This window comes from Perognathus longimembris, chromosome 28, assembly GCF_023159225.1.
Source record: "Perognathus longimembris pacificus isolate PPM17 chromosome 28, ASM2315922v1, whole genome shotgun sequence".
Classification (NCBI taxonomy): domain Eukaryota; kingdom Metazoa; phylum Chordata; class Mammalia; order Rodentia; family Heteromyidae; genus Perognathus; species Perognathus longimembris.
Genome location: NC_063188.1, coordinates 9932066 through 10076244, shown reverse-complemented (window position 1 = coordinate 10076244; position 144179 = coordinate 9932066). Strand labels below are relative to the sequence as shown.

The following is a 144179-nucleotide window of genomic DNA, read 5'->3' as shown; positions in this document are numbered from 1 at the left end:
GAGTGCTAGCCTTGAGCAAAAAGAAGCCAGGGACGGTGCTCAGGCCCTGAGTCCAAGGTCCAGGACTGGCAAAAAAAAAAAAAAAAGAAAAGGAAGGAAGGAAAAAAGAAAGAAAGAAAGAAAGAAAGAAAGAAAGAAAGAAAGAAAGAAAGAAAGAAAGAAAGAAAGAAAGAAAGAAAGAAAGAAAAGAAAAGAAAAATAGAGGCTCCACGAAATACAAAAAAAAATTGACCTACCTATGATTTCACCATGCCACTATGGGGGCATACACCCAATGAACTAACTATAAATAAATCAATATGCTCATGTTGATTGCAGCTCTGCTTACAATGGCCAACTGTTAAGTTAGCCTAAGCACCCAACAACTGAAAAATGGATAAAAATTTAGTACACACACACACACACACACACACACACACACACCATGGAGTATTTCTCAATCAAAAAAATGAAATTATGTCACTTTCAGGAAAATGGAAAGAGCTGAGGAGTATCATGCTGGGTGAGAAAAGTCAAGCTCAAAAAGCCAAGCAAATATTGCATGTTTTCATTCATATCTGCTCTATAGTCCTAGGATGATGATGATGGTGATGATAATAATGACACATGAATATAAAAGAAGGTATAGTTTAGGAAGGTGATAAGGTAAAGATTAAAAGCCAGGATAAGGAAGATCATACACTCTTATGTACAGCATATGGAAACTTATCAAATGCTATTTGCAAAGGGGTGAATGTTTTTTGTTCAAAGTGCATTGTGTTCATGTATTGAAATATGAGATGAAAAAACCTGATACTACAAATGCATAACTCAAAAATATTTTTTTGTTGGTTGTGGGCCTTGAACTTGGGGCCTGGGCACTGACCCTGAGCTTTTTTTGGTCAAGGCTAACACTCTTCCCCTTTGTGCTACTTCCTGTTTTCTGGTGGTTAATGGACTTTAATGCCAGGGCTGGCTTTGAACTGTGATCCTCAGATCTCAGCCTCCAGAGTAGTTAGGATTACAGGCATGAGCCCCCAGTGGCCGGCTTCAAAAATACATTTTGTGCCAATTCTGGGGCTTTAACTCAAGGCTTGAGCACTTTCCCCAAGCTTTTTTGCTCAAGACTAGTGCTTAACCTCTTGAGGCACAGCTCAATTTCCACCTTTTTGGTGGTTAATTGGAAGTAAGAGTCCCATGGACTGTCCTATCCAGGCTGGCTTTGAACCACAATCCTCTGAGTAGTCACAATAAACAGGTGTGAACCACCAGCACCCGGCTTAAAATATTTTTTTTTAATCCGTGGGTCTGGGAATATGGCCTACTGGTAGAGTGCTTGCCTCATATACATGAAGCCCTGGGTTCAATTCCTAAGCACCACATATACAGAAAAAGCCAGAAGTGGTGCTGTGGCTCAAGTGGTAGAGTACTAGTCTTGAGCAAAAAGAAGTCAGGGACAGTGCTCAGGCCCTGATTTCAAGCCCCAGGACTAGCCAAAAAAAAATCTGTGAAGTGGAGATATTTGACAAAGACAAGAGGTGTGATGCTAAGGGGAGAGGGTATGAATTGTGAGAAAGAAGGCAGGTTCCACTTCTTTTGAAACAAACTAAAGATAAGTTTCAACCTACTACAATTTACGGTAATGCTAGAAAGTTTTTCATCATCTCAGCCCAAATCTCATCCTAGATTCTCCAGAGGAGGCCTGACTCCTATTTCTTCAGCAACTCACAGCCAACCTGTATAACTTCCTAACTGTTTTATTACTTTGCTTTATTAGTGGCATTACAGTTCCCAGGCACTGCTCAGCAATTGATAGAAGGTACCATGGGCTATTTTATAGATATTTCTAGAAAAGTGTTTTTGAGTGAGTAAATAATGAATTCACAAGCATAAAGAAAAGGCACTGTCACACAAAATAAGTCTTCTCTTGCTGCCACTTAACCTGCCCATATCATGTTGTGCTTAAGGGGTGCCATTAAGCAGATCTGATACCAAAACCTGCAGGCAAACACAAATTAAAGTATTGAGCAAGGGTGTCAGACATGTGACAGACAGGAATCCTCTACTTGCTGTAGCCATTACATGCCAACAACTGGATACTTTGAAAGAACAACCACAACCTCTCTCAGCCTCATTTCTTGCTAGGGTAACAGCAGCTAAGTGCAGATCTGCAAAACTTTAACATATGAACAGTTAGAAGAACAAAGATACCTTACTGCTTAAAATGTCACTACTTATAACCATTTGCCAAAATCCAAAGCTCTAGACAAGAGACAAGACGTACAGATGAGTGTGAAATGGGTATTGGCTAGAAATAGCCATTTTGGATATGGTGATCTACTATCCAGGAGAGTTCAGTGTTTTCAGTAGTGCTTAGTGGGGTTGCCCCTGATACCACTGAGTGGGACACTCAATAGAGCACAGCTCTTGTCAACAAATCATGTTCATTGTGGCAAGCACAGAGAATTCATTAATGAAAAATATATTGTTTTTTCCACATGCATGTATCAAGTGTGCACAGGGAGCAGATTATTCTCAGAACACCAAGTGCCCAAATTGTCTCCTTAACTATGAACCTCAGTGGGACAGCACACAGGGAACATATGATAGCGTTATCAATATTACTCTCTTCTATCGCCATTTCTTTTGGACTTAAGAGAGAGTATTTATAGAAAGTTTTTATATAGCTTACCTGCCTAAAAGCCTGATTGTTCCAGACAACATATGATCTTGAAATTGAGCATGTATTCTACATAGCTTTTTTTTTTTGGCCAGTCCTCGGGCTTGGACTCAGGGCCTGAGCACTGTCCCTGGCTTCTTTTTGCTCAAGGCTAGCACTCTGCCACTTGAGCCACAGCGCCACTTCTGGCCATTCTCTGTATATGTGGTGCTGGGGAATCGAACCCAGGGCCTCATGTATATGAGGCAGGCACTCTTGCCACTAGGCCATATCCCCAGCCCTACATAGCTTATTTTTTACTAACTTGAAATTTTAAAAAATACTCATCAACCAGAACTCTGAGTTTATGTCCCCATATGACAGTATATATATGTAATAAACAAGAAAATCTTTTGGTATGTAAAACAATAAGGACCTAATTTGATAAGCCTATCCTCAAAAGTAAATGAAGGTTTCAAGAACCCTGACACATTCAACCCATAAGGGCATTGTTCATAGAAACAGCTTTGTGATATTTTATATCAAACTATGAAAAAATGCACAATCCAACAGCTATATTACCTGTTCATAATTCCAATATTTTATTTTCAAAGCTGAAAAACAAATCCCAGAAACAATGCTTGGATTAATTCAGTCAGCCCATTCATGGCTTTGCTTTGTTCTTCCCTGGCCCTAGCATCCATTTGGGAGCTAAGAGGCAATTAGTGCTGTCTCTATGCAATCTAGTTAACCATGGAAGAACTCAATTCACAAAGTCCAACTGTTGCTCACTCATGCCAATTAAAGGACTCTGTGCTTAAATCTGCTCCAGGCCATCTTTTAGAGATGAGCCTTTGTGACCAAAATTCTCAGGGGGGGGAAGGTAGTGAAAATTAATTAGTACTATTCCTAGTTACCAGCAAGGAAGCTGCTATGCCACTGTGCTTTATAAAAACTCACCAGGGAATCAAAATTCTGCTCAAAAATTGGACTACCTCATTTATTTTCTATGTTGCTTCTTCAAAGTGACAGACACTGGAAGGTCAGCTCAGGTAGGCAATGTAAAATTCAAACAGCCAAAAGTTAAACAGGTAAAACCTTCCATTCATGATATTCATAGCCTTAACCTTCTCTCAAACAGATCTGTGGATCAAAAACGAGTCGTCAGACAAGCAAGGGTTTGGAATCTGCTTTTAATTTGTTATTGCTCATGACATTTAATGGTGACAAAGGGAGATAGCACTAAGTCCTCTTTATGTGATTTGTTGAGTGTCAGAATAAGGGATATTATGTGTTTAAATGATATTTTTCCCTCGTGCCAATTTATCTATATCTACTCTGTGCTTCTCCTTTCCCACACAAATTGGTAAAGTACTAAATCGACCTGTCATGATGATGGAGTACAGTAATGTCTTAATTATAACATATTGTATTGGCTAGACCAAAAAGTGGTTCCATTGTAATATTTTCTTTGACATGCCATCACTGCTCAATGGTACACTACAAAATTGTAAGATTATCACTCAGCAAACTTTAAAAATATATGAGGTAGGGTGAGCACAGAAATTGTGGGACAAGGAGTGAACAAATGCAGCAGTGATACTCATTAGACAGTATGTTGGAAATGAAATACACAATTTGTTATTACCTGACTTATGTAACTTAATCCCTCTGTATATCACCTTTACTGGAGAGGGAGACAGAGACAGACTCAAAGACAGACACAGACAATATGTGTTTGTGCCTATGTATGTATGTAGGTAGGTAGGTAGGTGGGTATGTATGGAGAGAGAGAGAGAACGACAGAGACAGAGAGAGAGAGAGAGAGAGAGAGAGAGAGAGAGAGAGAGAGAGAGAGAGTGTCTCTGTTTGGCACCAGTGGCTCACACCTCTAATCTTAGCTACTCAGGAGTCAGAGAAGCCAGCCCTAGCAGGAAAATCTGTAACACTGATACCTCCAATTAACTATGAAAAGGCAAGAAGTGAAGCTGTGGCTCAAGTGGTAGAGCACAAGTCTTTAGCACAAAATCTCAAAGACAATGCCCAGGCCCTGAGTTCAAGCCGCAGGACCAGCACAAAAATATAGATGAGAATGGCTAGGAATGTGGCTTAGTGGTATAGTGCATGCCTAGCATGCATGAAGCCCTGGGTTCAATTCCTCAGCACCACACACACAGAAAAAGCCAGAAATGGTGCTGTGGCTCAACAGGTAGAGTGCTAGAGCAAAAGAAGCTCAGTAACAGTGCCCAGACCCTGAGTCCCAACCCCCAGGACTGGCTATGTGTATATGTATAGTATACAATTGACACTGAAGTCCTTTCAAACCTTGCAGGGGGTCAAGGCCTGATAGAGTGATGGGACTCTATTTTCATTGTACAAATTTCATTCTACATTTATACTTTTTTAAAGAATATTAGCGGGGCTGGGGATATGGCCTAGTGGCAAGAGTGCTTGCCTCGTATACATGAAGCCCTGGGTTCAATTCCCCAGCACCACATATATAGAAAACGGCCAGAAGTGGCGCTATGGCTCAAGTGGCAGAGTGCTAGCCTTAAGCAAAAGGAAGCCAGGGACAGTGCTCAGGCCCTGAGTTCAAGGCCCAGGACTGGCAAAAAAAAAAAAACACACACACACACACAAAAAAAGAATATTAGCATATGTTAATTGTATGATGGAGGGTTAATTGTGGCTCTTCCACAGAATCATACAGTAATCATTCTCACATTTCCATCACTCTCTCTCCTCCCTCTTCTTAGAACAGTCTCAACAGGTTTCAGTGATCTCTTTTCATACGTGCATACAGAGTATATCAATTATATTCACCCTCATTCACCCTCTCCATTAACCCTCCTTCTTCCTGTTAGTACCCACCCCTGAACAAAACCTGCTTTACTTTTTTGTCTTCTGTGTGTGTGTATTAAATTGTGTGTATTAATATACCAAGGTGTTTCACCCTGGTATTACACACACACACACACACACACACACACACACACACACATCAGAGTAACCCTCTCCACTGCTCTCTCTTTGTCCATCTCTCCTACTTTCCTATTTTTTAATCACTTGTAGAAATCCCTTGTGCTATCATCCTACAAAAACCCAATATATGATTATATTATTCATCCATTATCATTCTCCTTCCCTTTTCTTGCCCCCTCTCATCCCTTTAATTCTCATAGTTTTGTATCTTATGTGTTGTGTGTTTCTGTGTGTGTCTATGTATAATATGTGTGTGTTTTAAAAAAAAATATGTGTGTGTTTTAGGTATAGATTCTACAAATGAGATAAAACATGATGTTTGGAATCCTACATTTACTTATTGTCAGGCACACACACTTGGGACCTCTCAGACCACCTCAGCATCTTTTTTAGTAGCTATTGATAAATGTTCCTTATCTCCCTGGCGTTTAAAGTGTTAGATACCCCTAATCTTCAGACAGCTTCCTTTTTTATGCTCATGCTCAGTCATAATGGCTTTCAGTCCTATTAATACAGAGACAGCTCCCAAATGTAGACACGTTTTCAGAAGCCTCGATGTGCATATCCAGCTACCACCACAACAGCTCCTTCTGAATATCAACAGGTATCTCTAGTTCTACATCTGCAAAACTCACACCCTAACTTTTCCCTCAGAACTTGTGAGACTTCAATCTTCCCATATCTGAACTAATGACAAGTATACTTTCTAGTTGTTCAACCACACCCTTTAGAGTCACACCTTACTTACACTTTATCTACAAGGAAGTGTTCAAAATACTTTGAAATACATCATGTTTTTACCTCCTCTTTCATGACCACCCTGATCTTCCTCCTAGATGGTTGCAATAGCCTCATCATTGTTCTACCTCTACTCTTGTCCCGTCAATCCATTTCCTATGCAGTAGCTACAATGACATGTTGACAGTTAACACATGTCAAACCTTATATACGACAAAACAATAAAAAATGAACCCACAGACCTATAGCCACCCAATATCTGATAATGGAGCCCAAAATACAAGAAGGAAAAAGACATCCTCTTCAACAAATGGTGCTATTTGAATTTGCAGAAAACTGAAGCTAGATCCTCACATATCACCCTGCGCCAGAATCAATATCAAATGGATGAAAGACCTCAATGTAAGGCCAGATACCATGAAAGTATTACAGGAAGGATTAGAGGAAACACTAGGGCTCCTGACATGGGCCAAAACTTCCTAAGAAAAGATCCAGAATCACAACAAATCACAGAATGACCAGATAAATGCGATCACAAATCATTTCTACATGGCAAAGGACATAGCTAACAAGATAAATAGAAAGCCCACAGAATGAAAGAAGATTTTTAGTAGCTATGCATCAGACAAGGGTCTCCTAACTACAGTATACTTAAAACTCAAAAATTTAAACCTCCCAAAAATAAATCCTCAAAAAGCAACAAGTCAATTAATAATAAATGTGTTAAAGACTTAGAGACTTCTCAGAAGAAAAAATAAGAATGGCCAATAGACACATGAGGAAATGTTCACCATCTCTGTTCATAAAAGAAATGCAAATCAAAACAACATTGAGATTCCACCTTGCCCAAGGTACAATGACCATTATCAGAAAATGAACACTAACAGATGCTGGAAGGGATAAGGAAAAAAAAAAGTGGGGGGGGGGGGACCCTATTACACTGTTGGTGGGAATGTAAATGTTCAACCACTCTGGAAAGCAGTATGGAGGTTCCTTAAAAGACTAAACATTTAGGTTGCCTATGACCCAGTAATCCCACTCCTGAGCATTAATCCAGTTGATCAAGGCGGCACTAAAGCTAGTAATACAACGATGTTGATTGCAGCATTGTTTACCATAGCCAAGATATGGAATCAACCCAGATGCCCCTCAGTGGATAAATGGATCAAGAAAATGTGGTATTTACATAATGAAATTCTATGCTTCCATCAGAAAGAATGGTATTGCTGCATTCATAGGGAAATGCAATGACTTGGAAAAAATTATATTAAGATAAGCAAGTCAGACATAGGATGGTTTCCCTCATTTGTAATAAGTAGAATTTGTCCAGGATCTTGTTTGCAGAGGATCACAATAGCTCAACAGCTGTGTATATACGACCATATAAAATGTGATTTATAGAAATTAATTCTAAGAAATAGAAATGAGGGTTTTTTTGTAATTTTTTCTTTTTTTCTTTCCTTTTTTCCTTTGATTTATGTTCTGTTGTCACTTTATCTTTTTATTTCTGTACCCTTTGTCTTGTATATAAGTTTATCTGATTTGGAGAAGGAAAGGGGAATCAATGTAATGATGGGCAAACGATAAACCAATTCAACAGTGATTCTCACTAGACACTATGTTTGAAATGAACTTTACAACTTGAGGGGAGAGGGGGAGTCAGAGAAGGAAATGGGAGAAAATGAAGGAGAGGTAACACTGTTCAAAAAGAAATGTACTCAGTACCTTACTTATGTAACTCTAACCCCTCTATCAATAACCTTTCTAATATATTTTAAAAAAACAATAAATACCTTTTAAAAAGAAATAAATGTTAAATAATTAAAATATAAAGACAAATACAAAAAAATCTTGCAAACCTCATGATAAAGTATTATTAACAACTCAATTTTCCATTTCAAAAAAGGCAGATTCACTGACGACCCTGATGAAAGTTTTCATTTTATTGCATAATGTGGCTATAATCAGTTATAGATATAAACAACATTACCAAGTCTGATTATTTCTTTTATCTGATAGTATACCATCAATAGCACAACAGACTAGACTCAATAGGAGAAAAATATAGTTTTACAATGAATTAATAATCATGTTTTTCCTTTCTACTATAAAGCCTTGCTTTCCTCAGCTCTCATTTCTGTCATTTGAGTAGAAAAGTTATCTTGGCAAGAAGTTTTTAAGTCAAGAACTTCATCTCTACTTGCATTTTCTTTACCTTTGATATTTTCCTTCCATGACATATTTTACCCTGACAGTATTTCTTAGATGAAAGCAGAGTTCAAGATAGGTTACTGCACAAATCTAATTAAATATTTGAGAAAATAGGTCTTTTGATCCAGCAAGAACTCAAAAATGTATTTATTCATTTCTTTCCTAGTATACTAAAAGTTTAAAGGTGGAAAAATTATAAACAAGAATAGCAACTCATTTCGGGGAGGATGGCAAAATTTGAGAATGGTTAGATCACCACCTAGAACTTGACTTCCTCACAGGAAGTATTGCTACAAGACTCAACTACAAAAACAAATGGGAGTAGGCTCTGTCCTTTGTAAAATATTGTCCATTTATATGCCAAACTACTGGGAAAATTAGGGAGCACTTTTTTCTGCTTTGTTCTCAAGCAGAGTGGGAAACGGAATTGTTAAACTGTATTTTTTTCTCAAATTTTTATTATCAAACTGATGTACAGAGAGGTGTTAAACTGTATTTTTAAAAAACCATTTAGTCCTTGCTTCTATCAGAAATAATGGCATTGCCCCATTCATAAGGAAATGGAAAGACTTGAAAAAATTCATACTAAGTGAAGTAAGCCAGACCCAAAGAAACATAGATTCTATTGTTCTTTCCTGTGGTTTATCCCTTGTCACTGTATTTAGTTTCACCCTGGATATTGTATATATGTTTCTCTGAATTAAGGATGGAAGGGGGAACATCAAAATAGTGAGACAAAGGACAAAGGGCAAACCAATGTAACAGAGATACTCACAAGGAAATATGTTGGAAATGAACTGTACAACTCAGAGGGAAAGATTACAAGGGAGGGAAAGTGGGAGAAAATAAGGAAGGGGGTAACAAGTTTGACAAGAAATGTACTCATCACTTTACGTGTGTAACTATAATCACTCTGTACATCACCTTGGTAATATTTTTTAAATTTTTTAAAAAGACTAAGGAATCCTTGCAGATTCAAGAAGACTAGAAAAATCTCAACCAATGTCACATGTGATCTGGAACAGAACATTAGTGGGAAAACTGCTTTGCTTATTTTGCCGATCAGTTCTCATACTTTTGACCAGCATTGGCTTCAGACTGTCACCTTTCTACTTCCACCTCCCTTTTGCCTGGGAGGGGAAAACCTGGGAAATAATGAGGAAGGGGATGACACTGTTCAAAAGGAAATGTACTTATTACTCATTACTCATGTAACTGTAACCCCTCTGTACATCACCTTTACAATAAATTGTTTTAACCCTGATAATTTATATACTATTTTGATGTCCCAAACTTTATCATCCAACAGGTATAAAGGTGTCCTCTCTGTTCCCTTTCATCCCTATAGTCAGAGTATACCAGGTAATTGCATCTTGTTTTCCCTGAGCTCCTTTGCTCATGTGAAGATTCTTAGAGAGAGCCCATATAGTGATTGCCATCATATCATCCACTTTAATGCATAAAGTACCAATTAACATTTTTGTGCCATTGACATCTAAGTATGGTTATTTACAAATCATCCACTAGTGCCAACTGAATCACGAAACTGTAATAAAGGAACAAATCTTTAGGTTTGCCTTATGTTGTAAAAGTCTGAGCTCCAGCAAATCTGCAGAAGCAGGAGAAAAAATAGTACTGCAACTTGTTTTCTCTGTTGCTTTTCCTGATGCTTTCTCCTGATTCCCCCATTGAGAGGCAGGCAAAAATGGGTGATATATCCTTAACAGAAAACAAATTTTTTAAATGGACAAGGTGCATGTATGTGTGTGTAGATGATAGCTAGATAGCTAGAGAATTGGATAGAGATCAATAGACAGACAGACAGACAGACAGACAGACAGACAGATAGATAGATAGATAGATAGATAGATAGATAGATAGATAGATAGATATCGATAATTAAAGATGTGAGGCACTGATACTAGTTATAGTTTAAGATTCTGAGCAACTTCCATGCTTATTTCCATAGTTGTTGTACTAGTTTATATTCCCATCAACACCGTATAAGCATTCATTTTTGTTTTTTTCCAAGCACTAGTGGCTCAAGCTATAATCCTAATTGCTTAAGAGGATGAGATCTAAAGATTGCAGTTTGAAGCCAGCATGGACAGACAAATCCGAGACACTTATCTGGAGGTATAACTCAATTGGTATAGCACCAGCTTTGAGCAGAAAAAGCTAAGACAGAGCACAAGACCCTGATTTGAAGCCCCAGTAATGGCACAAGTTCCTTTTGTTCCCTGCCCACCTCCTCACCAGTATTTATTGTTGGCTTTTGATGCACTATATTTCTGACTAATGAAGATGGCATAAAAAATGAATAGGAAGCAATAGTAGGGATGGGGAAATTTCAGTAAATGAAGAGATCAATTTGACTAAAATGCTGTATGAGCTTGTGTGATCTACCCTAGAGAAACCCCTTTGAACAATTAGCACACACTTTAAAAATTAATGACAGGAATGTAAAATAGGTCCTGTTTGGATTATGGCTACTCGTGGGAGGGGAGAATTCTAACAAGGAGGGTGATATAGAGTGAATACAGTTTTAATACTTTATATACATGTGTGAAAAATGGAACAATGAAGCTTAATGAGATTCGTTTAAGAAGAAAAATGGAGGATGAAAGAGTGACAGAGATGAGTGTAATAAAGATATATATATATGGACATATATCGTATATATATAGTTTTAATATATATGGACAAGTCAAAATGAAAACTCTATGTAAAACTAATTGATGGATATAAAAAAATTCGTATGTCCCTTGGCAACATATTATTCATCATAGCCCCAAAATATTAACAATGTAAATATTCATCCATCAATGAGCAAACAATATGGGTTATGTTCATATAGGCAACGTTTTCCAGCATAAAAGATTCACATATGCTTCAAGGTAGATGAACCCTATAAAAGTGAACGATTCCAAACACGAAAACTGTATTTTATGCTCCCATTTACATTAAATTTTCTGACTAAGAATTCCATACATACAGAAAGAAGATTAATGATTGTGAATAGAATACTGGAAGGGACTTGCATTCTATTAAGGGTAATGAAAATGTTCTAAAATTAGATAGTAAAGGTCCAAAACTTTGATTTGCTGAAAATCATTGAACTGTGCACATGAAAATCATGAATGTTAAAATGTTGAAATTATATCTTAATAAACTTGTTAAAACATTAAGGCTAACTGTATATTGCTTACAATAACATATAAAAAATGAAAGGGAGACAGAAAAATCAAATGACTTTTAGTGTCAAATTACAGAAAAGACAAAGCGCTCAAACACTAGCAAAAAGAAAGCTGATTGCTATAATTGCTCTAATAGCAGATAAAGTAAATTTAAGGCTATATGCATAATTAGAGATAAATGGCAACATTTCATATTGAAAATAGGTCAAAATCTTTTAATACCTTTGTAACAGCTGCAGAATAGACCAGGAAAAAATCAGTATACACACAAAGGTTTTTGAAGTGCTCAATTAACAGATCTGATGAAAGATGCATTTATAGAGCACTACAGCCAAAAGGCTAAAATTCACATTTTTTCCAATGGACTATTTACCAAAACCCATTATTGCTGAGCTATAAAGGAAATCTCAATGAATGTTATAATATTGAAACCATCAGAATGTTTCTAAAACAAAACAGACTTAAAATATAAATTGACAATAGCAAGAAAACTAGAAAGAAACCCAACAGGATGGATATGACCAATGATACAGTGCAAACAAAATTATTGCACCCCATGCCACAACTTGGTTTCCAGGTCAACCAGCAACTCATGCTGTTCATTCACAGGATTAGATGATCTTTTCCATTCTCTCTCTCCTTTGCTTTCCAGTCATTATGGCTTAGATTTCTTTCTGTCAGTCTCACAATGAGAAAACCGCTTTTTTTTTTTTTTTTTTTTTGCCAGTCCTGGGGCTTGGACTCAGGGCCTGAGCACTGTCCCTGGCTTCTGTTTTGCTCAATGCTAGCACTCTGCCATTTGAGCCACAGCACCACTTCTGGCCGTTTTCTGTATATGTGGTGCTGGGGAATTGAACCCAGGGCCTCATGTATACGAGGCAAGCACTCTTGCCACTAGGCCATATCTCCAGCCCGAGAAAACCACTTCTAACTTGAATTTTTCTGCCTTTCCTTTCCTACCCCACTGAACAACTGAAGCGTGCTCTTAGGTGAAAGCCATGCAAACAAATACAGCCCAAAAGTCATGTATATGCCCTCTACTTCAAGTTTCCATTCTCTTCCACAATTTGTCTATCTACATTTTTTTCCTCAGAATCTTCAGGTGTTTATCCTTTTATTTCATATAGAATGAATAATTAGCAGTGAGTAAAGTTGATCCATTGAGGGGTTGTAATAATGTAATAAAAGCTAGACATCTTGCATTGTGATTTGAATTTACTATTTTATCTCAGGATAAGGACCCCTACTTTCTCATCAGAAAGTGTTGAGGATATAACATAGTGTAATAGCAAATTTAAGGGTATAAAAACAGTTGCCCAGAATTCAACCAGTATAATCCACACAAAATATTTGAGAATAAAAGTGTAATATATCTTCAAGAAGACAATAACTAAGAAAACACAATGCAGTGTTCCTCAAACCAAAGGAAAGGAAATGATGGAGAAAAACATGCATCGCTGACAACAAATGCAAAGCATTAAAAATTGTTTACTTCCTGAATTCTTTCAAGTACATATTGTATTTGAAGAAAATGCATAACATTTTTTATGTAGTTTGCAATGTAGGTAGGTATAATTGATATGATCATTACACTAAGGATATTTCTAAAGATTAAAGGGATATATATGATTAAACATTTCTATATTTTTATGAAATTATATCACTAATTTTCAGTTACACTGGTAATATTGAGATATATATATTTTTACTTGCTTTCACAACCATCAAAAGTAATGAAATAACGATGCTAAGAGTGATTGATTTGTCCAAGTTCACACAGCCATTAAGAACCTAAGTAAAGTTTTGAGCTCATTAAGTCTAAAGCACATTCTCCCTTCACCACTACAAGCTGCCTCTCTAAACTAGCTGTAATCAGATCCATAATCTTTGAATTTCTATGCACGAAAGCACAGAGCTCCTTCCTAAGGCAAGACAGGAAACACTACTATTTGTCTTATAAGCATCAGTTCACTGCCACTCAGACCTTTTGATCACTAGATGTTCTGATGCCCTAGTATATTGTTGTACATGTGAGGAATGGTTTTTAATATTTCTATGCATAAAATATCATAAGATTTTATCTTTCCTGGGACAAAGAGCAGTTCACAAAATGTTCTCACAAAATGTTCTCTCGGCCAGGTACTCTTCCTACTGCTACCATGTGGTAGAAAACTATGATCTCCTTCCATTTTTACAGATGAGGAAATTATGATTCAGAAAATGATGCACTTAGTCAAGGTCACACATAGTGAATGACAGAGCTGAAAAGTGAACCTATGTCTTTGCTCACAATAGTCTGCCTCTAATTTACTAACATATCCTAAATAACGAGACTTGTTACTACATGGGGTGTAAAAGAAAAACTTGCAATTCCTATATGCGATCCTAAGAGAAAGACAGTTGCTACCTGTAATTTGAAAAAGCAATAGTTTCCTGCTCTGTCATATGACAATGACTCTGGCATGTGAAAAAGATAGACAAGTGTCCACTTATACACAATGACCAATAACCAGTGCAAGTTCCCTGCAAAGTGTACATGTGTAAAGAAGACTGTTCCAGACATTCAGAGTTCTGATCCTTGAACAGAGTAGTTGACAATCCACTACACATAGCCCATAGAGTCATAGCACCAATTTCCATAGGCCAAGACAGCTGGCCACACATATTAGCATGTCTGAATTTAAAACCATGAGCAGCTGGCATTATAAAAGCAGGCTCCCAGCTCCAGGGAAAATGTAAAGGAGACTGAGGATTGGCAGAAAGAAATGGAAAGGAAAGCTGGTGAGCCAGGTACAGGAAAATGAGGCAAAAACCCAGTAAAATGATGTGCTTGAGGGGTTTGCCTCACTGACACAGAGGATATACCAGGCCCCAGTAACAAAAGAAAACCCATGGCTCACCTGATGACAAATGGCACTTGATACTGTTTCTTCATCATGAATGGTTGACGATAAACCCATAGGCCATAGGCTAAAGAGAACAAACACTGATAGTGAAACCTTCCTGGAACAGAACTAATGTCCAGTAATTTATTGAAAAGGAAGGAATATGGTTTTCCTATGGAGTCTGATGTATGGGAATGGAGCAATTCAAAGATGTACCATTTTGCTCCTGTAACATAAACTCATGACTGAAAAAACAGCACACTTAGATTTCTGAGAGTCGCCTCCACCTCTTCTTTGTTGGAGAAATTCAGGAGGGACTCTCAACTAATTGAGCATGTTTGAAGTTGTCTCTCCCTAAGCCACGTAAATTCTAGAAAGAAACAACAATAGGATGAAATCTTGAAAGCAAAACCCTCAGAGATTACTAGCCCAGCACAGACTGGATCTTTTGTCTCTCCTTTTCTGAGAAAATGAGATGGAATCAAATGACTTCTCTTATTAACCAAGAGACTATCTGACAGCCATAATTATTTCCCAGGTATCCTTCAGTGTGAGGTGTCTTCATTTTGTGGTTGGCTGAGTGAATCTAGAAGGATGAGTCTAACACCATTTCTTTGTCACAATGCAGTTGTTCAAATGCAATTTTCAGTAATTGTTTTCTGCACCTCAAAAATAAAGGGTTCTTCATTTTAGGCTTTTGTACATTTAGACATCAAATTTGTTCCATAGGATTTGGTGCATAGTAACTAGCTACCAACTGTTTTTTTTGTCTCATGAGTTATATTGACCACAAAAGTTCATTGTGGAAATTTTTCAGGACCATAGTTTGAGTAGCTCCTTGGATACTGAGCAAGTTCTGACAGCTGTGTCCACATTAATTTTCATACCATGCACAGATCCTATTTTGCAGCCACATGGATAAGACAAGACCCAAATTCCAAAATTTTCTACCCATAGAATATGTCATTTTATAGAATAACTAAGTCAATTAGTTTGAATAAAAGTCAATATAGTCGTTGGAAAACTTGCAGTCACAACCAAAAGTGACTGTAGTGGGAACTCAGTGAAGCATATAAATAAATAGTGGCCTGGTGCATAGGGGATATTTCTGCAGTGTAACATTGGGGTAAAGTATAAAGAAAATATGTTAACACTTTATTGTTGAAATTATAGGGAAGTGAGTAGAGTTCAAAAATCATAGTTTTAGGAGTCACAAAAACTCAAATCTAATTTCTATCATTTCCTAGGTGTGACTTAGCAAATTATCTTCCTCTATCTGAATCTCAGTTGCTTCATCTGTAAAGTAAGAAGGGGAAGAACGCCAACTCTGAAATATTCTAAGTATGAAAAAATAACAAGTATGAAAGGAATTTGAGAAATGTTCTGCTTTTAATGGTTCACATTTGATAAATGAGCATTACTGACATAGCCAGAAATACTTAATCATTCACAGAGTCTGCAGTGGGTTAATCACATTTTCCCTTTCAGTCATCCTCAAATACTACTTGGATTGCTATTTATTCCTATTTAATCCTGACAACCGCTCTATTGTAGAGCAGTTGTACAGTAACTTACAGGAGTTTTACAATCAGAAAGACCAGGGTTTGAATTGGGGCTCTCCACTTAAGAGCCATGTGACCTTGGACAAGCTATAAAACATGACTTTGCTACAGAGCATCAATTTCTCCATCTGTAACAAAAATGTAATTCCTATTTCATGGAGCAGTTATGTGGATTTAAGGGCATGTTATAAAGTTACTGACATATAATGGATATTTTATGTTAGAAGACGTCCTTTGCTTTTTACAATTTAATAAAAGGACGTATGAGTGAGTTTTTACATTAGTGTATCACTCTTCAAATCTAAAAATTAAACCAAGGTTCTTGAGAAATATAGTAGTAGATGAAGTGGAAAGAATGAAATGAGATTTTTATCTTCACTCTTTTGAATATTACTCTTGAAAATTGTACTGTTTTAATTTGCATGTGATGTTATTCCTCATCTTTATTCACTTGCCAACTACTTCAAGTAGTTCTTCAGTGAGGTTATTTTTACTGAAAGAAAGCATATTATGACATTAACAGACCATTTTTAGAGCCTCTATTTTAGCCAAATACAGACAAATATAGATTTCATCCTATAAGCAGTCAGAATTCAACCCATTGGCTAAGTTCATCTGAATGGTAACAATCCTCAACTGTCAATTCCCAGAAATGTTCGAACTGGCCTCTTCCCAGCAAGAGACAGGGTTTATCTCTGTACTGAATATTCACAAGCTGTTCTTGTCATATTGTGCCACATGCCCAGTTCTCATAAACTTGTTCTCTTCCTTTACCATTGTTCTCTTCCTTCACCATTCTCTTTGCTCTCACTCCCTGACCACCCCAACTTCAAATGGAGGAGAGAGGAAAAGAGAAAACATCAAAGGGTACAATATTTCATTTAGTTGAAATATTTTCTGGTGATACATTTCACAGCATTGTGATAATAGTTAATAAATTCCAAAATCCCTAACAAGTTTATTTTAAATGTTCTCACCACAAAGAAATGATAATGATATAAGGTGATGGATACATTTATTACTCTTATTTGATCATTCTATTATACATATTTGTCATAACATCATACTGGATCCCATAAATATATGCTATCATTTTTTTTCAATTAAATAGGTGAAATATTCAAAAATATTTACTACTTCAGATGGACCAATAATGTAGCCCATCTAAACTTCCATTCTTGGCTTTGTATTGGCTGGTGTGTTTATTATGTTCATATTTACACATTGGGATAGATTGAAGGAGCAACTCTTTTGGATTACGCAGCTCTGCAGAATACTTTGCACGAAACTGCCCCAACCAGTTCTGCCATATTCTGGACTGTTGGAGGTGCTTAAGTATAGAATTAACAACCTAAATATCAACCATGCAAAAAGCCTCAATGTGATGACAAATAGAACTCTTCTTTTGTTTGTTTCATTTTGTGTTGTATACCAGTACTAGGACTGAACTCTTGGCCTCTTACTCTCACTTGGGTCTTCTGCTCAAGGCTACCACTTGAGCCACATGTCCCCTTCCCCCTTCTTGGTTGTTAATTTGTCTGCCCAGGATAGCTTTGAACCAGAATCCTCAGATCTTAGCCTCCTAAATAACAAATTAACAGGCCTGAGCCACCAGCACCTAGCATACAAACAGAATTCATACAAAATAAAACTTCCTCTGCAGGCACCTCCATCCCTTATACTCCATTCATCATCTTTACATTGTCTCAGTCTCAATTTTTTCTTACTCTCTTCCTTTTTTCTCCTTTTCTTTATCTTTCTTATATTTCTTTCTTTTTGTTGGCCACGGGGCTTGAACTCAGAGCTGGATCACTGTCCCTGAGCTCTTAATGCTGAAGGCTAGCAATCAACCACTTTGAGCCACAGCACCACTTTTGGTTTTCTGGTGGTTAATTGGAGACAAGAGTCTCATGGATTTTCCTGCCCAGGTTGGGTTTGAACTGCAACCCTCAGTTCTCAGCCTCTTGAGTAGCTAGGATTGCTGATGTGAGCCACCATCGAGTTCTTTGTTGAGAACAATTTTCATAACCACCCAAACTTAGTGTTATATCCCCGATTCTCTTTTTCAGCATCAATTTGGATTGGCATTAGCTGGCACAAATGAATCATCTTTCTAAGTTGCTTCTGGTCACAACAGTACCTTTTAGAAGATCCAGGTAAGAGGAACAGTGCAACAATATTCACATCTCCATGAGTGGACTTTGTATCTCAATAGGTTTCCCTTCTATTTTGGACACTTCATATAAATTCAAATATCAACACACATACGTATCTATCGGCCTTTCGTGAATGGTTTCTATTAATTATAATTTTTCAGGGTTTCTCTATATTTTAGCATCTATAAATACTTCATTCTATTTCATGGGTAGTCTACTTTTTTTGTATTTACCCATCTTGTGATAAACATTAAATTTTTTCTGCTTTGGGGCTATTGTAATAACTATGATAAATATACTTAGAAGTAAATTTTGATTCTTTTATAATTCACAGAAGTGGTAGGAAAAGTTACCATACTATTCATTTTTACAAATTAAAAACGTAATTCAAAAATGGGCAGAACACACCAGCACAACAATGTTCATCACAGCACAATTTATCATAGCTAGAATCTGGAACCAACCCAGATACCCCTCAGTAGACGAATGGATCAGGAAAATGTGGTACATATACACAATGGAATTTTATGCCTCTATCAGAAAGAATGGCATTGCCCCATTTGTAAGGAAATGGAAGGACTTGGAAAAAATTATACTAAGTGAAGTGAGCCAGACCCAAAGAAACATGGACTCTATGGTCTCCCTTATTGGGAATAATTAGTACAGGTTTAGGCAAGTCATAGCAGAGGATCACAAGAGCCCAATAGCTATACCCTTATGAACACATAAGAGATGCTAAATGAAATGAACTCCATGTTATGGAAACGATTGTTATATCACAGTTGTAACTACTTTCAACGTCCCATGTGTATCTGTAGCTTCTATTACTGATGATGTTCTTGTATCACCTTCCTGTGGTTGTACCTACAGTATCTCTGTAATCTTGTCTGAGTATATTGGAAACCGTGTATACTGGTATTAGAAGTAGGAAATTGAAAGGGAATGCCAAAATTGAGAGACACAGGGTAAAAAATGACAAACAACTACAAAAGCGATACTTGCAAAACTGTTTGGTGTAAGTGAACTGAACACCTCACGGGGGGAAAGGGAAAGGGGGAGGAGGAAGGGGGGTATGAGGGACAAGGTAACAAACAGTACAAGAAATGTATCCAATGCCTAACGTATGAAACTGTAGCCTCTCTGTACATCAGTTTGATAATAAAAATTTGAAAAAAAAAAAAAAGACTGAGTGCGAATCCCCTTCAACAAGTAAAAAAAAAAGTCCCTGAGTTAAAGTTCCAACATTGTGACAAAAATTAATAATCATATTAAATGGCTGTAAAAATGTAGGAAAATTGCATCAATCAAATATTGCTGGTAGAAACATAGAGTTTACTGCCCTGTGGACAAAAAGGTTATTAAAAACCTAGATGGCCAGGAAATTGTACTCAACATTTATCCCAGACAAATTAAAAAGTTATATCCACACAGATGCCTGTACATGAATGTTTATAGCATGTGAGCACAACAGCAAAAAACCGGAAACAAACTCTATTTTAGTAAGTGAACAATTCAATGGTGCTACATTATGGAATGCTAAGCAATAAAAAGATATTTACAGTTGAAATCTATTGCAACCTAAATGGATTTCAAGAGCATTGTGCCAAATGACCAAAAAAAGAAGCAATCCCACAAAGGTAATCTCCTGCAACATTGACATTGTAGACACAAATCAGATTAGTGGTGCCAGGATTTAGGAACAATTGGGGGAGGGAGGTATGTAATTATAAAGTAGGAGTACAAATGAGATGTTAATGAGAACAGAATTTCTCTGTATATTATTTGCAGTGATTTTTACACACATCTATCTATATGTAATAAAATGCCTACTATATATATATATAGTTAGGCATATATTATATCAATGCTCATTATCTGGTTTTTAAACTGTGCCATATTTATATAGGAAGGGAATAATGGGAGTCCTGCAAATTACAGAAAATCTCCATGCACTGATATTGCAATTTCCTGTGAGTTCATAATTACTTCAAAAAATTCAAAGTCCAAAACCTTTCTATATTTTATTAAAACTATTAAGCCACAGATTAAAACATCTCAATGAACCCTAAGAATATATTGGTTTAATGGAGTCAAGTTTCTAAATCTCAGTGATAAAACTACTTATAGCCATCTCATCAGAAATGAAGCTAGAATGCAGTGGGATATCATCTTTAAATGTGTTAAAAATTTAAAAATCCCCAACCTAGAATTCTATAACATGCCAAAATACTTTTTTTAAAATGAAAGTAACATGAAGACATGTTCAACTAAACACAAGCTAAACAAATGTATCATGAGGCTTATACAAAATTGTGAATGAAAATTATTCCATCATGAAAATATAACAGATTGGAACTTAGGTCCTGCACAACAAATGGAGAATATCAGAATGGAATATCCATATCTAAATACAATGTTCCCTAATTTTTAAATTTCTATGAAATGGTTCTGATTGCTTAAAGCAAAAGTAACATTTCAATATTGGAATTATAGTATATGCTGAAGAAAACTGTTTCTAAATGTGACAAGGAATGGCAAGCAAATTATAGTATACTCATAAATTTTTAATACTATATCTATTGTGGTATACCACCATATATTAATATATATTCTTATGTAAAGCCATTCACAAAATTGTTTTCCCTATAACATGTATATTGCTTGTATGACTATGTATATGTACAGATATATACATGAGGATCCTGTATACACATGCATCTATCTATATATACATATGTAAATATCCATACAGGCATGTTCTGAGGCAGAGTACACACATATTCCCATATAGATACATGATGCAACAAAGGTTACAACTTCTTGATTGGGAGGAAAAGCATAAAGGATCCATCCATCATATGACTCAGAGTATATACACATGTTAACATATTTTAAGACAAATGATCAAATGACTCATTCTAATCTTTTTACCTTGAAACAGTATGATATATTGTTCCCAAACACAGAAAAATTGGTCCATCCAACGTATTTTGTTACCAGAGCAATGTATCCCCATTCAGAATTCATATCCCTTTCTTTTTTTTATTATTTCTTTCTTGTCAAAGTGATGTACAGAAGGGTTACCATTTCATACATAAGGCAGTGGGTACATTTCTTGTATAACTTGTTACCTCATATCCCTTTCTGATGTAGCCTTGAGTCACAGTGCAAAAGCCTTTGAAATCAGAGGTAGTTTTAATGACTACTGCCCATGCAGAGGCCATTGGAGATAGCCCAGAGGTCCACTGAGGGAGATGGACATTACTTCCCAGAAGTAAATAGAGCTCAGCTTGTACTTTGGAACAACTGATCAGCCCTGCCACTTGCAAAACCTACTAACAAAGGTCATGCAGTGCTTGAATGCAATCATGGCAGAATCACGGAGCCTCATCACCATTTGCTTTCTTGGATATCTACTCAGTGCTGAATGTACAGGTTCGTTTCTACTCTAAAAGTACATTGAGTATGATTGTTGATATATAGAACTGTCTGGAATTGTCTTTTTCCCCAAATAGTGATTACAGGAAATGACAGTAATATGAAGGATTCTAGCAGTCAGCATGTGGCTTGGTAAGTTCTGAACATTTAGTAGCTGAGCTATTTTCTTCTTCACTTTTAATATTAACTAGATTTACAATGGTTGTGATGTATTTTTATTTAATGGACACTGTTAGGCTTATGATTAAACAATGTAATTCCTCTAGGAAACATTTGGCTCTTCAGTTGAAAAAATGTTCAAAGTGGGGGAAAATATCTCTTAACAGAGAAACTACAAAAATGTAGAACAGCTTGTAAATTTTGAGTTTTTAAGTATCACACTTTGAAATCAAAAGGGAAATCATCAAAACTACAAGCAGTGATCTTATTTACATGAAAAGTCTTATTTGAAGACACATGACATGTTTCTGAATTTGAAAGCTATGTGAGACTTGTCTCTAAATTTTAAAAGTATATGCATTCGATTTAAAATTTTAGTTAAAACAGGAAGACCAGTTTTATATTAGTAACTTGCTCTCTGTTGTGAGAGATTTTTATGGATTGGGTAAGTCATTTTGTTTGTGATTCCACATGTCCTGTGTCACAACTGATATTTGGGGAAACGCAATACCAAGCTGAGCTCCCTAGGGGAAAGAAGCAAGTCTACAACTTGATGCAGAGGGTAGAAACTTAGTTAATACAATGTATATCACAACCATAGTGACTTTACTCCCCAGGGGAAAGCACATAGGGAAGAACGTGGCCATTTACACAAGCAAGTCATTCTCACAGAAAGTATTTATCATACTAACTTGTCAATCTACTGGAATGAACAGAGTGACAAGATCAGGGGTGCCAACCCTAAGCATCAACAGAAAGCAGACTGGTCCTCTGCCTCCCACTCCAGACATGATGTCAGCTATGGAATCACACTGAAATGCTAAAATAATGATGTAAGAATGCAAAGGTTAAACTGAACTAGCAAAGTGAGCGGAGTTAAGATATTAAGAAAATACATTGGAAAACTCCCCAAACAGACCATAAAACCAGGTCATTAGACATACATCATCAGTGTGACATATGGCATCCAAACCCTTTCTTTCAAATAAATGGTCAAAGTATGGAGGTTATAGGAGGGTGGTGCCCCACTAATAACCTCATGTGTCAGGAGAAAGGATAAAAAGAAAGAGGAAGCAGGATTTCAATGCTGGGGCCATCATTACTAGAGATAATTCTGGAGGGAGGTTTAAATCTGTGACTCCCAGACAATAGTGAAGAGAAAAGTAGTGGGATTCTGGAGCCATTTTGGTGAGGGATAATAGGCCTAGGAGAAGGGCTCAGAATTTCCCTAAGGATGGATGGTATAGATACAGCATTTGCTTCTGTTGTAGAACATCATTGGCTTCTAAACTAGAAGGGAGTCATAGTGTATGCTCATGGTTGTTACTATCGGGCATTATTGCACCAATTTGAATTTTTTAATTGCTTGGTCAAACCAATTCAGTTTTGTGAAGTGCATGAATGGAAACTGAACTTCATTCATTCAGACATCAATGAATTACTATAATGTTGCCAGTTACTATAGCGACGTTTGAGGGACATGGGAATCAACTTTTATCTAAAGCACCATGAATCAGGTAAGATATTTCAATATACTGATTTTTTTTAAGTGTGATCAGTATATGTAACAAAATATGTGCCACATGTTAAGGGAACACACAAGACAGTATACAATAAATGCAGAAATACATGAAAGAGTGATAATATTTGAATACGAGTCTCAAGAGATTAGTAGGCGTTTACTGTCCTTACGTGTCTAGAGCATTCTGTACAGACAGAAACCCTTATGTCCAAGGATCTACATCTACAAGTCATAAGGCCTTTCAGGAGTTCCATCTGGTTTGAGTATTGACTGTTACAAGTGAGGAAGAAGAACTAAGCAGGACTGGGTCCTAAGCTTACGAGATTGCATAATACAATGCAGTGTGGAGGTATCAGAATTGTAGACATTAAGAAATATACTTGAAGTTAGGTTCTTCAGTGTGGCAACACTCAAACTGATGTGGAGGCCAAGAATGACTAGGACCAAGACCAGTCTCCAACCTTGGAGCTATTGGAATTGTGTAGAGAAAGTAAAACAGCCAGAACCTGGACAGTAGCTACTGAAAACAGGGGGATTAAAACGATATTAAAGTAGAATTGATATGATTTATTGTTCCACATGGGTATAGAATAGAAGGTTTACTGGATGTGTAGAGAGTATGGCTGTGGGTCTTGAGTATAAAGACATAGCACAGTGCTCTGTGGTCCAGTTGTCTAGCCTTGGCTCTGAATCTCTACTACGCAAATGACCTCTCTGAATCTCAGGTTTCTCATTTAGAAAAATGAGGAAACAATACCAACCTCATAGTTTATTGTGAGGAATAAAGTGAAGGATTGGATGCAAAGATGGGAGCTCAGTGTCTAGCACAGCTGAAAAAGCAATTTCAAATACAGAAGATACACCTCTCTGGAGATGTGCATTTGGGACTCAGTGTGGTTTAAGCAGTCGTCATAGCCATGTGGATAAGAGTGTCCAAGGAAAGCTAGGCACCAGTGCCTACCAATAATCCTAACTACTCAGGAGGCTGAGATCTCAGGATCAGGATTTGAAGGCAGCCCAGGCAGGAAAATCTGTGAGACTCTTATCCCAGATTACCCACCAGAAAACCAGAAGTGCTGCTAGGGTTGAAAGTGGTAGAGTGCTAGCCTTCCACAAAAAGAGCTCAAGGACAGCACCAACAGAAAAAGTGTATCCAGAGGGTGACCATGGATTCAGATCACCTAATTCAGTACTGGAAGTAGTAAATGTTCTTGAAAGAGTCAGGATCACACTGGGATGTAGCAAGTGAGACTCGTGGGGCAAAACACACTCGTATACACTGAGAAGGAAAGCTACCTTAATGCTATGACCTGTACATCTTGCAGCCCTCACCCTAGTGCTGGCCCTGGCAAAGATATAAGGAACAAAATGGGAAAATGCTGAGAATGAAACCTAAGAGAAGTTTGAACAGTTAATAGTAAAGCAGGGCCAAAGGAGTTAATTGATCTAGTGAGAGATGAACAAGAATGAGAGCAAAGATGAAGGACTATGTTACAGGGATTTCATGGAAAGATTCCTGAAAAAGGAGAGATGCATAATTAGTAAATGTCCTAAAAGCAATCACGGACTACATGAAGCAAAACTTATACTTTAGAAGGTTATTTCTGATTGAGACAATAGACAGTTATTTTATCAGATAGAAGGGAAGACAAAGAACTATAAAAATGTGTTAAAGAGGGCTGGGAATATGGTCTAATGGCAAGAGTGCTTGCCTCGTATACACGAAGCCCTGGGTTCGATTCCCCAGCACCACATATATAGAAAATGGCCACAAGTGGCGCTGTGGCTCAAGTGGTAGAGTGCTAGCCTTGAGCAAAAAGAAGCCAGGGACAGTGCTCAGGCCCTCAGACCAAGCCCCAGGACAGGCCAAAAAAAAAAGTGTTAAAGAGCTAAAGAATGAGAGAAGGAGGACTAGCATGATAGGAGGAAGGAGAAAGAAACAACGAACCCATATTGTCTTATATAGCATCTTACTGATTCTGTCAAAGAGGCAGGGAGGTAGAATTATAGCACCGAGGTAGAATTATAGCACCGACATACCCACGTTACATTTGAGGAAGTTAAGTTTTTCAGATTATGTGACTTGGGAGTCAGATATGTGATTCAAGCTCAGTTCTGTCTAACTTGAGTGTAAACCAAGTTACCCACACTAAAAATGGATGCTATTTAGGAGTGCTCACAGCTAAGTAAATGAACTGCTGAACAGAAAGGCAGGCCTAGAGAAGCTAAGATATATCAATATCCAGTAGTATTCATAGGCAACTTGGTGATCTAATGCCTCAGGGTTCTCAGCTGAGTCACAAGAGAAGCAAGAGGCAGATGGTTTCACTGTTCTACAGCATGGGATTGCAGGTCAGGAGCAGCATTAATACAGAGTAATGGAATGAGAGAGTTTGCAATAAAGAATGGAATCTAGATTCAATTTAGGAAAACAAGTGGGCCCCAAACAAACATGTCAAGGCATTAAAATGCCCCTGTAAACAGATGGAAGTGAAAACAAGGCAACAAAGTTTGTTTTCTTTTCTTTCTGAAGTAATAACAAATTATTATTGTCTGGGCACTGATGGCTCAAGTCTGTCATCCTAACTATTCAGGAAGCTGAGATCTGAGGACCACAGCTCAAAGCCAGCTCAAGCAGGAAAGTCCATGAGACTATTGTCTCCAATTAACTACCAAAACACTAGAATTGGAAATGTGGATCAAGTAGTAGAGCTCTAGTCTTTAGCAGAAATTTCAGAGACAGCACCTTCCTGAGTTCTAGCCCCAGGAGACACACACGTGCGCGCGCGCACACACACACACACACACACACACACACACACACACAATTCTCAAATGTCCTGGAAAAGTCAACTTGTAAGTACTTGGTCCTGATGAGATGTCAACAGGAACACTGCTGATTTGCTGAAGAAAGGAACTATTGTAGGCATCTTCAAGAGTTCCTGTTATTCATGAATAAACACAAATATACATATATATGTACATATATATGAGTGTATGTGTCTAGGTGTGTACATGTATGGATGTACATATCCAAGAAGAAAAAAAAGCAATATATACAGAACCCAGACACAGACACAAAGACACTAAGACAGACAAGGAAGGGAGGGACAGAATTCAAAAAAAGGTCTCACTCTTTCAGTGTTTAAAAGAATCCCTACAGACTAAGCAGTCCTGGCTACACAACTGAAGGCATTGTGGTTCTGAAGATTTTTGAATGCAGTGATTTTTCTTTACTATGCAGTGAGAGGTGCAACAGTCGTATTTGCAACTGGATTACAATTAGGCTTTCAGTTCTTGAAGAGATGTTTGTTGCAAGTCATTGGATAACTGCATTCTGACACTGCCTGGCCAGGGTAATGAATCACCTTGCAAGGAACTGCAATGAGCTATTTTCAAATGATGACAAAGTGTGAAGTTAACTGCTTATTGGAGAACTTTCATTTCATCCAAAGAAAATTCAACTAGGATTTTTCAAATGTGACCCTTTATGATTGGAGATCTTGTGACTGAAAGTAAAATTTAATTTTAATTCCTAAATCCCCATGGGTATGCAGTACTATGGTAACATTACAAATTTTGCCTCTACATATCAGAGAAAAACTGGCTTTAGGATTACTTGGATTAAAAGCAAAGCCTTTCTTAAGAGATGTACTTAATTTTCATGATGGTTTCTTTTTCCAACCCTAAACAACAGTTCTTTTAATTTTCAGTTTTTCTTGATCAAGAAAATGCCACCAAAATTCTGAGCCGATTGAAGAGGTATAATTCAGGGAAATTGGAAGAATTTGTTCGAGGAAACCTTGAGAGAGAATGTATAGAAGAAAGATGTAATTTTGAAGAAGCACGAGAAGTTTTTGAAAATACTGAAAAAACAGTGAGTATGACCACATAGCAATGGACAAAACACTTTCTAAGAGAGAAAGAGGGAGGGAGGGAGGGAGGGAGGGAGGGAGGGAGGGAGGGAGGGAGGGAGGGAGGGAGGGGGGAAGGGAGGGGGGAGGGAGGGAGGGGGGAAGGAAGGGAGGGAGGGAGGGAGGGGGGAGGAGGAAGGAAGGAAGGAAGGAAGGAAGGAAGGAAGGAAGGAAGGAAGGAAGGAAGGAAGGAAGGAAGGAAGGAAGGAAGGAAGGAAGGAAGGAAGGAAGGAAGGTTGTTTTGGCCAGGCACCAATGACTCACACCTGTAATCCTAGCTATTCAGGAGGCTAAGATCTGAGGGCTCAAATCCAGCCCTGGCAGACAAATCTGACAGACTCTTACCTTTAACTAACCACCGAAAAGGTAAAAGTAGAGCTGTGGCTCAAATGGTAGAATGCCTTGAGTGAAAAAGATAAGGGACCATGTCCAGGGCCTAAGTTCAAGCCCCTGGCACCACAAAAGAAAAGAACATATTTCTCTTTGTAAATTTAAAATATTTATACACACATTTACATCATAAATGCTATAAACGAGGAAGAATCACCTCAAGACACGTAAATGCTATCATTAACTTCTCTTCTTCCTCCCTGTAGACTGAGTTTTGGAAGCAGTATGTTGGTAAGCAATTCATTTTATCCTTTCACTGGTTAGAGACACAGTAGATGGAGAGTTGTGTACTTTAAGTGTGTAAATAGGTACCATATTAAATTCTGTTAAGCATTCTCAGAAAAATCCGTTCAACTCTTTACTTCAATATCAAATGGTACTGCACTATAGGTTTAGGCCAGTGTGGGAGGTATCAGCTAGAGGATAAGTAAACGCTTTCCCTGGGCTCCACAAAGAACATCATTCTACCCTCAGAGAGCTGGAAGGAGGAGGCCAAAATGATAACATTTTACAAGTGAATGACATTTTACCATCCCCAGTCAAAATGAAGAATGCTAGATGACAAATGTTTATCGCTTTAAATCCTCTTTCCTCTGATAGCCTACATGACCCTCCTTGACTGCCCTTCCCCGCCCTTTGCATTGCTTTTCTGACCTTTTCTGCTCTCTGCTTACACAGTAGATTCCTTGCACACTCCAGCAATGCTGTCATGCCAAAGGCTTTAACTGACTATTCCTTTTCGATGGGCTTTTTGAGTTTCCCCTAGGCTCAGTCCCTCACCTCTCCCTCATCTCAACTTTGGTTTATGCCCAAGTGTTACCATGTCAGTGAGGCCCACCAACTTAGACACCTGTATCCTACTCTAGTTTATTGTACTTCAGGTGGAGTAACCCTATGCAATAATAGAATGTTTGGGATCAGAATAGTTTATATGTTTCTATTTTTCTTAGGTATTAGACTAGTTGCATATATAATTAGATATCTTGAGGATAAGATGCAATGTAAACACAAAATTCTTTTATGCTCTATATATATAATATTTCAATCATTTTGTGAGTCTAAGAGACTTTGAGACATGGAGTTTTCCATTTCTGGTGCCACATTGGTAGTCAAGAAGTTTTGCATTTTTGAACCATTTGGACTATAGATGTTCATGTTGATGATATTCAACCATCTTTTGCCATCTAATGTAGCACAGCATTTGCCTTTTATTGCGTAATCTTGTTTTAAAAAATTGCCCATTTGCATAAATTAATTGTACAAGAGGTTTCTCTGTGATATTTACATGTCTGCATATAACGTACTTTGATCAAATTCACTCTTACCCTTTTTTACCATCTCCCTGTTCCCTCTTTTTAATAGTCTTAGTGAGTTTCATTATGCTATTTTCAAACTCCTATATAATATACTTTAATCACATTCACCTCCTAGCATTTTCTTAACTATACTATTTATCATTGATTTTTTCCCCACTTTCCTAGGTAGCTAGCTCCAATTTGGTGCAGAATCAATTGTTTTGTTTTTTGTTGGATTTCTAGCACATAGAAAAATATCTGTAACAGAGGCACACACTAAATATTTGTCTAGTGGATTCACCAGAAATTATACCAAAGGAGAAGTCACCCTTTAATGACACCTAATTTTCATTTTATAATTTTCAACTTTTCTATATTTACATTCTCTATCTTGTCTACCACTAACTTGAAAATTAGCTTAAAATTCAGCAGGGGGATTTTGAGAGAAGGGAAATTGCATAGATTAGACCATCTCCCCTCAGACCATCTGCACAGAGAGAGATAAATTAACCTCGACACTACTTTCACTGAGTTCAATCTCGTTGAGATACAATTCTATTTTCCACAGTTCCTGCTCTAGAAACAACACTGACCATTCCCAAACTCTCACAGACTTGCAGTTCCCCAGTTTTGTTTGAAGTCATGAGAGAAGAGGATCACTCTGCTATATTACTTCATTTACCCTCCTTGTTCTTAGGGATGAGTGTTATCATGCCCATTTCCACTGAGTGCACTCCAGCAAGCCTTTTGATTCTCTCTGCCTACTGAATTAGTCTGTGCTGTGCATGTAATCCCAGCACTCAAAAGCAAGGAAGGAGTATAATGAGTTCAAGGCCAGAAGTGAACTACCAACTTCCAGTGAACTACTGAGTTGCTCTGTAACCCAGGATGTCCTGGGCAAAACTCTGTCTCAACAAACGAACAAACATACCTGTTTATCTTATGGCTTATTTGTGTGTGTGCTGGTCCTGGGGCTTGAACTTGGGGCCTGAGTTGTGTCCCTGAGCCTCTTCGTACTCAAGGCTAGCATAGGTCTACCACTTGAGCCACTGTGCCCTGTGCCGCTCCCTGCTTTTTCTGAGTAGTTTACTGGGGATAATAGTGTCATGGACTTAACTGCCAGGGCTGGCTTTGAACCATGCTCCTCAGAGCTCAGCTTCTGGAGTAGCTAGGATTATAGGCATGAGCCTATAATGAGCATGAGCACCTGGCTTATGGCTTATTTTTTAAAGCAATTATATCTACTTTTTCAAAGCCAATGCTCCTTGGCATATTTAAACTTCCATAATCTTTTCTTCACTACTCCCAAACTCCAGGCTTCTCCCTGTCCCCATAGCATATTTTGAAGTTGAAGGTACCATGTTTTCTATATCTTGGGTATAAACACCTAAGAAATACCAAAAGACTGTTTCTGTCACGATCTACAAGAAAATATGACCAAAAAGAAAACAAAGTCCATGCCTCTTTTCACTTGCACTTGAAATTCCTAATGGCCACAGAAGCGGCCTATGCTGGCTACACCTCCCATACAGGAAGGACACAGGCTACTCACTGCTGTCTTGTTCCCTACCATGAGCGCACTTGCTTGAAGAACCATCACCAGGTCACTGTAATTAGCCTCTGCCCGGTACCTTATGCATACGAATGCAGTCCATACAGACAGTGCATGCTATGCCTAACCTATGTAACTCCCATGTAATCCTTGTGAACAATGTATTATGAATGTCATTTTGAAGCTTTGCAGAGAAGGAAATTGAGGCTTCCTAAGGTCAAGGAACTTAATAAAAGGTCACTCACCCAGGGACTTATAACCAGAAGAGAACTTAACCCATTGCTTTCACTCTGATAGCTGATGGCCTTCGAATCTAAACACGGCTACTCATTAAACAGAAACTAGCGGCTTTACACAGAAATCTCTTGCTTGGCAAGGTCTTGTCTCCTGTTGTATTTGACCCCTACTGGCTAGGGCTTTGTCTTAGCACACAGTACACACAGACACAACCCAAGGATTATAGGATAAAATGACACTCATTTTGAAGATATGTCTCAGCAAATGAGTTCCTGTGCTGCTGGCTGCAAGCCCAGACCCTTTCAGTGAAACATCCTAAATAATTCAGATTTGTTAGTCCATAATATAAAGTGCAAATGTAGCTCGTTTTTTAGACCAGTTCTGAACATCAATAATAATAAACCAGAGATAACGTATTTTGTTTTCATAGAATTGGAACAAATTGAAGTATCTGCACTAAAGCACATTGGATCAAGGGGCAGAGGGAACAAAGGTCTAATTTTTACAGCAAGCTGATTTTCCACAGGCTATTTCTGAGAAGGGGATATTAGCTCTTTAGTCAATGAAACCTGGACAACAGCTTTTGTCTGAGACAAGGAAAAAGAATGAGCAGGCATCTGTGCACTAGGTGTTAGGAAGCATTGCTATAAAGTATAACTGATAATTCAAATTTTTAATTTAATTTTCTTCTTTCTTTCCTCCTTTCTTTCTTTCTTTGATCCTTATGATCATCATTTATTTCTTGCTCTTTTCTTTCTTATATATTGGGTCTTACTAATGTATCTCTATGTGGCAATTTTTCTTGGTTTGAAGTACATAACACACTTCCTTCTGGTTATATGCATCCCTTTCTCCCTATTCCTTTCTCCAGTTTTCTTATTACCATTGTCTCCAAGGGCTGACAATAATTCTGTAGATGTAGAAACTTCAGAAAACAGAGAATGGAAAAAGGCAATCTATAGATCACACTGCAGTATCTTTTTAAATACGTTATATACTTCTTTTTATAGAATTGGAGCAAGTTGAAATATCTGCAGAAAAGCAGGTATTTGGTTCAAGGGGCAGAGAGGACTGTATCTAATCTTTACAAAAAGTTGATTTCTCATTTTTGTCTAAACCATTTGGAACCTAATTTATAAACAGCAAATTACCTTTAAGCCATAAAAGATGCATCTGGCATCTTGCCTATTTGTCTTGAATCTTTACTTCAAATGATACTTAAAACATGAGAACACAGTACAAGAAATACATGCATTTGTTCCATGCTAACCCACCCTTTAGTTGAACAGAAGCACCATTTGTCATCTAGCTCAGCTTGCTTCACAACACTCCCCATAAAGCAGGCCTTGCAGGACACATAGATAGTATTTGTTGAAGTGATTCGATTTTATTTTATTTAAAATTAATTCTGCTATCGTTCTAACCCTATGCAGTATATTTCCATGCACTCATTTGCTCACTCTTTCCTTGATAATGTAAATTATGTGCATACGGTGCTTAGGACAATTCCTGGGACAGTGTTAGTCTCAAAAATTTAGCTGGGGTGGCTGTTAGAAAACTCTGAGACACACAAACATCACTTGTCTATAATAGGTCTTAGGTAGCTGGCTTTCAGTACTACTCTGGCCTTAAAATCAAACTCCTGTCATCTTAAGTATATCCAGGGGCATTCTAAGCAATGTATGTAATAATTCAGTTTCTTAACCTATCTCAAAGATGGAGATCAATGTGAGTCTAATCCATGTTTAAATGGCGGCAGTTGTAAGGATGATATCAATTCCTATGAATGTTGGTGTCGACTTGGATTTGAAGGAAAGAATTGTGAATTAGGTAAGCAAATTTTTTATTCAAAGTTTCCTTTTGAAATCCTTTTGAAAATGCCATATTTATGCATCATGTTTCTCTTAGGAACATATTTTCAAAGCTTATAAACATTCACTTAATCTGTATTTACAGTCTCCGGATATAAATTCAAGAAACTATATTTAGAGCACTAACATTTGGTAGCTAATATAAAGTAGCAATGTCTTTCCATTCATGTTACTTACTAAGCCTTAATATAGCCATATGTGGTCAATACATTCTGTATAGATGAGAAAATTATAGTTCCAATAGGTCAAAATCAGTCATTTGAATGACTGAGCCAGTACTTGAACTTCGGTTTGACCAAAACTCAAGTTTCTAATGACTGCACTCAAAACTCCAAGAAAACTAAACTGATGAAACTGAACTTGTAATTAAATTGCTAACAACCTAGAAAGGAGATGCATAACATAGATAACATAGTGAATTGGGGCAAGATGGTTGGGAATATGGCTTAGTGGTAGCGTGCTTGTGTAGCATGCATGAAGCTGTGGGTTTGATTCCTCAGCACCACATAAACATCAAAGGCTGGACGTGGCACTGTAGCTTAAGTGGTAGAGTGCTAGCCTTGAGCAAAAAGAAGCCAGGGACAGTGCTCAGGCCCTGATTCCAAGGCCCAGGACTGGCACAAAAAAAAAAGGAATTGGGGCAAGATAAGTCAATGATTGCAGTAGAATAAGAACTGGTCCACACAAGCAAACCATTTCACAAGGAAATTTGTTAAGAAAATGCAGGGGTCATTCCTGAGTTTGACTTTATTGTTTACATTTTTCAAAGGCAACATAACAAATTTAAGGTTACTGACCCTCTTCTCTTCTCACAGTCTAGGAATATTTTTAAGTCTTTGGAACAGTAAACTTTAGAGTTCTTTACATACTGATCATTATATGCACATGCAACACTATTGATATTTAAACTGCAAAGCCCCCAGTGTTAAGATGAGACGGTCTACTCAGAAACCATAGGAGGATAGAGAGGAAATTCTAGAAGAAGTATTTCACATCATGGGCTTGGTAAGGAAGGATAAACTGTAGAAATTAGCAGGACCGTTGGTAAGGCACTATAACCTTCCATTTGACAGATAAAAAGGACATGAAAGGAAATGAAATTAAATGAAATGTAGCAGCCACACTTGTCCTGTTGAAAATGGAAAAAAAGTTAACTGTAATGTTCAAAAATCTTTCCAGTACTTAGAAGGAATTCATTGATCATCTTCCTTTGAAATATAAAAGATGTTAGAGGAAAAGAAAAGTTGACAGAACAAAAGCATTTAAAAAAGAAGAAAAGAGGGAATGCAAGTGAATGAATAAGTATTTCTGGGTTGGACTTAAATTTCTTTAGGTTTCTCAGTGTGAGAACAAACTAATACCTTGGGTTAGCTTTCCTGTGGGTGTGTTAATTGGTTTAACATCTCTATAGTGCTAGTTTCCTCTGGAAGGTTCTAACTTCAAATTTAGATTTCCCTACATAAATTTCATCTTGCTGGGCTGGGAATACGGCCTAGTAATAGAGTACTTGCCTCCTATACATGAAGCCCTGGGTTCGATTCCTCAGCACCACATATATAGAAAAGGCCAGAAGTGGTGCTGTGGCTCAAGGGGCAGAGTGCTAGCCTTGAGCAAAAAGAAGCCAGGGACAGTGCTCAGGCCCTGAGTCCAAGCCCCAGGACTGGCAAAAAAATCATCTTGCTATTATAGACATATACAGAAATTCTTGGATTACTTGCTCATTATTGGCTTAAATAATATAACCATTAAGGCTGAGGGAATTAATAATGTAATTAGTTTTACTTACAGCTGCAGGATACTATGTAGTAAACTATCTTTATCTAGTTTCAAAAATCAAATGCTTTAAAAGGAGTAAGAGAATAGCTTCAAGGAATGTGAGTAAACACACAAAAATTCTTCTAACAGGACAGTGAATGTGTGAGGTCATGGCCCACAGAGAAAAAAATGCTGTCTACAACTGACACCTTCTGTAGACTTTTAGGTTTCCACATTTCTGTTTGGTGAGGACTCTGTAGCTGTACTGAAATGACCTCCACAATTGCCCTCTAGAGCACATTGATATTTCCTAACCAATCTGATCAAAGGTTAAGAAAATCTTTTTGGCTCTGTTAGTTCCAAAACAAAATGGAAACTGTCTCAGAATGCTCTTTATCTCAGACACAGATGAAAACAACAACACATATATGAATTCCTATTTAAGCTTATTGCCTCAAGCTCAAGTAAGGATTAATCTCAAAAGCCACTAAGAGTATGTATGCCCCAAGTCTCTTGCCTTCCTGTGTCATGAAAATTCCATTTTTTTTTCTTTTTCCCGTGTTCGTGATACTTGTTTTAGGGGAAAGACATACAAACACCCAAGCATTATTATTTGACTAGTAGGTGGCTTTGGCTAGAATAAATACCTTTGTATGTGCTCAGCTACACATCAAATCCGAATCTCAAATCAGAAAGAATTTGGTCATCCTTACCTCTTGTGAAGGATTACAGGAAGCATGTGCCTAAAATGAGGCAAGATGGAAAGAAAGCAATTGTAAGCATAGAAATGTTCCCTTTCTCTCTCTCTCTCTCTCTCTCTCTCTCTCTCTCTCTCTCTCTCTCTCTCTCTCTCTCTCTTTCTCTCTCTCTATTATTTTTTCATTTTTGGCAGCTCATCTCAGACAGCATTGTCTTATTTACTGTGTAATTTGTGGCAGGAAAAACGTTAGATTTAGCTGAATAAAAACACATATTATAGTGAACTTGTTAAATACAACAACTTTTGTTTAACCTGTGGTTGGCAAATCGGGGAAGATGTACGCAAAATAAAAGAGCAAAATACAATAACTTTTATAAGTCAGCATGAAGGAAATTAGAAATAGTGTTTTTGCTAAAAAAAAAGATGCCTTAAGAAATTCTTCATCAGATGGCCTAGGCATTGAGACCCACCTCAGGACCAGGGAAAGCCATGCTTAGCATTTTGGATGATGTCTAAGTGCTCAGGAATTGATGAATGAGTCCCATTCTGACTGTGCCCTACTCTCCTGACTTCTCTCCTGGAGTTCCTTCTGCTAGTAACCATTTTACCTGGGAGTTTAAAAAACCTGTTTATTAGGCAGCAATATTTCCTACTATATGCACAAACAAAGATGGACACCAAGAGCAGCAACAACTATGCTGAGCCATACAGAACAGTGACAAATGAAGAAAATGATTCACAGGTCTGGTTTCTCATCCAAGGACACCAAGTCAGTATTGGGACAATCACATACTGTTTACTCATTCCCATCTTGCATGCCCTGGGCAAAAGAAGGCTATTCTCAGCACTCACATCTGTTAACATCACAATCTCATATTGACTATACATTTTCTACTGGTGGTATTTGATTTGGCTGAACACTTTAGTCTTGTTTTGTGGCAACATTATGATAGTGAGTGATATGAAAAGAACCAGGGATGTTATCATCATTCATTAGGCGAAAGGCCTAACAATAAGTAAAAAGACCAGTACCACCTTATTTGGTCTTGCAGTTAATTGATTATTAGTGGATTATTAGTAGCAAGAACTAAAGCTAATACTGGTTCTTTTCTTCACTCAATAACAGGTTATTCACCTCCTTCACATTGTGAAGTATCAGTAGAGACTATGAATTAATTATTACTTTACTTGGAAGCATATATAACACAAAGTTTTACAATTTATATTCATCACTTAAAAATGGATGCCAGACCCTGCAAGGAATCAGTGGCTCCTGCCTACAATCTTAGCCAATCATGAAGCTGAGATTTGGGAATTTTTGTTGAAAACCAGCACAGGCAGGAAAGCCTCTGAGACTCTTATCTCCAATTAACCATCAAAAAGCCAAAATTAGATATGTGGCTCAAGGGGTAGAACATTAGCCTTGACCACAAAAGCATGGGGACAGGTGCACAGACCCTGAGTTCAAGCCTTAGGACTGGCAACAAAAATTTACACCAGGTGTGGTGGTATGTCCTTGTAACTTCATTACTTGGAAGGTGAAGGTAAAAGATAGATAGATAGATAGATAGATAGATAGATAGATAGATAGATAGATAGATAGATAGATAGATAGATTATAGGTAGATAGATAGACATAGAAATATAAATATACTCATATAGATATGGTGATATAACATCTATATATTTGTATAAGTATATAATATAATACAGTATATGTGGTATATATGTATATGTACTATTATATGTGTATATTTAAATATATAAATATAGACATAAAATATTCCCCAATTGTGTAGTTATTCTATTAGCATGCATTGTTCCATAGCCAAGAGACCAGTTGTCCCATAACTAAGAACAAACTTATGTATTAGACTCCACAATCTTAGGGCAGGCAGTGAAGGCAGTCAGGCAGAAAGACTGAGGCAGTGAGGAAAGAAAAACAATAAGATAATGAGTTTTCAAAATACTTGTGTATAACTGCCACTGATTGCTTGATCTCCTGGAATGGTCTCCAAAATGCCAGATGAATGGATCTCAGCATACTCCACCTGAGTGGGAAGGAGAGGTGAAATAATTTATCTATCAGCATCTGCCTGTCATTGATCAAAAGTTCAGGGCATTAACTCCCCTAGATGACCCAGTTGGGGTCTATGCTTGGACACTCAGATAGTCACCCAACATCCCATGCTTCAGCATCAACAAGAAAACCCCAAGGCAAGAGGTAAATTGTACATAGAACAGAATACAACCCAAAACCATTCAAGGTAACACTTGTGTGAAGTTCATTGACATTTATGTAGAGCTGATCATCACAGTATTAGAAAAAGCCACAAGAGAGGCTGAGAAAAACAGTGGTGGTACACAGGAGGTGTCAACTCCAATCACTTATTTTCAAAATTCTTATAACTACACAGACATTTTAGCATTTCTATTAAAAGCTGGACTGTAGTTGAACACACAGGGAAGGGGGAGGTGCCTTATATTCATTCTGTCCCTGTCCTTAACCTGTTTCTCTTGACTCAGCAAGACTCAGCTAGCAAGCCCTAAACCATGCTACTTCCTATTATTCAGATTGTATAATAGAAACAAAGGAAAAGCACAGGAAATAGACAATGCAAACCATATGGCAAGAATAAGCCAATTCTGTCAAGAATTGCAAGTAATGTGAACTGGGATTAATACAATCTATTAGTGACAACTTTCAGTTTGGAATTAAAATCTAATTGCATACTGTGGAGAAAAATACTCAAAATATAATTGCACTTGGAGGTTAAAATAAAAAGTTGCAACTGTTAATAGAAACTGGCAAAGCAATCTTAATATCAGACAAAATAGAACCCTAAGGAAACACTTTTACCTGAAACAAAAAACAGTTTGACTATCACAGACTGATTTCATAGGAGAATAAAGGAAGTGTAAGCCACTAGAATGTTTACCTCTGTTAACATACATCTCTAGCATTTAGCTTCTTTAAGAGACACTCTTTCATGTCCATGTTTGATACATATTCACCACAGCCAGCAAGCTGATTTTAGTCTTACATGGTGATTCAAGACTGCAATTTCTAGGGATCTCCACATTCTACTTTTAGAGGTAGTTATTAACCTGTCTAATTCTGGAAGTCAAATATCTTCTAGAATAATAAAGCAACAGAGGATATCCATCAGTAAAGACAGCTAGTGATAACATGAAAATAGAGAATTGCTTTTATCTTTGCTAATTGAAATAAGTACAAAATATAACTTTCAGAGAAATGATTATACATTTAGACAATGCAAAGCACCTAAATAATTTGAATAAAGAAGTGTACCAAGAAAGGCTGCTATAGACTCAAGATACAAATAACAATTTTGGGGCTGGGAAAATGGCCTAGTGGCAAGAGCACTTGCCTCATATACATGAAGCCCTGGGTTCGATTCCTCAGCACCACATATATAGAAAACGGCCAGAAGGGGCACTGTGGCTCAGTGGCAGAGTGCTAGCCTTGAGCAAAAAGAAGCCAGGGACAGTGCTCAGGCCCTGAGTTCAAGCCCCAGGACTGGCCAAAAAAAAAGAAAAAAGAAAAAGAACAAATAACAATTTTGTGCTTATGCTAATGACAATTAGACAATAAAAAATTAGAGGCTTGGGAATAATAGAAGGTAGGATACACAAGAACTGGGCAACAATGGCTCAAGTAGATGAGATCTGGAGTATTGTATTTTGAGGCCAGCTTTGGCAGAAAACTGTATGAAACTCGATCTCCAAAATAACCCACAAAAAGCCAGGTTGGAATCATAGCTCAAATAGTAGAGTGCCAGATTAGCAAATATGAGGCCCTGAGTTTAAGCTTCAGTACTAGAAAAAGGAAAAAGATGAAGAACACAAAGAGAAGTACAATGAGAATAGGGAAGAGGAGAAAAAGAAGGAAGAGAAGAAAGGGACTATAAGAGCTCTACATAAAAATATGAAACCTTATTGAGAAAAAATGGTAAAGATCAATGGATAAGCTAGGTCCATGAATTAATGAACACAATATACAAAATATATCAATTATCTCCTAATTCAGTCAAGGCAGTACTAATCAAAACCATGGAAGGACATATGAAAATGCAAAGGTTCAAATATAGCCAAGACAATTTACAGGATGAAAAAAATGGAGTATGTATATTATAAAATATTATTATTTACAGAGATATATTAATTACAATAGTATGGTATTGATCCAAAAGTAACCATGTAACAGAATTACAAATCCAAAAAACATCTGTGCACATGTGTAGAGACTTGATTTACAGCAGAGGTATCTCTGCAATGAAGTAGGGAATGCCGGTTATTTTCAATAAGCAGTGATGTGCCAACTATAAATTCACATAGGGAAAGTACATATGTATCCTTCTCTCATACCATGTTTCATAATCGAATCCAAAGGGGCTAAGGACCTAAATACATCTAAATATACTGTACAAGTGTCACCTTGGGATAAGCAAAAATCTCTTAAGCAGATACAGAAACCACCCACCTCAAAGAGCAAGATTGTCTGATTGGATCATATTAAAAACTAAGAGTTTCTGTTCATCAAGACATTAGAGAGAGAAAGCAAGTCCAGAGGTATGTATCTTCAATGCAGATATTCAATAACTAAAATGTTCAGATACTGCTGATGGTAACATAAATGTATATCATCACTTCAGAAAGTAGCTATTGAAGCTGAGTATATGAATCAATAATTCAACTCCTTAGTATAAATCTAGTGAAAATGCATGCTTGTGTTACCCAAAGATATGTGTACCATATCCATTACAGTATTGTTCATAAGAGCAAAAGTTGGAAACAATACAGAATCGATGAGTAAAAGTTGTAAGATAAATACAAGGAAGTACTACACAGCAATAAAAATGGACGAGTGTGGGGTTGGGAATATGGCCTAGTGGTAAGAGTGCTTGCCTCCTATACATGAGGCCCTCGGTTCGATTCCTCAGCACCACATATATAGAAAATGGCCAGAAGTGGTGCTGTGGCTCAAGTGGCAGAGTGCTAGCCTTGAGCAAAAAGAAGCCAGGGACAGTGCTCAGGCCCTGAGTCCAAGGCCCAGGACTGGCCAAAAAAAAAAAAAAAAGGGACGAGTGCTCTACTAAATCACATACCAGAAACTCATAAAGAAAATGTCAAAGAAAAGACACAGAAGAGTGTATATTATTAGTTCCTATTTGTATCAAGTTCATAAGCTAGTGCACAACCGTTCATTGTGTTGAAAGTCCACGTCCTGGTAACCTTTGAAAGGAGGTAGGGTAGAGCAATTGCAAGGCAGCCTTCCTTATGAGAACTCTGGCAGTTCACATTGTCCCGGCAGTGTTTAAACGAAGGTTCAATAGTGGTAGATACTTTTCCATATTCATGGCACACTTCAACAAACAGGTGTTTAATTGCAGCCTATGATTTAGTGAAAGTAGAATATTTTATCATTTAGTCTTATATGAAATAAAAAAATATTGCTACCATGAGATCGTTATGTCTTACTGAAATTTTTCTTTTACTTTTCTTTCCATCTTACCTCAAGGCTCCAAAGTTACTTACCATGAATGCTCCCAGCTAATATTTTAGCTATTCACAAGTCAATAGTTTCATGTGCTCTTTAGAAGAATATGTTAAATAATGCTATTTCTATTGATTTTGCTTTATTTCAGATGCAACATGTAACATTAAGAATGGTAGATGCAAGCAGTTTTGTAAAAATGGCAATGGAAACCAGGTGATTTGTTCCTGTACTGAGGGATACAAGCTTGCAGAAAACCAGAAGTCCTGTGAACCAGCAGGTCAAACTCTAACTTTTTAGAAGAAAATTTATATTTAAAACTCTTAATTTTACTGACCTAATTTCAATCCCTAACTTGCACCTACTTCCTTGTCAAGTCAAACAAAAGATTAGTAGCTTCAACTGAACAAATTAATTTTCCAAATCACATAATTTTAGATGTAAATTACATAATTATCTATAGCCTGAATTCTTTTGTGTATTCAGTATTTCCTCTGACTTTTATGTCATGAAGCAATAGATTCATGTGACTTCCATATATGATATTTATAATTCAGCTGGGCACTGGCGGTTCACTCCTATAATCCTAGCTACTTGGGAGGCTGAGATCTGAAGATCATGGTTCAAAGTTAGCCCACACAGGAAAGTCCATGAGACTCTTAGGTCCAATTAACTACCAAAGTAGAGCTGTGACTCTCGTGGTAGAGCACTAGACGAATAAAAAAGCTAAAAGGCAATATTCAGGACCTGAGTTAAAGCTTCAGTAACAACACCAAAAAATTATAATTGATGAAATCTTACAGTAAAGTAGTGTTGGATTATAAGAGATACACAAAAGGTTGACTAAATAATAGGTTTCATGTGAAAGGAATGTCATTTGCAAGCATGAGTCCAGCCAAGCCTGGTTAGTTTGAAGAAACTCTTTCCTCACTTTGGCACATAAGTCCAGTGTCCGTACTTGGTGTTAGAATAGTTCTAACAGCTAACTGGCTATATTCTGCTAGGCTGAACAGCACAATGTGTACAAGAGGAAGAACAGCCATATTTCCCAGCAATATGAACTATGCCACCATGTTGATAGCTGACTGGTGTATTTACAATGTCTCCACACATGTCACCCTCCTCTAAAGAAAAAACAGTAAAAAAATTATTCTAAAAAATTAAGCTCAGCAGGTACTAATGTCTCACACCTTAATCCTAGCTACTCAGGAGGCTGAGATATGAGGATCAGGGTTCAAAGCCAGACTGCACAGGAAGGTCTGTGAGATTCTTAACTCCAGTTAACTGGCAAAAAGGTTAAAGTAGAGATGTGGTTCAAGTTGTAGAGTGCTAGCTTTGAGTGAAAAAAGTTCTGGGACAGTGCCCAGACCCTGAGTTCAAGCCCTAGGACCAGCACAGACACACAAATTAAGCTTAGCAAGATCAGCTGTTTTTGATAACAAGGAAAAATTTGAAAATAAACTGGACTCTACTTACTTTGTATTTTCCAAACCTGGTATTATTAAATGGGTACATTAACACATATATTATTCCTCAGTAACCTCATCAATATACCACAAAAAGGATGTTAAAGAACAGAGCATAATCCAGGAGAATACATGCTACAAGTGAAATGAAGGCACCATAATGCTGAAAGGTCACCCTCCTTGTGCCTGGTTCATTCATGGACTCTGCTTTAACACTTAAATCAACTTATAATAGATGCTTTATAGGGGCTGGGATAATGGCCTAGTGGCAAGAGTGCTTGCTTCGTATACATGAAGCCCTGGGTTCGATTCCTCAGCACCACATATATAGAAAAACAACAACAAAAATGGCCAGATGTGGTGCTGTGGCTCAAGTGGTAGAGTGTTAGCCTTGAGCAGAAAGAAGCCAGGGACAGTGCTCAGGCCTGGAATTCAAGCCCCAGGACTGGCAAAAAAAATGAGAGATGCTTTGTAAGTGTATGTGTGTGCACAGTGTGTACTTAACTTTAATAAAGCTAACTTCCAGTGTGGACAGGTGACATAGTAGCTAAACCCACACATACCTTTCTATGTCAGAGGAGGAAAAAGACTTGTGAACCATCTCCAACTAGTAAGTTATATTTAATATAGTCTTGGCTTTAGTGGAATAAGTAGACCAAGTCTAAAAGCTTTTCTGCCTTTTCAAAGATAATGGTCCCTTTCATCTTGCCATTGTTGATTGCGTATATTCATACAATAATATTTCGAACTAATTTCCTGCTTTCTCAATGGCATGCTGCCTTTATGATACCCAAGTATCACGAAGCAGCTGGTTGCTATAGAAATGTCTTTTCTAAGGAACATGTCTAGTAGTACTGTGAGAATTGAAAATGAAGAATAAAGTGACTGTGTTTGACTATACATTACTATCCTTGATGTATCCATAGATGATTTGGGGGTGGGGGAAATAAATCAACCACGTAAAAAAGGTGGTTAGGTCCTAGGTTATGTGATCATGGTAGTCATTGTAGTAACCTATTGGTTTACTACTATACAACCAGGTAATTGAATCACAATAATCTTTGCTCAACACATCACTAAACTCCAACTTGGAGTCTTAAGGGTATTATTATCTACAAAGAAACCTTGTTAAAGACAAGCAGCAGAAGCATCATTTACCTAATTCTAAATTAAAAGTTACTGGACACTCGTGACTCATGCCTGTAATCCTAACAGCTCTGGAGGATGAGATCTGAGGATCACAGTGTCATGATAGCCTTGAGCAAGGAAGAACCAGGGAAACCCATAAGACTGTTATCTCCAATTAGCCACAAAAAGAAGCCTGGAGTGGAGCTCAACTTGTAGAGCATCAACCTTGAACAAGAAAACAAGAGGCCCCTAGTTTAACACCAAGTGCCAGCACTAAATGAATGAATGAATGAATGAAAGTTACAAATCACCAGATTTTCATTCAGGAAAAAACCACACCAAAGATCTGATTCTAGAACTTCCAACTATTTCTATAAAAAGGATGAGTTACATAGCCAGACTGTTCCCATGATGATGTTGAAAACGATAATGCAATCAACCTTTTCATTGGATAATATATTCATCGATTATTTAGATTTTTTCCCAAAGTGACAGGCTTTAGGCTTCATTTTCAGTTTTTGTGATACATGTTCCATTTGCCAATGAGAAATATGAAAATCCTATTTTTTTTCCTATTTTTGCAGTGCCCTTTCCATGTGGAAGAGTTTCTGTTCCATTCACTTCTGAGAAGCGCACTCGTGCTGAAACGATTAGTTTTAATATGGACTATGAAAATTCTACTGAAGCAGAAAGCTTTTTGGATAACGTCACTGAAAGCACCCAACCATTTAATGACTTCACTCGGGTTGTTGGTGGAGCAAACGCCAAACCAGGTCAATTCCCTTGGCAGGTACTCTATACGAACAGTGTGTCAAAATTGGGGCTCCACTGGCAAAAAAGACAATGCAAGTAGCAAAGAGAGACATATACTAGAAAGACCTATGGGGAGGGTGGTAAGAGAAATATTTGGGGACATTTTAGCACTAGTCAACATGAGAAAGTCCACAGGTGAGTGTCTGTGAAGAAAACCTCCAGGTGAAGAAGAATATAACACCAAAAAAAGAGCACAGTGGGATTCCAAACATCCTGTGAGCTCCAGGGAGGGCTACAAGTGAGGTCTCAGGTACTGGGGTTCAGGGTACCACTTCAGCATCAGCCCCTAGGAATGTGGTTCTCACCCTATAGGTAACTTCTTTCAGTCTATTCAATGTATCTTCTTACCTAATAAGATTTCCTATTGCTTTTTAATTTTTTTGCCTTTATTGTCAAAATGAAGTACAGAGCGGTTACAGTTTCATATGTAAGGCAGTGAGTAATTTTTTGTTCAACTTGTTACCTCCTCCCTCATTTACCGCCCCCCTGCATCCCCCTCCCCCTTTCCCTCCCCCCCCACCCCATGAGTAGTACAGTTGGCTTATACCAAATGCTTTTAAGAAAGTCTCTAGGTCCAGAAAATATGGATTATCTTGAAGGGAGTAAAAGAGAGGATTCATTGTTGAGTGCACTCAACAATCTGAGGATTATGGTGCAAAGCCAACCTATCCAGGAAAGACCATGAGACTATTACCTCCAATTAACTACCAAAATAAGCCCAAGTGCAACTATGCAAGTCTTAGTGTGCCAGCCTTGAGCAAAAATCCTAAAGGATAGCACTCAGGTGCTGAGTTGAGCCCCAGGACTATCTCATATGGAAAATAAAAAGAAAGAAAGAGAGTGAAGGTGGAAGGGAGGGAGGGAGGAAGGAAGGGAGGGAGGAAGGAAGGGAGGGAGGAAGGAAGGGAGGAAGGGAGCGAGGGAGGGAGGAAGGAAGGGAGGGAGGGAGGAAGGAAGGGAGGGAGGGAGGAAGGAAGGGAGCGAGGGAGGAAGGAAGGGAGCGAGGGAGGGAGGAAGGAAGGGAGCGAGGGAGGGAGGGAAGAGAAAAAGGAAAAGGTAAAGGACTATGTGGAAAGAACAAAGGCAAGTATTAGGTTCTCATAATGAGTACATGTGGTAGTAGAAATGCAGTATCATAATCCACCCCAGGCCTACTGCATCAGAGTGACCAGGGGATGGGTCTAACTATGTGTTTCAAGCAAGCTCTCCAGATGAGTCTGATGTGCAGTACATTTTAAAAATTACTGGTCCAAAGGAAATAAAGTAATAAACATATAACCTAACTCAGCATTTAAAACACCAAAAAATGGACTCAACCCACCTAGATGTGCAAAAATACATGTGCTCATTGGGCCAATAAGGTAACCAGTAGCCACGTAGCATTCACCCTAGTTAACTATGATGCCAGCAAAGTCAAAATTTAATTCCTCACTCATGTCTGCCACATATCCAATGTGTAAGAGCCACATATGGTTGGTGGTAATTGTATTACACAGAACATTACACAGAACATTTCCATCAGCACAGACATTTCTATTGAATAGTACATAAAATAGTTTAAGACTCTAGAGTGGCCACTGTGATCATTTGGTAGTAATTTGAAGGTTGCTTCAACTCTGAAATCTCAACTGAGATTTGAACTTTTGCCACCAGAGACTGATAGCTTTAAAGACTTTTCAATCACCAGTGCAGTAACAATTGAGCCAAGATCAATTAAGTATCTCCAAGTTTAACACCACTGGAATTTTCTGAGACAAGCTATGTATCTATCCAGGATTCTTCACAATGCCAGCCGTTCTGCCATTTTCCAATATAATAACTGAGAGACATTGAACAGATGCACAGGAATGGAGGTGAACCACACAAATATTGTCGAGAATAGTACTAAAGGGTAGCAAGAGATCACAAACGGGGTCTAGACATTTTCTTTCTTTGTTTTTTTTTAAGATATTTATTTACTCTGATCACATTCCAGTAAAATACACTATAGGTCCCTTTATGTACCCTTTATCTTACTTAGGCGCATCCTCTGAGAGTTGCTTTCCTTATCCACCATAATCTCTTTCTTCCCTCATCTATCCACATCTTTACTGTTCTTTACCAAATTGGCCTTTCTCCATTGTCCCTTCTTTGAACAATTTATGCTGTCATTCTTTTCAACATCTATGTATGTAATTTCATCTAATTTTACTTGTTTGCTCATGCATTTTCATATGTCCAACTTCCATGAGTAGGGTGGTCATAATAAAATACCTCATTTGATGACAATTATTCTCCACAAGCTAGTGGGATGTACAGCAGAGCTTAGAGTAGAAGAGCCATATTATCAGATAAAATAATGTTTCCCTTTATATCTTAGTATTTTTAATGATAAAATGCTTGCACTGTGGGCTTAGCATTGAACAACTAAGACAATTTAATAAGAATAAAATGGAGAGGTAGCCTCAACTTGGTCACATAATCTCTTTCCCACCAATTCCCTTTGATTTTTGCATTAGCATATATTATTGTATACAGAGGTTTCATTGTGATTATTTCCAGCATATGATATACTTTGGTTATTTTCCCTCTATCACTCTTTATTTCTCATGACTCTTTCCATCTCCCCCCTCTTTTAATTTTGTTTCCAGTCCTGGGGCTTGAACTCTGGGCCTAGGTGCTGTCCTCGGGCCTTATTGTGCTCAAAGCTAGCATTGTACCACTTGAACCACAGCACCACTTCTGGCTTCATCTGAATAGTGTACTAGAGATAAGAGTCTCACAGACTTTTCTGCCTGTGCTGGCTTCAAACTGCCATCCTAAGATCCCAGCCTGCTGAGTAGCTAGGATTAGACATGAGCCATCAGTATCCAGCCATTTTAAATGTTTTAAACTGAGTTTCACTATGCCATCTTCATATGTACAAAATCAGATCATAGTCACTTCCAGCCACTCCTCTTAAAGCACTGCTTGTAAATATTTTAACAATTCAGATATTTCCTAAGAGAAAATTTTAATAATTCTAGTAGACATTGGATTTTCTTTTCAAGCAAAGGACAGTATTAGATGGTGGCTTCAGTTCTGTGAAGAAGATGATGTCATGACATGCATCATTTAAATTCTTTTTTTCTGAATAATTATTTATTGTCAAAGTGATATACAGAGGGGTTACAGTTTCATACATAAGGCAGTGGGTACAATTTCTTACCTCCTCCCTCATTTCCCCCCTCCCCCTTACCCTTACTCTCTTCCCCCATGAGTTGTTCAGCTGGTTTACACGAAATGGTTTTGTAAGTATTGCTTTTGGAGTCATTTGTCTTTTATCCTTTGTCTCTCGATTTTGATATTCCCTTTCCCTTCCCTAGTTCTAATACCAGTATATACAGTATCCAGGGTACTCAGATAAGATACAGTGATTGTGCAGGGACAACCACAGGAAGGGGATACAAGAGGAACAAAAAAAAAGCTATGATTTCACACTGCATGTTGAAAGTAGTTACAACAGTCATTGTAACAGATATAAGTCGTTTCCATAACATGGAGTTCATTTCACTTAGCATCATCTTATGTGTTCATAAGGGCATAGCTATTGGGCTCTTGTGATCTTCTGCTGTGACTAGCCTAAACCTGTAATTATTTCCTATGAGGGAAACCATAGAATCCATGTTTCTTTGGGTCTGGCTCATGTCACTTAGTATAATTTTTTCCAAGTCCTTCCATTTCCTTACTAATGAGGTAATGTCATTCTTTCTGATAGAGGCATAAAATTCCATTGTGTATATGTACCACATTTTCCTGATCCATTCGTCTACTGAGGGGCATCTGGGTTGGTTCCATATTTTAGCTATGACAAATTGTGCTGCAATGAACATTGTTGTGCTGGTGGCTTTAGTGTGTTCTTGTTTGTGGTCTTTTGGGTAGATGCCCAAGAATGGGGTTGCTGGGTCATAGGGGAGCTCTATGTTTAGCCTTCTGAGGAATCTCCATACTGCATTCCAGAGTGGCTGAACAAATTTACATTCTCACCAACAATGTAGTAGGGTTCCCTTTTGGCCACATCACCTCCAGCATGTGCTACTGTTAGTTTTCCTGATACTGGAGATTCTTACTGGGGTGAGGTAGAATCTCAATGTTGTTTTCATTTAAATTATTTTATGTAATTCTTACTGCACCTTTACGGTTATTGGGACTGTTGTCTTTTTCATGTTAAGCCTAGCTAAGATCATTGGGAAGACTGGCATTCACAAACATATTCAAAAACTATTTCATCCAGATGAACTGAGATTACTGGCCACAGAAATACAAAGCATTAGATTCTCCTTGTTTCCAAAGGAAGGTGCTGAGCAATTTTTTAATAAACTTAAGAAAGGCTCTGCCATACTTTCTCATCGTTTCCTTTGTCAATTCAGAAATCTTTCCAATTTCTCTCCATCTGGTTAGGAAGGTTAGTAGTTTCCAAAAAATGGAGATAAATAGAGTATACAAAAGTCATTGTTAGATAAAGATAGTACAGAAAATTATAGTAAACAGAACCTCTTCCCATTGATGGAAAGTCTAGCTTCATTAGACCCTGGTTAATCTCTAGGGTAGGAATACTGGACTTTAAAAAAAAGCTGTCAGTACCAGGGTTTGAACTCAGGGTCCTGCATTTGTTAGGCTAGTGCTCTATCAGTCAAGCCACAACTTACAGCCCAGAATAATAGTTTTGATTGTAGGCAACAACCAATTGCTGTGGCCAATGCCTCAGGAGCAAGCAAGCAAAATCTGGGTTTCATTTGCCATCCTATTGTGTCTCTGGCTCTGAAACATGAAATACTTTAGAAATGTCACCTAGAAAAGAGCATTGAAAATGTTCATGCTTTCTAAAAGCCATTCCTTTTGGAGTGGATTCGTTTATCTTGCCAGTTTGTGGGAGTGAGGAATAAAGGGATCACTCAGGTGAAGAAATCCTACAAAGAAAAACAAGAGTTCACTTCCATCTGGACTAAAGAACAGTTTGAATGAATTGGGCATGTTTATTTCAGTCTGTTAAAGAACAGCTTTATGGGAGCTGTCTTACAAGAGCTGTGGGGGGAGGAGAAGGAAATGACTCTTTTCTTGGTGGGTTTAACAGGTGAAACTTGGAGCCAGACCCTCATTAGGAAACCTCTTTCTAACCACTGAGTCTGTTACTAGGATGGATAGCTTTGGGAAGAATCATTGATGGGACGAATACTTGGGGAATTGTTCAATCAAATTGCTGTTCTGTCACAGGGGACAGCGGCATTAGGCTGGCCCCATCCAGGGACTGGAGAGGGGTCTGGTGACAGATGTGTGCAGGGCTAGAAACAGCAGGAAGCTGATACAGCTTTGAAACCTTGCATGGTCATGCTCATTTCTTACCTTATTTTAAGGCTTTTTGCTCCCACTTGCTGGCAGGAATCAAGGGCCAACTCAGGCTCGCAGTACTGGCAACTTCTGCTGTCCTGGAGCTCCCTCAATTTCTGGAGCAGCTCTCCCCAGCCCAAGGCACAAGACAATCAGGAGCAATATTCCCTTCAGTTTCTCTCCACAAGTCTTTAGGTTGAGCTCAGAGCTCTTTGTGCACCCACAAAAGGAAACAGGGACTTGGAAGGGACTCTTCAGGAGAAGAGAGAGCTAAGTGTACTATACAGGAACAGACAGGAGATTTTCTTAGCTATCTAGAAGAATGAAGAACTGGAGTCTTGAAGTTCCTTTCAACACTAGGGAAATCGTATTGCTTCTACTATGAGATTGCTTTCCTCAACAGCTCAAAAACTGGAGTGGTTTCCTGGATCAACAAAGGGTCTCACCTGTGTAAAGCTTTAATTGATGATTCTGAGCATGCTCAAACTGGCCCCAAGAACTGTTCTCACCTTTTCTGCATTGGGTTATCATCTGGCAAACCCTATCTGTGATGTCCTGGATCTTTTTATTTTCTGTTTTGCCATGATCCTCACTTCTCTATGAGACATTTCTTCCACATTGACTAATCTGAAGATTATTCTAGTAGATTGATAAAAAGAACACAATTGAAAAAATATAATGACTCCACTTTCCTTATCATGGTATCATGTGTAATTTATCAGTGCTTAACCATTTTGGATTTTTTTATTATCAAAGTGAAGTACAGAGGGGTTTCAGTTTCATATGTAAGGCAAGTACATTTCTTATCCAACTTGTTACCTCCTCCCTCATTTTTCCCCCTTTAAAGCACAGAAAATATCTACCAAAAAATCTGCCCATTCCTTATTCTATCCTTGGCCTACATATTCTCCATAGCTTAACATTTCCCTCCATCTCGGCTTGCCTCTACTTTGGCCTGAAGCTATCCCTTGCCCTGTACATCTTGCTATGCCGATCCAATCCTTTCCATTTGATGAAGACACAGCGGTGGCAGACTGCATGCAAACTTACCATATGTATGAATCAGAGCTTTCATTTTGTTAGTGGAAGGAGATGTTACATGAAGGTCTTAATAGTACAACAATTTCATCACTTGGGGAAAAAAGGCAACCCTCTATTATTCATAGCTCTAATGATAAAATTTCAATTAAGAGAAATAAAAACATATGTAATCTCACCCAGCTTCACAGAGCTATCTTGCACAAAACATTTCGATAATTGTCCTCTAAAATTCTTTGATGAATACATTTATTTCAGTGACCACTCTGTTTTAATGGTTATAGTTATCCATTAAAAACCAAGTTGAGCCAGGCACTGGTGGCTCACACCTATAATCCTACCTAATCAGGAGGCTGAGTTCGGAGGTGCGTAGCTCAAAGCCAGCCAGAGCAGCCCAGTCTGTGAAACTCTTACTTCCAATTAACCACCAGAAAACAGAAGAGGTGTTATGGCTAAAAGTTGTAGCACACTAAACCTGAGTAAAACTGCTCAGTGACAGCACCCAATCCTTCTTGAGTTCAAGCCCCAGAACCAACACACACACACACACACACACACACACACACACACACACACACACACACACACACACACACGCCCTCATAGTCTCATCTTCGCAGGATCTTGCTTCTTTTGCTCAAGGCCAGTACTCTAACCACTTGAGCCCGGCTGCACTTCTGGCTTTTGGGTGGTTAATTGGAGGTAAGGGCCTCACGGACCCAGGCGCCAGTGGCTCATGCTTGTAATCCTAGCTACTAAGTAGGCTGAGATCTGAGGATCATAGATCAAAGCCAGCCCAGGCAAGAAAATCTGCAAGACGCTTATCTCCAATTTGTCACCAGAAAACTGGAAGTGGTGCCAAGGCTCAAAGTGGTTGAGTCCTAGCTTTGAGCAAAAGAGCTCAGGGACAGTACCTGGGCCCCAAATTCAAGCCCCACATCTGATCAAACAAAAAACAAAAAAAAATTAAGCATCCCCTGTGTGGCTAACAAAGTAAGCTAAGAGGGAGAGTTAGTCAATGCATATTTTTGGGCATAACAAGGTAGCTGAACTCATGGAAAAACGGTTTGGCTTTGTGTATGAGAGAGAAAATGTAGTAAAGGACGTTAAAGGGAAGCTAGGGTTGGAAGGGAAGGGGAATAAGGTCTTTATTGGAATCACACGGAAAAGTTGGCTGGAATGAAGGTTGGAAAGAGAACAGGACGGTAGCTGTTCTTCTGGGGTGGTATTGTAATGAAGAGCATGAATAGAGACTGTGGATGTGTATTTTACAGAATAATGTAGGTGTATGTGATAGATGTAAATGTGTGTATCTGAAAGAGGGAATACAGCTTCCCATTAGGCTGTGACATCCCTGACAGTATTGGACAGATGAGAACTCAGATGCTCTGAACACATGCTGGCCGCTCTTCCCCATCGTGCTCTGCATTGAGACATTAATGTCTTACAAGACTTGGTCCTTGGCCAAGCACACAACTCACCCTCCAAATAGCTAATACTTACATAGCTGGGGTCCGGAAATGGCCAAGCAAACTTTCCAAAACTCTGCCATTTATAATATCTTTAAATGCAAATATAGTTTAGGCCATTTGCTTGGCAAAAATGTTTGCTAAAATTTATAGCACCAATCAGGGATTCACAAAGAATGTTCTTCAAGATTCAAAGAACAAGAGCCATATTTCTCAGTCATCTACTGGACAGCAGTAGAAACTGTACACAGCAAGCCTTTGGCAGGAGTTAGACGAACTACATCATAGTCTCTGGGCCCGAGGGCTGTATTTGGCCTAACTAGCCAACTAAGCTGAGAGATGACCAGTACCACCCCCTCCCACCAAAAATGATGGCCGTTAAAGAAGCAATAAAATGACATCATTGCCCAAGAATTCCACTTGTTTGAACAGATGCATTAAGTTGGAAACATTAACCGTCTAGAACCATGTTGTTAAAATGTGTTTGAAACAAAAAATATAATAATCATCACTTAAGATCATCAGAATCAGCCATGAGGTCCTGCAACCAACTGCACATACACAGAGCTGTGTCCTTAAGAAGAATCCCACACCAGGGATTCAACATTTCACATTTGTGTTGTATAACCAAAGCCTGAGAAAACCACAGTGTGTGAAAGAGACCTGGAACCTCAGGTTACTGCATTCCTATCTTTCACTGTCTCCAAGGATAGCTTGTTCACCTTCTCCTCCCCCTCCCCGGTGCCTTAGCTTGCTCTACTTGTCTTCCCCAATACCTGTTCAATAACCACCTCAGCCCTCAGGCTATGATGCTCAAGCTAACTGTTCCTTCCTGGTGTCTACCCATTCACCACTGCTGCATTTTACAAGGACCCCAGCTGATTTTATTGCACTTGGTCCACAGACTATGCACGTATGGGATGTTCAACAGCAGCAATACTGTAGTGGGGCACACTTGAGGTTGTACTATAGCTTGACCACGAAGGGGTTGATGTGCATGTCCAAACCATAGCTTACTCATATGTGAATGGATAGAGTAAAATTTATTCCATAAGAATGTTATGATTATTAAATGTATTTAAAATACCCTAATACTTGGCCCCAAATACGCATCTGAATGTTCAAAACATCAGGAAAATTGTTAAATCTGAGTGATAGACACACACGTTTGTTTATATGAGACTCTTGTGTGGCTTTAAAACTTAAAAAAAAAACTGCTAGATAAAGAAGGAAAGGAAGTCAGAGGTCTGTGGTTAGTAGCCCGCAGGCCACGTTTTACTTGAGTGTTTAAGACATTGTAGGTGTACAGTCATTTGAATTCAGGACCAGAAGACATTTCAAAAGAGCATGCCCCAAGAATAATCTGTACACCACCCTTGAAGATATTAGTTCCCTCTTTCCCTTGTTTATAAATACATAGGTCTACTTGTGTCTCAAGATAAAGGCATCAGTTCACAAAGAATCAGTGGGTCCCCGCAAAGGGTTTACTGAATGCTCAGTGCGCCCTCTAGTGTTCACATTTGTCAGCTTTTCCCCCCTGAAACTGTAGCTCACTCAATGAAGCCCTTGCTTGCACTGCAAATAAAATTTTCTAAATCGATTTGACAACAAGGTGATAAAAGTACTTATTGTCCTCTGTGATTGTACTAGTAATATACAAATAAAAGAATGAGTTTGCTTTTAATAATAGTGTCTAGGCTCAATACATCACTAAAACACCTTTGTCACATTGCCAAAAAAAAGCAAGCACAGCTAAGTAGACCTTTTATGACAAAGGCAACTTACATTTCCAGCCAGGGGGAACTGAATATGCTAAGAAGAGAATGGAGGGAGTGTGTAAGTCCTGCTGGTCCTCACTGCCTGGATGGCTAGAAGCACAGGTCTGTGAAAGCTTTAGGCCTTATTTCATGATGGTCTACATTAGAAGAGTTTTACAAGGCCCCTGGGGGGGGGGGGGGGTGAGGAGAAAGTCCTTTTTCCCTTTCAAGTGAACTATGCCAAAGAAATTTCTTCATGCAAAGATAGAAGACCCAATAATAACTCTTCATCTTGAAGAGCGGAGTCAGCACATTTCCTAAAAGAATTACTGTGTCTCCAGGAGGCAAATTTGGGCCACCAGAGTCTCTATTTCACCCCAGAATTCAAGGGCTACAAATCACAGAAAGAATTCACTCCTCAAATTAGTCTCAGCTTCACTTCACAAGCCTCACCCCTGTCTCATGGTGTTCAGTCTCTCCCTGATCATTACAGAAAGGCCGTTTGAGTTTGTGCTCTAGAAACACTCATTGATGTGTACAGCTAACGAGATTGTGAAGCAAAGTCTCCACCTTGGCCACCAGGTGCTATGCTGCTCCACAGGGGTAACACCCCTAATTCTCCCTCTTTCCCAGCAATCCATGTTACAAATCTTTTCAGGAATCTTCCATTCCTTCCAGCACCTATCAATCAACTTTTGACCTTCTCCTATAAATAACCCATGGATTTGTTTTGTTTGGGATCAAGTATATTACACAATATGGTTCTTACTTTTATTTCTGCAGGTCCTTTTGAACGGTAAGATTGCAGCTTTCTGTGGAGGTTCCATCATTAATGAGAAATGGGTCGTGACTGCAGCCCACTGTATTGAACCTGGGGATAAAATTGAGGTGGTCGCAGGTAAATGAACACTTCATTTTTTTTTTACAAAGGTCCAGTAGGTTTGTGGTTGAGTAACTGGGGCTAGTGGTAGAGTGGTCATAATTTTCAAAACCTCTATCATTCCATTCTTGGGTCCCTATAGTCTTTTTCGTGAACCATTTTTATGGATCATAATTATTTATTGATGCATTAATTTTCCCACAAATTATCTAAGATTCAGGTCATTAAGACGTGGCTGTCAGTTTTCATTAATACCAAGTAGACACGTGGAAAATCTGTTCATATGAAAGACTGTGACTGAAGATATTTATTTTCAACAGGTGAATATAACATTGATGAGAAGGAAGATACAGAACAAAGGCGGAATGTGACTCAAATCATTACTCATCAGAGCTACAATGCAACTATTAATAAATACAGCCATGATATTGCCCTACTAGAACTGGACAAACCCTTAACATTAAACAGCTATGTGACACCTATTTGTGTTGCCAACAGAGAATATACAAACACATTCCTCAAACTTGGATCTAGCTACGTGAGTGGCTGGGGAAGAATCTTCAACAGAGGGAGACCAGCTTCGATTCTTCAGTACCTTAGAGTTCCATTTGTTGACCGAGCCACGTGCCTTCGGTCCACAACATTTACTATCGATAAAAATATGTTCTGTGCCGGCTACCATGATGGAGGGAAAGATTCATGTCAAGGAGACAGTGGGGGTCCCCATATTAGTGAAGTGGATGGAACCAGTTTCTTAACTGGAATTATTAGCTGGGGTGAAGAGTGTGCGATGAAAGGCAAATATGGAATCTACACCAAGGTATCCCGGTATGTCAATTGGATTAAGGAAAAAACAAAGCTCACTTAATAAAAAATGTATTTCTAACCTGGACTTATTCAGACTGAAAGGGGACAAGCTCCTTTCCTAATGAATCCTATGCCCAACTCATATTACATTGAAATGCAGACATTCTATAAATATTACTTTTTCTCTCCACATGAGAGAATTCCTAGGATTTATATTGGACTAGAGGAAGTAGATTCGGAAACATAATTATATAGAAATATAATCTCAGTGAATACCTCTTTACTCTTGCAAACAGAAGTATCAATAAATGGATTTTCAAATTTCCCCAAGTATTTCTTGTTAAGTAATTCACAGAGAGGCATCCCAAACACTACACATAACAAAGCACTCAAAAGATATGGGTCTAAAGCCAGGTGCTGGTGGCTCATGTCTGTAATCCTAAGCAACTGAGGAGGCTGAGATCTAAGAATTGCAGTTCAAAGCCAGCCCAGGCAATATAAGTCTGTGAAACTTATCTCTTTAACCTCCGAAAGAGCTGGAAGTGGAGCTGTGGCTCAAGTTAGGAAGAATGCTACCCTTGAGCACAAAAGCTCAAGGACAGTGCTCAGGCCGTGAGTTCAAGTCCCAGGACTAGCACCAGAAAAAAAAAAGTGTAGTGTGATACCACAGGGAGATTTGATGATCTGTTATTGCTGAATTTGGTTTGAGATGACATGTGTTCCAACCCAAGATTACAAGGATCTGGATCCTTCTGGAACACAATTAGGCTTAACTAGCTGTGATAATCGTTAGGAAACTGAGTCATGAAGGTATTAAAATAAAGAAAGAGGGAAAACTGACCTCAATAGAGCAGATCAACTTTAAAGGAAAGTTAAAGAGGGATGCCATGATGACCCAAAGAGACTCAAGAGACACAAGGCATAAATGGGGGCAGAAGTGGAGGGACTTAAATCAGGGAACAAGTTGATGCAGGGAGCCAGGTAGCTGGAGGACTCAAAGGGTGGGAGGCAGGGTCACTAGTAGCTCAAGGATTCAAAGAAGTTTTGGAGTTTATAATGCTGGTCTAGTTCTAAGAACCTATCATTTGAGCAAGTCTCCTGCCCCTCCCTGAGAGGGTTGTGGAGTGAGCTTTCATATTTAGATTGAGATTCTGGGCTGGAGACTGGGCCAGAGAGTTTAGGAAGACCTCCTGAGGGAAGCATAGTCAGTGTGCCAAGCCATGAGAACAATATTGAGTTATGAGAACAAAGCAGATTTCCATCAGTGATAGCTTTAGATAAGTCACTTCCTCTTTGGAGATTGGATTTCTCAGTCTGTGTATTGTGAGAGTTAGACAGGATATTCTCTACAAAGCCTTTGTGATCATGAGATTGTCAGATCTTATTTTTTTTATTCAACAAATAATCAGAGTGATGACTTTGAACCAAACACCAAAAATTTGACCCAACATGTATATATTTAGGAGTTAAATAAAATAGTGTATGTAAATTGTTTGATCATTTCCTACTACTTTATTACACATTACTTGCTCAATAAATGTTAGTTGAGTCAGAATCAAGATTTATCTCACAGTAAGTTAGTCTCATACTGGGTGAGCATCAGGAAATATCATACTTAAAATACTGCCAGAGATTTAGGTTTCACGAAGAAACGAAGTAAATCAGTTCAATTACTAGCTAAAGGAGACAAAGCAAGAGGAGATGCTCTAATTGTCAATATATGTTTAAGGAGAGCACTTGTTCATGCATGAAATGTGTTATTTCAAATTTGAATGACTACAAGTCTATAGCCTCAGCGATTTGCTATTGTGAACACACACACACACACACACACACACACACACACGTTGCCTTGTTGCCATGGAAACCACCCCTTACAAAGGCAGCAGTGGGGAACTGGCTTCACACCTCCAGTGATTAGACTTCCCTGTAGCACAGAAAACTGTTCTTGAGCCCACTAATCTCTAAGCCAAAGTTATTTTTTTCCCTTGAGTTAAAAAATGACTGCATTCATCAGGACCCATCTGCAATATGTTACTTCCATGAAAAATGTGGTGCCTTTAAGCTCACCTAAGGTCCAGCCAGCTCAGAGCCAGGTTCTTGGCTGGATTCTGCCTAAGGCATTTGCAGTCACTATATAAGAATTGTTACTACTTTCAAAATCACTGTAGCTACTTAACCTAAATAGACTGAAACATGCTGCTATAATATTGGAAGTGACAGATTAAAATAGAACTCTTGCTGAATGAAGAAAAGTATGCTAATATAGTCCAGTCATTCTACCTTACTGTTTAAGCATGGTTGTTTTGAGCTTTTTTGAATATTAGTTACATTAAGGTGGCACGATCCCAAAGCAGGATCTGATTGTTTTCTCTGCCAAGAGGAAAAGAAAGGGTATTCTTTCCTATACTTCTGAAGTATAACATACCACTTTACAAAAACTGCTGCATTATAAACTCTACACAAGGGCAGAACACCAGTGGCTCACACCTATAATCCTAGCAACTCAGGAGGCTGAGATCTGAGGATCATGGTTCAAAACCAGCCTGAACAGGAATGTCTGCAAGACATTTATCTCCACAACCACCACAAAGCCAGAAGTGGAGCTGTGATTCAAGAGGCAGAGCACCAAACTTGAACTGAAAAGCTCAGGGACAGTGCCTAGCCCCTGAGTTCAAGCTCCAGTACTGACACCAAAAAAAAAAAAAAAAAAATCCCACACAAGTTCTAAATACTTGCAGTTTAAGTTTAGAATGGGAAAACACATAGTCCATTAAAGATTTGCCAATCAATCCACTTTACTCTTACAGAAGAGGAGATGGAGGCCAAGAGAAAAGTCAGGCTCCAGGTAACAAAATGAAAGAACTAGGAATACAACTCATATTTCCCACTCTGCACTAGGAAAGCATTGTGCTTTCAAGGCAAGTCCATTCATTCTCCTGTCTGAATTTTTAGGGTAGCTGGGACTTTCTGCATTGATGGCAATACATTCAATCAACTTGAGACTAAAAGTTACCTGGCATCCTTATTAGTGATACACTACTGAAAAACAACTGACAAAAGCAAGAAGCCTAGCAGATAGCTTTAAGGCAGAGTGGCAGTCAAATAGGAAGCTACAGGACCTGACACCATAACAGACACTCAGTCATCTAAACTTGTAGAACTGGCGCCTGGAGTTGATTCCAGCTGAGAACATGAGGCCTTCCAGATGTGACATTTGACTTCTACAACATGTTCATTGGTGTCATTTGGCACAGAACCATTCCAGTAGCATTTCAACTTTCTTTTTTGCAACCACACTGGGGATAACAGGTGTGGCACTCTGCATTAGCAACTGTGGTTGGAGGTTTCAAGGGAGGAATTAAAGGCCCTCTGAAACCAGGAATCTAACACTGTGCTACAGGTATGCACAACAGGAAGCAGACTATAGTTACTGCAAAGCCTGTCATGAGTGAAGCAATAAGGAATCAGGACACTTTATAAATTAAGTTTTATCCCATCTAGAAATCTCAGCATTACAATCACAAGCATATGTATGCTCTGCCCATTATACAAGGTGAAGAAGGAGTTCAGTCAGCAAAGGAATATAGCAACTCGTCCATTTTAACCACTCCAGCCCCATACAGCCCATTCTTCCTTTTGCCTATAGGACAGGACAGAAACTACTGCCCTGTTCTGTGAGAGCCTGAAAAGCCAAGCTAACACTATAAAGGATTGGGAGTCCAGAAGGCTGTTCTCCCAGTAAAGACTCTCAGAATGCTGAAAATTCCCTGGTAAGGTCAATCAGTCCTGGCTTAACACACATACACGCACACACACACACACACACACACACACACACACACACACACAGAACATGAAGCTCTGAGTTCAAGCAACCAATCAATAACTGTCACATGGCTTATATGCTGAGCTCGTAAAGGTAAAAGTGTCAAATGATTTACACATAACAAGCCTTAATGCAGATCTGCATATAAGATTATGTTCCTATATAATAAAAATGTTTATTTTTATTTTTTTGCTGGTCCTGGGACTTGAACTCAGGGCCTGAGTGCTATCATATTTTTTTTTGCTCAAGGCTAGTGATCTACCACTTTGAGCCACAGTGCCACTTCTGGTTTTCTGGTTAAGAGTCTCATGGACTTTCTTCCTGGGGCTAGCTTTGAATCATGATCATCAGAACTCAACCTCCTGTGTAGCTAAGATTACATGTGTGAGCAATAACTGGGTTTTTTTAAAGATTAAATCCCAGCTCTAAATCTAAGAAGACAAATAATGAATACAACAAATTTCTGAGAAATCCATGCATGCTTGTTAGATGAATAAACCAATATATGAGTGGAATGGAAAGAGAAAGGAAACACTAACTACAATACAGCACAAAACTTCTTGGCATGTAAAATAGGAATGAGATATTTATCTTGAACACATAAGACCATATGTCAGATAAAGGGACACTAATAGAAAAGACAGGCCTCCTCCACTCCCATTCTTCCTCCTTAATAAAAAGGAGGAAATATAAAACAGATCAGCCTACAAGATGCTGGTTACCACCTAGCGTTTTTGTCTCCTGTTATTGTACCTTAATCATCTGTTTGTGTTCTGTAGATCTGCCTCTGTGCTATCTCTGTACATTAGGTACCCATTTTGTTGTATCTTATTTTTATAGATTCGGCTCTTAGCTTCCTTGCATTCTCCCTAGAATTAATACTCTATCAAATATCTTTGTAATGAAGTTTATTATCTCAATCCAATTGCTGTCCTTGGACATAGGGATTTAATTTCCTACAACATGCCTCCCTCCTATGTTTTCCATTGTTCTACTTGCTTCCATATACTTGGGGTTTAGTCTTAGTTGCTTAGGATTAGGATTAGGGCAGAGTGGCTCTAGACCTAGCACAGTGGCTCATGCCTCTAATCCCAGCTACTCAGAAGGCAGAGTTCCGAAAGATCATGATTTTAGACCAGCCGGGGGGAAAGTTCTAGACCTTGTTTCAACAACAGGCTGAGAGTGGTAGTGCAAGTGTGTGGTCCCTGGTACGTGGGAGGCCATGTAACAGAAGATCATGGCCCAGGTCAGCAGCCATTTCTGATCAGCAGATTCCAGGGTGATAGATAAAGAAATGTCCATGCAGTGATAGATCTTATTTAATATTTTAATATTAACTAATATCCCAGTACCACCATGGGTGAGGAATGGGTTCACTAGAAGACATAGTTCAATGAAGATGTCTCCCCCCAACCTCCACTATCATAGGTTTCATGTTGGCCCAGGTCTTTATTAAGGGAGTTATAGGAAGATAAACAAAAAACAAAAGGGCAATTCCAAGAGGTAGAAAACAAGAAAATCAGGTAGCAGTAAAATAAATAAGCTCAAACACTCATTCCTGTCTATTGTCATAAGATCCAACACTCACCCAACCTAAGCAAGCATATAACCAGAGATATCCACTGGTATCATTCATGCTTCCAGCACACAAAGTACAGCCACACATCAGTTAAAGGTGGGATTGTTATCATTCAGAAGTCTTACTATATGCTAATAACAAATGCTTCTGAACACTTACTATGACATTTCATAAGTTTCCATCAATATTATCTTAGAGCTGACATGTGCAAACTCACAAAAGCCAATGTCAAAAGCAAAACTTTAGACCATGTGGAATTTAGAGCATTTATTTGAATAAAGAATGAGTGCTGAATCACACAATACTCAGACTAAGTAGGATTTGTTTGAGTTTCTCTACCAGCCACAATGTGGACAGTGTGCTCTGAGAAGCTGCCACATGGTAGACAAAACTGGACTTCCCTGACTAAAATGCAAACACCTTAGTTATCTAACAGGTAGTTAACATCTTCAGTTTCCCTTTATTACTTATGTTGGATTTCAGTTTTCCTAGGAAGGGAATGCCCTAATCTAAAAGTCTCCCAAGCATATTTGTTAAGGTCAATCATATACAATGCTTCCCAGCTGTCATGACAGTGACTTCCTGTCAGTGACCCCAAATCCATTATAATTAGGATAGTTAACACCATAGAAATCAGCAAATACTACAAATTAGGTTTAAATAATTTCTTTAAAGAGTCTCATTTAAATATCTGTGAATGTACCATTGGAAACAATATAATTTGACCAAAAAACTCCCACAATTTTTTGCAAATCAGAAGGTCAGTTATTCTTATGAATGAGTACCAAATTCATGTTGAAAATTAATATACAAAAGTTTAAGTTGGGCTGGGAATATGGCCTAGTGGCAAGAGTGCTTGCCTCCTATATATGAAGCCCTGGGTTCAATTCCTCAGCACCACATATATAGAAAAGGCCAGAAGTGGCACTGTGGCTCAAGTGGTAGAGTGCTAGCCTTGAACAAAAAGAAAACAGGGATAGTGATCAGGCCCTGAGTCCAAGCCCTAGGACTGGAAAAAATAAGTTTAAGTTGCAACCAGGTGCCAGTGGCTAACGTAAACCTAGCTACTCAGAAGGCCAAGACCTGAGGATCACCGTTTGAAGCCTAGGCAGAGAAGTCCATAAGACTATCATCTCTACTAAACTACCAAAAAAGCTGAAAGTAGAGCTGTGGTTCAAAGAAGTAGACCACTAGTCTTGAGAACAAAACCTGAGGGACAGTGTCCAGGTCCTGAATTCAAGCCCTAGGACTATTGTGCACACCTGTGTGCATCTGTTTTCTCTCTCTCTCTCTCTCTCTCTCTCTCTCACACACACACACACACACACACACACACACATACACACACACGTGTTTTTTTAACTGTATTTTTTTTGTCTTTTCTTTTTTGGTACTGGGGATAGAACCCAGGACGTTCTACTTGCTAGGCAAGCGCTTTGCCACTGAGTTACATCCCAGCCCCCACACACAGGTTTAAGATGCAGAATGCTCCTGAAGTAGAAATGGTAAATGGTAGTCATTTTTTTGTTATAAAAACACACAGCATTCCTGAAGTGCAAATATTTCTCCCACACAACACATTCACCCATTATAAATCCATGAAGTTATTTTATGTCTAGTTTTCCACCGTACCTCTATTCTTGCTCATAGTAATTTGTAGATGTCTATAAAAAAAAGCTGTGGGAAAGCATTCTTGACTGTTATTTTCAGTCAGCTTGTACTAAAACTTAAAAATAGAAAATCCCACAGGGATATATGGAAGGTAAGTTGATGCAGTTTCACTACATTTCAATCATCGGGTATAAGATATGTTATTCCAAGTTTCTTGCACTGAATTAAAGTGAGCACAAAGTTTGGCAGTGTGACATATTACTGACAGAAAAACATAGAGAAGATAGCATTTTGAATAGCGAAGTGTTGACATTCATCTACTTCTTCCTCCTCCCCCACCGGCCATGCCCATATCTTTCAACTCATTCTCCCTTTTTTTTTTAATCTTAAGAAGTAGCCATCAACTTTTGGGGAATATTAATTTGATGTTCATCAGTATCAGAATGTTGATATACTTCATATGAATATTCATATTCTAAATTGTGATTTAATATGTTTTCCATATTTCATAACTTAATTCAAATGCTATATCACATTTCTGTGAGAAGAGTCTTCTTCCAATTATTTTTCATCTTCCAAACAACAACCCTATAAACCTTCTGGCACTTGCCTGGCGCCGTGGCTCACAGGGACTACTACTCAAGAGGCTGAGATCTGAGGATGGCATCACAATTCAAAGGCATCCCGGGCAGGAAAGTCCATGAAACTTTTATATTATCTAATTAACCACCAGAAAACCAGAAGTACTGCTGTGGCTCAGGTGGTAGAGTGCTAGCCTTGAGCTGAAGAGCTCAGGAACAGCACCCAGGCCCAGCATTCAAGCCCCATGACTGACAAAAAAACATTCTGCCACCTGTGTATTTGAGGAAGGTACTTAGAAGTACAGTTTTAAAGTCAAGTGCCAGTGCCTTGCATCTGTAATTCTGGTTACTCAGCGGGCTGAGATCTGAAGATTCCAATTCAAACCCAGTCCAGGAGGAAAGTCTGTGAAACTCTTATCTCCAATTAGCCAGCAGAAAACCAGAATTGGAGCTGTGGCTCAAGTGGTAAAGCACCAGCCTTGAGCAAATTATATAAGAGAGAGCATCCAGGACCTGAGCACAACCCTCAGTATAGGCACCAAAAATATATAATATATTATATAGATGTATATATGTGTATGAGTATAAATGTACATATGTATGTAGATATATAGATATATATTTTACATATGATACCTTATAACTAATAAACCATAGAAACTCCTCCTCCAAGCTTCTAAAGATGATCAATGGCTTTTGCAAAATACAGTAGTAAGATAAAGTCAACCTACACAATTGAGTAGCTTTTCTGTATATCAACAATGAACAGAAAGAAAAGGAAATCAGGAAAACAATCCCAAATGCAATAGCTTCTCTCTCTCTCTCTCTCTTTCTCTCTCTCTCTCTCTTCTCTATCTCTCATACATATTTTTTTCAGAATAAACCTAACCAAGGAAGTGAAGGACCTCTATTCAAATATTTACAAGTCTGAAGAAAAATCGAAGATGACACTAGGAAATGGAAAGATCTCCCATGTTCTCGGATAGGTAGAAATCATATCATGAAAATAGCCTCACTGCCAAAGGTAATTCAGTGCAATTCTCATCAAAATCCCAATGGTGTTATTCACTGACATACATAAAACAATAAAAAAAATCAAAAATTTCATATGGAGTAACAGAAGACTGTAGCCAAGGCAATACTCGTGGTATCACAATCCCAGGCGTCAAGCTCTACTACAGAGCTATAATAACCAAACCAGCTTGGTACTGGCATAAAATAGGCCCCCAAAACACTGGAAGAGAGTAAACCATCCTGAAATAAAGCCACATGGTTAAGGTCATCTGATATTTGGAAAATATCAAAAATATATGTTGTAAAAAAGATAGCCTCTTCAATAATTGGTGTTGGGAAAATGGACATCCATATGTACAAAACTAAAAGTGGATCCCAGTTTGTCACCTTGCACCAGTATCAACTCAAAGTCGATCAAAGACCTCAACATCAAACCCAAAACTCCTACAGAGTAGGAGAAATACTAGAACTTACAGGCACAGCCAGGAACTTTTTGAAAAGAATACCAGGGTCAAAGTAGACATAGGACAAAGACTTGCCAAATGGTATTACATCAAAATAAAACAGGCAACAGACTGGGAGAAGATCTTTACTAGCAATACATCTGACAAAGGCCTGTTATCCAAAATATACCAGGAGCTCAAGAAACCGCCTCTCCCACCCCCGCCCCCAAATAATAACCCAATCAATAAATGGGCAAAGGAGCTAAAAAGAAAAAGAATAAAAAAACTTCTCCGAAGAAGAGGTAAGAATGGCAAAGAAACACTTGAGCAAATGCTCAACATTCCTGGCCACAAAGGAAATGTAAATCAAAACAACATTGACATTCCATCTCACCCCAGTTAGACTGGCTAACCTCATGATTTTGAACAACAAATGCTGGCAGAGATGCAGGGAGAAAAGAACCCCATGGCACTGTTGGTGGGAATGCAAACTCCTTGCAAGCACACTAGAGGGCAGTTTGGAGGTCTCTCAAAAAACTAAACATTGATCTTCCCTATGATCCAGCCATACCACTGTTGGTCATCTACCCAGAGCATTACAAGTCAGTATTCAGTGGACGCTTGCACACCCATGTTCATTGCTGCACTATTCACTATAACCAAGTTGTGGAAACAGCCCAGATGACCTACAGTAGATGAGTGGATTAAAAAAAAAATCAGAGCATACACACAAGGGTATTTTACTCATCCATTAAAAAGAATATTATGTCATTTTCAGGGAAATAGATGGACCTACAATAAATCATGTTAAGGAGGATGAACCAGACTTAGAAAGACAAATGATGCATGTTTTCTCTCATATGTGGAAGCTAGATCTAAAATACAACTAGGCATGGGAACGTAGAAAGTGCACAATGCATTTACACACCAATGAACTGAGTAAAGGATGTTATACAAAGGAGAGGAATCCAGCAGTTTAAGTCCTTTGGACAACTAAAGTACTGTTCATCAAAATGAATACTAGGGGCTGGGGATATGGCCTAGTGGCAAGAGTGCCTGCCTCATATACATGAGGCCCTGGGTTCGATTCCCCAGTACCACATATACAGAAAATGGCCAGAAGTGGCGCTGTGGCTCAAGCGGCAGAGTGCTAGCCTTGAGCAAAAAGAAGCCAGGGACAGTGCTCAGGCCCTGAGTCCAAGCCCCAGGACTGGCAAAAAAAAAAAAAAAAAAAATGAATACTAGGTAGTAGAAATATGTTCAGGTGAGAGGCAAAAGGGAGGGGTTCACAGGAATGGAGGGAGGAGATGTAATCACTGTATTCAACATACACTAAAAAACCAACTATGTAACTCATGGGTAGTGATGGGAGGGAGAAAATCAGAGAGAATAAAGGAAAGGATGACAGTGACCAAGAATCATTATATTCATAACTTGATGTACTTAACTGTAATTCCTTTGTACTACTAGTTAATAATGCAAAGAAGTTAAGATGTTCAGATTAAAATACATAATAACCCCTATTGTTAGATTCCAAAATCCTGCAGAGAATCTCCCTTTTCAGTCATGTTTATTATGGTTGCAAAATTATAACTCATTTAAAATTTTATTTCATTTGGTTTATCATAACTGCTATTCATGATTAAATTGTGCCACAAACCATTATCCAGGATAACACAATCATAGGATTGTCGCACTAAAAATCTTTTCTTTTCCTCTCCTGCTCCATGATGGCGACTCCATTTGTTCTCCAGATTTGTACTTGGTTATTGATAATAATCAAATTAGTGAGTCTATCTCTTAAATACATCGATGAAATTTATCTTTGAAACAGTTGGGGGTCTTCAAAAATTTTATGTAGCCTCAGAATTTACCTACACAAGCTCCAACTTCATTGGCAGTTCTCAGTTTATATCATCGGTCCTTCTCAGTGAACATATACTGCAAATTTTGCCCCACAATTTGGTGTAGTCACTTACACTGTGAAAAGCAGATTATAAACAAATGGTGCCTGATACAAATGCAAACACAACTTGAATACGCCCTGAACTTTAAAGAAATTGTATCTTTGGTTATGAAGCTATAAAGTAAGGATTTTTCCTTTTCTTTTCTTGCTCCCCCAGATCTGTCTCATTGCTGGGGAAAGGACAAGAAAATCAACCAGCTGTCATTGTTATTAATTGCTCTTCAAGCAATATAGAGTTTAGATTTTGGCTTTAACATTGACTTCTTCCTCAGCATTGCGACTGATAAAACCCTTTGGAAATTGACCATTCCAAATTGATGTGGAGGAGTACTAAAACTTAATCAAAATATCATTCTATGCTATTTAATTACTTGAGACTTGACCCATTAAGCACTTCTCTACTCAGAAGGCCTTTATAGTCTAGTAACCCTGAATTTTTTCACAGAAACTTTGATTGTGACACTGGATTGATTTCTGACATCCCAAACAAAATCACAGAAAAAAGGAGTATTTCTTCGTCCTTACACTTTCCAAAATATACTCTGAATTTTTTTTTTGCTTAAGACAATATTGTTGTTCAGATACTGACTTTATTTAACAACTGGGTATATTGTGAGATTCATACACATTTTGGAAATATCAACAGTAACATTTACTCCTCAGCAAAGTCAGAAATAAAACTTGAATGCACATTATAATTTTCATGGAGGAGTCTGGAGTTGGTTTAACATATTGATTAACAAATTCACTAATGGTGCTTCATCAAAAGAGCTCAAGTGAGGCACTTATGCAATGATAGGATGCTCCTGAAGATACCAAAACAGTATCCGTGTTTTAAAAATGGCAGATTCAATGAAAGCAACACATATGGTTTTGTCCCCCCTCTATATTAAGGTTTAACTTCTAGCTCTCAAAAGGGCTATGAACTAGACTATTAGGGTCTACATTACTAACTAAAGAGACCTTTGCAAAAGCAAGTGAAAATACACAAATTATCATGTACCTAGGTGATTTCCAAGGTCCTGTGAGTTCCATTGTATGGAATCAGACTTTTTCAATGTATGGAAGTCTTCAAACTGTCTTTATCACTGTGGTATAGATTTAGGTGAAGGAACTTTTGAGCAAAAGATTTTTTACCTGGCTTTGTTCAAATCATTCTCTCACAGTTTCTCTGTCTCTGTGTCTGTCTCTGTGTCTGTTTCTGTGCCTGTCTCCCTCTGTCTCTCTCTGTCTTTGTCTCTCAGACTCATGAAGCAAGAGTAAAGAGAAAAATTATCTGAGAATTCCTATGGTCCCTTTAATAGTGTATCCCTAATAAGTGAGACAAGAGATCTTCACTATAAATAATACTATGCTAAACTGTAACAAATGCAATGAAGGAATTTAAGACTGGATATTTTTAATGTAGAATAATGCAACTACATTTACATTGTAAGTACATTTACAGTGTAATTAAATTTTGAAGACTTAAGGGAAATTGCCGCTATGTTTTATAATAACACAGTTTTATAGCCCAATAAAACTAATATAGTGAAGTTGCATTGCAAACATACAGATACAGCGTTCACTGTACATTGATTCCAACATTCAAGATGGTAACTGCACATTTTTTTCTACAGAAGTTACTATTGCATTAAATCATTAAAGACTTTAATAGCATTAAATTAAAATATTTTTTTGGAATGGAGACATAATCAATCAAAAACTTTAACTCCTAATTCAATTTCCACACCACAGAATCAGTACATTTAAAAAGTGCTTTAAGCCAGGCTTATGCCTGTAATCCTAACTACTCAGGAGGCTGAGATCTGAGGATCTCAGTTTAAAGCCAGCCTGGCCAAGAAAGTCTGTGAGACTCATTTCCAATTAATCACAGAAAAATTCAGAAGTGATGCTGTGGCTTATGTGGTAGAGTGCTAACTTTGAGCAAAAGAGCTCAGGGACAGTGCCCAGACCCAGAGTTTAAGCCCCAGGATCAGAAAAAAAGTACTTTGATTTGTAAAATATTAAATGTGTAGAAATTTTTCATGTACAACTGAGAAGTTGATCATCATGACTTCCACCAATTAGACATGAGATTTATAATTTTCAGGTATCTGAGTAAAATGCAATTGATTTGCCATCCAAATTGTTCCATTAAATGATACCCTGTAGTAATGACAGATACACCAATTTATTTGAAAGATAAATTACATAGTTATTGTTGCTTATTGTTTATCATAAAACACATCAGAGAGAAACATTCATTATACCAATTTGAGAGACTTAGGGGAAGAAAGGAGTGATGATATCTTCTTGCTAGACTGGGACAAGTTGTAGATGCCAAAGCCCACCTCTGTACTCAGACAATTCAGTGAATGTCATGAACAATGTAGGAAAAGCCTGCCTATTTTGCTGTTTGTAACACTTTTAGGAAATATAATCAAACTAGGTGCTGATGGCTCACATCTGGAATCCTAGCCACTCAGGAAACTAAGATCTAAGAATCAAAATTTGAACTCAGTCCAGAGAGGAAAATCCATGAGACACTTATCTCCAATTAACTACCTAAAAGCCAGAAGTGAAGCTGTGGCTCAAGTGGTAGAATGCTAGCTTTGAATAACAGAAGTTCGGGGACAGCACCCAGGCCCTATTCAAGCCTCAAGAAGAAATAAAGAAAAGAAATACAATCTAATCTAGTTCATACCTCCAAAAGAGATCTTATTTGTTAAAAATTTTGTTAAAATTTTTGTTAAAAACTCTATTTCTTCATTTCCAGAGGAACTGAGTTTCCTCTTGTTACTCAGTGCTGCATATGCAAAGTAATGAAGAATAATGTTAATACTCCCGTGAGGTTTAAAGAATGATGTTATATTTAAGTGACCTTTAAGGCTATAAATGTTGTTTGTCCTATAACTTCTAAGACTAAGTTCCATTGAGAAGTATTCATTTGTCATTTCAACACATGCATGTTATCTGAAAGTAAGGTAATTCTAAGGTCAGAAGTTTTTTAGAGAAACAGTGAGATCTTGTCATCTTATCCTTTGTATACCATGCTGAGAAGAGAGAAATACATGCTTAGAATGCTAATGATATATTTATACATTACACTTCAAATTTCATTAGCAAGGTAAAAGAAAAAAGGATATTGAAAAATCCCTCTGTACATCACTTTGAAAATAAGTAAGTAATCATTCAGGAAAAAAAGATTTTTCAATAAAATTTCCTCCTTAAAATATAAAAAAATCAGATAGTAGAAAATAAAACCATATAACTTGAAGGGATAGTCTGGAGAAAGGTGGAGAAGATGGAAGGGTGGCATTGATTAACATACATTGTACACATAAGCTGACACGTTTAATGGAAACCCCTTTGTACAACTACTAAAGATAATAATAATTAATAATAAATTAACATATAAATCAAATATGAAAAGTAACTACAAAGGAGCTGGTGGAGTGGCTTAACTAGACAAGTGTCTATTTAGCAAGTGCAATACCCCACTACTGTAAAATTTAACTGCAAAATAATGTGATTTTTCCCAAATATATAGTTAGCCATACACTACCTGGGGGGGAAAACTTGCTTTTCCTGCCATTTAATTTCAAAAGATGCTAAAATGCCCTAATTCTACTGGGAATACAGCAATGAAGTCACTTCAAATTAGAGCTAATCAAATATGTAATTTTACATATCCTGTATTTAGTTAGCTAGAACTTAGTGTAATTAACTTTGTTCTAAATTAACTGTGAGGATATTTGGCCTTCTATTTCAAATCAAGGCTGTAAAAGTTATGGACAAATCTTCATGAGGTCTTTTTGATGTTGAATACAAATATCAATACTATTTGCAAGTGAAATGAATACATACACTTTTGACATGAGCACAACAGAGGTCACTATTTTCTAATATATTTTTCATGATTTCACTGACTTTTAAAATTGTTACCAAACACTGATTTATATGTTTAAAAGAAGCCTGTGCCTACTCATTTCTCCTGTCCCTGTCTCTCTCTTTAACCATTTAAATAAAACAAGCAGATATTAGTCATTCATTTTTTTTCTCTTTTTTTTTTTTGAGACAGAGTAGTCCAAACTGGGACACAAACTCGGGATATTCTTGCCTCGACCTCCCAAGTGCTAGGATTCCTTGAATGTCCAATCGCATCTGTCTTGTTTTTGTTTTTTACAAACTTAACTCTTCTAATTATTATTAGCATGGAATCGGTTGGTTTGGGGACAACATAATTCATGAGTATCAATTAGCTTTTCAAAGTTTTCCAAACAACACTGCCCTACTTGAGATGTTGTCTTAGTTTAATATGTACATTTTCATCTAAGTATTGGAGACTGAACTCAACACCCAGAAAACCCATTCCACCCCTTAAGCTACACTCAGTGTTCCTACAACAGCTTGTATGAGAGATATGTTTTATACTTTTGCCTGGGCCAAACTTGGACTGAGATCTTCCTGCTCTGCCTCTCTGCACATCTATCAATTTTTCAAGGCTGAAAAATCTCTATTCTTTATGTGTAATATTTCTTAGTGTATCTGATATTCCTTTATGGTTCCTGAAGATATTGTCCTGTTTGCTGTTACAACTTTTATCACTGTGGCTTTTGTTTAAAAATATAGCTCAATTCAAGTTAAATTAATATTGTTGTCAGTTGTGGGGCTTGAACTAAGGGCCTGGGCACTGTCCATGATCCTCTTTTTGCTCAAGGCTAGCACTCTACCACTTGAGTCACAACACCACTCTTGGTTTTTGAGTGGTTAGTTGGAGATAAGAGTGTCATGGGAACTTTTCTGCCAGGGTTGGTTTTGAACCATGATCCTCCAATCTCAGCATCCTGAGTATCTAGGATTACAGGCATGAACCACTAGTTTCCGGCTATAAAATATATATTTTTTTTTAAAGACTATATAATGATAGCAAAAAAAAATCCTAGCAGTGCTGCAAGAATATCAATACCAAACTTCAAACTCTATTACAAAGCTATAGTAATTAAAACAGTTTGGTACTGGCACAAGAACAGTCTTGAGGACCAATTGAATAGAACTGAAGACTCAGAAATGAACCGCAGAACTATGGCCACCTAATATTTGATAAGGGACTAAAAATCAGGATGGAAAAAAGACAGCCTCTTCAACAGTTGGTGCTGGAAAAATTTGTTAAACACCTGGAAAAAACTGAAGCTAGATCCTTATATATCATCCTGCACCAGAATCAATTCCAAATGGATCAAAGACCCTGAGGTAAAAGCAGATACATTGCAGCAAGGAATAGGAGAAATTCTAACATTCCTTTGCACAGATCAAAACTTTCTTAATAAAGACCCAGAAACACAACAAATCAACAAAAGGTTGGACAAGTGGGATTGCATCAAACTGCAGAGCTTTTGCATGGCAAAGGACATAGTTTGCAAGATAAATAGGAAACCCTCAAATTGCTTCAAAGGCCTTATATGTGAAATATACTTAGAAATCAAAAAATTAAGTTCCCGGGGCTGGGAATATGGCCTAGTGGCCAGAGTGTTTGCCTCGCATATATGAAGCCCTGAGTTCAATTCCCCAGCACCACATATATAGAAAATGGCCAGAAGTGGCACTGCGGCTCAAGTGGCAGAGTGCTAGCTAGCCTTGAGCAAAGAGGCCACAGACAGTGCTCAGGCCCTGCGTTCAGGCCCCAGGACTGGCAAAAAAAATAATAACGTGCCATATGTAACTGGAGCCTCTATTATTGATGATCTTCTTGTTTCACCTTCCTGTGGTTGTACCTATACTTTCTCTGTATCTTATCTGAGTATATTGGAAACCGGGTATACTGGTATTAGAACTAGGAAATTGGAAGCGAATACCAAAATCAAGAGACACGGGGTAAAAGTAGACAAACAACTACAAAAGCAATACTTGCAAAACTGTTTGATGTAAATGAACTGAACAACTCATGGGGAGGGGGAAGGGTACGGGGGAGGGGGGGAGGAGGGAATGAGGGACGAGGTAACAAACAATACAAGAAATGTATCCAAATGCCTAATGTATGAAACTGTAACCTCTCTGTAATTCAGTTTGATAATAAAAAAATCAAAAACAATAATAATAAGTTCCCCAAAACAAATCCTCAAAGTAACATTGCCCCACTTGTAAGGAAATGGAAGGACTTGGAAAAAATTATACTAAGTGATGTGAGCCAGACCCAAAGAAATATGGACTCTATGGTCTCCCTCATAGGGAATAATTAGCACAGGTTTAGGCTAGTCACAGCAGAGGATCACAAGAGCCCAATAACTATACCCTTATGAACACATAAGATGATGCTAAGTGAAATGAACTCCATGTTATGGAAACAATTGTTATATCACTGTTGTAACTACTTTCAACGTGCGATGTGTAACTGTAGCGTCTATTATTGATGATCTTCTTGTATCCCCTTGTACCTACACTATCTCTGTATCTTATCTGAGTATATTGGAAACCGTGTATACTAGTATTTGAACTAGGATATTGAAAGGGAATACCAAAATCGAGAGACACAGGGTAAAAAAGACAAACGACTACAAAAGCAATACTTGCAAAACTGTTTGGTGTAAATCAATTGAACAATTCATGGGGAGAAAGGGAAAGGAGAGGGGGGAGGGGGGAATGAGGGACGAGGTAACAAACAGAACAAGAAATGTATCCAATGCCTAACGTATGAAACTGTAACCTCTCTGTACATCAGTTTGATAATAAAAAAATTTTTTAAAAAAGAAAAAAAAAGTTCCCAAAACAAATCCTCAAAGAAACAACTGCTCCATTAATAAGTGGGCTAAAGACTTAAAGAGAGACTTCTCTGAAGAAGAAATGAGAATGGCCAAGAGGCACACGAAGAAGTGTCCAACATCCCTGGCCATCAAAGAAATGCAAATCAAAACAACTTTGAGATTCTAACTCACCCCAGTAAGAATGGCCATTATCAATAAAACTAATAACAACAGATGCTGGTGGGGTATGGCCAAAAAGGAACCGTACTATACTGTTGGTGGGAGTGTAAACTTCTTCAACCACTCTGGAAAGCAGTGTGGAGGTTCCTCAAAAGGCTAAAGAAAGAGCTCCCCTAAGACCAAGCAATCCCACTTTGGGGCATTTACTCAAAGAATCACAAACAAGGTCATACTAAAGCTACCAGCACAACCAAGTTCATTGCAGTATTATTTACCACAGCTAAAATATGGAAATAACACAGATGACCCTCAGTAGATGAATGGAACAAGAAATTTTGGCATATATATACAATGGAATTGTATGTTTCTACCAGAAATAATGGCATTGTCCCATTCATATGAAAATGTAAAGACTTGGAAAAAAATCATAGTAAGTGAAGCGAGCCAGACCCAAAGAAACATAGACTCTATGGTTTCCCTCATTGGTAATTATTAGTATACATCTAGGATAATCCTAGCAGATGATCACCATAGCTCAAAAGCTATGTACATATGATCACATAAGATGATGCTAAGTGAAATAAACTCCGAGTTATGGAAATAAGCATTTTATCATTGTTGTTATTTTTTACATACTATGTGAAATTATTTTTTTCTTTTGTTTATCTTCCCTATGGTTTAGTTCCTGTTGTCACTATATTTGATTTGGGTACCCTGGGTATTGTATAGATATTTGCCTGAGCCAGGGAAGGGAAGGGAAACATCAAAATAGTGATATAAAGGGAAAAATGTGAGCTAATGCAACAGCAATACTTGCAAGACAATATGTTGTAAACTAACTGTACAATTTGTGGAGGGCGGCACTGGGGAGGAGGAAGGGTGGAAAGGAAAATGAGGGGGGAGGTAACAAGTTTGACAAGAAATGTTCTCACTACCTTTTGTATGTAACTGTAACCCCTCTGTACATCACCTTGACAATAAATTTTTAAGACTACATAATGGCTCCAGTTACTTGCTTGGTTGTTACTCTACCACTTTTGCCATGTCATACCATAACTTCAATCCAGTTTTTTGCCTGGAATTTATTGAGAGCCAGATTTATTCATTTATTTTGATTTTTTCCCCTAAACTTTTGAGTTAGGCTGATTATTTTAGAGATGAGGTCTCATAACTTTTTGTCCAGGTTGGCCTTGAACTGTGATCCTCCAGATCCCAGAGTCTCTAAATGCCCGGCATTTAGATCATTTATCCTTCAAGTCTATATAGTTGTACAGGGAGGTTCAATTTAATATGTCCACTTAACCATACAGTTTATCTGGATCAGAGTCACCATTTCCATTATTCCATTCCAGTACCTACCTCTTACCCAGCAGTCATATCACATTTACTACTTCCATTTTATGTATGTACATTGAGTAATTAGGACTAGATTCATTCGCCATTCCTTTTTTCCATTTGTCCACTGTTCCCATTAGCCACTTCTCATTCAAGACATGTTTCAACTTCCTGATACTCATTTTGTTAAACTGCCTTTTAATTGTTCAAAGGGATTACAGTATGGAAATGGAATTTCACTCCTGAATAATATACCATATTTGAGTCAGTTTGATTAGATAGACAGACAGATAGATGATAAACGTTATATATATAATACATGTATATATATGACAGGATAATTGTGTGCATATGTGTATGTGCATGTGTGCATGTGTGCATGTGTGTGTGTGTGTGTGTGTGTATCATTATTGGGGCTTAAACTCAGGGTCTGGGTGCTGTAGCTGAGCTTAAACAAAATAAAAAATAAACAGAACGACTATATAACATTATGTGGTGCAGTATTCTTGGCCAGTTTGCCAGGACCAAGAGTGTCAAATTATATTGTATCCAATAAACACATAATTTAAAAAACAACATTTTAAAAATTAATGATATATGTATGTGGATCTCTAGAATCTCTTTTGACTACACAAACACACACATGCACAGACACACACACACACACACACACATGCATGCATGCGCGCATGCACCATAGTGGATTTACTACTATCTTTTACACTGAGTCTTGAAATAAGGTATATAGATGTCCACATTTTCATATCATTCTGCTTTACACCATTTGCTTTCTCCATATACATTTTAGAATCAGCTTGTCTCTTTAAACTTTTTTTCAAAAGTCTGATAAAATTTTGATTTGAATTGCATTGATTTTATAGGAAAATTCATTGAAGATGGAGTTCTTAACATTGAAGTATACAAACTATAAGTGTAGTAATTTTTTAGTTCATCCTATATAGAGTGTAGTAAAGGTAGTTTCCACGTGAGTAGCCTTGTACATCTGTATTATAGGTTGCTAACATAAATGTTGACTTCTGCATATTCTTTATTGTTAAGACATGGAATTTCAATTTATTTGTCATGATTTTATATAGCATGGCATTGTGAAATGCACTTACTTGTCCTAATAGCATCTTATTGTACATAGACCTTTATGCTGTTGTACATAATCTGAGATTAGGGCAGGGTTGCCTTTTCTTTTATCTTTTCCTTCAGTTTTGGCATTGCCTAAAAATTCCAGTATAACACTGAATGAAAATGGTCAGAAAAAAAGTGAATATATAACACTCCTAAAGCAATTTTTGGACCATAAGACTAGTTTTACAATAGATTTTCCTCAGTATCTCATACTGAATGGTCTCTTGCAGAACAACACAGTATCTGAATACCCTTTCACTCCTATCAACCTATTAGAGGAAAGTTTAACAAGTTTTACGAATTTAACATGTTTATTCACAGATATAAGGAAAAAGGAAACCCTTACTAACATAAACACTTACACACTTACATCTTTACTTATAAGTGCAAAGAGGTTCATGTGCTATGCCAGTGTCATATTTGGCAAACAAAGGATAATAAGAATAAAGAAAAGAAAAAATGGTTAACATTGCAATGATTTATCATTACTTTTTACCATCATGCATAGAATCTGGGGTTAGAGTACATGGTTGATGTAGCATTTCAGTTCAAACAATTGACATAGTGAAAACGGAATTATGTCATATAAAATTTCTGAAAGAATTATGGATGCTCTATTCAATCTGTTTCTAAACAGATCTGTTTCTTCCTGCATCAGGTTTTCTCACAAACAGTACATCAGCAGAGCCATGTTTGCAACTGGTATACAAGTATAGAATCATACAGCTAAAGAGTCAATATTTGAACTGATATAGAGAGTTGTGGTTATATCCCAAAGTAGTAAAGCACAATCCTGAGCATTTACTGGACACTCATTAGACATGTGATGAATGAAATGGAATGTGACTGGTAACCATTACAAAGGCCAAGATGTATCCACTAAATGATCTAAGCCAAAGGTGAGTGACAAAACATCATGCAAACTCATAGCCTTTGGTTCTTTCAAAGCATCATTCACTTACCAAAGGTTAGTGTCCCTTCCAGTGAGCTATAGAAGGCCTGGACTGAAGCAATGAAAATGAAAGGTATTGCTGTGGTATCACTGCTGCTCAAGACTATACAACAAATATACAGATTGTTTAGCTTCCCGTGTGTACCCGCCTGAAGTCATCAAGACACTGCATACACACCTACCATCTATCATCAGCATCCTCAGGGAGAAACAGAATGGCATCTCCATTTCTAATCAGGAGGTCTTCTGAAACACTCTTTGTACAGTCTGCTAAGGCTTTATATTTACCTGGAGGGTATAAACTTGTTTTTTGTTTTTGTTTTTTGCCAGACCTGGAGTTTGAACTCAAGGCCTTGGTGCTGTCCCTGAGCTTTTATGATCAAGGCTGTACTACTTGAGCCACACATACACTTCCAGTTTGTTTGTTTGTTTTTTGGTGGTTAATTGGAGATGAGAGTCTCACAGACTTGACTGCATGGGATAGCTTCCAATTTGCAATCCTCAGACCTCAGGCCCCTGAGTAGCTAGCATTATGGGCATGGGCCATTGGCACCCAGCTGTAAAGTTGTTTTAAAAAACAAAAAGACAAATTCAGTTGAAAAACCACTTGCTTAACTGCCTACTATCTGTGACATAAAGTATGCACTCTTGCCTTCCCTGGTAAATATGGTTGGTTGCAACTTTGTAAGAACAACAAACTAGAGTGGTATGTGATTGAAAAATGAAAGCAAAACATATGTTTATATAACCTGAAGATCATATTTTTATTTGGAAAAGGAATTACAGCATGAAATGTACAAAAGAACAATAGAGCACAACGAATTTGTTACATGAATTATAAGCACAAATCCAGAGAGGAAAAAAAGAATGAAAATATTAAATTTTAAATACAATTCTTTGTAAACTAACCTCATGAAAATGTTATCTTGGTACATACAAAATGCAATAGCTCTAACAAAATTTACTAATATCTCCAAAATAATTTTTGGACTGTGTATCATCTTGCACAAGTTAGTACAATGGACACAAGCTCTAGATCCAGTTAAAGCATATTAAATCATAATATTGTGCTTTGCTTGACCTTAATCATTTTGCAGCCATTTTAATTTAATTCAGAAGAAGCTGAATAATCCAAGGCACACTGATTGCATTTGGTTACATAGTAGATAGAGAAGAAACTACTTTCAAGTTCAAATGTATTCTGAGATGAGAAGATTTCCAGCACAGTACCTTACACATTGAAAATACAATTTCAAAAAATAAAGAGCAACATAACTGAAACTTTTTTTAAATATCAAAGAAAAAATTATGTGCTGTGCGGTTGTTTGTTTTTGCATGTCCAAAGGAATTAACCTGAAAGCAACATCCACATCATTTGGGCTGAATGTCTTTTGAGCGGTATTTTTTCCAAGTAATCTGAGAAGCAGGCAGGAAAGAGTTACATGCTACTTGACAGAGTAGCTTCGCCAAAATAAGAGAGCCATGCCGAACACTCGTCTCTACAAGAAAAATGGAATCCATTATTTCTCAGGCTGCTTCTCTTGTCAGTTGATTTTTCAGACATGTTCTTGTGATGATACAAGCTGGCCTAAAACTCTCTACATAGCCTGGGCTGGTTTGAAACTCAAGATCCTCAAGCTTCAGCCACTAGAGTACTGGGATTACCAGCATGTGCCACCATACTTGGTCTAGTCCTGTTTTTTACTCGATACAGTGAAGCCAGAACAGTTCATCCCAACTTTCTTGTTGTTGGGAGGGGGATGGAGAACACACTGTAATACCCTTTTATATGTTTTCTTTAGTGGTACAACTCAGAAAATTATTGGGAAAAACAAAAAAAAGTTTTTTCTTCATCCAATCCCCCTGTGAGTGAAGCATTCATTAATCAATTCTTCAGCTTTGTTTTATTTTATGACTCCATAGCTGGACAAAATGCTTACTTAAGGCTTGGTTCTTGATGACCTCTTCACAGATCATCTACCATAGCAAATGTTTAAATACAAACTGGCTTCCTCTGATTGTTTGCTCACATCGGAACAAATTGCTCTAATCCAATTCATCCTCAAATAATAATTAAGGAATGTAAATTTGTATTTATTATTAGTGTAAACCAACAGTCCTCAAAATGTGGAAGGGTCAATTCCAAAGGCTCAAGAAATCTGAAAGATCAAGTTTACATTAAGACATTACTTGCTCTTTTTACTCCCTCCTTTGTTGGGGATTCATCTTAGCCTTAAGGGGGGAAGGGCGATGAGAGTGCTCCCGAGACACCGGCCTTCCCCCAGCCCTGGGGCAGTGTGGAAGTGAGCCACACCTATCTCCTTCTGGGTCCGGAACCAGAAGGGATAGCTTTGAGACCATCCCCCACCTTGCGCCAGCGAGCACGTGTGCTCCTCTTTTTGCGCGGGCTTTGCCCAGAGGGCGATACTATGGGAAGTGACGTTAGCCCATGAGAGATGTCCTTGGGAGCTGCTCTTGGATGGACAAGCTCGCCAGCCTATTGCCAGCTCCTGCTCAATCCTCGTCATCACTACTATATTACTGTGAGCCCCTCCGATTAAATTGGATTGCTCTCCGAAGCGTCTCCGAGATCCGTCTGCGCCTGGCTTCCTTGGTGGGCAAGGAGGGAGGAAAAGGGGATCTCGTTCGGCCACGTGCACTTTAGGCTAACCCGTGTCCCTTTGCTCCACCTTGGCCAACCGCGGGTTGGGCGCCCAGGGGAGAGGGTGAAAAGGGGAGCACTGATAAGGGAGTAAGCTTAGCATCCCCGCACCAGGGGAGGTAAATCTAGCCCGGCACTCCTTCTTATAAATATATGGTGGAACTTTCTAGAAGTTACCTGATATGGGATAACTGATGTTAAAGAGATTTATTTACAAGAGAATTTAAAGGTCATTCTTCTCAATTTTTTGCTTCAAAATCGTCACTTTTAATTAAAATATTATTTGTATAAGTTCACAATGAGCTTAATTTAAAATAAATATTTTTCTGTTTTAATTTATAATAAAGTAAGTATCAATAGACACAATCTACATAAAGAAAAGTTCTTCGGGGCTATCAAGTTATAAGAACATAAAGTGTTCACTCATTTGAAATGTGCTTAAGACAATGAACTACAGACAAATCTTTTACAAGCTCTAAGCCTGTTTCCTCTTCTGTAAATTAGAAGTAATAAAGCTAGCCATTCTCATACTAATACTGATCATATCACTTAAGAAATCACTTGATAAAATTAAGAGATCACTTGATAAAACAGAAGCTACCATACAGATATGAATATGGTCATCGTATTAGAAGGAAACATGACTCTTTAAAACCCTGTCCACTCTGTGCAGCTTTGTCATTATCCATGTCATTATTTTTACCACCAGCATTGAGTATTCCAAAATAATTTGATTCTTCTGAAGGGCACAAGGAGCAGTCCACGACAAAGCACCACATCTACCCTCTCAGTTAATGTCTTCGTATTCATAGGGATTGGCCCTAAGCAGTCCTAATTCCCCTCTACTTGTTGGGGATTCACACTGCCCTTCCCCCAGCCCTGGGGCAGTGTGGGAGGGAGCCCTTCTCACCTTCCGGCCTCAACTGGAAGAGAAGCAAGCGGTCCCCGCCTCTTGGCTCGGCCATGTGTCTAATGGCGGAGGCCTGGCCCTTGGGGGATTGTGATCTCCGCCCACAGAGGAAGTTTCATGACATCACCTGATGGGTAGCCCAGCTAAGCCAATCAGCTAGTCACCCCAAGTCCCTCTCCTTCCGCCTTTGTCACCGTAATAAATTCTTATGCCCTCCTTCTGGAAGGGTGAGACTCATGAACCATCCAATTGTCTCCCCGATGCCTCTCTCCGCTGCTGTTCCTGACACGTGAGGGGACCGGGGAGGGGGGTCTCGGCAACCTTCTCCTCAGCTCAGCGCAGTCTATAAGAACACGCTTTGTTCCTTCCGCGGGCAAGAGGGATAAAGCTGAGTGTTCTTTCATAGTTTGGGATTCAGGCATCCCCCTGGGAGATAAGGGGAGGGGGGTCCAGAGCCCCCAACATCTACTAACTCAGAAAGATCCTAAAATCTTGCAAACTATTTTCTATGAAACACTTTTCACCTACGTTAACATCCTGCAATTTCACAGGGTGCACTGTTGCTCTAATGTGCTGAGACTTGAGGTTCACTAGCAACTTTTTGAGACCCTGCAAAAGTATATTTCCCAGATGTAGTTAAATAGGTTTCTAACATGTAATCTTTACTTCCTAATTTTTCTGATATGGAGTCCAAACTGTTTCTAAAATATATTTGTAATTCTTTTATTCTCTAAGTCTATCTTATATTAATGAAAAACATCACTGGATAAAATTCCACAAACATACATGCACAAACACAAAAGTGTGTAGAAATGTGGAAAATCTGAGTAAGATCTGTGGATTGTACTACGATCATTTTCCAGGTTGTGATATACTGTACTTCTACAGGTTGTTACCACTGCAGAAAAATGTGTCAAGGTTACAGAAGATCTCTCTGTACTATTTTTGTTATCTTCTTGTAACTTTACAATTATTTCAAACTAAACACGGAAATAACATTGACCAGCATGCATTGTAACCATAAATTAATATGTTAAATTGAGAGTTCTTTGTACAACTACTGAACAATAATAAGAAAAATAATGAAAGAAAAACATAAAAGTGATCACTTTCTAGATATCTGCAAATGTTGATTAATCATATCAACTTCAGAAATGCTCCATAGACACTTGAATTGAATTCTAATTAAATAACTACTTACCAAAAGTTTCTAATAAGATATGCTTCAAAACTTTTGGCTATACCTAATGATCTTAAGGATGTTAACAAAAAATTATTCTTATGTGCTCATCACCCCAATTGCTATAAAAATGTTATTTCATGATGTCATTACTATCCCTTAGGGATCTACATTTCTCATTGTCTCAAATACAGCACAAACAGTTGTTTGCCTATTCCTAGCACTCTTTAGATATTTCTACAGATGGTGATGGTTCAGTCCAAACAAATCTGAAAAACAGTGAGTGCAGCAGTTACTTAAAGGTGCTGATTCACCACCAGGAGAGAAAACTCACAGCCATACTCAAAAGGCCAAAGACCAGTGGGCTGACATTAGTAACAGGCTTTGTATAATAAAGTCATCAACCAGGTTGTGCTATTTTAGAAGTTGACATTTCAGAGAGGTATTGGACTATCATATACTTCCTTTCATTTTTAGAATGGTTGCACATTGCAGTTGGTGGGAGAGTTTTATTATGTTCTTAGATAAAATAAATCAATTCTTCTAAATGTTTCCGGTAATGTTTTTATTGGTTCTAGTTTAGTGTTTTGCATTGAATTGATTATCGTGGTCCTTAAGCAACCTTACGCTAGAAGAGTTTTCCTTTAGTTGACAAGGAGGAAGTAATGCTGACCCTTTTCAGTGTTCAGGTATCCATTTAAAGGTCAATTCCTTCAGATCATTATGTTGCAGACCCTAGAGCACTAAGGAGAGAGCCTGATATGCATACCGTCATTTCACAGGTAAGGAAGTCATACCAGAGAAGACTGGCATGACTTTTCTTTGGTCATGTGAATCATTTTGTATGATTATGATAAAGTTCTGTTGTCAGTTGTCAAGGTGAAATCCTGTTGGTTACTTCTACAGTGCCTCGTGCCATCAGACTGAAACACCTCGTGTAATTTACAGAGGTTTGAATTCGGGGCCTCATACTTGTTAAAAAAAATGTTTGCTACTGCTTGGGCCAGGCTGAATTTAATTGGTTAAGGTGAATTCTCCTTCTGTCTTCCAAGCTTCATGAGGGTCATGGCTGAGTCTACCTTAGATTTGATGTCCAATACTGCACAATTCTGGCATGTATTATTAAGTTGATATTTTCTAGACTAAATGCATTAGTTAAAATGACTTCAAATATAATTCCCATGAATAAATTTTCTAGCTCAAGTCATGAAACCAAAACTAGGTGATAAGTGCATTCCTTAAAGCCAGTGTATGTGTGCTATTCATTAGTACATCCTCTATGCAAGGGCTGTCAAAGTTGCAGATGGATCAGAATCATCTAGAAAGCTAGGTAAAACTCAAGGTGACTGGACTGCACACCCAGAGTTTCTGATTCAGAAGATCTACAGTAGAGAAAAACCAAAGAATCTGCCTTCCATAAACACTCTCAGGTGCTGCTAATGCTACTGGTCCAGGAATCATACTTAAATTACAACTGCTCTGTAGTGCCCATCAGAATTGTTTTGTTTGTGCAAGACAAGAAAACCTTATAAAATAAGTTTGCTTTAATTTCTTTATATGAAAACAACACCTTGATTGATTTTCCAAATTAGCAATGAATGGTAGATCAAAATTTGCACAGCCTTGAATCTCATCATGGAATGACCATAATACATACCTGCATTTGCTTCCACCTAAACTGACACACTGCCTCACTGACCTTCTCCAAAGCATTGCTATGTTCCAATTCACTTTTCTGGACTCTTTTAGAATATAATTATTGCTTTCTGAAATAGTAATGTATAAAAATAAGTGATATTTTACAGTTGGTCACCACTGGCTCATGCCTATAATCCTCCCTACTCAGAGGCTGAGATCTGAGGATCACACGGTTCAAAGGCAGCCTGGGCAGAAAAGTCAATGAGACTTTGATCTCCAACTAACCACCAAAAAGCCAGAAGTAAAGTTATGGCTCAAGTGGTAGAGCACTAGTCTTGAGCACAAAAGCTCAGAGACAGCAACCAGGTTCTCTAAGTTCAAGCCCCAAAACTGCTCTGAAGAGAAAGTGGTAAGTGTAGTCCAGGGACAGTACCCAGGCCCTGAAATAAAGCCACAGGACCTACACTCAAAAAAAAAAAAAACTATCTTGAACCCAAGAAGATAAAAGACTTGTTTTCCCTCCCTTCTCCAAATCAGAAAAACGTAGATATAATACCCAGGGTACCAAAATCAAGAAACTGGTTAGACAAAGGGCAAAAGGTGAACAAGTGCAACAGCTATACTCACAAGACAATATATTGCAAATGAACTGAACAACTTAGAGGGCAGGGGGATGGAAAGTGGAAGAAAAATGAGGGAAGGTGAAACAAGTTTGATAAGAAATGTACTTACTACCTTGCATATGTAACTGTAACCCCTCTGTACATTATCTCGACAATAAAATTAAATTTAATACATTAATTAATTAAGGGGAAAAAACTTTCTGAAGGTGGCCACTCGTGGCTCACATCTGTAATCCTAACTATGGAGGAGGCTGAGATCTGAAGATTGCAGTTTGAAGCCAGCCCAGGCGGGAAAGTCTGCAAAACTCTTCTCTACAATGAATCACCAAAAAGTCCCAAGTGGAGCTGTGGTTCAAGTGGTAGAGCACTAGCCTTGAACAGAAAAGTTCAGGGACAGCACCCAGGCTCTGAGTCCAAGACTGGCATACACAGACAAAAAAATGTGAGGAGAAAGCCCTAAGTGTAGCCATATTTATGGATTCTAGTGATAATTCCAATTCTATAAAATTCTAGAACTGACAAAGGGATGTGTTTTGGTGACTTGATGGCCTATTGTTAAAATGGCAGATTGGCTTTTGTCTGGGACATTTGAATTACACTGTTTCGTGTTACCTATGGAAACAAGAAAACTTCAAGTCTGATAGTTCTTGAAGAATTACCACTTACTCATCATTCTGTTGAGGAGTAATATTACACAGCTCCATGACGTGCTGCTTCCGTTTCTCAACTGTGAAAGAAAACAAAGCTTATATATGTGTCATTTAGAAGCCACACTTCCTACTTCCTTGAAGGCAATGTCTTTGTGTCTTGTCTCTGGTTACTCTGTCCCTTTCTCTCCCACCCTCCTCCCACTCTGTCTCTCTCTCTTTCTCATATACACATATACAGAGAGAGACAGACAGACAAACTTTCAGGGTCTTGAAGCAACAAGGAAAGTTACAAACCACGGAATATGAAATTAAACATTTAGAGCTCCTAGTAACTCCCTGTCCCAATCTTGGTGGGCACTGATTATCTGAGTACCTAAACAGAGTCTCCTGGTGGGAAGAACTGGGAACTGAGAGTATATTGCTTCTCAACTGGTTCTCAATAACTAGGGTTCATTTTGTGAATCTCAATCTTCCACTTTTAGTTTCACAAACCCTTGCAATATTATAAATAGAGGGAAGTTAATACCCTATTCACAACAAAAAGTTTCACAGAATATGATTTAAGGAACTGTTACTGTGCTTTCTGTTATAATACTTATTTGAATTTACCTGTTATAAGTTCCTGTTGTTTCAACAAAAGACTTCTTATTTCTTTTAGCCATAACATCTTCACATCTACACTTTTTGCCTAAAGATTAAGAAAGAAGGGAAGGTATATTTTCTGTTATAAAAGAATGATTTTACCATAAATGTAATTACAACAAGCACAATCTACTCTGTACAACACCATATTCACATTCCAGCCATGTAATTCTTAAACTTTTTAAGAAACTAATCATTAGCAAGCAGATTAGATATAGTAGAAATAATACTGTGAAAACTATTCTGAAATGATCCTTAGATAATGTACTAACAATGATTCAAAGAAATGCAAGTGATTTCCTTGGTTTTTCTCTTTGTTCTTTAGGTTTTATGTTTACACTTTCGTATTATATGTTATGTACATACTTTATGTTTATAATTTTGTTTCCCTTTGATAAAGTCAGCTCTATTCTTTTCCAAAGTTAAAATAACTTGCAAAATAAACTTTGTAACTAATAGCATGAAAGCTTCTCTAAATATCCTCCCATTACTTACAAGCTAAGTGTGCTAAATAAGAAGTAGTTTGTTGTAATGCAAGCTTAGAAAAGGTATTTTATAGGTTCTAGTCTGTACAGAATTAAAACAATCAAAAAGCAATGAGAGGGGCTGGGGATATAGCCTAGTGGCAAGAGTGCCTGCCTCGGATACACGAGGCCCTAGGTTCGATTCCCCAGCACCACATATACAGAAAACGGCCAGAAGCAGCGCTGTGGCTCAAGTGGCAGAGTGCTAGCCTTGAGCGGGAAGAAGCCAGGGACAGTGCTCAGGCCCTGAGTCCAAGGCCCAGGACTGGCCAAAAAAAAAAAAAAAAAAAAAAAGCAATGAGAATTGGCAACAGACATCAGCACAAGGATCAGACACAATTCACAAAATTGAGATTTGTTGACAATATCATGGCACATTTTGATTCCTTCCAACACAGTGGACCTTTAGCATATTTGATCAGGGTTTTAAAAGCCATATTCTAGAGCAAATGTAAAGCATCAAATCCTGCCTTGAGTAACCTGACAGGACAGGTAAATATCTGACAAGTTGCCAGCTACAGTTCATTAGTCTCCTAGTGTAGTTGTGAAAACTTCAAAGTCCTAGACATCATGGTCATTCCTCAATTTAAAAAAAAAATGCTATTAGAAAAATATTCACATACATCACAAAGACTGTAGAAATAATATTAACGTGATCCAAGTGATTTAAGTAAGACCTTATGAAATGTGAAATGATTTATCAACTCAGGCTTTTCATCCTAATGTAGACTAAGGTTTCTAGAATAATAATTTTAGAGGAATGAACTATAATAACCAACCTGTACGATATATACTTCATCCCTCCCATCATGCCAGATTTCAAACTTGCGGTTATCACTTTTCACATATTCTGTGATTCCAACTTCATCCATCTAAAAGAAAGAAGTCACAATTGTCATAAATACTTTATTTTGAATAGGAAGTTACATTAACTCTCCTTCATTTACATTATAAATGAAACTGAATTTCTCACTTGGGCAAAATATACATTTTTAGATTCAGTGACTATGAAAGGACAAGTATTATCATAGGCCACAGTAATTAAGGGTAAGTGTTTTCATAGTTCAGAATGCATGCTGAATTCCAGTAATTGACAAAACTGTGGTAAATCTGAACATCAAAAGAGGCAATCAAAGATTGAAGTATGTTACAAACAAACTACATACTATTAAACCAAACTTGCTAGAGAAGTAAAAGTAAAAAAGTGAGAAAAGCCATTTGAAATTAATTTAAATGAATAATTATTTAACTCTAGATTGTTAAAAGTTATAACAATCCAATATACAGGGCTGGGAAAAAGCAAGCAGGTACAGCAGAATCTCATAACCTTCCACCAATCCTTAGCCTCTATGGAAACCAAAAAAATTCTCAGTAAAACTTCTGTACAAACAGTACAAGAAATGTATCCAATGCCTAACGTATGAAACTGTAACCTCTCTGTACATCAGTTTGATAATAAAAATTTGAAAAAAAAAACAAACTTCTGTACACACCTTTTGTTACCAAAACTTCCCTTCTTATGCATTCATCTGTGCTTTGCAGTTTTCTTTCATCTTTTGTTAATATGTTGGCTAATTCCATTCTGAGCAATTTCACTACTTTCTATATAAACATGTTCTCCCCTATTTCTTTTGGGCTCTCCTCTTTTCTTTCAATTCTAACCTAATTATCTCAAAATATCCTATTTTGTTTCACTAATGAGCCCCTCAACTGACCCTCATTGAAACTGATAAGAAATAAGAGTAGTGCTAGTGAAATTCCTATAGCAAGGAAAAAGAATGCAATTATACTTAGAAGTAGAATGAAAATACCTCTAAACCAATGCAAAAGTGATACAAAACAATATGTTGGAAATTTACTGTACAGCTGAGGGGGGTATGTGGGAGGGAGGGAAGGTGAGAGAAAAATGAGGGAAGGGTAATAACAAGAACTATACTCACGACCTTACTATGTAACTGTAACTGTATATCAGCTTGACAATGAAATTAAATTTTAAAAAAAGAAAATGCCTCTGAAATCTACCTTGAATATAGTTGGAAGTTACTTTTAAAATGACTCAAAATATATTTATGTTCCCACGATAACTCCCTTATCTATTTATGTTCAAATATGAAGATGCAAGATGAATAGTATTCATTCCATCTTTTATATATATATTTTTTATTATCAAACTGAATTACAGAGAGGTTACAGTTTCATACATTAGGCATTGGATACATTTCTTGTACTATTTGTTACCTCGTCCCTCATTCCCCCCTCCCCCTCCCCCTTCCCCTTCAAATAATTTTGTTTCATTGCATGGCTTTGACTTACTAGCAGGATAAGTTAGAGAGTAGACAAGCTTTGGAGTCAGAGAGTTGGGCTAGAAACCTTTACCATTTACTAGCTATCTATTTTGCTGTAATTTGCTCTACTTTTCTGAAGCTGTACTTCCTTCTCTATGAAGTATAAAGAACATCTTTTTCGGGGTTGACATAGGGATTAAATACCATGCATTAAACATTCAGATCATATGAGCTTCTCAAAGTACGAATTTTCTTTCTATTCCTGCCTTTGTTTGAATTGCAAATGTTTCATTATCTTTTACTGCTAACATACAACACATCATTATTGGTGAAGTTCATTTTTGAGGTGTCCAAGAAATCTTTTATCATCTGACACTCAGTAAGCACCATGTGAATATTTGCTAAATAAAAAGAACAAATAATAAATGCAGTCAAACAAAAAGGATAACAGACCATTATCAGGAAAGTAGAGAAGAAGCAAAACAACTTTCTTCCTTCAAATATAAAGTATTATTTATTTCCTGTATCTAGTAAGTCACCAGGTTCTTATATCTACCTTCCATTGAAATAGGTCATATATCTGTCTTACACAGTTTCCATGGTAACTATTGTAGTGTTGATTCTTCTAACTGCATCTCCACAAAAGTCCATGCTTCCTTAGATTACTGAACTAGAGCAAAATTTCACTGGCATGCTTATCATTGTGTCAAATTGAAGGCAAAATAGAAAAATCAATATAAGCGAGAAATTCTACATTAGGTAGTAACTAGGTTACTTGAGAGATACAAACCAAGTAAATTAGATTGCACATGCCTACAAAAGGAAAGTGCCTACCAAAGAAAAGGATATAGACAGCAAAAGACCTAAACCTTATATGAAATTATTACAACATTTTGGTTGCCTGTCGATGCTCATTTGAATCATAACTGACCCTTAGAAATCTAGAGACTTGAAAATAGGCTATGGTACTTGTGGAGCAACTGGTTATTTGTGATAAAATTAAGTGGATTTTTTTTAAAAAAAAACAACTTATTATGGATTTAGAAGTAAAACAGGAAAATCAGACAGTGGGAAGATCAAGGGACTTTGCCCTATGAGCATCAAATGCAGGAGATGCCTTCTCACTCTGTCACCTCAATCCTGTCAGGAGACATTGCAAATTCCATCCATTCTCCAACACATTGCTCATGACAACGACAAAAGCGCAAGTTCTAGAGAAGTCACTCAAACGATACTGGATGGGGATTCCAGAGGAATCATTTGTTGTATTTTGTGATTGTTCTATGACAAATGTTACATTGCTTTTACAATTTAAAACTTGAAAGAGTACTCACTAGACATTATGTGGAAAATGATCTATACAGCTTTTGGGAGAGGAGGGTAGGGAAAAACTGGAAGAAAGTGAGGGAAGGGGAGACAATGCCTGGCACTGGGAGCTTCCTGTGACCACGCCCCCTGCCCTGACCCTATGTAGGCCTGGACCAGCTGAGGTGCCATTACACCATGCCATGTGTCTCCGAGTTTGTGTCCTGTCTCCTGTCTGCTGTCTCGTCTCCAATTACCATGGTGTCCCACTTTAACTCTCCATTGGTGTACAATTGGTTTGTTGTTATTGTTTTTGTTCTTTCTTTCCTTTCTGGCCTTCATGGCTTAGTTTCCTAACAGTGATAACGGTATTTGTTGGCTCCTGTTCTTTGAGACAGGAGTCCACCATGCAGTCGCCAGCCTTTAATAAAGACTCCAAGATTCAACCCTCTCAAAATGGGGCTTCTCTGTTTTCTCACCTTACAACAAAAAGAGTGCCTGGGATTGCAGTGAGGTGGGAATGGAGGAGCTCAAACTCTATACTCTCCTCTTATGCCCAACATAAAGGGTGCATTTGATTTTATTTCTATATAAGACTTGTACTAAAACTTGCTTTTTTTTTCCCTATGCAGGTACTGGGGCTTGAACTTAGGGCCTTGCATTATTGCTTGGACCTTTCACTCAAGAATAGGACTCTACCACTTGAGCTACAGCTCCACTTCCAGATGTTTGGGTGGCTAATTGGAAATAAGGGTCTCACAGACATTCTTGCCTGGGCTGGGTTTGACACATGATCCTTAGATTTCAGCCCCCTAAGTAGCTAGGATTACAGGACAGAGCCAAAGTGCCTGATAAAGCTTGCTTTTTTTTTTTTTGCCAGTTCTGGGGCTTGGACTCAGGGCCTGAGCACTGTTCCTGTCTTCTTTTTGCTCAAGGCTAGCACTCTGCCACTTGAGCCACAGCGCCACTTCTGGCCATTTTCTATATATGTGGTGCTGGGAAATCGAACACATGGCTTCATGTATACAAGGCAAGCTCTCTTGCCACTAGGCCATATTCCCAACCCCTGAAGCTTGCTTTTAAACAAGGACATGCGCAGCTAAAGTATAAAACTTACTCATTTAAACTGAAAAATTATGCAAAATAGAATATATATGTATATCTCACACTATATTACATAAATTGTCTTACATTCAAAAAGTGCTTGAAACTATATGATGGGTATCGATCAGCATCTTCTCTAGATTCAACACGTCTTTTGCAAAAAATAATGGCTTTTTCATATAAGAAAAGATGTCGCTGCATTGGTTTGAATCTTGCAAAATCCTTCATCTTCGTAGTACCTTTCCGGTGTCCTATCCAAACACTAAATCCACCCTGGATTATCATCTTGCCCAGTTCGTTTAAGTTTCCCTAGAATAGAAAATCAAAACCCATCAGTAGTATAAAGCAGAGCTACATTCAGATCTGTGACATTAAAAATTGTAGAGTCCTGCTTGACCTACTAAAAGCCTGAAGTGTAATTTGCATTTTTTAAATGCATTCATTACAACTTTTTATGCTATAACATGCCATGAATTACATTATGTAGAAAATTCCTGTAAGGGTGTGGCCTAAAAGAAATGTTTTCCTTCACTTCATATCATCTCCATGTGGGGATATTTCAGCTATGCTAACCCACCTCATCTCTGCCTGATTGCACCTGACTGGTGCTTGACCTGTGTCAGGCCACTAATTGAATTTGAACCTTTTCTTCTATGTCTATGATAGACTAGGGTAAGCAGCAGTTCTGGTACCATGTGTCTGCTTAGCTGACCCAAGAATTCCTTTGAGCTACATCTCCATAGATCTCAACTTGGGAACAGCTGTGAAGATGAAGGGAATGTCATAAATCTTTTGGGCTCCTTTTCTGAAGCCATTTTGCACTTATCTTCACTAATCTGTCTCTTATATATGTTATTTCTCAATTGATTCTAGAATGGTAAGAAAGGGATGCTGACATACTTAGCACTAACAATCCAATAATAATTAAAATTGACTTACAATGTAGCCATTTATTGCAATCTGATGCATGGAATCATTCACTGACTTCAGTAAATCCAGCATGGTGTCAACAGCCTCCTTTAATTGAGCAGATCCTTCACTGTCTTGGCTGCATTTTAATAGCTCCTGAAATTATAAGTCATGAATGAAACTTAATATTCAGAAAATATTAAAAGAATTTAATAAAACTCATAAATTTGGGGAAAACATGCTTTCAAGAAGGAATCCAAACATAAGTGGCATCCATTTGGAGTCATTCCCTTTATATGCTCTCTGAAATATTATTAATATTCTTAATAACTGTCAAAATTGGACAGGCAATAAACAAGATAGTAATTGAACAGTATATGTCAGTGGGCATTCAATGTTTTGGAGCTGAAGAACAACAGCAACCAAGACAGATTAGATTATTGGGAGATGAAGGCAGGAGGAGCTCGAATGGAGTATTTGCCTGCTTGAAGCCTAAGGCTTCACCTTAACGCCACATACACACAAAGCCTAACACATTAGAGATTAGCTATTAAAGCAATTTTGCATGATTTTCTAATTTATATACAGTAATTTGTGTTATTCATGATGCACGCAGCATATAACATTGAGAAAGACACAGTAAAACAAATTATGGTATATGTATAGTTAATACAATGTTTTAGGAATATTTCACATTATACTGGGAGAGTACCATTTGCAATATTTATGAAGAAGGCCATGAATATTGAGATTATATGATCTCAAAACCAGGAAATATTTACTTAGTTCTTCTTAGCCATATGAAAACTTCTTTTGTGAAGCTTTTAGCATAAACCCATGCTATTTGTACGGAGATTTAAATAGCTTAGCTCTCCAGATATTCTCAGACTGACATTCATGCTTACATCATGTGATAGCCACCATAACAGAAAGGAGCACATTGCACAGATTCTGCTGTTAGCTCCAGCTTTCCCTTTCCTGGAGTTTATGTCTATTCTTTCTTACTAAGCAACTTCCTTTTAAATGGTTTTGCCACATTAGACCAAAAAACTAAAACAAAAAGAAGGAAGGAAGGAAGGAAGGAAGGAAGGAAGGAAGGAAGGAAGGAAGGAAGGAAGGAAGGAAGGAAGGGAGGGAGGGAGGGAGGGAGGGAGGGAGGGAGGGAGGGAGGGAGGGAGGGAGGGAGGGAGGGAGGGGGAAGGGAGGGAGGGAGAGAGGGAGGGAGGGAGGGAGGGAGGGAGGGAGGGAGGGAAGTAACAAAACAATAGAAAAAGAAAGGCTTCAGGTAATTACCTTTAAAAGCAGCTGGTATTTAGTGATGCGCTGCACTGGTTTGAGTAAATAGGAATCCAGACCAAGGCGGTGTTTTAATTTTCTTTGACATTCCTGTCATTAAAAGATAATTATCAATCAATTTAAATTAAAACATGTACCTGTGAAAATGCCTGATATTCTTTTATTATACCCAATGCATGGATATTTCTTACATCTAAATGAACATGTATCAGAAACATCACTCTTATTTGAATTTATTTTATCATCTTCAAATAGTTCTACCAAGGGTTTTCAATTCAACATATCAATTAATGAGTAGAATATATATTGGTCTGTCACTCTTTCCATGGTTCCTTCCCATATTTCCCAACCCACCTATCCTCTCAAGTTACTAGTTCCATGTTCAGATATGTACAATAAAACTTGTGTAGTTAGTTGGGAGCAAGGGAGGCCAAGGGGAAAGTATAGATACAAACAAAAAAAAGTGTGAGCAGGGACTGGGAATGTGTCTTAGCGACAGAGTGCTTGACTAGCATGCATGAGGCTGTGGGTTCGATTCCTCAGCACCACATAAACAGAAAAGTGGCGCTGTGGCTCAAGTGGCAGAGTGCTAGCCTTGAGCAAAAAGAAGCCAGGGACAGTGCTCAGGCCCTGACTCCAGGCTCCACGACTGGAAAAAACAAAAAAAAGTGTGAGTAAATACAGTCATAATGTTCGATGTACATATGTGAAAACAAAAATCATTCGTACAGAAACTATAAGATAAAATATAGCTGAGAAATGATCAACAGTATCTCAAGGGTAGAAAGTATTTCAAGAAGTAGAAAACTCTAAATTCAAAGATTGAAACTTTTTCACAAATAACTCTGTGTGGATGTAAAATGCTTAAAAGTGACAAAGCAAGGTCTGACAGTAGATGAGATGGTTCAAAATCTTCAGTCTCCAAAAACATTAACAAAAGATTCAATTCTGCAGGCAAGGCTCAGAGAAGAAATAGGTTGTGCTAAATATAAACCACACTAGACATGAGAATAGATTTTCTTAGGTTATAAGACAAATAGAGCTCTTGTAGAATGGTGCTTATTTCATTCAGTACTTGGATCACTGCCACTATAAACATAAAGGCCATGACATTAGGTCCTGGGAACATTGTAGGGGTCATAATTAGAACATGAAGGGAATGATGAGATGAAATGTACAGATGAGCCATGTAAAACAAAAAGGGATTGGAGGACGATCTACCTGAGTAAGATCCAGGAATTTATACTTGGTCTAGAGAAAATTAAATATACAATCTAATTTAAGTGAAATGGTAGTCTGATGCATGCATTGATAGCTCCTCATTCAGGAAACCCAAAGAAAATGATAGAAATCCTTTTCTTCAAAATGCAAAACCCAAAGAGGAGAAAATACTGATGGAGTCTGGAAACTGAAGACCACATTCAAGGTGATAAACAGGGGTTAGAGGCATGGCTCTGTCGGGAGAGCACTAGCCAATGAACAAAAGGGCCAGGTACCAAGTTCAAGTCTTACTCTCAGACCAAAAACGGGAATGGTAAACAACAAAACATAGTGGAGGAAAGTGAGTTTCATGCTGTCAACAGGAAAAGTGAAAGGATAGTTCTCAATTTATGCTCTAGAATATTCCCTTTGCCTTTTAAAACACCCAGGAATTAGAGATAGCCAGTTACCTCTGAAAGTCAGAGGTAAAGGTCAGATGAATACATTATTGTTGCAGATGTAAAGCAGTACTGCCAGTTTGGAAAACAGTTCAACAGTTCCTAAGACATAAGCATATGACCAGCAATTTTACTCCTAAGTAGGTAGCCAAGAAATGAAAATATATGTCTACAGTAAAGCTTGCGAAAAAATTTTCACAGCAGTATTATGCACCCAAATGTTCATTAAGTAATGATTGTCATAAAAAGCAGTGAGCCATGCCACATGGGTGGAGGTCAAAGCCATGAGCCAAATTTCAGAGCTCAACTTCAGTGGCTGGGAATATGACCTAGTGGCAAGAGTGCTTGCCTCGCATACATGAAGCCCTGGGTTCGAATCCTCAGCACCACATATATAGAAAAGGCCAGAAGTGGTGCTATGGCTCAAACCTCAGTGTACTTTGAGCAAAAAGAAGCCAAGGACAGTGCTCAGGCCCTGAGTTCAAGCCCTAGAACTGGCAAAAAAAGAAAAAACAGAGGTCAACTTGAGCGCTGTTGGCTCACACCTATAATCCTTAGCTACTCAGGACAAAGCCAGGTGAGGCCAAAAAAAAAGTCTGTAAGGCTCTTGTCTCCAATAAACTACTCACTGTGGCTCAAGGGGTAGAACCCAAGCCTTGAGCACAGGGGGCTCAGGAACAGCACCCAAGCCTTGAGTTCAAGCCTCACGACTGGCACAAAAAGAAAGAAAAAAAATTTAGAAGTCAAACACACCAAAAAAACCATGTTGCATGCTTCCATTTGTATGAAATGTAGACAAAGAAAGCAGGTTAGTGGCTATCTAGTGCTGCTGGATGGCAGTAGGCGAGGGAAGAAGGGACTGCTAAAAGGTTTGGGGGGGGTATGGGCGTTGATTTTTTTTTGTGGCAAAAATCTCCCAAAATTGATTGTGAGTAGTAAATAAATACAGAAATAATTACATGTCTATGTGTCCATGGGGAATGCGAAGGAATGGGAAGGAGAAAGATAAACATGCTCTTTGGAGATAGGGAGGCAAATACTTTAAAAAGTAAATGCATAGTGGTTTCCTCCAAGGAACAGCAAATATGTGTTTATGTACATATCTGTGTGTGTGTGTGTGTGTGTGTGCATGCGTGTGTGTGTGAGAGAAAGAGAGAGAGAGTTTTGGAGAGAATGCGGTTGCTCTTTCACTTATACATAACCTACTTAGAGCAGAAAATGAAGTTATTAATAAGAACTGTTCTAATACCTTCTGAAAAGTATATTTAATACTTGAATAGTAACTATACCTGGAAAAAGGCACATTCTGAGTACTTCTTCCAAATCACCTCTGATCTTGGCTTATTCTGACAATATTTTGCGTACATCTGAAAATCATCCTTCTGTGATAAAGAAGAAATATGCACACATTACTGATTTGTGAATGCAAACATTTTTTATGAAGCAAGCCTGAGCAGGACAATGTGAGACCAAGTATTACAATGTGATGTGCAGTATTTGTTTTCTAACAACAGCACACCCATTTGAGTTGGCAGCAGGACATAGAATTATACAAGTAACCTGCGGAAGTTCCACTGAGCAAGCTTGAGGGGTAGAAGGAGGACATCCTGTGCTGTTTGAACCACCCACAAAAACATTCATAACTATGAGCTAATTGGTACTGAGAAATGTGCTTTATTTACACTATTAGGCTCTCAGGTCTCTAGTGAAGGAACCTATAGCTGACTTTCAAATTATAACCTATGGTCCTGGGTTCACATCAGGGCTCTCATCACTGTTTCATAATCATGTATTCATCCACTTGTGTACATTTCACTCACTCAAATAATTGTCCCCTAACCCTCAACTACTGAACTATCTTCTCATTCTCTACCATACAGCCCATGCTTCAATAAGGCTGCAGTGAACTTCCCATCTACAGAGAATGTCTCATCTTTTGGGTTCCCATTAAACACCTTGTATAATTAATATAGTGCAACTCATCTCCTACACAATGTTATTTGGGGGTTTGTTTTGTTTTGTTTTGTTTTATTTGAATGATCTTTGGCTTGGTATCCACACTGCCTAGGATAGTGCTTGGTACATAGTATGTGTTCAGGTACATAGTATGTGTTCGGATTGACAGACAGACAGACACATACATACATACACACATACATGCATAGACAGACAGATAGATGATAGATACACACACACACACACACACACACACACACAGTGAGTCCAGGCACTATGGTACACACATGTAATCCTAGCATTTGGGATACAAAGGCAGAAAGATCTTGAATTCAAAGCCAATCTGAGGTACATAGCAAGCAACTGTCACGAAAACAAGCTTCTGAGAGAAAGGACGATTACTAAGCTGGGAAAATATACTAAGCATACTCTTGGGAGTGGTAAGCCTGCCAGAGTGATTTTGTTGACTAAAGAGTAACTGTTTGTGAAGCTCTTAGAAATAGACACCCATGCTCTGGCTGCAATTCTAAGATTTTACATGTATTAGGCATCTCCTGGAGCAGATATTCCTTCTCTAAAAATAAAACATTAAGAAAAAAACTTAGGATATACTTATGAACAAGTTACTACTTTGGTGACCTGTCTTTCCCTAATTAAAACATAATAATTAGCTAGGCACTGGTGGCTCATGTCTATAATCCTAGCTACTCAAGAGACTGAGATCTCAATACTGTAGTTTGCAGCCAGCCCAGGAAGGAAGGTCTATGAGACTTGGATCTCCAATTAAACACGAAAGCAGTGGCTCAAGTGATAGAGTGCTAAACCTGACCACAAAAGCTCAGGGACAGTGCCCAACACAGAGTTCAAGCCCCAGGATCAGTGATGATGATGATGATGATGATGATGATGATGATGATGATGATGATGATGACGACGACGAAATTATAATAATAATGAGACTAACCCTTTCCAGGAAACAAGGTCCCACTCTTTCTGGAGCATCAGAGCAATTTTCCAGGCTGCTCATGAATATGCTGTGGAATTTTCAGAGAAACAATATTTATGTGAAATGGAGTCAATCAGGCCTTTAAAATATCATGAAGAATTTAATTCACCAATTACATACTTGTTATGGAATTCATATATCTCTGCCATATTTCCAAAGAGGATGTCCTTTTTATTTCTCAGAAGAGGTGGCATAAGAGCAAACATGTCCGGATTATCCATCTCCGCTCTATAGCCCTACTCAACATAAATACATACTTATGCATTTTAAAATATTTACATTTAACGTTTAGTTATGCTGCCAGAAGTGCAGGTACAGTCCATGTATGAAGGATTCAAGAGTGAAGCTGCTTGAATTTTTAAATATGCAAATCTTCTGTTGCCTATTGTAAAATCCACGATATCTTTTTAGAAGACAGAATGACAAAATAGGAGGGTTTCCACTTAAAGGAAACAATAAAATGGCAGGTCTTTGGCTGGGCACCAGTAGCTCCTGCCTGTAATCCCAGCTACTCAGGAGACTGAGATTGAGGATCATGGTTTAAAGGCAGTCTGGGCAGGAAAGTATTTGAGACTCTTATCTCCAACTAACCAGAAAAACAATCTGAAAATGGAGTGGTGGATCAAGTGATAGAGCACTAGCCTTGAATGCAAAAGCGAAGAGACAGAGGCTAGGCCCTCAATTCAAGTTCCAGTACCAGGTTTAAAGTTCAAGCCATTGTACCAGCACAAAAACCCTTGACCACCAAGGTGTCTAACTGTGTTGGAAACCAAACTAAGTCTAAAAGTTACTCTACAGGTCATCAACTTCTTCCATTCAGTTTTTCATTAAATTATAATTTAATTAGGATTTTTTCAGACTAAATATCATGCCATTTATATCAAATGAATATTTTTATCCCCCTCTGTTCTTTACATGATAATCTCTAAATAGCAACATGGGAATAATTTTAATAATCTAGTACATTGTGAGAACAAGCTTCTCAAATTCTGAATCAACCATTCCCACTCTAGAGCAAGAATATATATATATATATATATATATATATATATATATATATATATATATATACACATACTTAAGACACAGACTCAAACAATAGAATCAATACCCACCACTGCCCTTTGGCAAGCAAGGTTTGAGACAGAAATGGAAAATTGCCTGAAATAATTTCTAATGAATGTAGTGAGGGACCATTCAGGTGCATAGAAAAATATATATAATTTGCATCACTCACCAATAAAACAGTAAATAGCTCTCGAACATACACTTTCTCAGTCTGTATCAGTTCATTTAAAACATGGCTAAAATAAAAAGACCATACATATTAATTCCTGTCATAGTTCAAAATCACACAATGTTTCAATTATTTTCATTATAAGTTATTTAAGGTAAAAATAGTTCATGCATAGCAATGGTTTTATTTTATTTTGGGCACTAAGATAGAAAAGTCATTTTGTGGTTGTTAGAATAAGTACCACCTACAATACTAAAGTATATTTGAAAGAAAATGGGGTACTCAGCAGTTACTAACTTTAAAATTATTCCTAGTAGGGTGCTGGTGGCTCACACCTGTCATCTTAGCTTCTCAGAAGCCTGAGATCTGAGAATCATAGTCTGAAGCTAGCCTGGATAACTAAAACCAAGAGACTCTAATTTCCAAGTAGCCACTAAAAAGCCAAAAATGGAAAACAGCCAGTCTCAAGGAAGTCAAGTAAGAGCATAAGGCCTTGACTTCAAGCTTCTGTACCAGCACCCAAAATAAGTATTTCTAGCTCACTAACGTTAAAAATTAATATTCTATAGCTGGGAATGTCATCTAGTGGTAGAATGCTTGCCTAGCATGCATGAAGCCCTGGGTTCAATTGTGAACCCTATATATACATAAAAGGCTGGAAGTGGCGCTGTGGCTCAAGTGGTAGAGTGCTAGCCTTGAGCAAAAAGAAGCCAGGGACAGTGCTCAGGCCCTGAGTCCAAGCCCCAGGACTGGCAAAAAAAATTCAATTTGCTAAAATCTTTCACAATATATTTCTAAATGTCTCAGGATTTATTTATCAACTGATTGGTTTACAAAGCAGAAACTAATTTCTAACTCACTGAGATTCAAAGCTAATTTATTAAAAATTCACAAAATGTATTTGTAAATATCCAAGGGTTTTACTTTTTATTCATTTATTTGGGAGATAATACATTTTCTCAGTTTAGTAGCTTCTCTTTTCCCAAAAATGAAAAGAGGGTATTACCATTTGAGGCACAAATTTTCTCTGTTCAGAGTAATTTTCTGAATTTTTCTAAGATGTGTATGATATTTGTTATACTAGTCTCATATGTAGATTGTACTTAAGTTTCTACATTAAGTTTGTCTAGTAGCTCTGAATATATTATCCTTCAATGTGATTTCCAATGGACATGATCATTTAAACTCACTTCCCTTCTTTAATGTAAGTACTGTATTTGAATCAACTTCTACATTTCACCTTTTTTCTCTTTTTGTTTCTTTTTTATTTAAGTCATTTAATACTTAAAAGTCTTTGAATATATATATGTGTGTATGTATATATATAAATATATCAATGTGACATGCTTCAAAGTAATGGATACTTAAAACTGTGATGTGGAATTTAAAGGTGATTACTCTGAAGGCTAAAATATTAATACCAAATTGTGAAAATTACCACAGCAATGATTACTGTTAACATCTACAAAATTGCATCCCTATAATCACTTGTAGATGAACTGTTTAATTCCTTTTCACTTCTTTTATAAAAGAAGACATTCTGTAACCGCAGGTTATGTCATCTTTTTCCAAACATTCATAAACTGAATCAGTTTGGGGAATCCAATATAAAGCCTGGTGACTATAGGTAATAATGTTGTATACAAGAAATTTGCTTACATAATAGATCTTAATTCTTTTACCAAAAAAGAAAAAAGAACTGTATTATGTGATAGATGTTTAAACTAAGTTGATTATGGTAATCAAAACATATATTTGTGCTATCAAAACGTCAATGTGGCTGGGGGCCAGTAGCTACTCGGGAAGCTGAGATCTGAGGATCCATGGTTCAAAGCCAGCCCGGGCAGGAAAGTCCATAAGACTCTTAACTCCAATTAACTACCAGAAAACAAGAAGTGGCGCTGTGGCTCAAGTGGTGGAGTGCTAGCCTTGAGCTGAAGAGCTCAGGGACAGTGCCCCAGGCCCAGAGTTCCATGACTGACAAAAAAATAATAATAATGAATGTCTTAAAATATCCATTATAGTTAATTGTGTATCGATTATATTTATGTGTGTCTTAATGTATATCTTACATTATCAATTATATTTCAATAAAGATGAAAAATAACTTTAAAAAGCCCTTTTACTTTTTAGTTTCCAAAAAAGAGAGAGATGTAAATTCTGAAAAGGTCCTGTTAATTCTCCTTAAACCACATAAACAGACTACATTTGGTCTCAACACAGAACTTTTGATACCTGAATTGGTATTTTTAGAACCCTAATCTGTGAGTTGAAAATACAAAGTATGTGAGTCTTGAACACTGAACAGTCAATAGGGAGATGTGTGTATAAGTTTGCATTAAGAAACAAAGGATACTTCTTTAAAATATCCAAGCCACTGTCACTGTCCAAACTGGCGGAGGGTCCACAGCTGCGCCTCTGACAGCCAAGAGCCGCATCATCCTGAAATAACAAAAATGAACTTAAAATAGTAGCCAGGTAGTTACAATTATTCAAGGACCTCAAGTCAAATTAGGTTTGTTCTACATTCTAACTCTGTAGATAAATTGAAAACTAACACTGTAAAGATAGTATTTTAAGACGATTTTGATAAATATAGTCGTAAAGGACGCGCATTGAGTTACCAATGTGGACATGATGAAAAACCACGAATTGTACTCATTTGCTTGAAACATTTGGAAAATGAAATTAATACATAACAAGTTGACTTTTGCCAGGTGTTGGTGGCTCATGCCTGTCATCCTAGCTACTCAGGAGGCTGAGATCTGAGGATCGTGCGTGGTTCAAAGCCAGCTCAGGCAGGAAAGACGGTGAGATCCTTATCTCTAATCAAGCACTCAGAAAAGGCAAGAAGTGGCGCTGTGGCTCAAGTGGTAGAGTGCTAGCCCTGAGCAAAAAGAAGCCAGGGACAGTGCCCAGGCTATGAGTGCCACCCCCAGGCCAGTAAGGGGGAAAAAAAAGTTGATGATGGTTTGATGGAAGTCAAGGGAGGGGTGAAAAGAGAAGCTGAAACTTCTATGCAGTTTTCCACAAAATGATTCTAAACTTGAGGAGTACTTGAGCAATGATGCGAGTGTGTGGGGCTCTGCCACAACTGAAATTAGACACCAAGGCAGCAGCAGTGTTGTTTGGTTTTGTTTTTCCTTTGACATGAATCTGGCTTTCAAATGCATAGCATCAGTCTTCAGCCCCCATGCTATTTCTGCAGCTACTACAACAAGGTCAATTTTGAATTAAGTAACGATATTTACATTTGCAGTGCTCTGATTCTGTCTCCAAGTCTTCTTCTCTGGGGGAGGAATATGAAAGGAGAATTTTAAACCAGAATTAAAGTGCACGTTTTTTAATGAAAGCAATGCATATTAATGAGATAGTTAATATTCAAGCTCATTTATATTAGTTATTTTTAAATCACACTACAGAAGACAGTGAGTGGTTAGAATCATCTATATAATTGCAATTTCTTTGCTGCGGGTTCACCCATCCTCTCAGTCATCAAACACCTACTGCTTGGCGCGCTCGGAACCTGGTATTAGTGCACATAAGTGTTTGCAGGTTTAGTATTCATTCTCACACTTAAGCATTTAGGCAGATTTTACCTCATTGATGAACTGGATCAACGGTTTGGGTTTTTTTGGGGGGGGGGAAATCCAAGTTTAACCTAATAATTAGGGTATTCAAAATTTATTTGACACTAACACTGTTCTAAATCCTATGAATATGTCTTTATTAACCCTCAAAATCTACTGGAAGATGTAGGCAATTGCTATCCTCATTTTATAAAGAAAGAATCAAGTTGAAGTTCAAGAAGCACAGGAAGTATTGAAATCCATATGAGTTATCATCAAAGTACATGTCACTAACTGTATAACCCCAAACATAACCACCCAGAGAAACATCAAAAAGATTTAAGTCAGGCACCAGGACTCATGCCTGTAAACCTGTTCAGGAGCTGAGATCTAAGGATCATGGCCCAAAGCCAGCCTGGGCAGAAAAGTCTGTAAGACTCTTTTCACCACTTAACCATCAGAAAACTGAAGTAGTACTGTGGCTCAAAGTGGTAGAGCACTAGCCCTGAGCAAAAAAAAAAAAAAAAGCTCAGGGACAGCACCCAGGCCTTGAGTAAAGCCCCACACCTGAGAAAAAAAAAAAGATTTAATTTTAATATTTAAACATGTTCAGTTTCCATATAGTGAGCCTCTGGATTATTACAAAAGAAACCCGTGGTCCTAAGAAGCAAAGGGCATGAGCCAATCAAGGAATGTATTGAGTTCCTAATCACCAAGGCAGCTAACAAGTGTTCACTGAGGCTACATGAATTCCTCTCTCTGCCCAGACGAAGGAGCCAATGTCAGGAACATTAAGGGAAAAGACAGGCAGGATATTGTCTAGGCTATTGCATTTTTATTTATTTATTTTGCCAGTCCTGGGCCTTGGACTCAGGGCCTGAGCAATGTCCGTGGCTTCTTTTTGCTCAAGGCTAGCACTCTACCACTTGAGCCACAGCGCCCCTTCTGGCCGTTTTCTATATATGTGGTGCTGGGGAATCGAACCAAGGTCTTCATGTACAAGTCAAGCACTCTTGCCACTAGGCCATATTCCCAGCCCCTGTATTTTTATTTATTAAAACATATATATTGTATGTATTATGAACTTTTATTTGTGTATCCCTACATAAATATTTGATGTAGTGGGAAATATGATATAAAAGCATTTTCTCAACTAATACTAATGTGTCCCACATTAGAGCCCCAATACACAGAGATCTACTCATTTGTAAAAGTAAATGAGGAAATGATTCTTCGTTCTCTTAACTAATTCTTTGTGCATACATTAAAGGACACAAAACAAAAATAATAGATAGGAAGCATAGGAGGAATATAGCTTTTTCGGAAAAGCAATGTACTTTTACATTACTTCAATAATGTAGAGACATATAAAGTGATTGCTTTTCTGTCAGTCTCTGTCAATCTCTGTGTTTAGGTTTACACAAAGATGACCTGCGCCTAGATCTTGCAGAACTTCCACACCTAGCAGGTAAGAAAGATAAGTTACTAAAGCTGAGAAGAAGCAGGAGGCTCGTTGTCACACAGTGTGAACACCCATGTGAATAGCATTGCAGCAGTACAAAATTAATCCATAGGGCTGGGAATATGGCCAAGTGGCAAGAGTGCTTGCCTCATATACATGAAGCCCTGGGTTTGATTCCTCAGCACCACATATATAGAAAATGGCCAGAAGTGGCGCTGTGGCTCAAGTGGTAGAGTGCTAGCCTTGAGCAAAAAGAAGCCAAGGCCAGTGCTCAGGCCCTGAGTTCAAGCTCCAGGACTGGCAAAAAAAATAATAATCCATAAAACTCAGTAGCTTTTCTATATGCCAACAATGAGAAGGGAGAGGCTGAAATTAGGAAAGCAACTCCTTTTGCAATAGCCTCAAAAAATAAAATACCTAGGAATTAACTTAATCAAAGAAGTAAAAGACCTCTACAATGAAAACTATGCCTCTATCAGAAAGAATGGCATTGCCCCATTCATAAGGAAATGGAAAGACTTGGAAAAAATCATACTAAGTGAAGCAAGTCAGACCTAGAGAAACAAAGATTCTATGGTTTCTCTCATGGATACACATTTAGGAGAGTCCAAGCAGATGACCACAATAGCTCAATAGCTATGTACATATGATCACATAAGTTGATGCTAAGCAAAATGAACTCCAAGATACGGAACCAAGCTGCTTATCATTGTTGCTGTTATTTTTTAACATACGATGTGAAATTATTTCCTTTCCTTTGTTTCTTTTCTCTATGGTTTAGCCCCTGTTGTCACTGTATTTGATTTTGGTACCTTGGGTATTGTATATATGTTTGTCTGAATTAGGAAAGGGAAGGGGAACATCAAAATGGCGAGACAAAGGGTAAAAGTTGAGCCAATGAAACAGCAACACTTACAAGACAATATGTTGTAAACTAACTGCCCAATTTGTGGAGGGTTAGGGAAGGGGGAAGGTAGGAGGGTAGTGAAGGAGGGGTAATAAGTTTGACAAGAAATGTACTCACCACCTTACATAGGTAACTGTAACACCTCTATACATCACATGACAATAATTTTTTATCACTTTGACAATAAATAAGAAAAACAAAGAAAGAAAAAAAACTTCAAAAATCTGCAAAAAGAAATTAAAGCATATCTAAGAAAGTGAAAATACCTCCCATGCTTCTGGATGAAGAGGTTTAACATTGTGAAAATGGCAATATTGCCAAAGGCTATATACAAATTCAATGTAATACCTATCAATATCCCAACTTCTTTAATGAAATAGAAGAAGCAATCCAAAAATTCATATAGGACAATAAAATACCTTGAATAGCCAAAGCAATCCTTAGCAGGAAGAACAGTGCTATAGGAATATCAATACCAAACTTCAAACACTATTACAAAGCTATAGTAATTAAAACAGCTTGGTACTGGCACAAGAACAGTCCTGAGGACCAATGGAATAGAACTGAGGACCCAGAAATGAACCCGCAGAACTATGGCTACTTAATCTTTGATACAGGAGCTAAAAAAGTAGGATGGAAGAAAGACAGTCTCTTCAACAAATGGTGCTGGCAAAACTGGCACAACACCTGTAACATACTAAAATTAGATCCTTATATATCACCCTACACCAGAATCAATTCCAAATGGATCAAAGACCTTGAGGTAAAAGCAGATACCCAGAAAACATTGCAGGAAGGAATAGGAGAAATACTAAGATTCCTTGGCACAGATCAAAACTTCCTTAACAAAGACCCAGAAAGGCTACAAATCAAAGAAAGGTTGGACAAATGGGACTGCATCAAACTGCAGAGCTTCTGCACGGCAAAGGACATAGCTTGCAAGATAAACAGAAAACTCACAGACTGGGAGAAGATCTTCACTAGCCATGTAACAGACAAGGGCCTCACATCTAAAATACACATAAAAAAAATTGAACAAGAGGGCTGGGGATATGGCCTAGTGGCAAGAGTGCTTGCCTCGTGTGCACAAAGCCCTAGGTTCGATTCCCCAGCACCAGATATATACAAAATGGCCAGAAGGGGCGCTGTGGCTCAAGTGGCAGAGTGGTAGCCTTGAGCAAAAAAAAAAAAGCCAGGGAAAGTACTCAGGCCCTGAGTTCAAGCCCTAGGACTGGCAAAAACAAACAAAAAAATTGAACAAGAGAAGTACATACATATGAGACCCCCCCCCCTTAGGAGGTAAAAATCCACAGGAGACAGGAGTTATTTCGAATAATTAAAGGTGGAGTAGGAGCCAGGAAGAGGAACTGAGGTCCCAAGCTTGGGCAACTTGGGTAATCAATACCAGTCTGAGGAATGCATCTTGCCTACTAACCTTCGCTTCCCTGGCTATACCCCTTCATAATTCTTTTCTGTACTCAAGGTGAAATATATGTTACTTTTTGCTGTTTGGCCAGTGTTGTTAGATAAAGGATTCCATGCAATGCAAAAAAAAAGAATGCAAAGTAAAGGGAAACAATAGAAACACATACACAAAAAAAAAACAGTTTGACTCATTTTTATGATAAATCAACACATGCTTTCATACTTTGGTTATGTTCTATATATTTGGCATAGCAAGTAAAGGTCTTAAAAATAGTCTAGAGCAAATCATGATAAATCTCATGAATTCAGTGTCATGGGATAAAATGAACAAGGCTTGTAAAATAGATAATGCTTTGATTTCCTTACAAACCATGATGGATAGTGGATAAAATCATTTCTCCATCCATGCCATTTATTCATTAAGCTACCTTCTTTCTCATAAATACATTAGGTAGTTTCAACCAAAGCTTCTCCCAACAAATGCTATAGTTGTATAATTTCTGTAAAAAAATGAAGGGAAGGGCTGGGCATGTGGCTCAAGTGGTAGAGTGCTGCTAGCCTTGAACAAGGCCAGGGACAGGGCTCAGGCCCAGAGTTCAAGCCCCAGGATTGGCAAAAAGAAAAAGAAAAATGAAGGGGAAGGGCTTACTTGCAGACAGCTCCCATTTTTTAGATGCCAAACTGTTTTTTCGTATTTCACAAACTCAGATGTACTGATGAGAAGAAATACAATAAGGATGGGTACCTCTTAAAAACAGTTTACATGCTTGAAAGAAAGAGTATCCAATTCCCACTGATGAAAGAAAGTGTAAATCCATTAAATAATGTCAGAAAGAAAAAAAAAAACACAAAGCAACAGCATAAAACAAAATTGGGTGAGCAATGATTTCAGCAGGCCGTGGACATGGACCAACAGCCTACAGTGAGGAGATAATCTTTTAAAGAACTTTTAAGAAAAACATTGTAATCAGAAGGACAGTTTATTGAGTACTTCTTACAATCTACGGTTTTTGTCACTTGGTCTTCACAGCAAATCATTGACAGTGGTAGGTATTATTGTCAGTATTTTATCCACAAGGAGACTAACATTAGGAGAGGTTAAGTGAACTTACCAGAGTCACATAACCAAAGGAGGCCAAAATCTAACTTAAATCTGTCGTCTGCTTAAGACTGTCAACCTGTTATGTTCACTCTCATAGTTGCTGAATTTTATTCTCTTAATTTTTGTTGTTGTCTTACTTTTATTATTATTTTTTATATTCCCAGTATATTGTCAATATATATCTTCAGTAGGGTCCACATTATTCATTTTAGGAAGTTTATTTTGGGGGTACATTTAAATATTTCATAACTACTATAACTTTTATCATCTTAACCTAATTACCTGCTTTCATCTCTTCTTTTTAATCAAATCTATGCCATGGATGAGGTGAACTTTTATGTCCAGTTTCCCTGCCCCAAGCCTTTTCTGATTTCAAAGCAGATTCCTATACTAATGAAGTCTCTCATTCTATGTATGGTCCAAAAAATAGACTTTGATCACATCTTTACCTATTCTAGTCACTTAGAACCGAAAAGATCAAATTGCTGTCCTTTAACAGTCTCAAAGGTATCTCAAGAAAACCCTTAGGATAAGAGGTCCATCTTATTTTCGGAGTTGGTCCAACACAGCATACACAAAATAGATTAAAAACAATTGGAGTTTCTAGTAAGAAATTACCAGCAAAATTATTCTTTTTACTAACACTTATTTAGAAACAGCAATTAATGCCACTTACCTACAAGAAGCATGTAAAAACAAGTAATAGTTTACTAGAATGGTGATAAATATGTGCGCATATGAATGTGTGTAGCAGTTTCACATACTCTCTATCTGCTGAAGAAAAATTGGACTTTGGTGCTGATAAAATTTTGACATTCATTTCTCAAGCTAGAATACTCAGCCTTGAGATGGCCCTCACCTTGTATTGCTACAATAACACTGTATGTTTTGGTGCTGTTCCTGAGGCTTAACTCAGAACCTGGGTGCTACCTCTTAGCCTTTTCTCTGAAGCCTGGCACTGTACTTAATACTTGCTGCACAGTTCCTCTTCTAGCTTTAATTGGAGATTACAGTCTTTCAAACTTTATTGCCCCGGCTGGTTTTGAACCATGATCCTCAGACTTTAGGAGCTAGGATTACAGGCATGAGTCACCAGTGCCCAGCTTAACAGTTATTGTTGTTGTTTGAAAATGCAATACTCCCTATCTAAGTTCTGCTTTTGTAAAATAGCATTTAAACATGACAGAATATTTTTAATAAAATTTCAATCTGTCAGGATTAAAGAAAGAATTTAGTATTTCCATCAAGTGCAACAAAGTGAAATTATAGCCAGAGAATAAGAGATAAAGAAGGTGAATATATTTTACCATGATTAGATCTGGTCGGATTTTCAGGGTCAGAAACTACAAATTGTATTTCCCTCCTATGCTTTTGTGTCTGTTTCTTGAATCCCATCTGATGGTTCTCAAACATACTTCGAATATTTTCAAGCTTGAGTTGTACAGTCTGCATTTGAATCTGTTGGTAGCATAAGAATAGTATGGGTCAGAATGTGGCACTCAATTCAAAAGTTAATTTATAGCTTAAAGTATAACTACAAGAAAGTTTGGAAAGTAAGAGAAAGCAGAAGGCTGTATTATCTTCACATGTATGCAGAGGGGGAAAAGCCATCTCGATAAAAACAATTTGAAAAGTAAAACAGCAATCTGTCATAAACGAGTCACTGCAGGCCATGATTTGCCCTTGTTGGCTGAGGGGAAAAATGGCTGGAGAAGTCATATTTGCTCTTTAGCATGAGAAATCCACTAAGTAAAGAAAAAAGGTCGAACATATAACATTGTCATAGTGCTTTGCTATATTTTAGCCTGCAAGATATTTTCTTTCTATTTCTTCATGTCATCACCAGTCACTGTTCAGAGCCACCATGAATAATTTATCCACCTGCCCCTCCTGATGCTTTGAGGAAGTTACAGTGAAGCTTAATTGCTTCCAGACAATCACATAGTTATTGTCACTTCCCATGTTCCTGATTTTCTGGAGCATTCCCTAGGATCCGTCATGTAGTTACTGCTTCAATCTCACAACGAGCTGCACATTTCCCCAGCACATGCAATCTCAGATGCTCTTAGCTGTCATGTGGGGAACCCTTCCTGTGATCTCCAAGGGAAAAATACTCCACTCTGATCACATCAACTCTTTCCTCATTTCCCTCCCCTAAGTCTCAGACCTTTCCATTATCTCTCCATCTACCCATCCACAGAGCCACAGAGTAGCTCCAAGTGGCCACTGCAGCACAATGGAAAGATGCCTCAGGCCCCCCATTCTAGAAGAGCTTTGAGCCTTTCTCCAAGAATGTCCCCCCAAAATATACGCAAAAGCTCATACTGTGTCTAAAGACTTGAAGGTCAAAAATGGAATTACTCTTTATTGTATAGCAAGCAGAACCATGCACATCCTTGAGGTTCTTTGGTGACTGACACAGACTCCACGAGTTTTCCTAATCTTCAGAGGATTGTGGACATGCAAGTTTCCACAAAGTCGGTCATGACACTGGCATTTTTTTCTTTTGTCAGTCATGGAGCTTGAACTCTGGGCCTGAATACTGTCCCTGAACTCTTCAGCTCAAGGCGAGCACTCTACCCCTTGAGCCACAGCGCCACTTCCAGTTTCCTGATGGGTAATTAGAGACAAGAGTCTTAGACCCATGATCCTCAGATCTCAACCTCCTGAGTAGCTAGGATTATAGGCGTGAGCTACCACACCCAGCTTGACACCAGATATTCTTATACTACTGTAATTTTGATTTTTCTATGTATGTATGTGCTGGGCCTAGGGATTGAACTCAGAACCTGCCCTTTGAGCCACAGCTGCACTTCCAGCTTTTTTGATGCTTAATTGCAGATCAGAGTCTTCTCGACTTTCCTGCCCAGGCTGGCTTCAAACAATAATCCTCAGATCTCAGGCTCCTGAGTAGCTAGTATTATAGGTGTGAGACACTTGGTGCCTGACTACATTTTTAAAATTTTCTTTGAAAAAAAAAACACACTACAGCACTACCTTGAGTTCAGGGGAATAAAACATATCAAATTCAAACTCTAGGCTTTCAGCATCGTAACTGATAAAAGGCAGAGAGGACTCAATGAAATTTTTGATGTCTTCAAGAGCTTTCTGAGCATCTTCTTTAGTCTGAAACCTCTCGGATTCCTGATTAGCGAGAAGGCATTCCCCTTCATCACAGCATTGACGAGCCTGGTACAGAAAGTCAAGAGAAAAGAATCGTGAACAAATAAAGAGAAAACAGGTTTGTCATCCAAAGAGCAGTCATTACCCCTCACTTCTGTCTATCAGAATGGCTGCCGGAGCTACTACAAAGAAAAAGTATCTGGGCTCACTAATACTTGTAATCCTACATAATTGGGAGAGTGAACCGGGGGCAGAAAAGTTCCTGGGCCCCCTTCTCAACCCACAGCTGGGTGCAGTGATGTGTCTTGTCATCCTATGATCTGTGAGATGCTGAGATTGGGAAGAACAAGACTCTAACCCAGCTTGCAGCCACAACACTGAGAGACTATCTCCACAGAGGAAGGCTGAACAAGGTCAGACACAACATACAAACAAACGCACATACACCTGGGATTCCCAGCAGCAACAGGAAGACTACAAGTAAGCAGATCATGGCTTAGGCATGTGCTCAAGACAGAAAGCAAGACTCTTTAAAAATAACCAGCACCAAAGAGGGCTGGCAGTTGAGTACTAGCCAAACACATGCAAAGCTCTGAGTTCAAACTTGAGTGCTTCCCAAAATAGACCAAAAAAAAAGGGATCTCCCCTCTGAAATTCTGATTCAGTAGCTCTGGGCTGTAAGCCAGACATCAATACTCTTCCAGGGTTCCACAGGTAGTGCTGATGCATGGCCAAGGTTGGGAAGCGATGCATTGATTTCATAGCAAGTAATTTAATCGGCAACAGGAGTTCAAGCATTTTCTAAACACTAACACTTTTAGTTGCATGTTATTTCCCTCAAATCAATGACAACTATGAAAATGCTAGCAAAATATGAAGTATAATATCGATGCTTAGTGATTGCCAAGGACAAGAATAAAGATATTTTTAACAGAAAAGAAAAGTTCATATTAAAATGTTTATCATCAGATATGATGCCTATAAATGATGTTCATGCTTTACATTCCATCGTCAAAAGCGGATCTGAGGGGCTGGGGATATAGCCTAGTGGCAAGAGTGCCTGCCTCGGATACACGAGGCCCTAGGTTCGATTCCCCAGCACCACATATGCAGAAAACGGCCAGAAGCGGCGCTGTGGCTCAAGTGGCAGAGTGCTAGCCTTGAGCGGGAAGAAGCCAGGGACAGTGCTCAGGCCCTGAGTCCAAGGCCCAGGACTGGCCAAAAAAAAAAAAAAAAAAAGCGGATCTGAGGGATGACCTTCAAATTCATTGCCTAAATCAGGAAAAGAGTCAGACTCACAAGCCATGCAAGAACACTTTGTAGTCACTGTATAATATTTAGTGCTGTTCTATGAAATAAGAAAGGAAATCCAAGGTTTGGCAAAATATCCCAGACTTTTTAAGAAATTATTATCTTTAAGATGTACATTTCCATTTAACAAAGTGATTTATAAATACATCTTGATCAATGTTACCCCTTTCAACATTCTCATCCATCTCCACACCAGACTTTTAAAAGTGTCCTAAGTGCAAATTATCACTGATAGAGACTTCAGCGCTATACAAAAAAATAGGAAGTAAGCCATTATCACTAAGATCATGATAGTCACAAGAAACAATTGGGACTATAGTGAATCTGCCAGGAATACTGCATTGGACAATGGACTGTAAATCCAAAAGCCATGCCCTAATGGCTGACCAATCCCAGCTACTTGGGAGGCTAAGATCAGACGATCACTCACTGCAACTAGCAAAGACAGAAAAGTCCAAGAGACTCCATCTCCACGGTAAGCAGGAGGTTCAAGGCATGGCTCCAATAGCAAAACATCAGCTCAACAAGAAAGCGAAACAAAGATGAGGCTCTCAATGCAACATACAATACCACCACATAAAGAGTAAAAAACTATCATCAAGCTCAGACCGTGAGACCTCTTAGAAATTTAAACACAAAAACTACATCACACCTTGACCCTATAAAGTCTGAGAAAATAAAAGGTGTACCATAAAGCACAAAAGCAAGATGCGTCACACAAGGAGGATGGGGGAAAGGGTGGAGAATAGCATTGTTTTTCAGAAATACATCATTCCCATCATATTACCTGCTGTAGGAGTTTGTGCATTTTTAAGATCCTGTTAAGTTGTATTCGCCTTGTTTTGATCTCATTAACCAAAACATCCGAGAGGTAACGTAGTTCATTGCACCTCTGGCAAATTAAATCAAGTGCATAATGGTGATTTGCTGCAAGCTGGTGGCCATGTAATATTGCACATCGGGTCCTTGTTAACAGAGCCTAGTATTAAGAAAGAGAAATTAATGACTGCATAATCTTTGTTCATATAAAGGAGAGAAAGGAAAGACAAGACAAATTCAGTGTGTGGGTGGGGTGAGATTCAGCAGCAGAGGTCACAGAGCTTAGCATCATACCTCCACAAGTTACCCCCCAAAAAAGCTTACAGTGACAATAATTAGCTACAGTCACGATAGTCATCTATCAGAACCTTATAGAGTTCTGGCAACAAAAATTGAAAATTAAACATCTCATCCCACTCAGAATGTAGATAAGATTGGCTTCTTCTAGTCTGTACAGACTTAGAACTGAAACAGACATCAAGTGAAGTGGACACATGCGAAACAAAAGCTAATGTATTTCATATCATTCATCGTTCACTTGAGAACATTTTTGAACATATTAAAAGGGGCCCTAGTAGTCTTGTCTTCACTCTGTGAACTACTGACTCCCCGAGGAATATTGAGTGAAATATGGTAGGAGTTCAGAACACGCATAGCAAAGCAAAATAAAAGGCCAGAAGAGGAGGTTTATGCCTATAGTCCCAGTTATTCAGAAGGTAGAGACAGGAGGACCTTGGGTTGAGACCGCCTGGGCAATGTTATGAGATAAACTAAACGCAAAAGGACTCCAAAGGGCGGCTTGGGAGATAGTGATTCCCAAAATAAATATGAGGTCTTGAATTCCATCTCAATTGAAAATAAAAAGCAAACTAAAGCAATATAGGGAAGTGAGCCATCTATCAGGCCAGTCAGTGAAAAAGCCAAGACATAAAATGCTACAGAGTTGCAGTTTCAAAAGCTGAACAAGTGCTGGGGATCTATTGCATAGTATGAGTATATAAACCCTACTGAATTGGATTCTTAACAATGGTTAAGATGACAATTGATATGTTTTGTAAAAAAAAAAAAAGTACATTAAAACATAAACAAAGCCAGTTCACCTTTTCCTATTATACCACAGAGATGAGTAACTGGCAACAGAATCACAATCATCTACCAGCAAAACCCTAGAAATGTAAAATTCCATTACAACTGATGACTCTCAAGTTGTGCTTTTACATGCTTGGGAATCACCCATGAATTTATTTGGTTGCTAAGAACATAGCCAGAGGGGCTGGGAGTATAGCCTAGTGGCAAGAGTGCTTGTCTTGTATACATGAAACCCTGGGTTCGATTCCCCAGCACATATATAGGAAACAGCCAGAGATACCCCTCAGTAGACGAATGGATCAGGAAAATGTGGTCCATATACACAATGGAATTGTATGCCTCTATCAGAAAGAATGGCATTGCCCCACTTGTAAGGAAATGGAAGGACTTGGAAAAAATTATACTAAGCGAAGTGAGCCAGACCCAAAGAAACATGGACTCTATGGTCTCCCTCATAGGGAATAATTAGCACGGGTTTAGGCTAGTCACAGCAGAGGATCACAAGAGCCCAATAGCTATGCCCTTATGAATGCATAAGATGATGCTAAGTGAAATGAACTCCATGTTATGGAAACGAGTGTTGTATCACTGTTGTAATTACTTTCAACATGCCATGTGAAACCGTAGCTTCTATTGTTGATGATCCTCTTGTATCCCCTTCCTGTGGTTGTACCTGCACTATCTCTGTATCTTATCTGAGTACCTTGGAAACCATGTATACAGGTATTAGAACTAGGAAACTTAAAGGGAATACCAACACCGAGAGACACAGGGTAAAAAAGACAAATGACTACAAAAGCAATACTTGCAAAACTGTTTAGTGTAGGGGCTGGGGATATAGCCTAGTGGCAAGAGAGCTTGTCTCGTATACATGAGGCCCTGGGTTCGATTCCCCAGCACCACATATACAGAAAATGGCCAGAAGTGGCACTGTGGCTCAAGTGACAGAGTGCTAGCCTTGAGCAAAAAGAAGCCAGGGACAGTGCTCAGGCCCTGAGTCCAAGGCCCAGGACTGGCCAAAAAAAAAAAAAAAAAAAACTGTTTAGTGTAAATCTACTGAACAACTCATGGGGAGAAAGGGAAAGGGGGAGGGGGAATGAGGGAAGAGGTAACAAACAGTACAAGAAATGTATCCAATGCCTAACATATGAAACTGTAACCGCTCTGAATATCAGTTTGACAATAAAAAAAGAAAACAGCCAGAAGTGGTGCTGTGGCTCAAGTGGCAGAGTGCTAGTCTTGAGCAAAAAGAAGACAGGGACAGTGCTCAGACCCTGAGTCCAAGCCCCAGGACTGGCCAAAAAAAAAAAAAAAAAAAAAGACCATAGCCAGAAAAACACTGCCTGGCTCTAGCACATAAGAGAGGTGAGCAAAGTTAGCCTATTCAGTATTAAAGCCAGGAGTCCACACTTCAAGATGAGAAGGTATCAGACTGTATACCCAGGTACTAGGCTAGGTGCTACACATAAATTGATATAAATTCTCACTACAATAATATTGTATAAAATAGGCACTACAGTCCCAATTTATAGACAGCAATATTGAGGCTTAGAACTTAATTTACTGCAGTTACACAGCTAGCAAGGCCATCAGGTCTACGTGGGTGAGTCTGTCTGGTTTACCTGAGCAATTAAGAAAAAATAGGTTCTTGTCCATTACTGTGATTTTGGACAGTACATGGCATTCTTATTTTATTGAATTACTATCCATAGGTAATGTGAGGACATTTCCTTGTGATTTTCCATACATGCACACAGTATTACCTTCACCATAACCCAATTGTTCCTCTGTCTCCTCACTACTGTTCCAAACGGGGTTCATTCATATACATATATATTAAATATAATATATTATATAATATACATACACACACGTATAACATCCCAAGTGTTATTCGTGTGTGTGTGTGCGCACTAGTATTGGGGCTGTCACGTAGTTTTATCACTGAAGGTTAGCACTCTACCATTTGAGCCACAGCACCAAGTCCAGCTTTTTGCTGATTAAAAATAGAGTCTCACAGACTCGTTATGCCCATGATGGCTTCAAGCCATGATCCTCAGATCTCAGCCTCCTGAGAAGATAGGATTACAGGTGTGAGACACTGATACCCAAGCCAAGTGTTATTCTTTTTTTTTTCAAATTTTTATTATCAAACTGATGTACAGAGAGGTTACAGTTTCATACGTTAGGCGTTGGATACATTTCTTGTACTGTTTGTTACCTTGTCCCTCATACCCCCCCCCAAGTGTTATTCTTGATAGATATTTTTTCTAGATTCTCAGAAAGTATTTATGCTATTGTTCCTACATGTGGGATGGAAAGTCCTCACCAATAACTGAGGGTACACAACACACCTGTGGTACTAACCTGGGGCCATACTAAATGAAGCGGATTTAGATAAATATCATTATTCCACTCATCATACAGAAGTGTTGAGAGATTAAGTATAAGAAAAGTTTCTACTACTTCATTCAGTGAAAATATTACCCTCCACAAACACCATGAACATCAAAAATGTACTCTTACCACAGACGTTTCATCCAAGCTTTCCAGTTTTTTAATTTTATGTTTTACTTGAGTTATATTCCCTGCTATATCGTCCAGTTCTGATACTTGTTTCAATAGATGTTCAATTTCAGCTACAAGCTAAAAATGAGAGGCAAAGATTTTAAAAACATATAGCTTGTCTAGCTTCTTTCTATAATAATAATCAGGGATTTTTTTGTTTTGTTTCTTTGTTTTGTTTTGCTTTGGTTTTGGGGCGGTGCTTGTCCTGAGGCTAAAACTCAGGGCCTAGGTGCTAGCTCAGGTTTTGCACTCAAGGCCAGCACTCTACTACTGTAGCCACAGCTCCACTTTCAGCTACTTGCTGGTTAATTGAAGAGAAGAACCTCTCAAACCGTTTAAACTGTTTTTCCAGGTTGGCTTCAAACCATGAACCTGAGATCTCAGCCTCCTGCATAGCTAGGATTACAGAGGTTAGCCACCAGCACCGAGCAAATAATCAAGTCTTACAGTAAATAATAAGGACTAAGCATGTCCATATGATTAAACTTATGGAAAATATAGTTAGCCATTTTATTCAATTATAATCTGCTCAAATATACCTTCCATGCTGAGCAAGACAGCCAACGTATGTAATCATAGGGACTTGAGGGGCTGGCATTGGAAAGATTGTGGCATAAGACCAGCCCAAGCAAAAAAGGTTACAAGACCCAATCTAAATCAATAAAAGGATGAGTACAATGGCATATAGCTGTGATTCCAGCTATGTATTAAGCATAAATACGAGGATCACAGTGCAAGCTGATGTGAACTTAAAGGCAAGTTCAGCAATCCACATGTAAGTAGATGCATAATTGGCATGTGGGAGGGAGTGTAATTTTGTGGGTACTGGGTTAGAGAGGGAAGAGAGACAGAAATACTGGAAGGACCATGCTGTAACTTTAACTATTCTTTCATTAAGGAAAGTCTTGTGAAGAATATGGCAATTCTTGGAAGGAACTAAAACAAATCATGTTAAGCGAGGTAAACCAAGATCACAGAGACAAAAGCCACATGTTCTGTCTGCTATGCAGAAGATAGATCTAAAACACACTGGGATATGACAAATTAAACAGGATTCTAGATACTCATATATAGTCAGAAAGGCACAATGCCAAAGCACCTCTTCATATTTATATAAAGTAATATGCATACTGAAACAAAGTCCAAGATATAAAAAACAACACCATTTTTCATTTTCAGTTTTTAGTTTTTGATGTTTCTGTCTTCTTTACCGTGTGTATGGTATATTCACATGTATATCTGCCTGAGTGTTTGGGAAAGGCACAGAACTCGGGGCGGGGGGAGGAGAGGGTGAAAAAGTACAGCAGTGGAGTTCACTGGAGATGGATGAAAGTGAACTATATAACATGGGTGGAGAGGAGAGGAAGGGAGAGGAAGAGAATGGGGTAACAGAAGACACTATACGAAAGGAAATGGACTCATTACCTGGCTCATGCAGTTGTAATCTCTCTGTACATTACCTCTATAATAATAATAAGGTAAAGTTTTAAAAAAAGAATATGGCATTTCTAAAGTTCCTTGACTCAAAGGAAGAAAAAGATTAGTAGTCACTAAGCTCTGTATTCACAATGTACTACCCTTGTAAACGGAATGAACTAATGAAATACCATGCAAGTGAGCAGCAAAGTAGCAGCTCACCAACTGGAGTAAAGAAAAATGAGTTTCCTTGGAGCCCATGCCCTATGGACAGCACACCAAGAACCACACACACGGTAGGTAGATGTCCACGAGATCTACCCAGAACAAAGTTCATCTTCCGAACAATGTGCAACTAAATATGATGTTGTTACATCTGTCAGAAACAAATTCCTGCAGCAGAAAACAAAAATCTGAGCTGCTCACCAGTATCTTGTGCCTGTAATGCTGGAAGATACAGGTTACCCTAGACAGAAAAGTCTGTTAGACTACCTCTCCCGTTAACCACCAAAAGGTTTGACTGGAGGCATAGCTCAAGTGGTAGAGCACCAGCCATGAGCAAAAAACCAAGAGAGAGTGTGTGGCCCTTGAGTTCAAACCTTAGAACTGCTACACATAAGAAAGGCATTATTAGATCATATTGCTGTTAGTATTTTAAAAAACAAAAAGGAACTGGATATTATTTCTTTGGAAAGCTATTGCACAGCTTAAAATCATTTTATATTTATATATAAAATATATATTATATATGATAAAGAATATGTGAGATATATCATGCCACCATACTCCCCATATATAGTTTTATTCATATACTCAGCCATTAAAGAGAATAAAATTATTTCATTTCTGGAAAATGAAAAAAAAAATCACTTTATATTTAAAATAACAAATCTCAAGCTAATGCTTTCTTTTTGTTTATAGGGATAAATGGGCATCATACAAGGTTAGATTTCTTTTTTTCCCTTTGTTTGTGGTTTTTGTTTTTGTTTTTGTCAGTCATGGGGCTTGAACTCTGGGCCTGGGTACTGTTTCTGAGCTCTTCAGCTCAGGGTTAGCGCTGTACTACTTGAGCCACAGGGCCACTTCCAGTCTTCTGGTGGTTAATTGGAGATAAGAGTCTCACACACTTGCTTGCTGGGGCTGGCTTTGAACTGTGATCCTCAGATCTCAGCCTCCTGAGTAGTTAGGATTACAGCTGTGAGCCACCAGTGCCTGGAATAAGAGTAGATTTCTAATGACAAAAAAGTAAGAAGCTCTGGCAAACTAAAAGGAAATGTATAAAGAAATGTTTTAAGGCAAATGTGGTAGTAAATGCCAATAATCACAGCACTCGAAGCGGAGGCAAGATGATTATGAATTGAAGCCAGTCTGAGAGACTATCAAAATCCAAAAGCTAACAAAGATATATTTTAACTGACCTTTTGAAAATCTTGTTCAAATCTCCATAATTGCAGATACTGCTCCATTTTTAATTGGTGTTTTTCCCAAAATCCATCAAAAGCCGTTTCCATATCATGCACTTGAGTCAGCAATCTTAACAAAGAAAAGTAAAAACAAAAATACATAAAAACAGCCATCTCTGTTGCATGTATGCAAGTAAACTTGAACACTAAGAATGACAAGTAAAGTGACATGTCTGCAACATTGGTTCAGCTGGAAGAAAGAACTCAGATTTCCAGAGGTCCACAAATATTTCTAACACTAACCAGGATGCAAGAAAAACCTGAAATCTACTTTTTACATAATAAAAATGGTAAACTATTCTGTTAGCATGCATTAACAACAGAAGATGATTTCATTGTGATAATTCCACAGATGTGTACAGCGTATATTGAAGATATTCACCTTCTTCACTTCTATTACATTCTCTAACTCCCCTTCTACATCGTGTCTCTCAATTTTTTAAACAATGCTTGCTGGGTTTGTTATTGCACATCTGCATATAGGTCTGTCTGTCTATCCGTCTCTCTATATAGATATAACTTACTTCAATCCTATTCAGTCACTAGTGCCCTCTGATTTTTCCCTCTTCCTCCTTCTAATCCTCTTAAGTCCCCCTGAGACTTATATCTGCATCATCATCATCATAATCATCATTTTAGGTCTAGATGTCATATTCCAGCAAAAATACTGGAGTATCCTTCAGCCCTAAAGAATGAAATTATGTCATATGTAGGAAAATACACACACTTGAAGACCATCACATTGAACAAGATAAGCCAAGCTCACCGAGACAAATATACATACATACATACATACATACATACATACATACATACATACACACACATACACACACATATATATATACACACATATATTGGAGAGGTGAAATATAAATGAAGCAACTCCAAGAAGGCACTACTTACTTATTGACAGTTTTCCAGTCACCACAAATAGGGTGACGATGCTCAAGACTAACAGCTCCTTCCTCAGTGGCGGGTAATTTGAGATTTGTTAGCAGAACTTGTCCTTCCTTGGTTACAGTCCTAATTTCATTCTGTCCAAAGGCACAACAGAATGCATCAGCCAATTAGTCATGTACCCTGAACCACTAGAGATAAAGGGAATACATACGTATGGCATACACAACAGAAATCATCTTTGCTTTCACAGATATCTGAAAAGTCAAGGAGTCTTTCAGTCCTACATAGCCCACAGCTATGAGTATCCATGAAGTCTTTGCCTTACAGATGGATATTGCAATCACATTTCATAAACTAGCTACAGCCAGAGGTTTCACATGCCATTTCTAGTCTCCTTTCATGGATGGCAAGTTCCAAGCTATTCCATTCTACTCTGCTAATAGTACTAATGTGCTGAAATAAAGCAGTAAGGATCAAGTAACGATGACCTTACTAGCATACCTAACACTTAATGCATACTCAGAAATAATTTCCAGCCCTTCTTACTAAAATCCTTCACAGTTACCAAATACTCTTCGCGTTATGTCTTATTGAATTTCATATTGAGTTTAATTCACATATATATATATATATATATATATATATATATATATATATATGAGCTCAGAAGGTCTTATGCGTGGGGGCTGGTCTAAATACATGACCTTGTTCAGACATCTTAGAAAGCTCTAATATTTTCTTCAGGAGCTCCAAAGACCCTCTAAAATGGCAAGCAAAAATTTGGCAGGAACTCTGGAAAGCGGTAATGGAGATTCCTCAGAAGGCTAAACATAGAGCTCCCCTATGACCCAGCAGCCCCACCTTTGGGTATCTATCCAAAAGACCACAAACATAATCACACTAAAGCCACCAGCACAACAATGTTCATCACAGCACAATTTGTCATAGCTAGAATATGGAACCAACCCGGATGCCCCTCCGTAGATGAATGGATCAGGAAAATGTGGTACCTATACACAATGGAATTCTATGCCTCTATCAGAAAGAATGGCATTGCCCCACTTGTAAGGAAATAGAAGGACTTGGAAAAAATTATTCTAAGTGAAGTGAGCCAGACCCAAAGAAACATGGACTCTATGGTCTCCCTCATAGGGAATAATTAGCACAGGTTTAGGCTAGTCACAGCAGAGGATCACAAGAGCCTAACAGCTATGCCCTTATGAACACATAAGATGATGCTAAGTAAAATGAACTCCATGTTATGGAAACGATTGTTATATCACAGTTGTAACTACTTTCAATGTGCTATGTGTAACCGTAGCTTCTATTATTGATGATCTTCTTGTATCCCCTTCCTGTAGTTGTACCTGCACTATCTCTGTATCATATCTTAGTACATTGGAAACCGTGTATACAGGTATTACAACTAGGAAACTGAAAGGGAATACCAAAATCGAGAGACACAGGGTAAAAAAGACAAACGACTACAAAAGCAATACTTGCAAAACTGTTTGGTGTAAATCAACTGAACAACTCATGGGGGGAAAGGAAAAGGGGGAGGGGGTGGGGGGAATGAGGAACGAAGTAACAAAGAGTACAAGAAATGTATCCAATGCCTAACGTATGAAACTGTAACCTCTCAGTACATGAGTTTGACAATAAAAATTTTAAAAAAATTGGCAGGAGTGACTGATGGTCTGTAGCTGAGTAGTAGAATATGTGAGGCCCTGAGTTTAATCCCTAGTACCAAAAAATAGAGGAGCTAATATTGATAAAGCACCAGCTATGTGCTAACAATCATTGTATGCACATTTCATACTTTATCTTTATGTTATCTTTGCAACAACTGAATACGAGGAATTACTGTATATCACCATCATCACAAATCATTCTCCCCATTGAGCACAGAAGGGGAGAGAAACAGAGCTCAGAGGAGGGGCAGTCACCTGCCTGACATCACTCCTCGGTGAGAAACAGAAATTGTTGTTGTTTTTATTGTTGTTGTTTGGTTACACTTTGCTGTGTTTTTCCTGGACAGAATTTTACTTTCAGATTGTGATTCATAGGTTTCCAGTTTCTCTGCTTTGATTAACCAAGACATATCACCCTGCATAGAACTAAATCCTGCAAGTGTACCTAGCATCCTCTTCCCAGATGAAGAACATGAGTGGTACTTGGATGCTTGGTACTTTTTTCTTAGTCTGAGACTGGGACCTGAACTCAGTATCTGACACTTCTGCTCATTGGTTAGTGCTCTATTATAACTGAGCCACACCTCCAACCCCAAATGCTGAGTGCTTAATCAGATTGCTCTTAAGAGGAAAATGACTCTAAGAGCACTTGCTCATTGTCAGAATTGTGCTCCCACATTCTTCCAAACCCACCAATCCAGACAGAAGTGAGTAGAAAAACAAAATCAAGTTGGCATTCCTGTATATGACATCTATTGTAGAGAGCTTACAATCAACTGAACAATGCTAGCCTGGGTCCCAACACTAGTTCATGGTAGACACAAAGTAAGAAAGTAGGTATCCTGACTCTGCATCAAGTGCTCTTTCTCCCTTTTCATCCTGTACCTGTGGTAGAACATCAAACAGAACACAGATCTAACCTTTAAAGGAAAGAGCATTTCATGGGGAGAATGCATGACTTAAACAATAACTGTAGATTTCTTATTCTGAGATATTGCATATTCAGAAATAAACAGCTTGTCAAGATAATGCATCATTTACAAGGCAGACACAGAGATTTAACAGATATGGTGCATTTTTCTCTTGCATTGTTTTTTGAAATACAATACATAGTATCTGTTATCCTCCCTCCGTGTGAAATGAACACATACCTTCAACTGCTGGTACCTTTCCAGACGGACTGCCAGGATTTCTTCTATTGAAGGGATGTCAGCTGGTAACTCAGACTCCGCCAGTTCAGTTCCAAAGGACTGTAATACCTGAGCCATTTCTTTCACTCTGACAGCAAAATTTTCTATAGCCTGCAAAAAGCCAGTAGAGCTTTAATGAAATCTGTACCCAAAACACCAACACCTACATATTAGGCCAAGCGCCAGTGGCCTCACACCTGTAATCCTAGCTATTCAGGAAGCTGAGATCTGGGGATCAAGGTGCAAAGCCAGTGCAGGCAGGAAAGTCTGTGAGACAAGTATGTCCAATTACCCATCAAGAAGCCGGAAATAGAGCTGTGGTTCAAAGTGAAAGAATTCCAGCCTTGAGCCAAAAGCCAGGCTAGACCATGAGGCCCTAAATCCAAACCCAGTACCAGGAAACACACACACACACACATACACACACACACACACACACGATTTCATGTACAGATTTGTGTATGTCCTTGGAGACTAGTGTTTTCCTTATGCTTATCAAACTCTAACTGGCAAAACTGCTGGATAATAAGTGTACTTGTGAAGACAGGTGACAATAGCTACTTAATATTTACTATCACTCATGAAAAGCTTTACTATTCGAAACAAGGTGATAGTCTAAGGAATTGTGCCACAAGCTCTCCCAACAATGCATTGCAAGTACTGCAAACATCTGAACCTGTCATCCCAGAGGCTCTTCTGCCCTGAAATGGCAAGTGAGGCTGTTATTTTTATTTCCCAAATCAACTACTGTGCAGAAAGATGAGAGAAATGCAGAAGCCTTACCAACTACCTATTTACCACACTCCTCAAAATATCTGCTCTTTTCATTAGGCTTTGTGGGTTATTAAAGGCTGGATTTTTTCAATGTTGACAATATACTTTTGATCAATGAATAAACTCTTGCATGAACTGTTAAATGAACTGCTGAATGATGACTAGGTGTAAGGAAAATGCAGCCATGATTTAATGACTAATGAAGCATCATTATTTCTTTTAGAAAGGTTGCCATATCTCTGGGATTTAAAGTCAGGCTACTCTTAACTCTGTAAATTTTGAAAACTAAGATGATGAAATTGATTGTATTAATTGCACTGGTAGGGAATTTAGCATATTCTAGGTACTGAATTAAACAATTGAGGTTTGTTTCTCCTTTAATCTTCCTAAAACCCCTCATCAATAAGATATTATCAGTCTCATTCCATAGTTAGGAAAAGTGTCCTAGGTCCTAAAGCTAAAATCAGCAGTACCAGGACTTGCATCCAAACCCTTTGCTTCTTTAAATTGCTATATGTACCCAGAGGGGCTGGAAAGGAATAAAACTCCTTATTCCCTAGGCCTCTCCTTCAACTGCCATCCTCGGGGACTCTTCATCATTTCTAGATATTTCCTATAGAAGAAAATCAAAATATTGAATTATATTTGTATTGGAAAAGCAAGAGACCCCCAAATCAGATTTTTCCCAAATAGGAAAGAAAAACTTGAAGACGTAGACTTAAAGGCTAGAATAAACTATAGGCTCTACAGTAAGGGCAAAAGCAACATACATTTCTGAAGATGATCCATTCACTGTGGCAGTACTGCAAGGTGCCGCCTAACTCGGGGGTTAACTGCTTGTCATCAATGTATCTCAGCAATTCACTAACTGAGCTCAGCATAACAACCTATATAAATAAGCAAGAAAGACACTATTAACTGCCCTGCACGCCATTCCCTCCATGAAACTGCAAAATGAACTTTAGCAGACAGTAGAACATTATCTTCTATACGTGGATCTAATAGATCTTTCCCTTCTCCATCCACACATGTGTATGCATTATCTTCTTCAGGTAATATCTAAATACTAAACATTTCTCTATAAATCAAAATTAATCTCCATAGAGACAAAAACAATTCTCCTTTGCCTAAAAATTTCCATGGTGAATGGCCACGCTTTGAGGGGGAAAATGTTATGTTCACAACAAATGACAAAGACTTTATGCAGTAAGTTATAATTTATCAGGAGGAGTGAACTGTCCAATGCTACCCACATTTACGAACAATGAACTCCTAACAATATAAACTTAAAAATAACTGTTCAAAATAAAGAACGTGATACACTGAACAAGCTCAGGATGGGAGTTAATGGAAATTCAAAACCAAAACACTCATGTTTATGAAAAATAAACCTTACTCATGATACACACACAAAAAGATATATACATGTACAGAACATAGAACATACATTTTTCTAAAAGAATTGTTTTGTGATAAATTGTTTGTTCTATTCCTTTTTGAAAGTTACAAGCAGCAGGCCTGAGGGCATTTCAAATTTACAGTTTTGTAAGACATATTTTCGCTTTTTTACTTTAAATGCTATGTGGTCACATTTAAATATTAACAGCATGGAACAAAGTGCTCACATGAATGAAAAAGACAGAACATTGAGCCAATATCTTACTGGTAATTTGAGCATGAAATCCTCCTGACTGAATCGAAATCCAATATCTGTGAAAGTGCGTTGAAGAAAACTCGTTGGACGTAAAACCAGAACCAAGTGCAAGTTCCCAGGGAAAGAAGCCTGTGAAAGAAAGAACAGAAGAAATCAAGAAAACTTGACAAAACAAACTCTCCATTGGGCACAAAGCAGAAACTATGTAATTGAATGGAATAAGCTTGAAAGTAATAAAATTCAGTTAATGGGGGCTGGGGATATGGCCTAGTGGCAAGAGTGCTTGCCTCGTATACATGAGGCCCTGGGTTCAATTCCCCAGCACCACATATACAGAAAACAGCCAGAAGGGGCGCTGTGGCTCAAGTGGCAGAGTGCTAGCCTTGAGCAAAAAGAAGCCAGGGACAGTGCTCAGGGCCTGAGTACAAGGCCCAGGACTGGCCAAAAAAAAAAAAAAAAAAAATTCAGTTAATGGCCCACACTTAAAAATTAGACCTTGATACAGTGTAAAACCATGCAAATCGAAAACCCATGTAAGGTCATCAGGTCAAATCATTGCAATGTTCTCACAGTATATAAATACACTCCTAGTTACAGAGATAGACTCTAAAACACCATTTTGAAATTTAGTTTTGAGTTTGAATTTTACTTTTGACTTTTTTAATTGACATGAAATCATGCTTATTTATGGGGTATATTATTTGAAACATGTATACTACATGTATAAGAATAAATTAACATTTCTATCTCCTGAAATAGCATCATTTCTAAATGTTAAGAATCTTTATCCTCTTTAATTCCAAGTGTTTTGTAGTGTTTAATGAATTATAATATAAGAGGTTAAAATTGCCCTGCTGTGCTATAGAACTATACAACACAGATAGGATATACAACATTACAACTTCTCTAGTCGTATATCTTGCTACCAATTATCTAGTCTCTGGCTCCTCTCCCTTCCAAGATTCTAGTGATCTCTATTATTCTACTTTCTACTTCTATGCAATCATTTTTTTCTAGTGTCTACCAAAGAGTGACAAGACACAGTTAGTTGTCTTTTTGTACCTTTCGTTGTTTTTGTCCTGGTCTTGGGGCTTGAACTCAGAGTCTTGGTTGCTGTTCTTGAGCTTCTTTTGCTCAATGTAAGCATTCTACCACTTGAGCCAAAGCTCCACTTACAGCTTTCTGGTGGTTAATTAGAGATAAAGAGTCTCCTGAGCTTTCCTGCCCAGACTAGCTTTGAACCTTGATCCTCAGATCTCAGCTTCCTGATTAGCTAAGATTACAGTTGTGATCCATAGACCCCTGGCTTTGTGTATCTTCTTTTAATAAATCTCTTTCTAATTATTTCCCTATTTTTAACGAGAACAGAGCGCTCTTCTTGTGAGTTGTTTATGTGTTTGGGATATTCACTCTTTGTCAGATGAATATTTGCAAATATTTCCTGCATACTACGGGTTATCTCTTTGTCCTATTTACTGTTTCCTTTGTTGTGTAGAAGCGTTTTAGTTTGTTGAGATCTCAGTCACTTACTTTTACTTTTTTTTTTTTTGGCCTGTGCTTTTACCTAGACAAACATCTGTAACTGTTTCCCCTATATTTTCTTCTAGTAGTTTCATAGTTTGGTATTTTATATTTCAGTTCTTAATCCAATGGGTTTGTTTTTATACAGTAATAGGTAGGAGGTTAGTTTCATTCTGTGTTTGTATACCTTCTTTCCCTAGTACCATGTATGGCAAACTCTCCTTGATTCATTGTATGTATTTTCATAGTTTTGTGGAAAATTCAACAAAGCATCATATTCTAAATGGCCACTCTAGGCTAATTAATTTTGACTATTTGCATTTTCATGGATGATGAAATCTATTACATGAACCCCATGCACACGTTTCTAACCATCTTCCTAAAATACTGGTTTCCCCACCATCACCCTTGTGCTCTAGAATAAGCAATAGACTCTGGCTCTGCTGGTTGAACAGGAGGGTCAACATTACCTTATGCTGAACAAGCTTAACCCAAATAAACTACAAATCTCAAAAATCATCACCCACCATATTTTAAGAAAGAGGTAACATTGGATACTATATATATGCTTATCTGAAGTAGGGAAGGGAAAGAAAAATGAGGGAGGGTATAACAAATAAGACAAGAAATGTACTCACTACCTTATTATGTATATTATGAAATGTACTCACTACCTTATTACCTCTGTATATCACCTTGTCAATAAAATTTAATTCAAAAAAAAAGAAATGTACTGGGGGAGGGGGGAGGGGGAATGAGGGAGGAGGTAACAAACAGTACAAGAAATGTATCCAATGCCTAACGTATGAACGTGTAACCTCTCTGTACCTCAGTTTGACAATAAAAATTTAACAAAAAAAGAAAATAAATAAATAAAGTAACTTTTTATTATTTAGTAAAAAAAAATGTACTCACTGCCTTACATATGAAACTGTAACCGCTCTGTACTTAACTTTGACAATAAAGAAAAAATAATAAAAAATAAATTTAAAAAAGAGGTAAATCATTGTTACTAATGGTGATTCTGCATTTTCTTTCTTTCTTCTTTTTTTTTTTTTTTTTTTTGGCCAGTCCTGGGCCTTGGACTCAGGGCCTGAGCACTGTCCCTGGCTTCTTTTTGCTCAAGGCTAGCGCTCTGCCACTTGAGCCAGAGCGCCTCTTCTGGCCTTTTCTATATATGTGGTGCTGGGGAATCGAACCCAGGGCTTCATGTATACAAGGCAAGCTCTCTTGCCACTAGGCCATATTCCCAGCCCCGATTCTGCATTTTCTATCCTGCTACACACTCTAAAACTTTCTGGACTTTGAAGTGGTGAAATCACAATTGGTTTGCACCTAACTCTGTGCTCTAAACCACTGAACATGCTCCCATCTTTTTACTAGCCTATATTATTTGTATTATTTCTGTATGTGCACAGAAACATCCTGGTCATATTTACCCTGTTAGTCCACTTCTTAAACAGAGCCCAATGAAGAAAGCTACAAAAGGGATATTGAGAAGCAGAAGGGAGATCATAAAGAGCTAGGCTGGAGAGAAAGGCGTGGCATCCTGTCACTCTTCTCACTGAAAAGCAGAAGCTTGAGGAAGGCTTAAGAAATATTGTTGGGGGGCTGGGGATATGGCCTAGTGGCAAGAGTACCTGCCTTGTATACATGAGGCCCTGGGTTCGATTCCCCAGCACCACATATACAGAAAATGGCCAGAAGGGGCGCTGTGACTCAAGTGGCGGAGTGCTAGCCTTGAGCAAAAGAAGCCAGGGACAGTGCTCAGGCCCTGAGTCCAAGGCCCAGGACTGGCCAAAAAAAAAAAAGAAATATTGTTGGGGCCGGCGTGATAGGTGAATGGAAGAGCTCTTGCCTCACTTGTTCCAAATTGCCACAAATTATTAAATAAAAAGAAATATTTTGTCTCAATAGGCAAAACACTTGGTTGGAAAAAGCAGTGAAACCTGAAGGAAGAAAAAGGAGGTTTCATAAAACTAATGGCTGTAGTGCTCAAGGAATACTTCTGGAAGTTCATTAGTTCTTTCCATCTCCTATGTTTCCTCTTCTCTTCAAGGCATAGCCCCCAAAAGTACCATTTTTTAAAAAAATGAAAACTTCATTTATTTTTTTTTGCAATCATACTTAGAAAGTTTTTCATTATAGGACAATTCTGGAATTATCTTTATTGGTATTGGTCAATCTAATAGCTCCACTGAAATTCAATGGCCAATTCAGGGCAAAAGCTAAAGAGGCAATAACTAATGGCACTGCACTTATTTATTATTGATTTTAGAATGTAAAGCATGCAGTTTAAACCAGGTGTGTGTGTGTGTGTGTGTGTGTGTGTGTGTGTGTGTGTGTGTGTATGTGTGTGTGTTACAGCCCTAGAGCTTGAACTCAGGGCCCGGGTGCTATCCCTAAGCTCTTTTTGCCATAGACTAGTTCTCTAACGCTTGAGTCAGAGGTCAACTTTTGGCTTTTTGGTGTCTAATTGGAGGTAAGCATCTCATAGACTTTCCTACCCAGGTTGGGTTCAAGCAGCTATCCTCAGATTTCAGTGTCTTGAATAGCTTAGATTACATGTGTGAGCCATGGACACCTGACAAGGTATATTATTTTTATCTCCATGCTCACATAAAATCAGATATATATATATAGATATATATATATATATATATATATATATATATATATACTTCAATCCCAGTTCCATTCATTCGTTTCAGACTCGAACCAAACTGGCACTTGCCAAACTGTCATGTTACAAGTGACTATACAAGGTCACATGACTACTTTTCATACTCTTTTAAAAAATAAAAAATATATTTCAATTTTATATTATATTGCATTAGTTATTTCCCATATAGGGCTTGCCAAATCTTTAAGAGAAGGTAAGAGGACAAGGATGAATATACTGTATTTATTGAATGCTTACTGTGAGGATCGTGCCTCTAAGGAACTGGACTAGAGTGTGCTAAGTATGTGCATGGACTTGGCTTTATTTTTATGCTCTTTTCACAAAGAGTGAGTGAGAGAATGTGGTAAGGTGAATAATAACTCACTTGGACTACCATGCCCTATACCCAGGAACCCATGAGCATGTTACTCTACATGATAAAATAAGTTGTAGCCATGTGCTCTTGGTAAGGAGCACATAGGTGTGTGTGTGTGTATTTGTGTGTATGGAGAACATTATATAGAGAGAGCATTATGTATATATGAATAGCATTATATAGAGATAGATACATACACACACACACACACACACACACACACGCACCACATATATAATGGAGATATAAGCAGACAGAAGGAGATTATCCAGATCTATAGAAGAAAGGGGGGCGTGATGACAGAGAGTTCAGAGTGTTTGCGGGGCCACATGTGAAGGAATGTGCACAGAATTAAGGAAATCACTTCTGTGAGCCTCCAGATAGAACCGAGCCAGTCCAGTTGACTCCTTCCTTTTAGCCCAATGAGACTAATACTGACTTCTGACCTCCAAAACCCTAAAACTAAAGTTTTATTGTTTTAAGCCACTACATTTCTAAAATGTTTCCTTGGCAGTAGAAAAACAATACACTGAGGTTTTGGAAGGTTAAGTATATTTTCAAACTCTTGCAGCTTCTCAGAAACAGAATTCAAACTCAGGATCAACTGACTGTAGACCTCTATCAACGGAAGGTACTTGGAAAGGCATTGGGGGAAGGGTAGTAACAGAGATCAAATTCAAGGTTAAAATTCCAAACCTAAAGCAAAGGTGACAATTCTAAGTATGAGGAAGATTATAGAAATGTATAGTACAGCCTAAATAAGGCATAAGCTGGCAACTGACACTTTCTTAAATGATAAAGAACAAGCAGAAGTGGTAAGGACTGTGAGGATTAGTAGCATCCAAAACAGGGGTGCATACTAGTTAGCATCAAATGTTATCATGTGGGAAACTGGGTGAAGCAATATAGTCTTTGGTTTCACAAGAAAACCCAGAAATCCGAAAGTTTATGTGAAGCCTTCATTTACATAGTATAAATATAACACATTCTCCCGCTGTTAGTGTACAACCTCCGAACAAAAACACTTCATATATGTGTATAGGGGCCAATATGAATAATATAGCCATGTCCCTTTCTGTGATTGCTGGCTATAAATGCCTGGCTGAGACAGAGAATTCTGGAGAACTTGTCATTAGATAGACCACACAGAGGTAAGATTAATTTGCATTCATGTATGTAGGCACACTTATAGATACAAGGAGAAAGCGCTTTTTCCCTATACATAGAAATTTATCTAACTGAAAATTTCCACCTATACCTGAAGATAGTCCAGCTTATTTTATTGTTTGTATTCTAATATCCTTAATGAGTTGTACAAAGGGGTTTCGATTCAACAAGTCAGGTTTGGAGTTACAATGCAGCTTGATCAGTGTGTCTCCTTTCAAGCCAGGATTTAAAAGAACTGTCAGTCAGCACATGGTATCAGCAAAGACCAATCACAACTACTGAGCTTTCCCGTTATGGTTTGAGAATACATTTCTAACTGCTTTGGTATGCTGCTTTAAGAATCTATAATCTGTATGGTTATATAAACAGGAAAAAGCACAATTGCTATTTTCCCCCAAATCAAACTCAATTCTTAAACTATCAATCACTGCAGGGGGGAGAGGAACTTGTCCAAAAAGCAAAGGGGCAGCCTTTCTTTCTTCTTTTTTGCAGGCTTTGCATGAGAGATGAATCAATGTTGATTTGAGCTTCATGCAGACATTTTTTTTTCAGTTCCAGCATATGATTGCTTAAAGGCACACCACCCAAAAAAACGTGCTGGCCACATCACAGAGGCTGAGACCTGTCCTCTTTCCCACCGTCCTACCTCAGCCCTGTGCAGCAGCTCTTACTGCTGCGTCAAGGAGATGGCACAACAAGATTTGTATTATCTTTCCCTCCTTGAAAATAGATCCTCATGTCTACCCCTCCATGATTGCCAGCTACATGGTCTCGGAGCAGTAACAAGCACAATGGGCAGAAACTTGACATGTCATTTCACGATCAAAATCCATAAAGTAACTTGCTTCAGATTCTTCCTGTGTGGTATCTACAGGAGGCAATCCATCCATGCTATGCGGAAGTCTTCACTCAATCTAGTTATATACTGTTGAAAATGCCTTACACAGCTGGGTGATAGTGTCTCACACCTATAATCCTAGCTACATGGGATGCTGAGCTCTGAGGATGGAGGGTCACAGCCTGCCTGAGTAGGTAAATCAGAAAGACTTTCTCCAATTAAGCAGTAAAAAAATAGAAGTAGAACTGTGTCTCAAGTGGTAGAGTTCCTGCTTTGAGCACAATGTAAAGGACAGTGTGCCTAGGCTATAAGTTGAAGTCCCAGTACTGGCACAAAAAATTATATATATAAATATATATGCTTACTCACAGGAACAATTAATTTATATTCCTTTTAACCTTTAGGGCAAAGAAATGCAGTAACAATAAAGGGGACCCTTCATGGAAAGTCACTGCAGACGTGCCCACTTTCCAGACATACTATTCCACTTCGCTTTCACATCATTGTAGCAAAGCAGGTCTTATCCCTGCTTACAGATGAGCAAACTGAAGTACACTTGGTAAGCACTGACAATAGATCCATGCATTCACATACTCAATGCACACTCAGTTCATTGCTTGCCCTTTATGATGATTTGACATTGACCTACAAAATGGGGCCAATACTAGCATTTGAAACAAGACATTTTTCTTTGGGCTTTGACTATCCTGGTCTTTAATATTCAAAGAGGTGAATTTCTGTAATGGGAGTGAAAGTGTACATATATAGTAGTTATATGGACATTGAAGCAATTTATGTTGAGTAGTTCTCCAAAGTATAATGTATTATGTTACAGTATTTTTTAAGTTTCTATGTGAAGGTGTATATATATATATAATATTTATATATATATTTATTTATTTAATATATTAATACTATTAATATTATAATATATTATATTAATATATTGATATTAATATTTGATATATTAATATTATATATATATATATATATATATAGCAGAAGTCCTTAAAGACTGCATAAAATGTTTGTTCATGCCTGGCACAGGATCCTGTCAAAGCAAGAGGCGTTGGTACGGGAATTGAAAAGCCCTTGGATCTGAGTATTCAAGTGAGGGGGAGACTACAAGTGCCATTAGTAGAGGGAGGAGCCAATGCCCTTTGGAATGGGTGGCATGCCCCTGCGTGGTACCAGGCTATAAAGGACACTTGTTTACCACTGTCACGATCCCCACTGGTAGGAGCAACCAAAATAAGCAACAAGTGGTTTGGTCATTGGATCTTAGTGGTTTGCCATATGTAAAGTGTCACCTCTCATTGGAAGATAGGGAAGTGGCATAAACAAAAATGGCAACAGGAAGCTACTTTCAAACCGAATTTAAGAGCTCAGGTTATTTTTAAGATAACTACAGCGTTTCTTTAGCTGCCTGACCCCAGGAGGGGATCTGAAGGGTGAAAGCCCTAACGTTCTGACTGGAGACAAATAAATGCTTGGGAAAGGAAGTTAAAAAGGAGTGTTCTGTTCCTGGAGAGAAGACTAGAAGGGATCCTTTTATTGGCAACTTCCTAAAAATTACCTGAATTGGGCTCAATGTAAATGCATAGCTATACCCTTTGCCCTGGCCATGAGGCAGACCTATTGTATTTGAAGAAAAACATAAACCTAAAAAAAAAAGAAAAGAAAACAGTTTTGCACCATTAGGCCACTGAATGGAAGCAATCAAAATGCAATATCATGGAAGAATATAATGGTGAAAGGCTGGCTTATGTTTCAGCTTGATATAGTCAGAACTATCTGTGCAGCTTATGTTGGGGAAAATGCAGGACCTCAAGTTGAAGGGGTGTGAACAGCTCTCACCTTTGCCCTGCCATACCTACTCTTAAGCAGTACAACAACGTGTGCCTTACTGCTTTGTCAGGACTGTCCCAAGCAATACTTTTTTTCTTCTGGTTTGTCCCTTTTGTAATATCTGTTGCTTCTTATCTCCTACTTATCAAACTCAGCTACAATCACTGAAATTTCTACTAAGTATCAAGTTTAATCCTGTCCTTGAACTTGAATTTCCATCCTTTCCCCCTACCACAGCCTCCAGGATTAGCCTAAAGCCACAAATCCTTCTAGGTCAAACGATCCGGTCACCATCTAGGGGCGAGTTATACTTTTCACACTGCTCAAATCTGGCAAACTTGCCACTCTCTACATTTCTAGACTTCAGAACTAAGCCAACCACGTGCATTTAAGGAGAATTCTTCTTAGAACACTTGAAACAAGTCACCCATAAGAGAAAAAAATCATAGGAAAGAATCAAGGAAATGTAGGAGAAAGATAAACTCTGACTTAAGATCAAACATATTAGGCTAAGAATGTGGCTTAGTGGTAGAGTGCTTGCCTAGCATGCATGAAGCCCTGGGTTCAATTCCTCAGCACCACATAAACAGAAAAAGCAGTAAGTGGCACTGTGGCTCAAGTGGTAGAGTGCTAACCTTTCTTATACATTGTAAATTGTCCATTAAATGTCTAAATCTATTATTTGCACCTAGGAAACCATGTGTAGGGATACATTCACAATTATGTCCAACTAAAGAATCATGTTCTAGCTGCAGTTTTTGTTGTTGGTGCTTGTGGTGGTGGTGGTGGTGGTGGTGGTCCTGGGGCTTGATTCAGGTCCCGGGCACTGTCCCTGAACTCTTTTGCTCAAGGCTAGTGCTCTATCACTTTGAGCCACTGCGCCACTTCTGGTTTTCTGGTGGTTAATTGGAGAAAAGAGTCTCACAGATTTTCCTGCCAGTGCTGGCTTTGAACCTCAATCCTCAGATCTCAGCCTCATGAGTAGCTGGGATTATAGGTGTGAGCCACCAGTGGCCAGTCTAGCTATAATGTTTTTAACAATGTTGTGTGCTAAGAACCTTATGGAGGGGGTATGAGGGACAAGGTAACAAACTGTACAAGAAATGTATCCAGTGCCTAACTATGAAACTGTAACCTTTCTGTGCATCAGTTTGATAATAAAAATTTGAAAAAAAAGAACCTTATGGAAAAATAAATCATTTATTCACACATTCAAATTCAGTGTCATTCTACAACCATGACATCCTTACTTTCTTTATCCTGTGATTCAGAAAGTCAGGATTTTGTCCGATGGCAAATTTTTAACTTCTCACTTTTTATATGGGTGCTGTTTCAATTTGTTGAGTGTGTGACCAAACTTATAACCATACAAATAACATTATTGAAGGTTTTCAAGAAAAATAAAAAGGGCTTTAGGCATCCATTTAAATTCTTGTGGATGACCAATTTGATAATAAATTAGCCAGTATTATTTCAATATTTCTTTAAAACATACCTAAATATCATGATAAAACATTTCTGGGTAATTTAGCATATGAATAAACTAATGGGCGGAAATTTTAGGTAGAAGAGTATTTGCAATGTTATCTGAAGGAGAGGTTTCCAAATTTCAGTTTATAATAAAAGGAAGTTGGGTACAGGGAGCTCACGCCTGTAATTCTAGCTACTCAAGAGGTTGAGATCTGAGGATTGTGGTTCAAAGCCAGCCTGGGCAGAAAAGTCCCCATAAGACTCCAATTAACCAATCAAAAACTGGAAGAGGAAGTGGTGGAGCACTAGCCTTAAGCTCTGGGATAGCACTCAGGCTCTGAGTTCAAGCCCCACCACCAACACAAAAACATAAAGATAGGAAGGAAAAAGAGTCAGGTCCCTGTGACTCACACCTGGAGTCCTAGTAACTCAGGAGGTTAAGATCTGAGGATCATGGTTCAAAGCCCAGGCGATAAGTCTTGAGACTTTTATCTCCAATTAACCACCAGAAAGTTAGAGCAGAGTGGTAGCTCAAGTGGTAGAGCCCTCTGGTGAGCACAAAAGCTCACAGGCAGCCCTTAGATCCTGAGTTCAAGCCCCAGGACTCTCACAAAAAAGAAAGAAAAAAATGACAAAGGAAAAATGTTGCAGCTGCACACCTGTAATCCTAGCTACTCAGGAGGCTGAGATCTCAGGACCACAGTTCAGAGTCATCCCAGGCAAGAAAGTCTGTGAGATTCTTATCTCCAATTAACCACCATAAAATCAGAAGTGGTACAGTAGCCCAAAATGGTAGAGCGCCAGCCTTGAATGAAAAACCTCAGAGACAGCACCCAGGCCCTGAGTTCCAGCCCCAGGACTGACAAAATAAAGAAAAAGAGAAACATCAACGGGCTAATAATATTTCATGTTTAACGTATCAGTTAAGAGACAAATTACAACCATAAAGCTTGTACAGCATTACTGATACTTAAATGGTTGGTGTTTTTTTACTTCTACAGTGATATCCAAGGAATGTTTTTCTAAGTGCTGATGAAATCATCTCCAGAACCATGCTCCTGACTACATTCTACTTGACCATGGGCAAAGAAAGCATGAATCCCTTTCGTAGGTATTATTTTAACTCCTGATTTAAAACTACGCAGCCAAATGATTCAAAATTAGTAATGCTCTCTCCCAAACTTGATGATGACATTTAGATTGTGAAATAAGAGTCTACCTCCTCCACTTCCTTCAATTACCCTTGGCCAGTCTCAGTAAACGACATCAATGCGATCCATGCAAACACAAGACTCCATTCTCGGCATCTGTCCTTAAAAGCCCCACGCAAAAGCCCTAATGTGCTGTAGCACCATGCTGCAGCATCTCTGCACTTGAACTTGGGAATCGGCTTTCCAGAACTGCAGACAGAGCCCTTACCGCATTCCTTCTGAACCTCATCTTGCCTCTCGGGGGATTCGCTTCTGCCATCTTTTACACTCTTCTTTTCCAATTGTCAATGCCTCCCTGATGAAATATGAGCTGCTTCTTGGGTGGTATTTAAAAACGGCAGCCAAAAATCTCCACCAAACAAAGCTAGCGTAGCTGCTTCCATTACCACTGCTGCAGCAGCGCTGCACAAAAATCCACTATCCCTGATTAGTCAGCTGACAGCTCCTTCCCGACTGCTCATTGTAATTCAGAGTTGACACATTCCCCAACTACTTAGTCTGATTGAACCGGGTGGATTAGCGGGTGCTGGACTGCTCCCGACCATCAGGCATGTCCTAAGTGTGGAGGAAAAAAAAATCCACTCTTCTCCAAAGAGCAATCTGGATGGGACTGGTTTTTCTCCACTGCGCAGTTGGATTTTTAAGGTGGAATGCTAAGAATCCTTGTGAAGGTAGTATGAACTGATATATCTTCCTTTGATCTTCCCCAGGTCTATGACTGATAATTTTAAATTTTGGACTTTTTTCCAGTTGATTCTGGATCAAAGTCTGGGGAAAGTCTTGTTTGTGAAATTTTATCCTGATAATAATCTAAAAAGAACAGATAATGTGAACTTTCTAATGGCTATGAGTTTCTCTGAAACTAACCAACCTCCTTCTGGCCCACCCCAAATAGCTCCAAGAGATGACTTTTAATCTCTTCACCTCAAAGACATGATAAATGTTTAGTTTAAGATGATACATTTGGTAACTACCTTGATTTGACCATACATATATATATATATACACATATTTAAAAAACCTCATTAATGTGTATAATATGTGCCAATCAACAATATTTTTGCAACTGTCTTATCAACTATAAAGTATGACCTAACTGCTGCTACTTATTTTGGAATCTGGAAATTACAATTAAATTGAATTGTGTGATTACCTAATATACATTTACTTAATATACTGGATATCATGATATATGCTTGTAATCTCAGCGCTTAAGAAGCAGAGGTAAAATGATGACACATTCAAAGCCAGCCTAAACTATATAGTAAGAGATTGTGTCAAAAAACAGAGGCTGGCCAGGCATGGTAACTGACACCTGTAAGCCCAGCTATTTGGTAGGTAAACATCAGAATGACTGCAGTTCAAGGACAGCACATATAAAAAGTTAATATCCCAATTTAGCCAACAAGCTGACAATGATAATCCCCAATACATGAGCGGCACAGGAAGAACCATGTTTTAAGCCCTGCCCTGTACAAAGATACATAGCAAGGCTCAAGTGGTCAAGTTCCTGCCTAGGAAGTCAGAGATCCTAACTTCAAATCCTCATATTGCCCCCTATGGCCAAAAGAGTTCAGTGGTAGAGCCAAGGTTCTGGGTTCAATTCCCTAGGAACACCAAAAGGAAGGGAAAGAAGAGGGGAAAAGAGAAGGAGTAGAGTGAGGGAAGGAGGAAGGGAAGGGGGGATAGATGGGTGGAGGGAAGGAGAGAGAGAAGGAAGGAGGAAGAGGAAGAGAAGGAGGAGAAAAAGGAAAGAACAGACAATTACACCTGGCTACGCAATGGTAACTTTTTTTTGTTTGCCAGTCCTGGAGCTTGGACTCAGGGCCTGAGCACTGTCCCTGTCTTCTTTCAGCTCAAGGCTAGCACTTGAGCCACAGCGCCACTTCCAGCTTTTTTTGTTTATGTGGTGCTGAGGAATCGAACCCAGGGCTTCATGCATGCTAAGCAAGCACTCTACCTCTAAGCTATATTCGCAGCCCACAATGGTTACTTTTACTCCAAATTCTGGCTGAATGTTAATTTTTGTTCTTGAAATTAGCTACTACTAATGCCTTTATTTTTTTTAAAAAATGCCAGTTTCTAATGGTTGCAATTAATGTACTGGTCAGTATGGGCAAAGACCTGATTCTGACCTCTTGCCTAGCACATCAGTTTGGCACTTACAGAATAAAAAAACACTTGAGCTCTGAGCCAATTACTTAGCACGGTTGGGGCTTCCTTACTATGAACAGCTCTGGAAAAACAATAAAGACAGCACTACTCCCTAAAAAAAAAAAAAAAAAAAATAGGTCACTGCCCTTCTCTTGATCTCAATTTGATTAGGTCAAAACCTAAATCTGTACTTCTCTTTTAGCAAAAGTATAAACTCTACATCAAGCAGCCTACTTAATGGAGAAAAGTGAAACTTTACCAAAACACTGGTGCCATGTGCCAGATAGACAATGAAAATTAATTTAATCAAGCAAGTACAGTAATGGCCCCACACCAAAGCTTTTATTGCAGTAAGTGTTACAATTTCTATAAAGGAATTGATTATTGCCATAAAACACAGTCTACTTATTCAATAAGCCCAAGACCTAACCCAAAAAGGTCACAGCATGGAAAATGGTTTTTACGATTCTTTATCTCACTGACAGGGCTCAGTAATATATGGGGGTAGGGGACTAGATCTGTCCTTTCCGTTGTAGTTTTCTAAAATCATTCAATTTAGTTGTGCAGCCAAGCCATTTGAAAAAAATGATAGAATGCAGCAGATACAAAAGACATCACCTGAAAAAGGTTATATGGCTACCATAGGTACTTCCTCATGAGTCTAGCTTTGTGTACGAACATATTTAGTACACATTGATGAAAAATTAACCAAAAAGAACATTGACTGAAAAGTCCAACAACCTAGATTTGTATCTTGCCTTTGAAACTTATTTCCATTTTCTCAGTTGAGAATAACCTCCTCAATCAGGAAATAAAGTAATAATTTCAGATGAGAGAAGTCTAGTGTGCTTTGGTACAGGAAAGTCACTATACATAATGTGAACATATTGCACAACTGAAAAATCTAAGACTCTAAAAGAAAGTATTTTAGCCAGGTACCAGTGACTCACATCTATAATCCTAACTACTAAGAAAGGTGAGATCTGGTAATCATAGTTCAAAGTCACCCTGGGCAGGAAAGACTGTGAGACTTTCATCTCCAATTAACAAGTAAAAAGCTGGAAATGGAGATATGGCTCAAATGGTAGAGCGCTAGCCTTGAGCAAAAATGCTCAGGGACAGTACCAAGGCCCCGAGTTTAAGCCTTAGGACTAGAAACAAATATAAAAAATAAAATAAAGTATTTTGAATGTTTTCACCATAAAAAGTATTGAGTCTTTAAAGAGACAGAATTTTACCACAGCTTATGCACTACAAACAAAGCATTTATGACCAAAAAAAAATCACTGGTACCCGAGGTAACATACAGATTTTATATAACGGTTAAGAATATAAATTTACTTCCCTACTACATCATGTATTGCTGAGTTTTGTTTTGTTTTCGCAAAATAAACTGATAAAAAGTCAAAACATTAATAAAGAAAGAAATACAGATGACTAATGATGTTGAAATTACCAAAAAAATCCTACTGATTCCCACCATCTTGGGTCTGATGGAGTAGTGGGCCCTGTGAAAGTTTCACAGACATCTGCAATCTTGTTAGCTCACAGGAGTTCCTCATCTCCCTCCTCTTCGATGAAAAATGTCACTCCATCCTCGTAAGGACAATAAAGTTAAAGACATCTTGGATGTGGACATGATTGTATTTCTTATGGGTCTTTTTTTTTTAGAAAACATTTTTCTCAGGATATTGGAAAGCTGGCTGGGGATATGGCCTAGTGGCTAGAGTGCCTGCCTCGTATTCATGAGGCCCTGGGTTCAATTCCCCAGCACCACATATACAGAAAATGGCCAGAAGCGGCGCTGTGGCTCAAGTGGCAGAGTGCTAGCCTTGAGCAAAAAGAAGCCAGGGACAGTGCTCAGGCCCTGAGTCCAAGCCCCAGGACTGGCAAAAAAAAAAAAAAAAAAAAAAAGGATATTGGAAAGCTGAGGACAAGATTCCACTAGGGCAGATAAATCACACCATAGGTGACTTACCTTCCTACTCGATCACTGTAAGAACAAACCTAGAAACATGCACAACAAAATACTTTTTAAGACTGTTTATTTCAGCCAGGCACCAGTTGGCTCACAGGTGACTGTGATCTGAAATTGCAGTTTAAAATGAGCCGAGGCAGGAAAATTTGTGAGACTCTTATCTCTAATTAACCACTGAAAACCCGCAAGTTGAGCTGTGGCTCAAGTGGTAGACCACTAGCCTTGAGCAGAAGAACTTAGGAACAGTGTCCAGGCCCTGAGTTCAAGCCCCATGACTTATTTAAAAACAAAACATAAACTGTGCCATGTGCCAGGTGCTGATGGCACCTATCTGTGATCCTAACTACACTGGAGACAAGATGGTGTTTCAAAGCCAGCTGGGGCAAACAAAAGTCTATGAGTTTCTCTCCAATTAACCAGCAAAAAGTAGAGGTATGGCTCTAGCAATAGACACCAAGCAGTGTTGCAGAGAATGCAAGGCCCTACTAATTCAAACCCCAGCATGGGCACTTAAAAGAAAAAAAGGAAGGAAGGAAAAGAGGGAGGGAGGGAAGGAGGGAGGGAGGGAGGAAGGGAGGGAGGGAGGGAGGGAGGGAGGGAGGAAGGAAGGAAGGAAGGAAGGAAGGAAGGAAGGAAGGAAGGAAGGAAGGAAGGAAGGAAGGAAGGAAGGAAGGAAGGAAGGAAGGAAGGAAGGAAGGAAGGAAGGCTCCTGTGGCTCACCGCTGTAATACCAGCTACTCAGAAGGCTGAGATCTGAGGATCATGGTTCAAAGCCAGCCCAGGCAGGAAAGACCATGAGACTCTTATCTCCAATTAACAACCAGAAAACAGGAAGTGGAGTTGTGGCTCAAGTGATAGAGCACTACCCTCGAGCTGAAGAGCTCAGGAACGGCACCCAAGCCCAGAGGTCAAGCCCCATAACTGACTAAAAAAAAACATGCATAGATCCATGAGCCTTTGCTCACTCACCAACAAAACTACTTACTAATTACACTTTCTTTCCCACTAAAATTTAGTGGAAGGGATTTTGTCTTGGTATCTTCTCCAAAACCATCTTCTTACTCATCTTCCTTCCTCATTATATAATTTATTTTTATTGCATTTCTTATTATTAAAATAACATGTGCCATCAAAACAGTAGGTAAAACATAAAACAAAAACAAGCAATCAATGTACAGTGCATGGGACTTACTGAGATTTTTTGAAGGGAGATTTTAACAGAAGCCCACGTATCTAATCTTCGATCCACAATAATGGTAAATCGTGAGTCTGACCCATTTTTCCTATAAGATAAAAGAAATTAATGGTTTTTTTTTACTAATAACACAAATCCTCTATACACATCTCACTATATAAGCATTTTATTTACATTTCATGTTTGACTAAAGACAGATTTGGATATAGAAACCTATTACAAAGTCCTTTTTTTCCCTAATGCCCTCCCTATGGCTTGAATTCAGGGCCTCTGCACTATTACTGAACTTCATTTTGCTCAAGCCTAGTGCTGTACCACTTGAGCTTCACTTCCAGCTTTGTAAACTATAGTTCATTGTAGATAAGAGTCCCACAGACTTTCCTATGTGAGCTAACTTCACATTGTAATCCTGAAATCTCAGCCTCTTTGGAGTAGTTAGGATTACAGAATGAGCCAACGGCACCCAGCTCTACAAGGTGCTAGCTTTGAAAATTCTGTGGCCTCCTACTCACTGTTTAAAATTCATTTCTGAACACTAATGTCAATTGTTTAAATATGAAAGGGACAGTGTAATAGCATAGGTTAAAGAAACAGATTTGGAATACTAAAACTTGGGAGAGGGGGCTGGGAATATGGCCCAGTGGCAAGAGTGCTTGCCTCCTATACATGAAGCCCTGGGTTCAATTCCTCAGCACCACATATATAGAAAAGGCCAGAAGGGGCGCTGTGACGCAAGTGGCTAGCCTTGAGTAAAAAAAAAAGAAACTAGGGACAGTGCTCAGGCCCTGAGTCCAAGCCCCAGGACTGGCAAATAAATAAATAAATAAATAAATAAATAAATAAATAAATAAATAAATAAAATCACCTTTAAAAAAAAACTTAGGAGAGGTCACACCAGTTTCAAATTATTTTAATATTAAGGCATTTCTTCTAGTGTCTCCCAATATAATTATCAAACCATTTAAGATACAGTCCTGAGTTGTTTTTGAACAAAATAATAGCTATCCCCAGTCATGGCCGGTAAGAGTTCCTTTTAAGCAAATTAAGGTCTTTATGTCTGATCATCATTAGCCTATATTCTTCCAAGATCTCTACTTTTATTTCCATAGATACCCTGGATAATTTTTACAGCAACACAGATACCTTTCAGCTTCTCTCTTTTATAGCCCTTACACACTCAGAAGTCAAATTTACTTATTATCTATAATAATAATAAAATAACAATAATAACAATAATAGCTATTTTAAGTTATTTTTGTGTTATGACATTCACATAGGTATTTGATATAAAACAAAGATTGTAAATAGAATTAAATGCTGCACCTTGCAATTGAGGTCAGATAAGTGAGCACTTTTGTTATTACTTCTTCAGGAATACATTTGAAATTACAGTTTTCTGGAAAAGTAATGACCCAAGCATTGTCTATTCCTCGTCCACCTAAAGAGTAGAAAAAAATAAGACAAACTTTATGAGACAATAAAATAAGAATATGGAGTTTAGACTTAAATAGGGTGAGTAAATGATTGCTTCAGGTCAACAAAACTTTTGTAAGTATGATAATGTCTACCAAAAATGATGACAAACCAAAATAGCACCAAACTCATGTTACTAAGTTTAAGAAGTGGCAAAGTTTCTAAATGAAAAAAATGAGTAGAAAGAGAAGGAAATGAGTTAGTAAAGTTAGAAGAAAATATTATATAATATATTTAATAAATATGGCTAAACAAATAGTTGATCCTCCAAGTAGAAAAACTAATGGAGATTGAGAAATAACTATTTCTATACCAGAATTATACATAATGCTTCTCAAACTAGTATAATCACACAAATGTTTATGTAGAGAGAGAAGAGAGCACTGTTTCTAAGTTCCAAACACTGTCTGCTCATCAATTCATACATTTATCTCCATTTAAATAGACGAGATTTTACTTACCAGAAAGGAAGGCGATATCTTGCATTAAGAAATGACCGATGTCCTTTATTTTGAGGTGCCCCTTGGTTTCTTTGACAAACGAGGAGGGAGAGGACACAACAGCCATGTTAAAATTGCAGCTACATACACACGAAAGTTCTCACTGAGCCCAAAAGTAGCTCAGGCTTCTACTAACCCATGGCTACAGAACGTCTGTCCTCTCTCAGCTGCAGAAAGTAAATGCTCCTTCTCAGAATCTACGTTTGAGACAAAGCTATTCTTCACTCACCAGAAAGTCAAGGACAAATGAAACATTAGGATATCCGGGATTATTCAATAGGTGGACACATTGGAGATATGCAGTACATAACATTTGGAGACATTGTAGTACATTGCCTTCTATTTCCGCTGGTGTCCTTCACTGTACAAAGCGTTATTAGCACTTCTAGGATCTTGGGTCTTATTGAATCCTCAAAATAACCCTGAGGTAGGAATCAGATCATCATACACATCATGAAGGGAGAATAGAGTACAGTGTTGTGATTTAGTGTATGGGTTTTTGAGCCAGACAGACCAGGATTCATATCCATCTTGTTACCTTTCCTAACAGCACATATAAGCACAAATTATTTAGCTTCAGGGAACCTCAGAAACTAACCTTATGTAGGCTATATCCCTCACAAGATGCTATGTCGGACTGGGAATGTGGCTTAGTGGTAGAGTGCTTGCCTGGCATGTATGAAGCCCTCAGTTCGATTCCTCAGTACCACATAAACAGAAAATGTATGAAGTGCCACTATAGCTTAAGTGGCAGAGCACTAGCTTTGAGTAAAAGACACTCGGGGACAGGCCCAGGCCCTGAGTTCAAGCCCCAGGACTGGAAAGAAAAAAAAGAAGTATGTAACTAAACAGTATGTAACTAAAACCAAACAATTACTCAACATATAACGATCAAAAATTGACCTCTCAGGGGGCTGGGGATATAGCCTAGTGGCAAGAGTGCCTGCCTCGGATACACG

General features: G+C 38.2%; 2 protein-coding genes across 2 annotated transcripts; one reads left to right on the top strand and one right to left on the bottom strand.

Annotated features, from left to right (window-relative positions):
- Positions 1-21716: 21716 nt before the first annotated feature.
- On the top strand, positions 21717-55749 carry F9 (coagulation factor IX). The gene is made up of 8 exons (XM_048336167.1): positions 21717-21804; positions 27202-27365; positions 27999-28023; positions 32593-32706; positions 40872-41000; positions 43899-44104; positions 54521-54635; positions 54938-55749. The coding sequence occupies exons 1-8, from the start codon at positions 21717-21719 to the stop codon at positions 55483-55485; spliced, it is 1389 nt and encodes a 462-aa protein (XP_048192124.1). The 3' UTR covers positions 55486-55749.
- Positions 55750-81745: 25996 nt separating this feature from the next.
- Mcf2 (MCF.2 cell line derived transforming sequence) lies at positions 81746-143212 on the bottom strand. Its single transcript, XM_048336716.1, has 26 exons — positions 143182-143212; positions 142571-142685; positions 141245-141335; positions 124837-124956; positions 123944-124060; positions 122361-122510; positions 119522-119652; positions 118571-118685; positions 115695-115814; positions 112048-112239; positions 109824-110015; positions 108134-108284; positions 106470-106517; positions 101613-101650; positions 100718-100803; positions 98362-98428; positions 97245-97360; positions 97083-97152; positions 95452-95544; positions 92502-92594; positions 91239-91364; positions 90387-90608; positions 86385-86477; positions 85049-85127; positions 84456-84516; positions 81746-81797 (listed from the first exon to the last, which is right to left on the bottom strand). The coding sequence occupies exons 1-26, from the start codon at positions 143204-143206 to the stop codon at positions 81746-81748; spliced, it is 2763 nt and encodes a 920-aa protein (XP_048192673.1). The 5' UTR covers positions 143207-143212.
- Between the last annotated feature and the right edge of the window lie 967 nt (positions 143213-144179).

What these genes read in the sequence shown, in the direction of transcription:
- Mcf2 (XM_048336716.1), bottom strand. Translation starts at nt 143,206, where the DNA reads ATGCAAGATATCGCCTTCCTTTCTG. An exon ending in TTGAACAAGATTTTCAAAAG is followed by an intron (nt 115,815 to 118,570) that starts GTCAGTTAAAAT and finishes TCTCATTTTTAG; the next exon opens with CTTGTAGCTGAAATTGAACA. An exon ending in GTTTCAAGCACTTTTTGAAT is followed by an intron (nt 86,478 to 90,386) that starts GTAAGACAATTT and finishes TCTTTCTTTTAG; the next exon opens with ATGGATGAAGTTGGAATCAC.
- F9 (XM_048336167.1), top strand. Translation starts at nt 21,717, where the DNA reads ATGCAGTGCTTGAATGCAATCATGGCAGAATCACGGAGCCTCATCACC. An exon ending in GAAGTCCTGTGAACCAGCAG is followed by an intron (nt 41,001 to 43,898) that starts GTCAAACTCTAA and finishes CTATTTTTGCAG; the next exon opens with TGCCCTTTCCATGTGGAAGA. An exon ending in CAGGTCAATTCCCTTGGCAG is followed by an intron (nt 44,105 to 54,520) that starts GTACTCTATACG and finishes TTATTTCTGCAG; the next exon opens with GTCCTTTTGAACGGTAAGAT.